We start from the raw sequence: 124,836 nt of genomic DNA on the forward strand, positions 1-124,836 counted from the left end.
TTATTAACAATAATAAAAATAAAAACATCAATTTTATTGATATTTTCAAAGAACCAGCTTTTAATTTTAGTAATTTTATTTATTGGTTTTCTGGTTATTTAATTAATTTCTGCTCTTTCTTACTTCTTTCTTTCTGTTTGTTTTGGGTTTATTTATGGGGGGTTTTTTGAGGTAGATGCTTAGATTATTTATTTAAGAACTTTTTCTTTCTCAATATAAGCATTCAATGCTATAAATTTCTCTTTAAGAACTGCTTTTAAATTTTTTATATAGTTGTTTTGTTTTGTTTTTATCCTCATCTGAGGACATTTTCCCATAGATTTTTAGATAGAGTGGAAAAGGGAAGACAGAGAGAAATATCGATGTGTTGATTGGTTGCCTCCTGCATGTGCCCTGACCAGGGCCCAAGGGAGGGAGGAGTCTGGGGAGAGGCCTGCAACTGAAGTATGTGCCCTTGACCAGAATTGATCCCCGGACCCTTCAGTCTGATGCTCTATCCACTGAGCCAAACCAGCTAGGGCTACATTGTCTATTTTTTAAAAATATATATTTTATTGATTTTTTACAGAGAGGAAGGGAGAGAGATAGAGAGCTAGAAACGTCGATGAAAGAGAAACATCGACCAGCTGCCTCTTGCACACCCCCTACTGGGGATGTGCCAGCAACCAACGTATATGCCCTTGGCCGGAATCAAACCTGGGACCTTTCAGTCCACAGACCGACGCTCTACCGCTGAGCTAAACCGGTTTCGGCTACATTGTCTTTTTTTTCCAGCTCAGTGTATTTTTTGTTTGCCTTGAGATTTCTTTTTTGACCATGGACTGTTTAAGAGTGCACTGTTTAATTGCTAAGTGTTTAGAGATTTTTCTGTTGTCTCTCTGTATTGGTTCTATAACCCAGGATGATGTAGTCTGTCTTGTTTACTGTTCCATGTGTACTTGAAAAGAATATATATTCTACAGTGGTTGCTGGAATATTCTGCATGTTTGGTTCACACATCGATATTTCTGTCTTCCTCCCTTCCACTCTCCTTAATAAATAAATAAATAAATAAATAAATAAATAAATAAATAAATAAAATTTCACACACACACATACACACACACACACACACACTAGGGCCACAGTGCACAAATTCGTGCACCTTGAAAGAACTGTGGCAGTGAGGCTGTGGTGGGCACAGGGGTGGGTCTCAGCCCAACCTTTATGCCCCCATCCGGTCCCTCCCACCACGGCCCCTGGTCCCCTCTCTGCTGTCAGCCTCCCTCCTACAGCTGCCAAGACCAGCCCCAACCCCATTCGCACCCGCTGACAGTCCAGAACAATTGGGGCTGGTGCCGGCAGTGGGTATGAGTGGGGCCAGCGCCATCAGCAGGTGCAAGCGGCAGCTGCTGCCCCGATCACCCCTCAGGAGCAGGGGGAGGTGGAGAAGCCCTGAGGGGCAAATGGGGCCACCGTTCGTACCCACTGATGGCACCGAGCAATTGGGGTTGGCACCGGACACCAGCAGTGGGTGCAAGCCGGGCCAGTGCTGACAGCAGGTGTGAGCACCAGACCGGACCACTGCATGCGGAAACAAAGAATTTTCAATAACCACCAGAGGCTCGCTTCAATGACAGAGTCCAGTATCCTGCCTTGGTCTGGCACCCCCACTCACCTGCTCCACCATCCCACCACAGCCCACACCTGCCATGTTCCGCATGTGCCCCCTGGTGGTCAGCACATGTCATAGCAACCGGTTGTTTGGTTGTTTGATTGTTCCACCATTTGGTCTATTTGCATATTTTATAGAGATATTTAAGTTTTTAACTTTATTTTTATTTATTTATCTGGTTAATCCTCACCTGAGGATATTTTCCCCACCAATTTCTTTAGAGAGAGTGGGAGGGAGGGAGAGAGAGAAACATGGATGTAAGAAAGTCAATTTGATTGGATGCTTCCCACCTGCACCCTGACTGGGGCTGGAGATGGAACCTGCAACACAGGTACGTGCCCTTGACCAGGAATTGAACCCACATCCCTGCCAAGGCAATACAATTTTTTTTAACTTGGAAGGAAGATTGTTTATTATATTTACCTACAGATTTATTCATCCCATAAGCCTTTCTTCATTTCTAATGTTCTGTGTTTTCTTTGGCTTTTATTTTCTTTCTGTTTGAAGAACTTGAGCAAGTCTTATAATACAGTTCTGGTATTGTAAGTATTTGCTGGTAACAAATTCTCTTCGTTTTCTTTATTTTTAAATATATTTTTCTTTCTTTCTTTTTAAAAGCATTTTGTTGATTTCAGAGAGAAGAAGGGAGAGGGAGAAATAAACATCGATGAGAGAGAAACATCCATTGGCTGCCTCCTACACACTTCCCACTGGGAATCGAGCCCACAACCGAGCATATGTCCTCACCTAGAATTGAACAGGTAACCTCCTGGTGCGTGTGTCAAAGCTCAACCACTGAGTGACACTGGCCAGGCTAAAATGTCTATTTCACCTTCTTTCCAGAAGAATATTTTCACTGGATAAGGAGGTCTGGGTTGGTCATTCTTTTCCTTCAGCACTTGAAAAATGTGCCACTTTCTCCTATCAAATTATTGTCCTCCTATAAAATGTAGTGTCATTTCTGTCTGGTTTCTTTCAAGATTCTTTCTTTGTCTTTAGTTTTCAGAAGTGTGGATAAAAAAAAAATTTTTTTTAAAAAGGGCCACATATTACACCTGACAAGTTCAGAGGAGACCAACATGACAGACCTAACAAACTCGGAAACCAAAAGTAACCACTTATGATGGTCTGAATATAAAAACTCCTAACTAAAGCAGGTCACAGCAGGTAGTCATATCCTAGGCTTGTAGAGTCCTTGACAAAGGTCAATCTTTACCTTAAATGAGCCTGTTTATTGTCTTTTTGCATCTAAGATATCATACCTTTGAAAGGTCTGAGTGATCTCCTTTCCAAGACCCCTCAGGGCACACCACTGCACTCCTCATTGTTATCTTGTTCCTCAAATACCTTCTTTTCTGTGCTGTAAATGTTGATTTCTTTTTAATCCTCACCCAAGGATATTTTTTCATTGATTTATAGAGAGTGGAAGAGAGAGCGAAAGACGGAGAGAAATATAACACATTGGACCAGGGTGGAGCCTGCAACCCGAGGAATCCAACCCGGGACCCTTCAGTTCACAGGCCCATGCTCTATCCACTGAGCAAAATTGGCTAGGGCTTTCACAGTTTTTAGAAGCAAAGAAAATCTTCCAGAGAAACTCCCTGTTGGATGCACATGCTTGTCTCATTGGCTAAAATTTAGTCATATGCCCAGGTCTAACCCAATCACTGGCAAGGAAGATATAATTACAAAGATGGTGTTAGACTAATCACAACCTGTGCTCGCTTCGGCAGCACATATACTAAAAAATAGACTAATCACAACCCACCTCTGAGGCTAGGGAAAATGTGTCCCAGGGAAAGTGAATAACCTACACAAATTTAGAGCTCTTCCAGAAGGGAGAAGGTGGGAGACAGAACTAGGAAGCAGCCTACAATGCCACATGGAGGTTCCAAGGTTGTGAATCTCTTGCAGGACTGATATCCAGTGCCTCCCCCCTTTCTGCGCCCCCCCCCCCCCCCCCCGCAATAGGAGCACTGTTTCTGTTGTTAAAATACTGAAACACTTTCATACCAGTTGAGAAATAGCTATTTCCCCAAGAACCCCCTGAGCAGATCATCTCACCCATGCAATCCCAGCCATCCCCCTGGAGCCCCACAATTCAGAAATCAAAAAATTAGTATCTGCCCTAGCCAGTTTGGCTCAGTGGATAGAGCGTCGGCCTGCGAACTGAAAGGTCCCAGGTTCGATTTCAGTTAAGGGCACATGCCTGGATTGTGGGCTGGATCCCCAGAGGGGTACTTACAGGAGGCAGCCGATCCATGTTTCTCTCTCATCATTGATGTTTCTATCTCTCTTTACCTCTTTCTTCCTCTCTGAAATCAATAAAGATATATATTTTTTAAATTAGTATCTGATATCGGGGTGGGAGAGGTGTTCCATGATCTACTCCAATGTGTGGCTAGTGTGCACTCTGATTCTAACAACAATGTAGTTGTTATAATAGCTGGCATCTGCATTTTGTGACAATATGTGTTGTGGTTTTTTAAAAGTGGCCACCAATTCTTTGACATTTCTCCCTTCGAGAGGTAGAGTCAATGTGTGCCTCTCATTGAACCTGTATTTGTGACTTCTTCATCCAACAGATGAAGTCACATGCCTTGACTTCCAACATCTGTCCCACCTACCTCTCTCAGACACACATCTCAAACTGTCCCTCTTGGAACCCAACTGCCGGGCTGCAAGAAACCCAACCACATGGAGAGGCCACATGAACATCCTCTGGGTGACAATTCAGCTGAACTCAGCTTTGCAGTTATCCCCGCTCAGTAACCAGACACGTGAGTGAAGAAGTGTTCCAATGTTTCCAGCTCCCAACTGGGCAGAGATAAGCCATTCCTACTCTGCCGTGATCAAGTTCCTGACCACAGAATCTTGGAGCATAATAAAATAATTTTTGTATTATGCCACTAGGTTTTGTTGTGTGTGTGTGTGTGTGTGTTTAATGAGGCAGTACACCACAATCCCTTATGAGGCATGTTACAAGAAATGTGTTACCAAGAGTAACCCACTGAAGTGTCTGAATGGTTGAATTTTGGTCACATGACAGGAGTTTCAGAATCATCCTCATAATTCTATAACTCTCACACCTTTGTATTCTCATGTTTTCTCAGTTAGGTGATACAGATAGGAGTACAGCCATGCACTAAAAACTACATACAATCCCACAGCCACTCCACTGCATTCTATGGTTTGTAAGTGGCAGAACCCGTTTGGACAGGGGCAGCAAGGTGCCCTCCCAGGGCATAAATTTCTTTCCCCTTCCTCAACACCTGCTTCCCCAGACGCCCTTGCAGTTTGGAATGGTCATAGGACTAAAGGGCTTCTTTTTTTTTTTTAATCCTCATCCAAGATTATTTCTTCCATTGATTTTTTTTTTTTTTAAGAGAGAGAGTGGAAGGGAGGAAGAAAGGGGAGAGAAAGAGAGAGAGAGGTAGAAACATTGACATGAAAGAAACACAATGTTTGGTTGCCTCCCCCATATGCCCTGACCAGGGAATCAAACTGCAATCCAGGTACACAGTCTTGGCCTGGAATCGAACTTGTGACCCTCTGGTTCGTGGGCCAATGCTCTAACCACTGCTCAGCCATGGCAAGGGCTTCTTAAATGAGTTACTTTATATAATGAATTTAAAACAATTTTGATACATATGTTTATTGCTGTTACTCTTATTTTAGAATTTTTTCTTGCTTGACACACAGAAAACTTCCATTTGTTCCCTTCCTTCCTACTTCGTTCACCGGTATGAGGATGTGAGACCTGGATCTCTGATGGCCATTTTGTGACCATGAGACAACAAGCCAGGAATATGAATCTATCCTTCCCAGGAAGGTGAAACAGGATAGGAAAGGGGTCCTTGTTGATATCAATAAGCCATTGCACCAAACCTCCAAACCCTCTAACTCCAGAATTCTTCAGTAAGATAACTAAATGTCTTCAGTCATTTACTTGGGTTTTCTGTTTGCAGCCTAGTGAATCCTCACAAACCCACCTCTGCATGCCCAGCACAGAACCCAGAGAAGTGGCCGATTAACATTTGATAATAAAAATTTGAATCCTGTAGGCCATGTCTGAGTTCAGGCATAGGGCCCTCTTCAATCTGAATGCTGTAATAGAAATAAGGTTACAAATCCACTTGGAGAAGCACAGGTCTACAAAGAAATTCTGAACTAAGCAGGTTTTACCTGCTCAGCATCCATTTCTCCTGCTAACGCTCACTTTCCACCCCTTCATTTGGTTGTACACAAGACTCAGGTTTGCTCAGTCAGATTACCCCATCTACCGATCACAGTGACGCACCTGCTCTGGCCTTCCCTAATGACGGCCTTTGTAGAAGCTGTTTCCTCTCCTTGAAATATGCCCTACTACTCTCCCGCCAACACCATATCTTTACCTGGCTAATTTCCACTCATCCCTATGTCTGCTAATAGCACCTCCTCTTCCAAATACACTCCAGAATGGTCCACTGGGATTTATATTACTTTTATAGGCCCAAAAGCTTTCCCATCTGATAAGAATTTGGGGTCAGCCATATGAGATTGCCAATATTCTACCGTTTCTGACCTATAAAATTGGCAATTTCGTCTGATTCAACCTAAAAAACAATTTCTTTAGCTACTCTCCTCTCCCAGGCCGCCCAACCTGGACACCTTAATACTGAGGGCTAAACTAACCCCTACCTGGCCAATCGAAGTGTTCCTTTCCCTTGGAAGCCACAACTAGTGCAAGGGTGGCATGTGACCCTAATCAGTCCAATCGGAGCCCTTCCCTGGGATGTTGTTGTTTCAGTTAGGCTGGAGAGTTTGCCACCTTCCCCCGGGCTATGGCACTGGAAGGGTTGGGTTTGTGTCTGCAGATAAATGGCCATTTTTCCAGCACATGCAGTTGAAGGGAATGACTGTGAGCTGAGACAAACAGAGAAATACATAGGAGAGTGTCTTGATGGAGTTGAGTTTGGGGTTTAGTCTCCTTGTGGGTCTACCCTACATTGTTTCCTTCCCAGGTATATAAGCCAATAAATCCCGCTTTTTATGTCTATTCTGTTGAGCTATGTTCCTGTGACCTGCTACCAAATGACTTTGATTCAAATATGTCCCTGAGCCAAAAGCAGTTTGGCTCAGTGGATAGAGCGTCGGTCTGCGGACTGAGGGGTCCCAGGTTCGATTCCAGTCAAGGGCATGTACATTGGTTGTGGCACATCCCCGGTGGGGGGGGGTGCAGGAGGTGGCTGGTCGATGTTTCTCTCTCATCAATGTTTCTGGCTCTCTATCCCTCTCCCTTCCTCTCTGTAAAAAATCAATAAAATATATTTTTTAAAATAACATATATATATATATATATATATATATATATATATATATATATATATATATATATATATCCCTGAGCCTGCAGGTGGGGTAAGGCTCCCACAGTGTCCTCCTCTTCTCCCATCACAGCCCTGTGGTCATCTGTCTGTCCAGGAGGGCAGGGATTATATCTAACTTGGTCACTGCTGGGTCTACAGTGCCCAGCACAGGGCCAGGCCCAGAGCAGATGTTCATACACTCCCCTTGGAAAATCCAATGCCCTCTCTCATTGCTGTGCCTGTTCCTCGGTTTTAAAGCTCTCCGTTTTGAAGAATATATCATTGGCATTGATTTGCTATTAAACAAAGGACTTAGGGTTACAGGAGAAAGAAGGTGGTGGATGTCCTCCAAGGGTCCCAGATATGTTGATGGATGGATGCCATGTTCTGAGGTGACAGTTCCCCATTTTGTTTTTTTGTGTTGTTGTTGTTGTTGTTGTTGTTTTAATACGTTTTATTGATTTTTCACAGAGAGGAAGAGAAAAGAATAGAGAGTTAGAAATATCCATCAGCAGCCTCTTGCACACCCCCTACTGGGTATGTGCCCACAAGCAAGTTACATGCCCTTGATCGGAATCAAACCTGGGACCCTTCAGTCTGCAGGCCGACACTCTATCCATTGAGCCAAACCGGTTTCGGCTAGTTCCCCATTTTGTTTTGAAGGCGGCACGCCCCACAGCTGGGGTCTCCACTGAAATCAGACCATACGCCACCCCTGCTCACAACCTTCCTTTGGCCTCCCACAGCTCTGAGAATAAAATCTTGACTCTTGACCACAAACCAGTCTGCAGAATCTGCTCCCTGCTTGCCTCTCCCACCTGCTGTCCTCCCACTCCAGTCCAGACACAATGCCTCCAACACACCACGCACAATCCTTTCTCAGGCCTTTACACGTGCTATTTCCATTGCCAGGAATGTTCTTCCCACAATGGATCTCTTCAGAATGGATTTCCTCAGCTCCAATATCACCTTTCTTGATACTCTTCCCCCCTTCCACCCCCCGCATCTAAAGTACACCTGCCAGTTATTCTCTGTCCCAACACCCTGTTTTCATCATTTCATTACATTTATTTACCACCAGACACTCATTACATATTTACCTGATGTTTACTGCCTCCCCCCAAGGCACAGGGGTTTCTTTATTTTATATATAACATTTTTATTTATTTCAGGGAGAGGGATAGAACATTAATGAGAGAGAACCCCTGCATGCTCCCTACTGGGGATCAAACTCACAACCTGGGCATGTGCCCTGACCAGGAATTGAACCGTAACCTCCTGGTTCATGGATCGACACTCAACCACTGAGCCACACTGACCAGGCCACAGGGGTTTCTTATTTGTCTGTTTTGTTCACTGCTGTATCTCCTGCACAGGACCACATATGTAGTGCATGCTCAATAAAGTTTCTTCAAGTGACTCAGACAATACAGTCAGATGATTAGGGGTGCAGAATTTGGAGGCAATAAACTTTCTAATCACAACTTTGCTGTTTACTGGCTGTATGATCTTGGGAAAGCTCATTAACCTCAACTATTTCTTCGTCTAGAAACATAGATGCACACACTACATGTCAGCTGCAGAGTACAAATGTGATCATGCTTACTATGAAAGTAACTTCATTTTGTGAGTGTTTGTGCCTGGTGCTGGGTTGCATGCTCTTCTTTTAATCATTATTGTTGAGAGCATTACGGATGTCCCTTCCCCTCCCCCCGGCCCATGCACCAGGGAGGATTTGTGAGCACAGTGCCCAGCACGTGGGAAGCCCTCAGTACCCAGGAGTCATGATGACCAATAGGTAAGTGTAGCTGGGTCACTGGGTGAGGGAGCCTCCTGGTGCCTTTGTCCTTGACACCTCCCACCCTGTCTGCCCAGATCTCCCCCTCCCTCCTGCTGTTTCTATTTCTGTCTTCCTCTCCTCCTCCCCAGGCCTCAGGGGGGCCCTGGCTAGCATGAAGTCTCTTCCTTCTCCAGGATCAGAAAGTTTTCACTGCAGCACCCCCAAGGATTAGGGTAGCCCCCAACCAACTTTCCTTCCCCAGCCACAATCCTCAGCCTTAACCGAAACTCCCCTCCCCAAACCATCATCTGTTCCCCCAAGCAGACCCCTTCTCCACTTCCAATTCCTCCTATTCCAGACAGTAAATAATGAGCTCTTTCCCGCCTTCCTCCCTCATCAGGCTGGCTTGGGATACTTGTGCTCAGCTGTCATTGGGGTCATTCCCCAGCTTCCAGATGCAACAGCGTAGTGGTAAGGAACAGGTCAGACCCTGGATCAAACTGCCAGTCCCACTGTTTTCTCACTGGGATCTTTGGGCAAGTGACTTCAGTTCTCCCTGGTCCAGATTCCTGTCTGTAAAATGGAACCAAGAAACCTACCTTGGACAGCTGCCCAACCTCAGAAAGAGGAGCTGTGCTTAGCACAATGCCTCTGTGAGGAAGGAGCATTCACTAACTGCTCAGCAGAATTCTGTGGTGAAGAGGACAGATTCAGAAGTCAGGCTGCCTGCCTTTTCAAACTCCACTTTTGCCACCTTCTGGTTATGTGATCTTGAGACGTTTCTGGGCATCAATTTTCTCATCTGCAAAATGGGATAAGTGTAATATGCTCTAGGGTTGTTGTGTGGATTACATTACTTAAGTGCTTGGCACACAGTAAGCACTCACTAAATGTTAGCTATTATCGTTTTATTATTATTTCCCACCTTTAAATCGCTCAGAGGATAGGAAATTGTCTGCAAGTCTCCCTGGTCCCAGTTAGCCATCCTTCCCTCAATCTCACTTAACCCTTATGCTGTAATCTAGGGGACACACACACACACACACACGACACAGGGGCACACACAGAGGTCAGTAGAGCGCCCTCAGACACAGAAAAAAATTTAATTCTGTTGCGGCGGGGGTCCTGGCTCCGTAGGGAGGACTTTGTTTTGGATTTTATTCATGTGGGGATTTATTTGAGGAAAAAGGAAGGAATTGGGAGAGTCTGGTCCTTCCAGTGGGACCTGCCCGGGAGAATGTGTAGTGGGGGAGGTAATCCCGGAGAGACAGAGACTGGACAAAATATGGGAGGGCAGGAGAAGAGACGACAGGACAGAGAAAAAAGAGACAAGTAGAGAAGAGCAGAGACATAAGACAGAGAAGACAGAGAACAGGATAGACACAAAAGAGGGGAACAGAGAAAAGGGGACCCCGAGCCAGACCCTACGGGATCAGAGAGGTGAATGGGCTGGGGGTGGGGCTTTGGAGGCCGCCGCGGGACAGAATAGGATCTAGTCCAGCCAGATACAAGAAATGGGCCCCTCGTCCCTGCCCCTGGTCCCGGGCAGGGGGAGGAGGCTCGTGTCTCAGTGCTGCAGTGTGGGGGGGCCCTGCCCCTCCCCGCGCTTCGCTGTGTAAGGCACCAGCTCCAGCGAGGTCCGCGAGCGCGCTGGGGAAGGGACAAGAGGGGACGAGGAGTTCTCAGGGAGGAGAGCCCGGCGGCCGCTCCTCACTCCCCGGGACGCGGTGCATTGCCTGGAGCCGCAGCGGAGGCCGCAGCGCCCCCTCGGGAGAAGGGCCTCCCTCCCTCCAGGCAGAGGTCTTGGCGCTGTGCTTTTCCCTCCAGTCCTGCCCCAGGGTCCGGGCAGCTCAGCGTCTGTCCTGTCCAGGCCCCGGAGTCCCGGGCCGCCCCGGCCGCTCACACGGTGCTCTCCAGCATCCACTCGGTGCTGGTGAAGGCCAGGCGCGCGCGGACGGAGCCCAGCCCCAGCTCTCCGTCCTCCCCGGCCGCGCCCCCGCCCGCCACGTCCAGGTGCGGCGTGGAGCGGTGGCGCTTTGTCCGCCGGGCGCGGCGCGGGTAGCTGTGGCTCTGGAAGAGCACCCCGTAGTCCCCGTCGAACGAATACCGCTGCTGCGGCCGCGGCCGTGCGGGCGCCGCCCCCGGAACCAGAGCCAGCGCGGAGGGCGCCGTGGCTGGCGGCTTCAAGGCCCCCGAGCGGCTCCTCCGAGGACCCACGGCGGCCCGAGACTCCTCTCCAGAGGTCTCCTCTGATGGCAGGAGACACAGCGAGGTGGCCGAGCCGCCCAAGGGGCGCCCGAAGACCGCCTCCGGGTCTGCGGGCGCTGCCGTCTCTGCCCCCGCGGCCTTGGCTTCCACCTCCACGGCCGCGGCCGCCTCCTCGCGCAGCGCCACGCGGCACTCGGGCGCCGGCGGAGGGGCCGCTCCTGCACCATTGGTTTGCGAGCACACGTGGCTGACCCGCGGGGGTGACCTCGGGGAGCCCTTGACCCGGCGGCCATCTCCGTCGCCATAGACCTTGTAGCGGATCATGAGCAGAACGATGAAGACGAGGACCGAGGCGACGATGACGCCCCCGATGACAATGATCATGGTGCCGCCCAGGAAGTGGGCCCGCAGCGGGCGGCAGGGCGCTGGGTCGCCGGCCGTGGTAAACTGCACGCAGCCCACCACGCGCGTGGCTGGCAGCGCCGTGGCACCATCATCGTAGACCGCCAGCACGCACAAATCGTAGGCGCGGCCTGCCGCCAGATCATTCACCAGGAAGGTCTGGCTGGTGGAGGGGATCATCCTGTGGGAAGGGGCAGGATCAGCATGGGGTTAGCTCTACTCTGAACCAAGCCATTTCACTTTATGTCCCACCTATGGTGACCAGTGGGAACCAAACCATGTGTTCCTACCAGTATCTCACCCTTTACCAGGAGAGCAGCCATGCAAGCAACAAATTTCTAACTTCTCAGGACCACTGCTACAGGCCAAGCCTTTGATCTGCATGCCCTGCCCTCAGACCAACCCCGTCTGTCTTATTGCCTAGTTAGAACATCATCTGTCAATCATATTCCCTTATCTACATATCCTAGTTCATGAATGAGAGGAGTGCTATAGCTTTTATGCCCTACCCTATAGGGAAACACCCTCTAGCAGTGTCTCACCATATTAGGGTAGCAACAACTGCCATTCAAGGTCTCTTATGTACATATTATATTTTCATCCTTTAAGGAGCCCCATTACTACAAGCCCCACCCCCTACCACATGCCCCAGCCTCACAAGTGGTCAACTCACACCCCCTGTCGTTATGACTTTAGAGAGAAAAGAAGGGAGAGAAGAGGGAAAGATGGAAGAGCGGGAGAGAGAGAAAAGCAGTGCTATTTCATTTATTTCTGAATTCCTTGCTTATTCTATGTGCCCTGACTGGGGATTGAACCTGCAACCTTGACTATCCAACCAACTGAGCCTCTAGTTCCTCTTTTTAAAAAGAAAAAATATATATCTGCACTAATAAAAGAGCAACATGTTAATTGACTGTACCTTCATAACACCCACCAGCCAATCAGGTGTGAGTATGCAAATTAACCCAACAAATACGTTGGGTTAATTTGCATATACAGGCCCCAAGCAGCTGGGGGCAGGGTGGGGCAGAAAGTGGGCGTTTCTGGGCCTCTGGGCAGCATGGGAAGGTAGAAAGGTGGCTCAGGAACGGAGCAGAAAGGTGGCTCAGGCCAGAGCTAAGGCAGTGCCAGCAGCCAGGAAAAGGAAAGCCATTTCTTGCATGAATCTTTGTGCATTGGGCCTCTAGTGTATGTGTGTGTGTGTGTGTGTGTGTGTGTGTATGTGTGTATAATTATTGACTTCCGAGAGGAAAGGAGAGGGAGAGAGAGATAGAAACATCAATGCTGAGAATCATTGATTGGCTACCTCCTGCACACCCGCTTCTGGGGATCAAGCCTGCAACCTGGGCATGTGCCCTTGACCAGAATCGAATCTGGGACCTTTCAGTCCACAGGCTGACACTCTATCCACTGAACCAAACCAGCCAGGGCCCTCTAGTGCCTCTTATATTCCTGCCCTTTCAGGGAAACCATGTGTGTACAGGCCACCCCCTTTATCTGCATGTTCCATCTTTGGGTAAATTCATCTCCTAGCTGCATATATCTTCTGAGCCAATTTCCAAGCCTCTCAACTACACATTCCTGCACTACATCCCATAACAGCCCACTGGGGATGATACCTAACTGTGCCTAAGGCTGTGTCCACTCTTTGCATGTCCTGAACCTCTTTGCATGCCCTACCCTATACTGCCACACGTCACCAACTCACACCCCCAGGTAAGTCTCATCTATAACTATTGGGTCAAATGCAGCCAAGCAAACATGCCCCCTTCTTGCTCTAGGCCGTTGCCCTCAAATGAGGGGCAGTGCAGAGAAGTGGTTAAACTGACAATTCTGGGAGCCAGACTGCTTGGGTTTGAGTCTCCCTTCTGCCACTTGCTAGCTGTGACCTTATACAAGTTTCTTCCTTTCTTTCTTTTTCTAAATCCCCATCAGAGGATATTTTTTCCATTGATTTTTAGAGTTCGAAGAGAGAGGGAAAGACAGAGAGAAACATCAATGTGAAAGAAACACATAGATTGGTTGTCTACTGCACGTGCCCTGACCAGGGCTGGGGCCTGAGTGGAGCCTGCAACTGAGGTACGTGCCCTTGACCAGAATTGAATCCGGGACCCTTCGGTCCACAGGCTGATGTTCTATCCACTGAGCTAAACCAGCTAGGGCCTTACAAACGTTTCTTTCTTTTTTTATTTCAGAGAGAAAGGGAGAGGGAGGGATAGAAACATCAATGATGAGAGAGAACCATTGGTTGGCTGCCTCCTGCACGCCCCTTACTGGGGATTGAGTCTGTAACCCAGGCAGGTGCCCTTGACTAGAATTGAACTCGGACCTTTCAATCGGCAGGCCAATGCTCTATCCACTGAGTCAAACTAGCTAGGGCTTTACACAAGTTTCTTAACCACTCTGAGCCTCAATTCTCCCAAATGGGGATATTAAGAATTAGTACATCATAGAGATGATGTAAGTATGAATTAGTTAACATACCCAAAGCCTGGCACTTAAAAATTTCATCATTGCCGAAACCGGTTTGGCTCAGTGGATAGAGCGTCAGCCTGCGGACTGAAAGGTCCCAGGTTCAATTCCAGTCAAGGGCATGTACCTTGGTTGTGGGCACATCCCCAGTAGGGGGTGTGCAAGAGGCAGCTGATTGATGATTCTCTCTCATTGATGTTTCTAACTCTCTATCCCTCTCTTCCTCTCTGTAAAAAATCAATAAAATATATATTTTTTTTAATTTCATTATTATTAGCTTCCATCCCACTCTATGTTGGCCAGTACCCTTGCTGTGGCTCATACTCTGCTGTCAGTTGCACCCTCCCTCATCTATGAGACCATTTCCACTAGGCCTTGCTCCTTCTGTTGAGCACATCCTTTCCACATTGTCGGCCAAGTCCAGCTTTGGCTAACCTGGGACTGTCACATGCCCATCACTCAACCTCACAAGCTCTCCTCTCCTACAAAGGTCTTAGTGGGTCACCAGAGACAAGGACCACATCTTCTTCTGCATGGGACCATGAAAAAGGAGCTCCACTTCTTCTCAGAGGTCAATGACCCCACTTACCTTTCGATGCTTCACCTTCCCTCCAGCCAGGCCACCTTCTGGTCCTGAAGCTTACGGCAGTTGTCTGACTTTCTGAAGGTTCCCCACCATCAAAAGCCACCCTCCAACCAAAAGGCTTCCAGGGAGAGCCCTATCCCCTCTATAATACCCACCCGCTTCTCCAACTCTCCCCTTGCCTGCAATTTTACAGACCACTCCTCCCCTTCCTCCTCATACCTCCCAACCCTGAGCCCCAGGCTGCAAGTCTTTCTTTTCTTTCCCTCTCCCCTCTCAGAGAGACTAGGATTCCTCTTGCTCTTTTCCCTAAAAACAAACAAACAAAAAAAAAAAAAAACAGTTGCTAGGGGCTCCCCCCTTTCAAGGACAGAGGCTGGCTCCTTAAGAAAGCTTGAGCCCACATGTGTCTAATTGGCTGAAAGACCCAAGCAAGCAGCAAAGCAGGCTTCTGATTGGATGTCACCTCCACCCATGGCAGAAGTGAGGAAATTAACCCCTACCGCACCATAGTGCAGGCCTCTGCAGTGGGAGATGGTGGACTGGAACTGTGGCCCTCAGGGGAAGGGAAGAGCCCCCAGATCTGTTGCCTAGCTAGGGACAGAAGGGAATCAACAACTGAATACATGCTGGGTCTGGATCCTGAAAACCTCCCTGCACCCCACTAAGTAGTGGCCACAGGTTAGAGAGAAAAGGAAAGAAAGAGAGAAGTGGAGAGTCATAAACCAAGAGTTATTTACAGAAATGTATTATCCAGCTCCACTAATCCCTGCTTGGCAAACAGTGGGAACACAATAAATGTGTATTCAAACATAAAAAGGGCAGGACTAGGAGTTAGAAGGGTAAGAACTGGAATCCTAGTTCTGCCACTTTCTGTGTAACCTTGAACAAGTGACTTTCCTCCATGGCCCTCAGCTTCCCTATCTATAAAATGGGAAGGGGATCATCACTGCTTCACATCAGAGTTGGAAAGATCAAATGAAATAGCATCGTTGGTAGTACCTTATAAAGGTTTTTGTTTTGTTCATTTGTTTGCCCTCAAGTTTGTAAAACTGGGCCAGTGTCTGATCTCTCTCGGTGGCCCCAGGGCCCAGCATGGAATCTGACATTCAGTGTTTGATAACCAGATTCTAAAAGAAAATGAGGATGACAGAGACAAAGTTTTCAAAGGCATTTACTCATTCCGCCAACAATGGGAAAGCACCTACTGTGTACCAAGACTGTGGCCAAGAGAACCCTGGGAGGTGACCCTGGAGGCCAAGAGGCAGGCTTTTTGGGGGCAGGTCTGAGCACACCAAAAAATGGGGCTCCCAAAAAGGGCTTTACAACCTCTGGCATTACCAAGTGAAGTCAAACACAGGATTAAGCACACAGCAGATGCTCTACAGCATACATGAAGGAGACAGAGCCAGGAAGAAGGAGAGCCTCACAAAGCCCACAACCACTTATCAAGTGCCCACTGTGTGCCAGGTCTATGGCTATGAGTCATACTTAAAAGCTACCAAGATGAAGGACACTGCAAGGCCAAGGCAATACTTCAGCGAATACTAGCTGCCTCCTTCCTCTGGACCATAAGGTCCCTGAGGGTGGGGACTGGTCTTTTGGTCTCCCAGTGTCCCCAGCACTCTCAGAGCCTAGCACAGAGCAGGGCCTCAGTGCCCAACAAGGGCAGGAGGGAAAGAAGGGACAGATAGAGGCAGATGTGAAATTAAGAAAATGGATGATGGGAGAAAGTAACTCTTTAATGTCTGTCCATACAGGGCGAAGGCTTCTAACTCAGTGAATAATGAAAATAACTTATATTTATATATTTTGGTTTTCTGTTCTATTATGTTCCCAATGTGTTGATACAGAAGCACTGGCATATAACTTATAAATATAAATGTAACTGTTAGATGTGTGTGTAATGTATGTGTGTGTGTTTCATGCTCCAAAACGTTTAACTGACCAGGTACACAATCAACACCTTTGTTGAGCAGGACTATGGACCACAAGCTCCTTGGGAGTGGGGATGGGCGGGCATTCACTGTTATAACTCCAGCGCCCAACCCGACTCAAGAGGGTGCTCAACAAAGATTTGCAAAATGCATGAAAAACAGAGACAGCGAGACAGAAAGTGAGACAGAAGGAGACAGAGCAACTCGGTATGGCCATCTATAATAGAACCCCAGCTGAGCAAGAAGGCCAAGGAAGTGGGCAGAGGAGGGGGACCCTTGAGGCGGGAGGAGGCTCTGGGCCCAAAGCACCCACCTGTAGACGAGGGAGTCGTCACCGGAGCTGTTGTACTGGACTTGGTACATGCGGATGCCTGGCACGGGCCGCTGCGCCGGCCAGCGGATGAGCACGGAGCTGGAGGTGAGCTCCGCCGCCACCAGCCGGCGCTCAGCGGCGGATTCATTGGCACCAGGTCGGCTGGGCGTGGCGATGTCCGAGGAGCCAGGCTCAGTGAGAGGCGGCGGGGCAGCCGGCGGGGGCGCCATCAGAGGCAGGGGCACCACGCACACCTCCACGGGCGCCGTGGCTTCTCCGGCGGCATTGGAGGCGATGCAGGTGAAAGTACCGCTGTCCCGCAAGGTGGTGATAGTTACATCCAGCGTCCCATCCCCCCGGACCCGGGTCCGGCTGGAGTTCCCCAGCAACCGCCCGTCAGGTGCCACCCAGTGCACCACGGGCTCGGGGTCGCCCACAGCGCGGCACCGCAGGCTGACTGCCTGGCCCTCCACCACGAGGGCCCGGCCCCCCGCCTGCCGTGTGATCAGCGGGGGCTCGCACAGGAACTCCTCCTCCGGGATGGACCAGAAGTAACGGTCAGTGAGGTGCTCGGGGGTGGCACACGTTTCCAAGTCATCCTCCCTGGTCAGCCGCCGCAGCCAGAGCAGCTCGCAGTTGCAGTGCAGGGGGTTGCCGCCAAAGCTCACCGTGAGCGGCGTGGGCGGCTTGGGCCCAGGGCCCTGGGACCTCAGGAAGAGCCCGTCAGGGGGCAGTTTGTGGAGGCGGTTGGAGGTCATGTCCAGGCGAACCAGTTTGTGAAGTTGCACGAAGGTACCTTCAGCGATGTGGTCGATGAGATTGTGGTCCAGCGTGAGGGTGTTCAGGTTCACCATCTGGCCCACGGCCTCCCAGGGCAGGGCCTCGAGGTTGTTGTAGGACAGATCCAGGTCCTCCACGGTGGACAAGAAGGCATCGAAGGCTGCCGACTCCACCCGGCGGATCTGGTTGTTTCCGAGAATCAGATGGCGGAGGTTGCCCAAGCCGCGGAGCTGGTCGCCACGCACCTCGGCCAGGCGGTTGCTGTCAAGGTGCAGAGCCCGGAGGGCACGGAGGTCAGCAAAGGCGCCGGCCGCCACCTGGCCGATGGTATTGCGGGAGAGGGTGAGGTGCACCAGGCTGGTCATGTTGGCGAAGTCTCGGCGGCGGACGGCCGCAATGAAGTTGTCTGTGAGCCTCAGCTCCACCACACGCCGGTCAATGGCTGGCGGCACGAAGAGCAAGCCGGTCTTGGCGCACAGCATGGTCAGCGTGGGCGCCACGTTCTGGCAGATGCAGCGGCCAGGACAGGGCTGGGCGCGAGATGTCCCTGCCCAGAGCAGCAGCAGAAAGGACAGGGCTGCAGGTGGTGGCAAGAGCAGCGCAGAGGAGAAAGGGCCGGGAGCCATGGTGCAGTGGGGAGGTGGGAGGAGTGGACAGTAAGACCTGAAGGAGGAGGAGAACGTTACCCAGGCACAGAGCTTGCTCGCCAGCCTGGCTGTCCTGGGATGTTCTGCTCAGAGTCTAACCCAGATCCTCCCCTTCCTGATAACCAGTTCTGTAGGACAGTGACAGCACTGATCCTCAGTCGGCATGCATTTGTTAGTAGATAATATATTAACGCTGGTTGATAAATTACCACTGTCCCCACCTCCACCCCTCCCCTAGGGGTTCCCAGACCTCTCATAATCTCCTAACCAGAGGGGTGACACCTGGCCCTGACTGGGCCTTCTAATACCCACTGAACATTTTGAAAAATCACTGCTCACCGAAACCGATTTGGCTCAGTGGATAGAGCGTCAGCCTGCGGACTGAAAGGTCCTAGGTTCAATTCCGGGCATATACCTTGGTTACAGGCACATCCCCAGTAGGGGATGTGCAAGAGGCAACTGATCGATGATTCTCTCTCATCGATGTTTCTAACTCTCTATCCCTCTCTCTTCCTCTCTGTAAAAAATCAATAAAATATATATATATATATATATATATATATATATATATATATATATATATATATATTTTTTTTTTTTTTTTTTTTTTTTAAAGAAAGAAAAAAAAATCACTGCTAACTAGGGTGTAAGTTCATGGATTTCAAAGCCATATTCCCTGGGTTCAAATTCCAGCTCTGACACTTACTAGCTGTATGACCTCGGGCAAGTGTCTGAACCTCTCTGAATTTCGGTTTCTTCATCTGTAAAAAGAAGATAAAAAAAGAAAAGAAAGAAACAGGCCTTACCTCTGTGAGGGTTAAATGGATTATTGAGAATGGTGTACTACTTATGAACAATGCCTGGCACATAAAATGTATTCAATACATGTTAAGTATTATCATCATCGAGTGCCCATTATGTGCCAGGTATAGAAGTATGCACTATTATTAAAGGAAAGTACTTTGGCCCTAGCTGGTTTGGCTCAGTGGATAGAGCGCCAGCCCGTAGACTGAAGGGTTCCAGGTTCAATTCCAGTTAAGGGCACAGGCCAGGTCAAAGGCTCCATCCCCAGTAGGCAGTGTGCAGGAGGTAGCGATCAATAATTCTCTCTCACCATTGATGTTTCTATCTTTCTCTCCTTTTTTTTCTGAAATCAATAGCGATACATTTTATATATATATATATATATATATATATATATATATATATGAAAGTTTTTTGAAATCAGACAGATTCAGGTTCAAGTCTTGGTTCACTTGCTGGCTCTGTGACCCCAAACCAATGATTTCCGCTAACTAGGCCATACTCGCCTGTTTTGTAAAATGGGATGATAATTGTACCATCCTCAATGGGTTGTTGCAAGGGTTCAGTAAACTCATTCATGGGGGTCCCTGGGCACAGGCCTGGCACTCAGTAAGTATTCATGTTATGGGCAATACCCCCCACCCTTTATCAGAGGTAAAGGGAGTCTGAAGGTGGAAGAGGCTGAGAAAACCACACCAGTCTCCCTGCTCAGCCTCGGGAAGTCCTTCTCGGACCTTGGTTCATCCTGGGCTCTTCTGAGCTCCCAAGCAGGGGGCAGACTTCTGTGCTCACATCTGTGGACACATAAAGACCCCACACATGCCTACACAGACACACAGACACTCACACACGCATGCCATTCCTCTGCTCCAGGCAAAACCTTCCAGCAGGGATTCCCCTGTGGCAGCTGCAGCCCACGACATGTCAGCTCCCATCACAACATGGGGTTGGTGGGGGGTGAGGAGGAAAGGATGCAAAGGGGGCATCCCTGAAACGGTTTTCACCCCATCCTGCACCCCAGTCCCTGCTGGCCCGCCTCCCAGGAATCTGCAGTCTGGGGCTGTGACCTAATGTGGCCTGGTCCTTCATCCCTGTGGGGAGAGGGAAGATAGATGTGGAGAGGAGGAACCAAGAGACTCAGAGAGAGAGGTGAGGAGACTAGCGAGAGACAAGGGGAGGTAGAGATAGGCGGGCAGAGACAAAGACAGAGAGAGAGAGAGAGAGAGGAAAATCTGAAAGAAAGGTGAAGAGACAAGGATTGAGAGACAGAAAAACTTAGTAGAGGAGACAAAAAATAGAGACTGAGACCTAAAGGAGAGAGGAAGTGAGAGAAGGAGAGAAAGGAAGGGAGAATCAGATTGTATAGAGACAAAGAGTGAGACAGAAACTGAAGGAGATAGTCCCTGGGCTGACGAGAGAAAAAGAGGCCAAGTCAGGGGGCCCCACCATTTCCAAGGCCCCCGACTACTCGTCTTGCCCTCCCTCTGGGACCCTGTACTTCCCTGTACAGGAAGCCCTGGCCTGGAAGGCGGAACTCCTGAGGTAGGAGGCCCCGTCCACACCCGTCTGGCTGTGGGTCTCTAGGGCTCAGAACCCCATCTATGACAGTGACAGCACTGAGTACAGCGCTTCACCTCCCACCGCTGGGGTGAGACTCAAGTTGCAGGAACTACAATAGCAATGAAAATAGCTAACATTTACTGAGAGGCAGTGCAGCATTGCTGGGCAGAAACTGAACCCGACTGCCCAGGTTCACACCCCAATTCCCGCTGTGTGACTCTGCTCAAGTGACTTACCTTCTCTGTGCCTTAGCATGCTCCTCTGTAAAATGGGGCTATAAGAGTACCTACCGCATCAGGTCATTGTAGGGATTATGTGAGATAATGCAATGTAACGTGATTAGAACAGCTCCTGGCAAAGTCAACACTACATAAACGTCTATGCTATTGCTGTTGTTATTTCCCTCTGGCTCTCTCAGCCACCAGCAGGCTGGAGTCCCAGGAGATCTTCCCCCCACACACAAATGGTAGACACATTCATGTCACTCTCCAAATGCGGGGGTCAGTTCATGCCATGAACTCTCTGATACCCTTTACTGCCATCATGAGGAAACCCCTGTTCTTAACTACCTTACCCATCCAGAGAGGGGATTCTTAAGCCTGAGACCCCCGTCTGCTACCCGTGCCCTGGTTCTATGAGCCCTTACCCATGATGCTCCTGACCTTGTCACCACCCCATCCCTAGCCTGGCCCCTCAGGACACTGCCATACCCTTCACTGGAATCCTCAGGCAGGGCTCCAGGCCTCCAGAGGGGCTCAGAACAAGACCAACCACTCCACATCTCCCCAGCAGGGGGGACCCCACTCACCTCTCTTCAGGGAGTCAGGGCCTGGGCCAGTACCTACAAAGAAACAAAATGACCCTGTTAGCATCCTTCTGGTTCCTCACTGGAGATCTGCCTCAGAGACCATCTCAGCCAAGGAAGTCCCTGGTGTGATCACACTCTCAGTCCTCATGCTGCAGGCGCTGCATAATTGCAGATGGACCCAGAAAGTAATCTCTAGAAATCAAGGAGTCTTGGTCTCCAAAATTCAAGAGTCCAGGACATTAACCTTTGTCCTCTGGGGTCTCAAGATTCCAGTGACACCAGCTCCCTTCTCCCTAGATCCTAGAATCTGGAACCACCCTTTTCCTCCCTCAGACTCAAGAGCCCAGGTCTCAGTCCCTTCCATTCTCAGGACCCAAGAATTGAGCCCATCCTCCTTCTCCTTCAGCCTCCTCCTTCCGGAGTTCACCTCCCAATCCCCCAACTTCAAAGACTTAAGTGGTACCAGGAGCTGGGGAAGGATCAGAGGTCCCCATGTCACCATCAAATCATTGTCACACCAACATGTGGTAGACATCTCAAAACTCACATGGGCCCACAACTCAAGTCTCTACACTTGTATTTCCATAGATACACCAGCATGATCCCTGTGCCCCCGTCCTAAACTGGCTCTTGGCCTGAAATGTGGACACACTTGTGTCCATGAGCCCCAGGCTGGACCCCAGCATACCACAGATCACACCACATGAACCCCAATCTCACTGGGTCCAGAAGCAGGGTCAGCCTTGTGCCAGGGGCACAGGCATGTGTGTGCATACAATCCTGCACATATATTTTTGAACACATACAAACTCTCTTAAGAGACCAACACTGATGCATAAATGAACTCACAACAGAGACAGACACATACCCTCAAGGTTGACACACCCACATACAACCACACATGTACAACATTGACTCTTTCTTGCACATTCACATACACAAATGCACGAACACACAAATGTGTGCGCTCACATGCGCACCCACACACACACACACACACACAGATGTGTATGCTCACATGCACATACACACACATACAAACATGAACCTACCCTTGCAGACAACCAGATATATGCACTTATAACAGATATACCCTTGCACACTCACCAACACACGGGCACACACTTATACCAGATACTAACTTGCACAATCAAAGATACACAGGTAAACACTCTTAAATGCCCAAACATGCTCAGACAACTTCACATATCCCCATGATGTACAGTCACAAAGCTGATATGTTCCTACACCAACAGATGCAAAAATGCACACACTAGCTGATAGACATCTCACACACATACACAGAACCACAAGTATACATGGACACAAGGCTGATACACACTCAAACAAGCACAAGGTACAAAAAGATCTACCTTTTGCACAGACACTCTGAGATGTTACTCATAAAGAAATGCTCACACCCAGCTCTGTAAGGGATTTACACACCTACAAATGCACACAAAATATTGAACCACAGTGACATAGTCAACAGATAGGCACACACAACAGATTCACACACACATACATGGACACACATCTCTCCCAGTCCTGAGGCATTCTTGCCCACTTACTTTGCAGGCCAAAGAAATCCTAACATCTCTCCTTCCCACCATACGTGCCCCCACCACCACAGCAAAACCCAGGGCCAGAGGTCAGAGTTCAGCAGGTCGAATCTCAGAGGGTTGGGGAGCTGAGTCCTACAGCACTAGTCCAAGGCGATCCTCCCACCAGCAGCCCAAAGGTCTCCAGCCTGGCCATCTGGATGCAGGCAACTCTGGCCCCCTCTGCGGAGATCTGTCGGGTGTGGGGACTGGAGTGGGGTGGGTGGGGAGGGGCCAGGTCTGCGTGCCTCCCCTAGGACCCATCTGTCCACCCCTCGGCCTCTCATCCCTCCATCTGTCCACCTACCGACCGCCCATCCCCCCACCCACCCAGCCGCCGGGAAGGGGAAGAGATGGCCGTCTCCCCCAAGGACCGCTTGAGGACCCGCTCCCCACGCCCCACACCAGTTGACCTGGACCCAGGGAGCGGCAAACTCCCCTCCCCCAAACCACACAGAGGCCTGGCCCCACCAGGCGCCGAGTCCCAGCCCCGGCCCGGAACCTGACGTGGGCGCACAGATACACACCCTCGGAGACATGCACCCCGCAGACCACACACACACACACACACACACACACACACACACACGCACAATATGAACACCCGCGCGGCACACCCGCCTCGGATGGCATCCAACCCGGACACAAGCACCCAGGCTGCCGGCGGAGCGCACGCCCGGCCGCAGGCTCCCACCTGGACACGCAGCCCACGCGCACCTGCACGAGCCCCTCCGGTGGGCGCGCGGCAGCCCCGGGGACGGCGGAGGGGCGGCCCCGGACACACGCACGGCCGGTCGCGGCCCCGGCTCGGCGCCCGCACACGCCCGGCGGCCCCGCGAGCAGCCGCGCACCCGGCGCCGGGCGCACACAGGCCGGGCGCACGCCGCCGCCGCCGCAGCGCGGACACACGCGCACCCGCTCACACCCGCTCACACCGCTCACACCGCTCACACCCGCTCACACCCGCTCACACCGCTCACACCGCGCCCCGCCCGCCGCCTCCCGGCCGCGGCTGCGCTCACCCAGCCCGGGGAGGGGGGGGGGGGGCCGGGCCCAGCCCCGCCGCCGCCGCCTCGCTCCGCGCCATGGTGGGGGGAGGGCCGGGGGAGGGGGCGCGGTGCCGCGGGGCCGCCTCCCGCCCGCCTCCCGCCTCCCTCCCTGGACGCCGGCGCGCTCCGCCCTCCGCGCCGCCCGCCACCGGCCCCGCCGCCACCAGCGCCGCAAGGGGGGAGGGGGCGCCGGCCGAAGGGCACCCGGACCCCCGCCCAGCCGGGCCGCCGCACAGCCGGCTCCACCGCAGCGCCCCGGCCCGCCCCCGCCTCTGCCAGCCCCACCCCCGGCCCCGCCGCCTTCCCCGGAGACCCCAGACCACGCCCCGGCTGGCCTGGGAGCCGGATTTCTAAAGGAGACCTCGGAGCAGGTCCCAATAGCCAGGGCACTCGGACCATGCCTTACCTCCTCCGAGGCCCCAGAACGTGTTCCACAGCCACCCGGAACCACGAACCACGTCCTACTCTCCCTGGTGACCTCAGACTCTCCTCACCCCATCCAAGACCCCAGCCCGTATGTTCCAGAATCCCAGGCATCCAAACCACCCCCATTAAGGACACCAGATCATGGCTCCACACCCTACCCCTCAGAGGCCCCAGGCCATAGGTCAAAATCCAGGGAAACCCCAGATCCTGCCTTGCTCTCTTTGGGGACCCAGCCCATGTTCTACAGCCACCCACGACCACAAACCATATCCCAGTTCTTGGGGACCCCCAGCCATGTCCTCCACTCTCTAGACCTCAAACCATCTCCTAACCTCCAATAGGGATTCCCAACTAAGTCTAAGTTCTAGAGGGCTCAAATATGTCCCCATGGGAGACCCTAAGCTTTCCCCATTACCCCCATTAGACCCAGACCATCCTCCCCTCAATACGCTCCTTGGTTTCCAGAACCCCTGATTTGCCCTGATTCTTTCCCATCCTCCCCACCAGTCCTAGCCTCCTAAGCACCCTGCCCCCTCCCTGCTCCTATTCTCTCTTGGCCCCAGCAGAGCCTTCCCCTTCTCTGTTAGTCCAGGATTTCCTGCTCCTTCCCTGTTCAGACCCCTTTATCCCACCCTACCCAATGGCCATCGGCCCCTCCCCCAAACCCCTCTGAGTATCTCAGGCCACTCTTCACCTCTTTCTGAGATATTCACTGTAGATATTCACTGAGGCCTCACCTCAAAGTCTGTTTATTGCCGCGCCCCCCTCCCCACCAGATCCCCGGAGGCCCAAGCACTTCTTTTTGGATCCCACTCTATCAAGGCCCTGCCCCAAACCCCCTTCCCTAAATTCTTCCTTTCCAGGTCACACAGGAAGCCTGCCCTGCTCCTCAGACCAAGGCGCCTCTGCAGAGCCTGTCTCTGGTGGACCCTGAGCTGCTCACAGCCAATCCCCGCACACACCAAGCCCCAGATTCCACCTCCACCCTGGTTCCTGGTGCTACCTGCTGGCCTGGGAAAGCAGACGCGGGAGCATTACCACAGGGACACACGTCCAGTACTACTCACGCCAGGAATGGTCCTGAGGCTCCAGTCACTCTCACAGCAGCCAGATGAGGAGGCTTCCTCACTGCCTCCTTTTTACAGAAGAGGAAAGTGGAGCCTGAGGGAGGTTTGCCTGCGTTCTCACATGCACAGTGAGTAGCAGGACAGGGTGGAGGTGAAGGGAAAGAGGGTGAGGGCAGACCTGGGATGGAAAGGGGCGGGTTAGAAGGAAGACACTAAGGGAGACAGATGCAGGGAGATGAGAAACTAAGGCAGCCTCACTCACAAAGCACATCTGGCCCTGTGAGCGCTTATCCGCACATCGGACCATGCTTGTGTTCGGCCTCAGGGATGGCTTTTCGGTCTTTGGGTCCATGGCTGATTCTTTGTTTTCACACAAGTCTTAACTCAAATGTAATCTCTTGGATTACAGGCTCTCCTTCCCCACCCCCACCCTCACCAATGGTCCTGATATCTGAAGATTACTTTGAAATATACATAAATGGGTTGATGGATGGATAGATGAATGGATACAAAGTAAGTGCAGTGAGAAGTTAATGGTGGAATCCAGGTGGAGGGTATGTGGGTATTCACTGTGAAATTATTTTGACTTTGCTGCACGTTTGAAATGTTTCAAAATAATGTTAGGAGGGGGACAAGAGCAGGAGGACTCTTTTAGAGACTGAAGAGGCAACAAAGAGCAGCCCCAACAGGTCCCACCACTTCTATCACATCACCTCATTAGGTTTTCCCCAGAGCATTATTACTCTTGGTAATGATCTTGTTTGCTTGTGAGTTTACCTATTTCCTGTTTACTTATTTGTTTGTTGCTTACTGTCTGGTCACTGAAATGTAAGTCTTCTGCGGGAAGTGGCATGGGCACCAATGTTTTCCAGTGTTTAAACGACCACGGATCCCAATGGTGCTCAGTAAACAGGTGTTCTGGAATGTCTCTTGGGAGAGGATCTGGGAACTAGGCCCATTACCGACTCTCCATAGAGATCTCTCAGGAATAAACATGCTCTCCGAGCCTGCGGTCACTAGAAGGGGAGGGGTATAAGCCAGTGGCTAGGGCGTGCCCCTTAAGGTCAGGGGTATGAGTTGGCCTGGAAAAGAGGGCAACAGGTAGAAGTAGATAGTGTGACGATTTCCCTGGGCCCTAATTCCTGTGCTAGACTAACCTAATTCTTCCACAATTTATCACCCCTCTCCCCATGTACCCTCACTCCCCATAGAGTCTCTAAGGCGCCACTCCAAAGCAAAATCCCCAGCCTTATCTAAGCAAAGCACCTCAATTCTAGGTCCCACACCCGAAGTCTAAACCTCACACCTTAGACACCACCCTAAAGTATATAAGTATGTATTGAGACTTCTTTAAAAAAAAAAATTTTTTTATTGATTTCAGAGAGAGGAAGGGAGAGGAAGAGAAACATCAAGGATGAAAATCATTGATCAGCTGTCTCCTGCACAACGCCTACTGGGGATGGAGTCCACAGTCAGGGCATGTGCCCTGCCTGGGAATGGAACCCTGACCTCCTGGTACTAGCTGGGCCAGGCTCCTTTAGTTGTGTCCCTGCAACAAGTCGAAGCCCCACCCCACAGCCAAAGCCCCACTTCTCCATCTTAGGCTCCACCCCATAAGCAGCTAGTTGTTAGCCTGGACACTAGTCCCTCAGACACCTAGTCTGGGTCCTCCATTCTCAGCTCTACCTAAAATCCAGTCTCCACTTCTCCAGCCTAAGCCCTGCTTATATTCTACGTTAACTAGAAGTGCCTAGCAAAAACTAGGGAGCCTGCCTGGCCAGTGTAGCTCAGTGGTTGAGCATCGACCCATGAACCAGTAGGTCACAGTTGGATTCCCAGTCAGGGCACATGCCTAGGTTTCAGGCTGGATCCCCAGTACAGGGGTGAGGAGGGGTGCAGAAGGCAGCCAATGGATGGTTCTCATCATTGATGTTCCTTTCTCTCTCTCTCTTTCTTCCTGAAAACCAATAAAAACATTTTTTTAATTGAAGAAAAGGGATATGCTTTCTCTAGGGGGGGAGGGGGGAGAGAGGGACTAGGGAGCCTGGAGGGGAGGTTAGTGGAAAGAGGGCAATCCCCGATTTGTACCGCCTGGAAGGAGGGGCTCCAAACCCAAAGCACCCCCTCTGTGCTGACCATTAGATAGTGTTTGCTCTTCTGGCTTCTCTGATTGGTCCTTCCATAATCCTTCTGGCCAAACCTACTCTGCATTGGACTGCTCCTCACAATCACTCTCTGATTGGTGCCTGGTCTCCTAACTCCCTGCTTCTGATTGGGTAATTCCTGTACATGCCTCTTTCTGACTAGATTGTTTGCAATCATGAGCTTGGTTGGACACAGACATAAGTTTAACTCTTGGGGAGGAGGGAGAGTGGGAGGGAAGGGAGGAGGAGAAAGAGGGGGAGATGGCCCACCTAAGAAAGGGAGTGGCCAGTTGGCCACAGAATAGCCTTGGGTTAAAGTTCTTACTACAGAATCCTAGCTGTGGAACTTCAGGCAACCATTTTTAGTTTCTGTACCTGCTTCTTCATCTGTAAATTGGGGATAATGTACCTTCTTCATGGGACAATGTAAGAATTAAATGAGTTAATAATACCTATAAAGTGCTTATAGATGTACCTAGCACACAGGAAGCCCTCAGACAGAGGGTTAGCTATTATTATTAATTTGATCATGTAAGTGCACAACCTGGAACTACTCCTTTTGTCTCTCTGACCTCTGCAGGCCCGGGAATTGCTTGACCTCTTAATTGAATGACTTCTCCTAACCCCAGCCCTCCTCCTCTTCCATCTCTAGCCATCAGGGACTCAGGCTGTGATCAGAGGGCGGGGTTGAGACGTGCCTGGCAGGGAGATGACAAGTGTCAGAGGAAAGGAGCTCATCACACTCTAACCTTCCTCTCACCACCTGCCCCCGCAGAATTGAGGGCAGGGGATTTCTTATGTAGAGTGGTTCTATCCTGAACCCCTCGAGGAAGGCCGCGTCCTGCTTGGGAATAAGGGGGCAAGGGATGGGCAAAGTGAGGTGGTGAGGGGATGGTGTATTCTGGCTGGGAAGAATGGGGAAGGGTTGGAGCTGGGAAGGGGCAGCCCAGGCCCTAGGTCACAATGCCATTGTTACCATGGCAACAGCTACCTCTATAGGGAACTTGGAAAGGAGTGGAGGAGGGAGCCAGGTCCCTGAATCTGGGGACATAGAGAACTGAGATGTTACGGAGAAGCAATGAGACAGAAAGAGTGATTTATAACTGTGAAGATCTGCCCGTCTTGGAATTTTGAGAGCCTAGTACACTGCTGGTTCTCAATAATGTCCCTCAGAGACAGAAACCAAATGCCCGGGGTGTCAGAAGAAAGCAGCATCTCCAGACAGGGCGAACCGGGTGTCCCTTTCCTGCCCCCTCTCCCCCACATCGTACCCGTCAGTGGTCCCCTGAGGGTCCTGGGTCTTCTTTGCCTTTCCCAGCACTGGAACCTCTAGGTCTACCCAACCACACAACAACCCACCCCAACAACTCCCAAGCCCCTGAACAATTAGGTTTGATCTTTCCACAACTTTCTGCATTTAAATTCCTCCGGCCTGATGTCTCACTGGGAAAAGTAGCGTTCAGTGTAAGCTAACCCCTAGAGATGAGAAGGGAAGGGAGGAGGGGAAACGGACACTCTCCTTTACTCTCAGGGACCCAGGTATCCTTAATCCCCTCCAGAGTGGCTCCTTCATGGATTTGAATATTCCCCGGTTCCTGCAGGAGACCGGGCCTCCCCCATACTTCCTAGGAAACCCCACAGGCTTCTTTAAAAAAAGCAGGATATCCTCTTTTCTTCCCGGAATTCAGCGGACAACCTCTTGGTCCGCCTGCCCTCTGCTGGCCAGAGGCTGGTACTGCAGGGACTCAGCTGGCGCCCACAACAAGAAACAGAAACTGAGCCAGAACGGAGGATCTCTGAGTTCTTGCATTTTAATTTCTTCAGGATCTGGGATGTTCAGGTCCTAGGGGTCTGAGTCCCCAGTTCCTTTGGGGACTCAGACATCAGGAATTCAGATCCCCAACCCAGAGGTCAACGAAAGAAAGACAACTTCTCTTGGAGCCAGGCTTCAGTGAGGTCATCAGTGGTGCGGATTTCAAACACCTGGGCAGGGAGAGTTCTCAATTTTATGATCCATTCAGGAACTGAGAGGGGGAGGAATCCAGCCCCTTCCTCCCTCAGACCCAGGAGACCAGACTCCCTGACCCTCCTCCCTAACACTCTGGGAGCCTCGGCCCCAGGCCCAGACCTTTGTGAGCTCTGCAGTCTGCACCAATCTGTTTTTACTCCCTGCATACATCATCTGTTGTTCGGGCTTGCAGCCTGCATGGAAAAGGGGAGAAGAAAACATAACCGGGGGGTCCTAGGGCATTTTCTAAGGGGCCAGTAATGTCCTGCAGGCCCTGGAGGTTTCTAAGGGGTCCTCGGAGCTCTTCTAAGGAGTCCCAGTTTTCAGTTTTGTCTAGGGGTTTGAAGTTATTCTGAGGGTCCTTGGAGGTGGGACCCTCAGAATAACTCCCAGACAGGAGTTTCTAGATTAAAAAAAAAAAAAAAAGTAGGATTACTTAACATCTCGGGACTGAGGAGGATGGGTTGGGCTCATGAGAATCTAAGCCCCCAACTTCCATGCATTGCCCTCCCAGTACTTACCAAGTCTCTCTCTCTCTCTCTCTCTCACACACACACACCTACACCTGTACTCTCAAACACTACCTTACACACCCCACACAGAATCCAAGACCCTATTCTCAGGATGGGTAGAGCTGAGTCTCACCCACAGGGCTGGAGAAGATGAAACACAGCGGGTAGGACACTCGGCCATCTTCGTGCACATACTTGTAGCTGTAAACCACGAACCTACACCAGTGAAAAGGAAGCCGAATTCAGGACTTCAGCCTGAAACCCAGAACCAATGCCGATTACCTACGTCTTCAACCTTGAAATCTTGCAGGAGTCTTGAGAACCTAGGGTTAATAACTGAGACTGAAGATAGTGGCTCAAATACAATAAATGATTAAAAATAACAATAATAGTAAATGCTAAATAGAAGTACCATATGATCCAGCAATTCCACTTCTGAGTAATTATGCAAAGGAAATGAAACACAAATTCAAAAAGATATATGCACTGCATGTCCATCACAGCATTATTTACAATAGCCAAAATATGGAAACAAACTCAATGTCCATTGATGAATGAGTGGATAAAGGAGATGTGGTTTATATATACAATGGAATGCCATTCTGCCATTAAGAAGAAAGGAAACCCTGCCATTTGTGACAACATGGATGAAACATTGAGACAGTATGCTAATAATGTCTGTACACCTAAAACAGTAACGACATAAACATATATGTCAGACAAAGAAAGACAAAATACTGTTGTGATCTCACATTTAGAATTTAATAAAATAAAAATAAAAAAACACAGAAAATCAAGTTCATAGATACAAAGAACAGATTGTTGGTTGCCAGAGAGAGGGGGTTGGTGGCAAAATGGGTGAGGGGGTCAGAAGTTAAAAACGTCTAGTTATAAAATAAATAAGTCTTGGGGATTTAATGTACAACATGATGACTGTCTATATATATACTAGTAAAAGGCTAATATGCAAAGTGTGCCCTAGGTCAGTAGTCGGCAAGCTCATTAGTCAACAGAGCCAAATATCAACAGTACAACGATTGAAATTTCTTTTGAGAACTGAAAACCGACTTTTGCACATGGGCCACAAAGTTTCAGTGGCACTGTACGCAGTCTGTGTACCACTGCCCTAGGCAGTTTGATGGCTCACTATGACTGTGCTGACCACCAGAGGGCGGCACAGAACAAAAAAAGGCCCAGGTTGGCAGCCAGCAGCCAGCAGGTGGAAAAGGGAGGCCCTGGCCAGCAGCTGGAAGGCCCGGATGGGCCTTGATCACCAGCCAGGCCTAGGGACCCTACCCGTGCAGTTTCGTGCACCAGGCCTCTAGTAACTAAAAATACTGAACTGCATATTTGAAAGTTGCTAAGAGAATAAATCTTAAAAGTCCTCATCACAAGAAAAAAAATGTTTTTGTAACTGTGTGGTGACAGATGTTAAATAGATTTATTGTACTGATCATTTCACTATATATACAAATATCAAATCACACTGTACACCTAAAACAGTAATGACATACAGTATACAGCAATGACATATATCAATAGACCTCAATAAAAACATGTTAAAAAGAAAAATGTGCCCTAACCGGTTTGGCTCAGCAGATAAAGCCTATGGACTGAAGGGTCCCAGGTTCAATTACAGTCAGGGGCATGTACCTTGGTTGAGGGTACATCCCCAGTGGAGGGTGTGCAGGAGGCAGCTGATCGATGATTCTCTCTCATTGATGTTTCTAACTCTCTATCCCTCTCCCTTCCTCTCTGTAAAAAATCAATAAAATATGTTTAAAAAAAAGAAAAAGAAAGAAAAAGAAAAACGTAATGGCTTTAAAAAAATAGTCAGTGCTGCCCTGCCAGTGTTGCTAAGTAGTTAGACCACTGGCCCCCACACCAAAGGTTCATGAGTTCAATTCCTGGTCAGGGGCACATAACTAGGTTTCAGGTTCGACGTTGGCCCCGTTCAGGCACTTGCAGAAGGCAACTAAATCAATGTGTCTCTCTCTCTTTGATGTTTCTCACTCTCAGTCTCTCTCTCTCTCACCTCCCTCCCTCCCTTTCACTCTCTCTAAAACAATGGAAAAATATCCTTAGGGAGAATAAACAAAACAAAAAAGTGCTTATTTAACTCACAACAAGCTTATGATGAAGGCGCTATTTTATCCTCATACTACAGATTGGATAGTTGAGGCCCAGAGAGGTGGAGTCACTTGCCCGAAGTTCTTTTGGTACATTTGAACCTAGACTGTGAGTGCTCAACTACTGCTTGATACTGTCCAGCTGGGGCTGAGACCAGGCCTGCCTACACAATTTGCCAAGCTTGGTGCTAATTGAAAATTTGGGGTCCCTTGTTCAAAAGATAGAAGAAAAACTTCTTCCTTTCTTTCATAAGCTTTGCTGTCTTGGACATGGGAACACTAAAAGGGGAGTTGCAGATGCTTACAGGCACACTCTGAAACTTTCTTTTTTTTTTTCTTTAAATATATATATATTTTTTTATTTTTTTATTTTTATTTTTTTTACAGAGAGGAAGGGAGAGGGATAGAGACTTAGAAACATTGATCAGCTGCCTCCTGCACATACTGGGGATGTGCCCACAACCAAGGTACATGCCCTTGACTGGAATCAAACCTGAGACCCTTCAGTTCGTAGGCTGACGCTCTCTCCACTGAGCCAAACCAGTTAGGAGAGTCTGACCTTGACTCTCCTGCAATCTGCACTCAGGCTCCCTGCCAGGGCCTCACTGGGTGGTGCAGGGAGTGGATAGAGAACCGTCCAGGGCTGGAGGTGGCACTGCCCCAAGCCCTAGCACAGCTCTGTTGTCTCAGAAGACTTCACAGAAAACACAGATTCAAAGATAAAACTATAAAGAATTTCTAGACAGCAGGCAGCCTGAGCACTACCTCCCACATTCGAGGCTGCCGTCCAGATAGGGGCCCTGTGGAACTGCACTTGTCAGACACCCAGGGGCTGGTTCTGGCTAGGATGGAGGCTCAAAATCCTCAGGCACCCAAAACTCACCTCGGGGGAGATGGAAAGTCTGCACAGACCAGTTACCATAGAAGTGTCAAAGTGTTCCTCCAAACACAAAAAGCACCAGACGTATATGGCTTCACACAAGATTTTCCCCAATTGTTAAATGTCAAATAATTTATTTGTTATCAGAAATATTCTGTAGCATTAAAAAAAGAGGGAAATTTTCTTTATTTTTATTTACTGAGGCAAGAACAATGTTAAGGCTGAAACCTGACAAAGTTTCTATTTTTGAAAAAGCAAGCTCTAATTTCACATTGATTATCAGTGTAAAATTCTGCAACAAAATATTAGTATACTGTACACAAAGTCCTAGGATAAGAACTCTTGGCCTCAAACAAAGAGATCCCAAGCTAGTTAATAGGACTGGAATCAAGCAGTCCCCTCAGTCTCCACCCCCATCAACACCCTTCTCCCCATGGCCTGACCCTCCTGTTCCTTCCCCCAATATATACCTTGGCTGCCTTTCTGGCAACTCCATTTTTAGTTCATCTGGAGAGATGTTCTGGGGGAAGAGGGGAAAAAACAGGAGAGAAGAAATTTAAACAAGTATTTAATGTGCCAAGATACTGGTCTAAGTAACCCACATGGACTAATTCATTGAGCTCTTCCATAACTCTGTGGGGTAGGACCTATTATTATCCCTACTTGACAGGTGAGCAAGCTGAGGCCCAGAGGTGTTAAGACACTTGCCCTAGATTGCACAGCAACTCTGAGCAGAGGAGTTCAAATATGCATCTGGGTTTAAATCATAACCACTTTACTACACCTCCTTTTAGAAGACCAGAGGGAGCCCAACTCCTAGCCAATCCCCCTCCCCTGTCAAACAGCCCAGCCTCAGTCTCCACAGCCACCCCCTAAATCCTTACCACAATACTATAAAGTAAGCCTTATTATCATTCCCACATTATAGAAAAAGACAGTGAGGCCAAGAGACGGCAAGGTGTCCTAAATGATAAAAGGCTATTATGCAAATCAACTGAACAGCATGCTATGACATGCACTGACCACCAGAGGTCACTCAACACAGGAACTGTCCCCTGGTGGTCAGTGCACAGTGCCCTCCCACAGGGGGAGCACCGCTCAGCCAGAAGCCATCAGTCTGACATCTCCCAAGGGCTCCCAGATTGCGAGAGGGTGCAGGCCTGGCTGAGCACCCACCCCCTGAGCACCCACGAATTTTGTGCACTGGGCCTCTAGTATATTATAAAGGATTCCTACTAGCTTTTTATTAATTTATCTGAAAATTCTTTAAGTGCCAATAAAGTATTATCATTTTATTGAGCATATACTAAGTGCCAGGCCTTTAAACCCATTACAAAGATTAAATCATTGAATCCACAAACAACCCTATGAGGATGGTACTGATATCTCCATTTCATAGATGAGGAAGCAGAACTCCATACATCTCTTGCCTAAGATCACATCTGAGCTCCAGCTCTTTCTAGCCCGCACTGCCAGACCCTTGGGTCTCCCAGCCCCACCCTGCCCACCCACCCAGCCCCTCACCTGAAATTCTTCCTCCAGCACCACCATCTGCCGGTCTTTGTCCACCTTCACTAGGGAGGGATGGCACAAAGGGGTTAGTTAGGACACCCCTTCTAACTCAGTGACTCTGGCCCAGCCCTCCTCATACGTCCCCACCGCCCTCCCATCCTTCCAGGGAGAATGGCACTCACTTATTATGGCTGCATTATCTGTCTCTTTTCGAAAGCGGAATTTCCTCAGCTTTTCCTTTAGCTCTGGGTCCACCTCGCACACCACCAGGGAGTCCGACTGCAGCAGAGCCCAGAAAGAGGTGAGCAGGCCTTGCCTCGGTCCCCGGCCCTGCCCCTGCCCAAGCCGCAGTGTCTCTAACAGGGACAGGAATGCTCCCCAGGCGGTGCAGCCCCTCACAGGCACATGCTTGGACCGCAGAGCGGAGGCCAAATTCCAGCCCTCCAGCAGGTATCCTTGGGCAACACTCAAGGAGACCCCGAGATCTGTTTACCTGGTGCTAAACCACCATTTCTCTTCCCCCAGCCTGGTCCTTCCCCCAGCCTGGTCCTTCCCCCAGCCTGGTCCTTTCCCCAGCCTGTCCCCTTCCCAGCCCCTTTTCTCCAACACACAGCCTGACCTTCACCCAGGCATCCTCCCGGACCCAGGCCCACCCGTACCCCCCCAGGCCCCCTGACCATGGTTTTTCTGTCCACGGGCCTCTTCTTTTCTCAGTTCCGCTGTCTTCTAGGGGTGGGGCGAGGGCTGGGGAAAGAAGGGGGGCAGGGTGTGGGATAGGGGAAAGGTTTCATGCACCACATCCTGTTTATGCCCATTCTAAGACAACTGCTGCAGAGGGCTCCGCCCCCTCCTTCCTTCCCTCATCTGCCAGGACCTGGAGCCTTTGAAATCACCTAGACTGGGGTTCAAATGTGACCATCACTAAGTAACTTCACTCTCTGACTCAGGGTTATTGTGAGGATAAAATAGCTTCACATGTCTCCTGGCATGGTGGACATGCTCCACACACAAAAGATAATAAGGAGCTCTTTACCTCCTCTCCTCCAGGAAGCCTTCCTGGATTCCCTCCCCCCTTAGAGTATTTTAACTCCAGAACTGAAAAGGGGAGCTGCTGGTCAAACTTTCACCTACTATGTTGACGGGGAAATGGAAAGAAAGCAGGAGACACCACAGCAGCAGAGTAATGGTGAATTTCTTCCTGAAGTTACTCAGCCTCACGGGCTTTACAATGGGCTCTACAACAATGGTGTTCAATCTTGTCAGACTAGCACCCCCTTTCTTATTAAGTGTTTTGTATTGCTTCCTGTCTCATCCTGAAATGAAATTCCTACATAATGTACCCTACTTAAACACGTTTTTTTAAATCAATATAATGATCTGTCATATAAAGGAGAAATGAAAAAGTAATTTATAGGAAAACCCTATGTATTTCAGTAAGAAAATACAAATACGAGAGAATTTTTGCAGATCTCAGCCCCATAATGGCTGCTTCCCTTCATAGCAATGGACAAGCCTTTCTATTCCCACTACTTCACGCTGGACCCCACCCTTCAACGGCTCAGGGCATCACTCCAGCTATCCCCCGTCTCCCTGCATCACCCACAGCCCGTCTCCGCGGGGTCTTTCCCTCACACAGGCAGTGCTACTTCTCCCGTCTTAAAACTGAAAACCCTATCTCCCGCCCAGCCACTGCCCATTCATTTCCTTCCCCTTTTAGTAAGACTTCTTGAACACATTGCTTACACTTGCTATTTGCAATTTTTCCTTCCCAGCCCCTTTTCTCCAGACAGAATGAGAGTCTCTCCCAGCAGACTCTCATTCTGTCCTTCTCCACTAACAGGGCCACCGATGACCTGTATGGTGCTAGACCTCGTGGTCAATTCTTATTCTCCATCTGACACCATCCATCGCTCCCTGCGCTCAGCTTTTTCCACTTGGCTTTCTGGACACCACCCTCACCAGGTTTTCCTCCCACTCCCCTCTCTGCTCCTCCTCCTGACAGTAGAGAGCTCCCTTCTCTTTCCCGTCTACCTCCTCTCTTCCTGTTCTCATCCATCTCTTGCCTTTCAAAGAGCTTACTTTAATTTCTCCAGCTGGGCATCCCCCTAACCTCTAGATTCTTCATCCAGTGGCCAACCTGACACCTCCACCTGGATATCTTGGAGACATCCTTGACCCTTCTCTTTCCTTTGACAATGTTAGAACTTGTCAGCTGACCTTCCAAATGTAACCAGAACCTGCCCACTTCCCCCTGCACAACCCATATCCTGTCCTGCCACCCTCATCTCCAGCCTGAACAATTAGAGAGAAACCCCCCTTCTCTTCTCTGCACTGTTTCCCTGCTCCCCTTTCCCCACACTCTATTCTTCATAGGATTACCAGAAGGATCCAAATAAAACCCAAGTCAATGAGATACTGCCTCTCTTAAAACCCTCCCGTGGCTCTCTGAGTATTGGGGCAAAAGCCCTTACAGTGAGCAGCCTTTATAACTAAGTTAGCTACCATAACCCCTCCTCCATTACCTCTTGGGCCCTGTCTTCCACTACTCTCCCCTGTGCTCACTGCAGCTGCGCTAGCCTTTGTGATTCAGTGAATAATCCAGCCCTGGGCCTTTGCCCTTGCCATTAACCCTTTCGGGAAATGTCTTTCCCTCGTGGTTCAGCCTTTTAATTCCTCCAGATTTCTATTCAAATCCCATCTGATAAAAGAGGTCTTTTCTCATCTAAAATAGTACTGACCCCATTTCTCCATCCTGTCAGCTTGCTTTGTTTTTCTCTATACCACTTATCACCAAGTTACACAGTGTTTATGTATTGTTTGTGCTCCACCTCCCAATCAGAATGTAGGCTTCCTGAAGATATGTTTGTCTGCCTTGTTCGTTGTTGAAATTCCAGCACCTTAAACAATGCATGACATATATTAGGTACAGAAGAAAGATTATTGAATGAATAAATGAAGCAGCATATATTGTGCACAATCACTCTGTCTGGTGTGAAAACTCTTGCTTCGATGAAGGGGTAGTGGACAGGGTTTGTGCCATCCACCACCCTGGCTTGAAATGCCACATCTGGTTTTCCTCCTCTCTGCTGCTCCTTCTCAATCTTGGTTGATTTCTTTGCTCAAAATTTCCATGTCCCATTTTTCTCGGAGTTCTGATGGGTTCTTGTTTCCATTCATACTTCGTACCCTCCCCAGGCTAGGTCACTAATTCGCACAGCTTCAGTTACTTTGATGATCCTCAAATCTTGGTTTCCGGCTCCAATTTCTCTCGTAAGCTTCAGACACAGGAGTTGTGCAGTCTCCCGGGCCCTGCTGCCGGCGGCCCACAATGGGCTCCGAATCTTCAGAGCCTGCATCTTTTCTGATCTCTTTCTCAGGAGCCCTCCAACCTCCAGCCAGAGGGCTTTATCTTAGATTCCTGCCCCCATCGCCTGCTGCAGCCACCAGTCCCCGGCCAGCCCGTTCACGCAGCGTCCTTTCGCGGACTCCGCCCCTTCCCAGTCCCACCCTCGTGCAAACGCCCCTCTCCCGTCCCAGCTGCTTCCCTGTACTCGGTCCCCTCCAATAAGAGAGCCAGAGACATCTTTCCAAACCCCAGCTCACCATGACTCTTCCCAGCTCCAAGCCTTTCCATGGCTCCGGCGTGCCCACAGGACAAGTCCAAGTCCGCTCAAGTGGCCAAACGTCCGGCGGCCGCTCATGCCCACCGCTCCCTGGCTGGACCCTACACTCCACCCGACTGCATTCCGAGTCCCTCCAACAGCCATGTCTCAGTCACCTGAGCGCTCCTGTGCGGTTCACCCCGAGCCAGGGAATTTGTAGAATGAACGAACAGATACAACAGCCGGAGCAACGACTCCCATTTATTGATGGCCTCCTTTGTGCCCAGCGCTCCGCATGCATCGCCTCTCCGTTCTATTCTGCTCGAGAGGCCGCGCAGCTCAGAGCGGGGCGCGCTGGGAAGCGGGGCTCCGGGAGCCCAGCGCCAGCCGGACGCTCGGGCACCGCAGGGCCAGGCCGCCCGGCGGGGCGCGGGGCGCGGCGGGAGCCGCTCCAACGCCAGAATCGGGAATTGTGACAGGGCGAGGCCGCGGAGGCGGAGGCGCAGGACTGCCCCCTGCGGGCCGGGAGGCCCAGCGCCGCGCTCCGCCAGGCCCGTCGTCCGTGGCAACGCCGCGCGCGCCCGCCCCTTCCCCTCCCGCCGGCCGCCTGACCGTCAGCCCCCCCCCCCGACCGACCAATCCCGCCGAGCAAGAGGCGGGCCCCTGGGCCTCGTCCGGCTCCGCAGCTCCCCTCGCCGCCAGGGCCCGGCCTTCCTCCGCGCTCGCCGCCCGTTGGCGGGTGCGCGGCTCGTCACCGCGGCCTCTGCTAATGCCGGCGCGCGGCAGCTCCGCCGGGGCGGGACCAGGGGCGGTGACGCACAGCGCGGTGACGCAGCGCGACGGCGGCGGCGGCGGCGGTGGTCGGTGCGGGAGGAGGGAGGGGAGCTCGCGGGCTGGAGAGCGGACGGCGGCGGCGGTGGCCTGAGGAGGCCCGAGCGGCGGCGGCGGCGGCGGCCGAGGCGGTGAGTCGCGGGCGGGCGGGCGGCCAGGGCCGCGGCGGGTCGGGGCGCGCGGGTCTCCCCTCAGGGCGCCCCAGGCCGCGCGGGCGGCCCCGCCCCCTCAGGGACCCCGAGCCGCGGGCTGCGGCGGGCGCGGAGCGCGGGCCTGAGGGTCCCGGCCCCTGCGCGGGGCCCCCACCCCGGCCCCCGAGGGGCCCCCACAGGCCGTTCGGAGCTTCCCTCCCGGACCCCCTCACATCCTCGGAATCGACCCCCACGGCCACCTCAGGCGCCTCCTCGGAGGGCGGCCCCCGGCGACCTCGGAGACCCTGACACTCCCCTCGCGCCCCCTCCGACCCCCAGGTCTCCCCGGATCGCACCCCTGCCATGCCCGCAGGCTTCCCCGGACCCTGTCCCGGGTCTTGGAAATCGGCTGCGAGAGCCCCGCTCTGGCCCCAAATCCCCATCCTCCCCCCAGAAACGTTCCCGCGGCCGCCGGACACCCAGCAGTGCGGATCAGATGTCTCCTCCCCGCGAGACCCCAAAATCGCCTTTCAGAAACCCCCCCCCCCCAACCTCTCCAGACCCGGACATTCCCGAAATCTCCCCCAAAGGCCGCTTTCCCACCGCCTCCCGGACTTCCCTCCCCCCTACCCCGACCAAAAGTCACCTGTGAGATGCTCCACTCAGAACCCCCAGGCTCAGGACTCCTGCCCCCAAGTCCCTCAGGATGCCCCAGATGTGCCCTGAAAACCTTCCTCAGAGGCTCAGATCTGTGGAGAGCTTTCCTTCCAGTTCCACAAACCTCTTCCCAAACCCCATTTGTGTATCCCAAACCTTTCCCAGTAACCCACACCAAATGTTCCAGAAATTGCTTCTGAATGCAAAAATTTACTTTATAAGCCCCCCCTCCCCCAAACACAGTTTTAGGCGAACTTTTTAACACCCTCCTCACGAGCACTGTAAGTCCTAAGGCTCCTCGTGGCCCCTCTGAGGTGCCGTTTTCAAGATCTCAGTCTCCTCAGAGACCCCTCCACCTCCTGAGCCCTCCCGGGGAGAACCTGCCTCACTGCCGCTTCCGAGGCTGCCCCCACAAGCCTCTCGCACCCCTGCTAACCCTGCCTCCAGAATTCTTCCCCAAGAGCCCTCCACCTGACATCCACTTTCCCTCAGTAGGCTCTCCCCGCCACGCACCCTTTTGCGGCCTTAGCGAGGTTCTGAAAGGACGCATCTGCCATCTCAGTCCACTGCTCCCGGCCCCTCCAAGAATGCTCCCAGCCCCAGCCTCTGGCCAGACTTCTCAGAATCTCCCCGGGGTCTCCGCCCACGGCCCCAGAAACCTTGTTCAAACCCTCCTGGGCTCCCTTCCCTTTAGAACCCTCTCATCTCCATTCTCTTTCCCCTGAAATCACCTAGAGGTCCTGTGCAGATCTGAGTCTCCTTACCCATAGTCCCTTCCTAGGCCCCACATCCTCCAGACAACCCTCCCGAGAGGCTCCAGATCCCCTTTCAATAAGAGGTTTGTCCAGAGGCATTCTCCACCCTTTGAAATCCCAGTCCTTAAGGCCTTTCTCTCTGACCATTTTTCCTAGGTTCCATCCTCAGAGAGCCCCTCCTCCCTTCAGAGATGAAGGGACCCTTAACACCCTCCTTAGAGACCGCTGAGGGCTGCCCATTTTCCTTCCAGAAGCTCCCACCGTCCTTTTCCCCTTTGAGGCCTCCTCACTAAAGAATCTCTTCCCTATAGTAATGGGCTTCAAAGTGTGGTCCCTTGACCAGCAGCATCTGCTTCACCTGGGAATTATTAGAAATGCATATTCTTGAGCCTTTCTCCAGTCCTACCAAATCAGAAAACCTGGAGTCAGGCCCTGCAGCCTGATTTTAGGAGCCCTCCTGGTGATTCTGATAAATGCTCAAGTTTGAGAACCACTGCCTCTAGGAGAATTTCCCTCTCCCCACAGAAAGCCCCCAAAAGATGTCCACTATGCCCTACTGCCCACCCCATTTTCCTGGGAATGCCCTTTGTGAAGTACCCACCCTCCAGAAAGACCCCTTCAAACGACTTCTAGCTTCTCCACAAAGTTGCCCCACCTTCTGAGCAATTACTTCAGAGTCTACTTTTAAATGGTTTCCTTTCAGATCTTCTAGGACTTTCTTCTGGCTTCCCTCCACACCAGTCTTTGGTGCTTCTGCTTCAGATTGCTGTCTCCTCCAAAATCTCTTCTCATCTACTCATCTGTCCTTCACATAGGCACCTTCCCCTTAAAACACCTGCAAATCTTCATTCTCTGTGTCTTACTGCCTAGAGCACCACTCATCTTCCTTATAGTTTTCACCCACCCTCACTGGACATGGAGTTTGGGAGATACTGGGGATGTGTCTTGTTAGTCTCAGAATCCCACAAGGTGAGATCTGCCCTCTGTAAGTTATTGGGAATCATCAGAGCATAGGCAGCTCTTGTGTTTGGCTAGAAATCTCTAAATTTCTCAGATCTCGCACCTCATTCAGATTCAGGCCACCTTCCTGCACCTTCCTCCTCTTCCCCTTCCTATCTTCTCTCTACCTACCCCAAGGAGAGGCTATCTGCCCCAACTTCTCTGAACTGCCTCACCCCATCCTACTTGGCTTCTCAGCCCTCCATAGGGCCTCAACTTCCTCTAAGGGATTCTGTTTCTCTCTAGGTTGAAAAGGGGTAACAGAGATCACAGGGTAAACACTGGGGCCTGCCTTTGGGGAGCTCCCAATACAGTGGAGAGGTTGGGCAGGTACACAGGGCAGAACATGAGGTACAAATTATTGTATATGTAGAAATTCAGCAGTGAGAGATTGCTTTTCAGCCATTTGGCTAAGATTAGGTGAAATTCAGCACTTTATCTGGAAATACTTCATAGAAAAGGTGGTATTTGGGCTGGGTGACATCCCATAGGAATTGGGACAATGACAACTAGCCTTCCAGAAGAAGGAAACAGCTTATGCAATGGGTCGAAGACAAGAAAGTGTCCTCATCTCTCATCCATGGCATCTCTTCCCTTCCCCTAAAGGACAGAGATGAAAGAGATTTCTCCCATCTGCATTGTATTTGCCAGCTGTACTTTAGTGACCCATTAGTAATAATACAAATGACTACTGTTCATTGAGTTGTTATTATCTACCAGTCATTGTTTAAGTGTTTTACATGTATTGTCTCACAGGACCTATGAGGTAGGTAAACTACAATTATCCTCATTTTATAAAGGATGAAATTGAGTGCAAGTGGAACAAATAGAAGCTCTCTGGCCCCTGTCTGTCCCAAGATGATAGTGTCTGGAGTCAGGGAGTTCAATTTTATGTTCTGATAGGGTTGGGAGCAATAGGGCATTGTAGTGTAGTGGTCAAGTATGCAGACTTTGGAGCAGAAAAAGATTTGTATCCCATATCATCACTTACCAGTTTTGTGACATAGGACAAGTTACTTAACTTTTCTGGTCCTCAGTTTTAAGTTAAAAAATGAAGGTAATAATGATATCTACTTCATAGAATTATTATAAGGATTGCCATATTTTTCGGACCATAAGACGCACTGGACCATAAGACGCACCAGTTTTTAGAGAAGGGAAATGAAGAAAAAAAGATTCTGAAACAAATAGTGTCTTAAAGTATTTTATGTGCATTAAAACCCAACATCACAGTCATAAACACATGTAATCAACCCTGTAAAGTAAACAGCAGCATTTAGAACCATTTAGAACCATTATTAACAAATACAGTCAGCAAAAGACAAAAAGTACTGTAAAACACAATAACGAGAGACTTCAGTAATAAATTAGAATAAAGTTGAAGATTTATGGTAAAGGTTCTGCTGAGATCTACAGTACGCCTACCCAGTAGTCAAGCACGGCAACAGAGGGCGGAGAGGAATGATTGGGGGAATAGACGCGGCATTCTTCCGGGCACAGAGTACGGGCCAGCAAGGGGTACAGGCGATGATTACGGTTTGGATTACGCAGTTACCGTACACCGCACCTGGGCTGACATGGAGATATGGCTGCAGCGAGGGCATGGAGGCTGACTACCATACATGGGAACTCCTCTACCACTCGGGGTTTACAGAGCGGGGCAGACACTCTGGGCACGGAGGAATGGACAGTGGCTGCAGCAAGCACACAGAGCTGGGCAAGCACACAGAGACCACACAGAGCCGGGCAGAAAAAAAACTTTTTTTACAGTATATGTGTAGGCTATATTTGGACCATAAGACGCAGGGACTTTCCCCCCCCCACTTCTGGGGGGGGGGAAAGTGCGTCTTATGGTCCGAAAAATACGGTAAGTTAATACATATAAAGTACTTAGAACAATGCCCTGCACTTAAGTTCTCATTGTGAAGAAAGAACTGCTGCAAGGTGGAGAAATTTTCCCCAATTTTCATAGGACTTGGTGATGGCATTAGAAAAAGAAGAATCCAGCATGATGATCACAACTCATGAGAGTATTTATGCCTGACAACTCTAAGAGAATAGCTACTATTATGAGAAATCAGGTATAGCAAGATGAATTCATTTACCCAAATTAAGGAAGGCAGTAAATAGTAGGGTTATATTTCCAACCCATACCTTCTGGTCCCAGAGCCAAAAAGGCAGGAGGGCATGTTTAAATGACATTAAAAAAAAAAAAAGAATTATCGCCCTGTCCTGGTAGCTCAGTTGATAAAGTTTTGTCCCAATATGCCAAGGTTGTGGGTTCAATCCCCAGTCAGGGTACATCCAGGACACAAACCAGTAAGTGTGTAATAACTGGGAGAACAGATTAATGTTTCTCTCTTTAAAATAAAGTGTCTCTGTGAAAAAAGGGAAAAAAAAGTTATCAAGACTCAATGACTAGATACAGGAGGCTATGCCTGGCCTCTCACCTCTCCTCCCCTTCCCCAGGACCATTCATGCAAAAGCCTCATTCTTGGCTGAGGCAATAGTGTACATATTTTGTGTACGTATTTTAAGAGTTTCTGAAAATACTGATTGGTGGAGGTGGTGTTAATCCACACCTGAGGATTCTTTCCCATTGCTTTTCAGAGAGAGGGAAACATTAATGTGAGGGAGACAAATTTATTGTTACCTCCTACATGCGCCCCAGTTGGAGGCAGGGAGCAAACCCCCAGCCCAGATACATGCCCTTGACCAGGAATCGAACTCAAGACCCTTCTGTGTGCAGTCTGATGCTCTAACCCAGGGGTCTTCAAACTTTTTAAAGTGGGGGCCAGATCACGGTCCCTCAGAGAGCTGAAGGGCCAGACTATATAAACTACTAATTCCTACTGTAACACCTTGGCTGCGCTCACTGCCCAAAAAACCTGGCGGGCCGGATCAGACTCCTCTGCGGGCCGCATGTGGCCCGCGGGCCGTAGTTTGAAGACCCCTGCTAACCAATGAGCATACCCTCCAGGGCTGGTTGGTTTTTATAAGAGAGATACTGGGCCCCCTTGGCTTCTAGCATTCTTTCTCAGGTCAGGATAACTAGCATATTACCTTATCGTGAAAAGTGAGTTACTCAAAGGCCTAGATAGGTGCTGTAGAAGGGCTAGGAATGTATAGGGAGGCTAATGGGAGCCTCTTATTTATCCAGAGCTATTGGCATTAAATGGTGTACCCTTCAGCCCAACTTTCTAGGCATTGGAAGAGAAATTACAGGAGACTAGCATTGTCAGGAACAGCCAAGAGTTACAAGGCCAAACTGCCTGGCCTTGAAAATCTCAACTTAGTTGTGTGCAGTCCTGGATAAGTGACTTAACCTAAGGGTTTGTTTTTCCATCTGTAAGATGTGGATATTATATACATATATAAGACAGATGTAGAATATATATAGTTTTAGATCAAATGAGCTCTTCCATGGAAAGCTGTTATCACAAGGTCTGGGACCTGACACTTAATATATGAAGATACACTAAGCATCGTGCTAGGTATTTTTATATACATTGTTTCATTTCATTCTCACCACAAGCTTTACTGAGGAGGAAACTGAATTACTTGCCAAAGGTTACACAGCAAATATGTATCAGCATGAGAGCCCAGATTTCAGCACTCCAGTGTTTCTCTGAATGTGGAGAGTTGACTTTGAGAGTTGCTTGTCTGTGGGCTGCTTCTCACTCTTTGGGGCCAAAGAAGGAGCTTAGAGGGTACTTTTTCCTGGAACCTTTAGCCAATTTTTGGCTCCATTTCCTACCCTCCAAGGTTGGTAGATGCTTCCCAAGAAGGTTACTTGGTCCCATGGAAACCAAATATGGCAGCAATATTTTTGGGCTTTTTGAGAGACTGCTATAGACATTCCACTCTCATTTCTTTCCTCAATGGCAAGGAGTCATTTTTGGTCACGTGAAGACAAAAGAGACCAGAGCAGTAATGAATGGTTCTGTATGGGAGCATCAAGGCTTTTTCAACTTAAAGTGTTAGAAACCCAATTCAAGCTGGCCTCAGTGAAAAATTTTTTGGTCCATGTAATTAAAAAAAGTATGGGATTGGGGGGCTTTAGACTTGCTATGTGCAGGTATTCAAATGTGAACAGGTCTCCCTAATTTCTTGACTCGGCCTTCATCTTTGTTGGCTTCATTCTGTGGCAGGCTCTCACTGTGAAGTAGCAGAAGTAGCAACCAGTAGCATCAGGAGAAGTGTAATCTGGACAACCCTAACAGAGAACTTGTTTTCCCCAGTAGCTCCAACAAAAGTTCAAGGAAAACTTTTGTTTGTCCAAGCTTTACTCCATGTCTACTCCTGGATCCAAGAAATTCTCCAACAGGCTCTTATGGGGCTGGTACTAGAAGATGGGAATGCATATTTGGCAGGCAGATCCTCCAAAATCCATTACAATAAGATTCCTTGGAATAGTCAATGCTCATGGCTCTCGCCTGGCCAATCTCACCAAGCCGGGTCTTCCTTTCTCACTGCTGCCAGGCCCTTTGATAGAAGAAGGCCATTCAGTCTTTTTCAGTCATCATCCAGAGCAAACATTTTTCTGTCCAGAGCATAGGAATCCCTCCTTTAAGCCTGATTTTTTTTTAACAGTATATTCTTTTCTTTTCTTTTTAATATATTTTATTGATTTTTCACAGAGAGGAAGGGAGAGAGATCGAGAGCTAGAAACATCGTCGATGAGAGAGAAACATCGACCAGCTGCCTCTTGCACACCCCCTACCGGGGACATGCCCGCAACCAATGTACATGCCCTTGACCGGAATCGAACCTGGGATCTTTCAGTCCACAGACCGACGCTCTACCGCTGAGCCTAACCGGTTTCGGCAATAAAATATATTTTTTAAATAAAGTAAATAAAAAAACTGACAGTTAGCCTAAAGCCCCAGGGTTTATTGAGAACTGTCCAACCCATCCTTGGATACTAGATCCTCTCCATCAGTCCTATCTCTTGAGCAGTTGGGTGGCTTAAAAATGTGAATCACAGAGGCCTGAGGGAGAGATAGTTATCAGACTTCTGGTCTTCTTTCTGTATGTGTCCATCTAGTCAAAGACCATAAGCCACAGGCTTTGTTCTATATAGTTGCTATATTAATGTGAATTAATTTCCAACATTTAAAAACAGAATTTTATTTAAAATTCCAGATTTCTGGTTTCTCTCTCTCTTTTTTTAATATATTAAAATATATTTTAATATATTTTTTACAGAGAGGAAAGGAGAGGGATAGAGAGCCAGAAATATCGATGAGAGAGAATCATCGATCAACTGCCTCTTTGCACACCCCCCACCGGGGATGTGCCACAACCAAGGTGCATGCCCTTGACCGGAATCGAACCTGGGACCCTTGAGTTCGCACGCCAAAGCTCTATCCACGGAGCCAAACCGGTTTCGGCGATTTCTGGTTTCTCTTTAAAAAAAAAAAAATGATAAGACCTAACGGTACTAGACCCACATTCCCCCCTGGCATCAGTTAATTACAGCTGAACTGTGACTTCCCCCTTTAGACAGAGTATGTGCTTTCCAGCTCACCATAGTCTTCACCAGCCTGCTGTTATAAAACCTGGCTGTGTAAAGCATCGTATTTGAGACCCCCACTCTGTTCCAAGGCTTTGCTTCTAGTATTTGACTTGGGGAAAGAAACTGGATTGAAGTGCAGTTAACAGTTTATTTGGGACACACAGTGCTGTTGCTTAGGAAAAGTAACAACTCAATAAAAGAGTTTATGGAAAAGAATGTGCACAACTTTGGTCTGTTTGTGGGTTTGGTCATCTTTTGCAGTAAATGCTGTTGGCATATCAAACCTCCCATCACAAATGTTCCCTCTGAAATAGTAACATGTCTTACAAGTTGCCGTCCAGTGAAGGAATCCCTCCCACTCCCGAGGGATGTTCATTCAGCCTCCGCTTGACCACTTCCGGCAACCAGAGAGCTTATTACCTCCTCACGTGGCAGCCAGTTCCATTCTTGGACAGATAACATTATTTTAAAGTTTTTCCTTATGTTAAGGCTGTCTCCAGGCACGTGAGCTACCACTCATCCATCCTGCATCCAGGGCAAACATTGGTAAACAATAATACTCTTTCTCACTGAGCCAGAAAGTAACATGTAGCCTTAAAACTTTAAAAATTAAATTCCTTTAAAATTTACATAAGTAGCCAAAACCGGTTTGGCTCAGCGGTAGAGCATCGGTCTGCGGACTGAAAGGTCCCAGGTTCGATTCCGGTCAAGGGTGTGTACATTGGTTGCGGGCACATCCCCAGTAGGGGGTGTGCAAGAGGCAGCTGGTCGATGTTTCTCTCTCATAGACAATGTTTCTAGCTCTTTATCTCTCTCCCTGTAAAAAAAATCAATAAAAATCAATAAAATATATTTTTTTAAAATCAATAAAATATATTTTAAAAAAATTTACAGAAGTAACATTTTACTTGTAACTAGTGAAATACTAAAAAAGTTATGTTGTGAGTGTTAATAATGCCTCCTCCTTTCCAAGGTAATCAGTGTGAACAGCCTTAGGGTCTATCCCTGTATACACTTCTCTATATACATATGTACATATGTGTATATACAGATATCACATAGAATGGTTTTTGTATTTGGCTTTTTTTTTTTTTTTTAACAAAAAAATGACATCACATTGTACGTATTACTATGCAGCTTATGGACATCACTCTAGATCAGTAAAGATCAAATATTGTATAATTTTTTTTTGTATTCTGCTATCACAGTCAAGCTTTTTTAAAAATATATTTTTTTTTATTGATTTCAGAAAGGAAGGGAGAGGGGAAAGAGAGAGAGAAACATCCCCAACTGGGGATCGAGCCCACAACCCAGGCTGTGCCCTGTTTGGTAATTGAACCGTGAACGCCTGGTTCATAGGAAAATACTCAACCACTAAGCCACCATCCAGGGCAAGCATTTTTTTTCTTTTGGGCAAGCATATTTTTAATAGCTATATAATATCCCATTCCTTGAGGTATGCCCAAATTATTAATCATTCTTCCATTGCTTCAAGATCCTTCTCACCACAGTGCTCCAGGCAGCTACTACCAGTCACTTTGAGTTAGCCTGAGAAATAAAACCCATTTTGTCATGTGTGATCCAATCTAGCTTATGCATTCTACAGAATCGAAGCAGACAAGCTCAAAGATCCAAGTGAATCTGTTCTGGGGCAAGACTAGAGCTTAATTTTCTTGACTTTCAACATATTCTGTATTGTCTCTCACTTAGAAATGTCTTCCCAGGCCCTAACTGGTTTGGCTCAGTGTATAGAGCGTCCGCCTATGGACTCAAGGGTCCCAGGTTCGATTCTGGTCAAGGGCCTTGGTTGCAGGCACATCTGCAATAGGATTTGTGCAGGAGGCAGCTGATCAATGTTTCTCTCTCATTGATGTTTCTAACTCTCTAGCCCTCTCCCTTTCTCTCTGTAAAAAATCAATAAACTATAACTTCCTATTCCCTGAATGGATGTTGCCTTGGTCTCTGTCCAGATGAAGGTTTCTCTGGTGTTGGGAGGGCTGCACCTCTTTTTCTCTGATTTGGACATCCTCTGGAGAACAGTGTATGTATGGTGCAGCCCCTTCACTTCCTGGCCACAGTCAAGCCAACTGCATTTGGTGATAATCTACATGTGACCCAGTCAAGAAATGTTCCTAGGACATCATTGTCCTGTAATTACCGTATATCAAGGATTTTATGAGTTTCTTTTTTTTTTTTTTTTAATATATATTTTATTGATTTTTTACAGAGAGGAAGAGTGAGGGATAGAGAGTTAGAAACATCGATGAGAGAGAATCATCGATCAGCTGCCTCCTGCACACCCCCCACTGGGGATGTTCCCGCAACCAAGGTACATGCCCTTGACCGGAACCGAACCTGGGACCCTTCAGTCCGCAGGCCGACACTCTATCCACTGAGCTAACCGGTTTTGGCCGATTTTATGAGTTTCTATACCTTCCCAGTGATTGTAACAATGAGCCTGAGGTCCTCCCATGGAATTATCTCCATTTTACATCTGAAATTACCTTTAGGTCATTGTTCTACCCTCTTGAAGCTTCAAGACCTGTGTCTGTATAGTGCACTGCAATCCAGTTCTTGTAAGAATAAGCCCAGGAAATGAAGCAAATAGACGAGATGGCCCCCAACAAAGATCAGGAACAGCAATTTTATGCACTGGAGAAACAACTAGAAACTTAAGAGCAATGGTCAATTTTTCTACCTTAAAAAATCACATGGTTCATCTAGCTCCACCTGAGAATTCAGAAGCTGATATAATCCCTAAAGTTGTGATTGTAGAAGGATTGCATGCTAGAAGCCAGAATGCTGTTTGAGGGTCATCTTAAAATGTTTAATGTTTTTATGATTTTATTTTTAATGGAATAGACTTTTGTTGATTTACAATCTTTTACTTAGAAGGATCTGCCTCTCTTTTTAACTTTATAAGGAATTATAATAAAATTCTAGTGGCCTGTTGAAAAATAAAATAAAATAAAAAATCAATAAAATATATATATTTTTTAAAATGTCTACCCAAGTTCTCCTCTGGAATAAGTAAATAAATCTAATTCCTTTTCTGTGTGCTACCCCTTTAGATATTTGAAGTCAATTATGAAATTGCTCCTGAGTCTTCTCTTCACCAAGAGAAATTTCCTCGATGCCTTCAAATTTTTCTCTCATGATTTTCAAATCCCTTTACCATCCTGTAGGCCACTGTTTCCCAAACTTTTGACATATGTGTACCCCTTCTATAATTTTCATAATGCTGAGTACCCCTCGTACTCATGAGAACGTAGAATTAGGTGCAGCTAAGCACGGTGCAGTGCATATCCCCACCAAACTCTTCCCGTATCCCTGGAGGTATGGGTACCACACTTTGGGAAACATTGTAGTGTAGGCCATTCTTTCTGTCTTCTCCCCTAGGGCTGTAGAAACCCCAAATGTGACCTTCCATGCACACCTTTAAAAAAAAAAAAAATATATATATATATATATATATATATATATAGTCAATTTTATATATATATATATATATATTTTATTGACTTTTTACAGAGAGGGAGGGAGCGGGATAGAGAGCTAGAAACATTGATGAGAGAGAAACATCAATCAGCTGCCTCCTGCACAGCACCCACGGGTTGTGTCCGCAACCAAGGTACATGCCCTTGACTGGAATGGAACCCAGGACCTTCTGGTCCACAGGCCAATGCTCTGTCCACTGAGCCAAATCGGTTCCGGCATGCGCACCTTTTTTATTCATTCATTTGTGAACACCTTTTATGTGTCAGTCATTGTTCTGAGCTTTGAGTGATATAGCTTGTATTTTGGTGGGAAGTCTAGCTTGTATTTTGGTGGAAGAAAAAATTAACAAATATAAATAAGATGATATTTGAGGGTGCTGAATTATATAGAAATGAAATACTTTTAACATAATAGAGTGACTGAGATTGGTCAGGGAAGATCTAAGGAAGTGACATCGGGCTGAGACCTAAGTGACAAGTAGGAGCCAGCTATAGACAGGTCTGGGGGAAGAGGATTCCAATAAACAAGAAACAACTTGATACAAGATGAAGTTGGAGGAATCTTTCAGGGTCCTGTAGGATAAGATAAGAAGTTCAGTTTTAATATAAGTTTAAGTGCAATGGGAAGTCATTGAGGATTTTAAGCCAGGAGGCAACATTTGACTTCCCTTTTAAAAAGATTTTTGGAGGTTCCATTTTCTTCCACATTTGCTTCTTATATCCACAGGATTGATAACCAGGCCATTTTGCTCTGTTCAGTTGTCCCACAGAGGATTGGTGAGGTTAGTCACAGCCATTGTCAGGTGTACCTCGCAGCCTTCCTCAGCAGGAGCATGGAAGTTCAAGGAGATGGCAGTAGCTCCCTAAGATTTGAGCACAGCAGCTTCAATAGATCTTTGTATGGAGTTCTCAGTCCTCTTGGCAGCGAGAGGGGGATGAAGCCGAATGTGGTTTGAGGGTAAAGCCAAGGGCACTGGTTGCAAGAAAGATGGGAAATGTGAGTAGGGACCTGGAGCTGGAGACAGTTAGAAAAAGGTTTCAGAGTAGTGTCCACAAACCAGTCAACTGAAGAATAGGCCTGTTGTCTGTCCAGTTGACACAGCTTCTTTGTAGTTCCCGCCTAAGAGGAATTTGGACACTTTCTTAACTTGGGAGTTTTTGACTTTTGAAGTGTCCCCCTTGTCCTCAGATTGACATCCCCTTGGCTTGTAGGTAACATCCTCAGATCTCTGGGAGCCAAAGGGACTTCCCCACCCAGAGGACTTTGGTCAGGGTTAGTCTTCAGGAAAATGGAGAAGGGGGCTGGAAGAGATTCACTTCAGAGTAGATATAGATGGGATCTTAAACATCAGAGTTGCAACTTTTCTAGAATAAGAGCTAGAGTGGTGAAGGTGATATCCCCCTAGCCCATTTGAGATCTCTGAAAAGGCCTCTCTACCCTTACCCTAAGGTACTCAGACAATTAATTACTAATCAGGATTCACATACCTGAGATCTCCACCTCACCACCCACACACATCCTAACTTTGTAAGTCTTAGCTTGAAATAATAATAAATAGTTCATAGGGTCCTTTCAGCAGGTGAATAGCCACTTTGTCCAGATTTCGAAGGAGTGGGCCAGAGACAAACAAGGTGAGGGCATGTGCTTGGGGTCATATGCCTGCATAGACAAGTGATCTGGGGCCAGGTCTCCATTAATTCAGATTTTTTTCCCCTATAATGTGCATCTTCTATTTTCCATTTACCCTCTGCTTTAAATTCATATCCTTTGGCCCTAGCCAGTTTGGCTCAATAGATAGAACATCAGCCTGCAGGCTGAAGGGTCCCAGGTTCGATTCTGGTCAAGGGCACGTGCCTGGGTTGCAGCCTTGATGTCCAATAGGGAGCTTGCAGGAGATAGCCGATCAGTGATTCTCTCTCATCATTAACTTTTCTTTCTATCTCTCTCGCTCTCTCCCCTTCTCGCTCCCTCTCTGAAATTAATAAAAATAAATAAGTAAATAAAGATAAATTCACATCTTTTTGCCCTATGACAACCAGGCCTGAGGGGCAGCATTTTTTCCTTAGTCTAGGGTAGGTCTAGGGTAGTCCTGATCAAGCCTTTTCTCTGGATCTGAAGATTAGAGGGATGGTTTAGGATCTGGTATTGGCTTTACCTTTCTCCCAGGAGCTCTACAGAGTGGATAGCCTGAAAGAGGAAGGCATGAAGACGCCTAACCCCCTCAGCACTAGGTCATTTCCAGCCCCTTCATTCTATCTGACCCCTTGCTTCCTTTTCCAGGAGCCTGGAGAGGTGTGGCTGGACCAAGACCTCCCCCGATGTGAGCAGGTTTCCTCCCCCCACCACCTATTGCCACCACGCCAGGGAACGTCCTCAAGCCCTGGCCTTCAGGGAAGAGGTAACAGGAGCCCAGAGCCGAGACCATGTGACGGCGCTGGCCCTGGCCACCGCCGTACCCCCCACCCTGGCCCCAGGCCCGGCACCATGATGTTCCGAGACCAGGTGGGCATTCTCGCTGGCTGGTTCAAGGGCTGGAATGAGTGTGAGCAGACAGTGGCCCTGCTGTCACTTCTGAAGCGGGTCACTCGCACCCAAGCTCGTTTCCTGCAGCTCTGTCTGGAACATTCTTTGGCGGACTGCAATGACATCCACCTGCTGGAGTCAGAGGCCAACAGTGCTGGTAAGTCTCCAGTCCCAGAGATGGGAGTAGGGGGGAGACCTAGAACAGGAATAGATGTTAGATGGTTGAGGAGGCCTACCCAACAGTGGTGCTAAGAAATGTATGTTCTAGATTTGGTGGGTGAGGAGTCCCTGATCTCCCAAATTGTCATCATGGCTTTCCTGGGGCTTGGTTGCTAAGTATCCTCAGGCATGGAATGGGGGACTTCTGAGGGTGGACAGTGCAAACTGGAAACTACCCACAGCAAAGGAAGAATCATGTAGGGTGGCTTGTCTGTGAACTGAAAAAGACAGACTAAAATCATTACCTATGAAAGGGGAATTGAAGGTGAGCATCAGTTCATTTTTCAAGTTCCAGGACATCAGAGCTAGGAGGGTATTTTAGAACTCTTCCAAATTTATAAGTTTTCCTATACTATCCTTAACCCCTGAAAGGTAAGTTGTACTTAAAGCTTCAAGAGAATATTGAATTTAGATGTAGTCCATATCAGTTTCCTTACCACTCTGTAGAGCAGTAGTTGCCAACCTTTTGGACCTCACAGACCACCAGTGGTCCAAGAACCACTTGTTGGCAACTCCTGCAATAGAGAGTGCTCTGTGTCCCATGAGGTTGGCACTGGTATGAGTAAGCCAGATTTCTCTAGAACCATTCCCAAGGGCTCTTGGCATAAACAGGAGCCAGGCCAGAGAACCATCTCAAGAGACTGTTAAAGCCATATTGGCCTTATGGATCCCCACAGGCTTGATGGAGACCTGTTGTCCTTGGTAACAGGTAAGAGAGATGGAGACCAGTGAAAAGGTCGAGTCATGCACACCTGAAAGCTAGCTGGAGAGAGGGACCCCATGTAAAGTGTGTCTAGACCCTTTCCACCTTCTTCCCCATAATAATAGTTCACACTGAGCCCTTACAGCAAGCCAAGTACTGGCTTTACTTTTTATTTATTTATTTATTTATTTATTTATTTATTTATTTATTTATTTCAGAGAGGAAAAGAGAGATAGAAACATCAATAAGGAGAGAATCATTGATTGGCTGCCTCCTGCACACCCATTACTGGGGATTGAGCCCACAACTGTGACCTCCTGGTTCATAGGTCGACACTCAACCACCAACCCATACCGGCCAGGCCTGGCTTTACTTTTATAGTAACTTCAAAAGCAGTGTTCTCTGGTGTCTCTAGAGTCAAATGTCTCAGTTCTGTTACTTGCCATATTTAACCTTTCTGAGCCTTGGTTTCCTTGTCTTAAAACTCAAGTTGATATGTCTTTACTTTCTAAGATGGTTGAGAACTCTGAGACTAGTGCCTGTCATGTAGTAAACACTCAATAAATGTAAATTGTTGTGTTTATTGTCAACTCATGTAGTCCTCCCAATAAACCCAGGAGATAGATACAGTTATTATTCCCATTGTATAAGTGAAGAAGTCAGCATGGGCTGCTAGGATTGGGGTTTGGGGAACCACAGCTGCCGAGCTTCCCTCATCTCCCCAGGACCACCTGCCTTAGAAATAGTCACTTGTTTTTTACCCAGTTTTTAGGTACAAATCACAGAAGCACCATGGTTGTAGGAGAAGATGGTTCCTCAGACCAGGAGTCATACCAGTTTAAGTCCCAGTCTGGGGACAGTGAGCAGCAGTGACCCAGCTTAGCTGCAACAGGTCCAGAGCTCCACCATTTGATAGCCTTCTCACTCTCTGCCCTAGCACCATGGGCAGGAGTTTTGTGGTTGTAATATGGCTCTGCACCCAGAATGGGGGTTGCTTTGGGGTGGGCCAGTGTCTTGCATATAGCTTTGTCACATATCTTCACAATCCCATCTTGTGCAGGCAGATGGATGAGCACTGAGTGCCAGTGTTGACTACATATCAGATTCACCATTGTGCTTATTGCTGTTTATTTATTAGAGCATTTTTTGTTCTTTAGTTGTTTTCAAAACTTGTGATAAAATCAAACCATTTGAAAGGCGAAAAGTGAAGTCTCCCAGACTTCCATGTTCCTAATTTGTGTGTATTTTGTGAGATATTCTGTGCATGTATGAACATAGTCATATTTTCCCTCCAGCTTTCTCATTGTTTTGATTGCTTTATCACATAGAACACTTTGCATATTAACCAGTTGTGTGTGTGTTTTTTCACTTGAACAATAATAACTTGAAGATCATTACATATTCAGCACATACATGTATACCTCATTGTTATTAATGGTGGCTTAGTAGTAAGAATAGGTAACATTTATAGAACCCTACCTGAGTATCAAGCAGTGCAACTACCTTTATTACTCATTTAACCCTCCCAAAATCTCTAGTAGGTCTCACATTTCCTTTATTTTACAGATGAGGAAACTGGGGTCTGGGAAGGTTTAGTGACTTGCCCAGAGTCATCTAGTCAGAAGTAGAGCTAGACTTGGACTTTATAGAATTCTTGCTGTTGACCAGTAGACTCTACCACACAGCTTTACTTTTATAAACAGTTCTGTAATGAGTAACCTTTAATCATCTGTAGGATAAATTTCTAGAATTCTGTGGGATTGCTAAGTTTGAAGTTATGTACATTTCAGTATTTATTATTACTACATTGCTCTTGAAGAAACCTCTACTAGTATACAAGGAACCTGAGGCTCATTCAAGATGGTTTGCATTGGTATATTGGAGGTAATGCCTAACTAGTGTTGAGAATTGCTGTGGAATGAATTGACTAATAAATGAATATATGAATCAAGGTTTTTATCCTGAATCCCATGTCAGAGAATACAACAAGCTAATACTTAAATGAATAGAGAAGTAGGGGAAATTTAGAATGAGAAAAGAGGGAGAGCCATGGTATCTTCCATAATCAGCAGGAAGCCTGCCAGGATTAGAGCGAAGCATCACAAGAGAGAGAAATTTGCCAAAACCGGTTTGGCTCAATGGATAGAGCGTCGGCTTGGGGACTGAAGGGTCCCGGGTTCAATTCCGGTCAAGGGCATATACCTTGGTTGCAGGCATATCCTCAGTAGGGGGTATGCAAGAGGCAGCTGATCGATGACTCTCTCATCGATGTTTCTCACTCTCTATCTCTCTCCCTTCCTCTCTGTAAAAAATCAATAAAATATATTTTAAAAAAAGAGAGAGAGAAATTTGATAGGATCTTGGATGCATCTTTCCTAAGAAGTAAATTTTGTTGGGCCTTTAATGCGTCTTTCCTAAGAAGTAAATTTTGTTGGGCCTTTAATGCCTCTTTCCTAAGAGACACAGGGTTCTAAGACTAAGGAGGTCTGTGTCTTCTGATTTGCTCCCACACTCAAGTACAACAGCCACCTTTGTGAAGGAAGGAGCTCCTTCCTGGGCTTGAGTGCCTGCCTCGTGAAAGGAGCTGTATGCATCCTCTGTTATTCTTCCTCTGTTTATATGGCCTTCCCATTCCCTGGTGTTTCCCAAACTTATATCATTGGCATAATCACCTAGTGGGAGAGGAGGTGACTGTTAAAATTCAGGTTCCCAAACCCACTAACTTAGAATCCTGAGGGGATGAGCTGAAACCAGTTTGGCTCAGTGGATAGAGCGTCGGCCTGTGGACTGAAAGGTCCCAGGTTCAATTCCGGTCAAGGGCATGTATCTTGGTTACTGGCACATCCCCAGTGGGAAGTGTGCAAGAGGCAGCTGATCAGTGATTCTCTCTCATCGATGTTTCTCTCTATCCCTCTTTCTTTCTCACTGTAAAAAATCAATAAAATATATATATTTTTTTTTAAAGAATCCTGAGGGGATGGGTTTGGGAACAAGTACCCAGGTTCTTTTGCTGAGCCAGCAGTTTGAACAATGAAGCCCTGCTGGATTATTCATTTGTCATAGGACAAATGGGACTAGGAATCAGGACACCCAGGAGTTCCAGATCCAGCTCTGCCACTAACACCTCTTGAGACCTGGGACAGCCCCACCCATCTTGGACCTGAGGATCCATATCTGGAGAGTGAAGACGTTGTTATAAATACTCTCCCAGTACCTTTTGGGTTTTGAAAGAATGCACCAGCTCTACCCGGTGTGGCTCAGTGGATAGAGCATTGGCCTGCAGACTCAAGGGTCCCAGGTTTGATTCCGGTCAAGGGCATGTACCTTGGTTGCAGGCACATCCCCATTGGGGGGGTGCAAGAGGCAGCTGATCAATGTTTCTCTCTCATCAATGTTTCTAACTCTCTATCCCTCTCCCTTCCTCTCTGTAAAGAATCAATAAAAAATATATTTTTAAAAAAAAAAAAAGAAGAAAAGGAAAGAATGCGCCAAAGAAGGCAGACTTATGGCCATGCATTACTTTGTTTGTATTCTTCTAAAACAATAGTTCATAATATTTTATGGGATGGATCCATCAGTGAATCTGTCCCTCATCCCCACCAAGATGCATAAACCAAATCCTGAGTTCATTTCATCCACCAATTCCCTTCTATTTCAGGGTCTAAAGTTCTTCAACTTTTCAGATCCCTTCGGGCCAAGAGGGCTAAAATAGTGAGGCAGGTCCTCTGCCATTTTCTGAGTTTGTACTCCATATCTCACCCACCCAACCCTGCTACTTCCTCCAGTTCTCCCAGGGAGACTCTGGGTTCAGATTTGGGTTTGGATCAGAGCTGCCCACCTATCCATCTCCTCAGAAAGGATGGGAATGCAGAGGTCTTGAATTAGGAAAGTGGGTCCTAACTCTGGCTTCATGTCAGAGTAATTCAGGCTCTTTATTAAATAAACCTGAGGCCTTTTCCAGAGATTCTGATGTTTTTTAAGCTCCCTGGGTGACTCATGAGTGCATCCAGTGGAGAACCATTTGTCTTGGTGCTGACACTGATTTAGGGTGGGCCCAGAAATGTGTTTAGGGTACTGTTGTGTGACATGTTGAGGGTGAGGGCTCAGAAATGTGTTTAGGGTACTGTTGTGTGACATGTTGAGGGTGAGGGCTCAGAAATGTGTTTAGGGTACTGTTGTGTGACATGTTGAGAGTGAGGGCTGTGAAAGAGGGCTCTCATCTGAGTTGTCTCTTCGTCTCAAGCAACTGGGCAGTGCCCCAACCTAGGCAGCAAGCAGTGGTTTCATGGAAGCAGAATCTGAAGTCAAGGAGAGGCCCCAGGTTTCCTTTTTGTCATCCCTGTTCCTTTTCCCAGTGCTGCCTTCCCTGCCCATTTGGAGTTATAACAGTAATTTTGTCTCTCTTTCCCCTGATGCTGACTTGGACCAGAAGGTTGGAGCCAGAGAGGCTGAAATCCCCTTCCCTTCCTGGTCCTATAGCTTCCTGAGTCACATTTCCTGCATTTCTTTCCTCCTCTTGTCCTCTGAGTCAGAGTCCCAATATCCAGCAGGTTTAAGCCCCTCCCTCTCTGGCTCACTGAAACTGGGTGGGGAAACTGAGGTCAGGAGGGTGCCATGGCTAAGTGAGTCACTAGAACTCAACTCTTATGCCTACACCCTCCCCTTTCAAACTCTACTGACATAGTTCATCAAAGAAAAATGTGAACCCCCAGACTCCCCCATGTTTGTGTGAGCTGAAGTGAGGCAGAGAAGGGCATGTTTGGAGCCAAACCCCAGCCTCTAACTCCGGGGTCTTCAAACTACGGCCCGCGGGCCACATGCGGCCCGCAGAGGAGTCTGATCCGGCCCGCCAGGTTTTTTGGGCAATGAGCGCAGCCGAGGTGTTACAGTAGGAATTAGTAGTTCATATAGTCCGGCCCTCCAGCTCTCTGAGGGACCGTGATCTGGCCCCCACTTTAAAAAGTTTGAGGACCCCTGCAACTAGTGCATGAGGCTGCCACAATTGTTGCAACAGTCAGCACATAAAATGGGTTTGCTCTTATGGCAGTCTCCAAGATATATTTGGCTCCTGTGATTTGCCAGGACCCAGGTTCATGACCTACTTAGCTCTGATCACCTGGCCCAGAAAGGCAGTCTTATGCAGACTACCTCATCTTCTCTATGCCTGTGGACTCCAACTTGGCAGCTTGTTGAGATGCAATAGTTAGCATCATGGCATTCCTTAACCCCATCCCCATTCACCCACCTCCAGAATTTCATCATTGCTTATTGTGCCTCTGGCTCAAAAGAATCGGAGATATGTACATTTAGGTAAATAACTGTGAAACTCCCCAACCCTGTTGGGAATCTTAAGAGGGAGACTCAAATGTGCCCTCCTATATAAATTGCTTCTCCCCAGTCTCAAAACAGCATCTTCAACCAGGAACAGCAATGACAAAATGCATGGAACAGCCAAAACCGGTTTGGCTCAGTGGATAGAGCGTCAGCCTGCGGACTAAAAGGTCCTGGGTTTGATTCCGGTCAAGGGCATGTACCTTGGTTGCGGGCACATCCTCAGTAGGGGGTGTGCAAGAGGCAGCTGATCGATGATTCTCTCTCATCGATGTTTCTAGCTCTCTGTCCCTTTCTCTTCCTCTCTGTAAAAAAATCAATAAAATATATATATATATATTTTTAAAAAGACCTACGTTTAAAAAAAATTCAACTTGTTATTCATGACATTATTAAAAATAAAAATAAAATGCATGGAACACTTTACACATGTTAGATGCTTTGCACAGTTGTCTTTTTCTCTCTCTCTACACACACACACACACACACACACACACACACCTTTATAGGAAGGGAGAGGGGAAAAAAGAGATAGAAACATCATATGAGAGAGAGTCATTGATTGGCTGCCTCCTGCATGTGCCCTTGAGTGGAATCAAACCTGGGACCCTTCAGTCCACAGGCTGATGATCTATCCACACAGCCAAACCAGCTAGGGCTCATTGACTTTTACTATAGTCCTGTAATGAAGTGGTTTTTACTTCCCCATATTGTACAGAAAAGGAAACCAAGACTCAGAGAGGTTAAAGGACTGGCTTTCAATTATTTTAACTTAAGTCATAGAGACAGCTGGGTTTTCTAATCCAGGCAAGTTTGCCTGTTGAATTTATGCTCTTACTTTGCTAGGTCAAAAGAGAAGATAACCTGAGGCCATGGGGATTCTAAAAGAACCCATTATACACACATAGACACCACTATCTTCAAGGGGATCATCTGGGTTCAATTGTGCAGGTATTCATTGGGTCCCTGCTATGCCTCAACTCTGAGCCAGACTTTTTTGATCTGGGCAGGAAACTAGAAGTTCCATCCCCATCCCTCATCTGCAGCCCCAGCTGGGCTCACCCCAAGGGGCCTGAGGCTGCACAAATTCCTTGGACCAGTGCCACTGCTTACTGATGCTTCCCAGTCATGGGAGGCCCACCCTCCCCAACACACCACCGCACAGACACATAAACACATATTTCCCTAGGACCCACAGTAGAACAAGGTCCTTCATTGAGCCTAATCCTTGGGGCTGTTCTGTCACATCCCATGGCAGTACCAGAGGAGAATCTGTGTCCCTTAGCCTTGGGGTCCCACAGTACCCTGGGTTGGGGGAGGAACTAAACAAGGCCTCTCTCTGTCCCAGATGCTTCTGGCTACCCTGAAGGCCTAAACAGCAGTGATTGAGAACATCAGGATAGGGCTGAAAGGGCAGGCTGACTGCTGGAGAAGGGAGAAAAACACCAATCTTTGAGTCACATACTGAGTGCTTACTATGGGCACTGTCGGGTGCTTTCCATTCATTGTTTCCTTAAATCCTCTTGGCAGCCCTATAATCCCTCTTTTACAGAGGAAGCATATTACCCATGCAACTAGGTGACACAGTTGGGATACAAGTCCTTGACTTTGTCCCTAATTTTAATTTATATTTTCTTCCTCCCATCAAGAACTAAAAATCCAGGGACTGAGTCAGGGAAATAGGGTATCAGGGAATTCCTTTCCATGTGATCCAGTGCCACATGGAGCTGGGAGGACTAGAAAGGGGAAGGCTCCCTGAAGTCAGGAAGGCCTGTCTAACTCTGGCAAGAGCCTTAGATCTGGAGATGACCCAAGAAACAGCTTTGTGGTCATGGGAACTAGTTCAAGAAAAGAGACAGATTGCCTGGCCAGTGTGGCTCAGTGGTCGAACTTCCACCCATGAACCAGGAGGTCATGGTTCAATTCCCAGTCAGGACACATGCCCAGGTCTCAGGCTCCATCCCCCGTAGGGGTCGTGCAGGAGGCAGGCAATCAATGTTTGTCTCTCATCAATGTTACTATCTATCTCTTTCCCTTCCTCTCTCTCTAAAATCAATAAAAACATTAAAAAAGAAAGTTTACCCAAAACCGGTTTGGCTCAGTGGATAGAGCGTCAGCCTGCAGACTGAAAAGTCCTAGGTTCGATTCCGGTCAAGGGCATGTACCTTGGTTGTGGGCACATCCCCAGTAGGGGGTGTGCAAGAGGCAGCTGATCGATGATTCTCTCTCATCAATGTTTCTAACTCTCTATCCCCTCTCCCTTCCTCTCTGTAAAAAAATCAATAAAATATATTTTTTTAAAGAAAGTTTATTTTTGTTTGTTTATTTTTTTTAAGAGAGAAGAGGATGAGATATCCTACTGTTGAGTAGCAGATCAAAAGGGAATCTGAAAAGCCAAGGACAGGGAAACTTGGCATTGGAGAGAGTAGAGGGTTATGGGTGAAGTTCCTCCCAATTCTGGAGGCAGACAGCCCTGGTTTTGGATCTTGGCTCTTCCCTTTGGGGAAGTGACTTCACCTTTTTAAATCCATTTCCTCATCTTCAAGATAGAGATGCTAAAACGGGGTTGGGTTGAGAATGAAAAACAAGTATGTTTTGGGGTTTTTTTTCTTTTTTTTTTTAAATATATATATTTTATTGAATTTTTACAGAGAGGAAGGTAGAGGGATAGAGAGTTAGAAACATCGATGAGAGAGAGACATCGATCAGCTGCCCCCTGCACGCCCCCCACTGAGGACGTGCCTGCAACCAAGGTACATGCCCGTGACCAGAATCGAACCCCAGACCTTTCAGTCCGCAGGCCGACGCTCTATCCACTGAGCCAAATCGGTCTTGGCAACAAGTATGTTCTTAGCATAAAGTCTGGCTCATAGTAAATGCTCAGTTATTACTATTGGGTCGGCAACTAAGTGATTGCGGATTTTTAAAAGAAAATCAAAGACAATTTTTTCATGGAACTAAATAACTTTATTCTGTAATGTATTGCCCATTTTGATCAATGACCTTTTGCCATCTTTCAGGCAGCATCATAATCCCACGTTCAAAAAACTTCTGGTTTTTATTAGCAAAAAACTGAATCAGGTACGATTTGACATCATCATCATTATTGAAATTTTTACCATTCAAGGAGTTTTGTAAAGATCGAAACAAAAAGTAATCAGATGGTGCAAGGTCAGGACTATATGGTGGATGTGGCAAAACATCCCAACCAAGCTCCATTAATTTTTGCCGAGTGACCAAAGATGTGTGTGGCCTTGCATTGTCATGATGGAATACAACACCTTTTCGATTTGTCAATTCGGGCCGCTTTTCTTCAACTGCATTGTTTAATTTCATTAGTTGTTCAATGTAGACATCAGAATTGATCGTTCGGTTGGGTGGTAAGAGTTCAAAGTAGACAATTCCTTTGTAATCCCACCAAACTGATAACAAAACCTTCTTTTGATGAATATCAGCTTTTGATGTTGTTTGAGTTGGTTCACCTGGCCTGCTCCACGATCTTTTCCACTTGATATTGTTGTAAACAACCCATTTTTCATCGCCAGTTATCAGTCGTTTTAAAAATGGATCATTTTCATTACGTTTCTTTAGCAAATTGCAGCTGCTAATGCGTTGCGTTAACTGTGATTCTTTCAGTTCGTGAGGAACCCATGTATCGAGTTTTTTAACATAGCTAAGTTGTTTTAAGTGATTTTCAATGCATGTATGTGATACATGAAGCTTCTCTGCAATCTCACGTGTTGTACTGTGACAGTCTGAATTGATTATTGCTTTGATTAGGGCGTCATCAACTTCAACTGGACGACCAGAGCGTTTTTCATCTTTGAGTGAAAAATCACCAGAACGAAATTTGGCAAACCAATTTTGACACTGCTGTTCTTTTAAGGCTTCGTCACCATAAACAGCACATAACTTTTTATGAGCTTGCGATGCGTTTTCCCTTTGCGGAAATAAAAAAGCAAAATATGACGAAAATGTTCCTTTTGATTTTCCATTTTTCAACGAACGCCAAACGAAAACTACAAAACAGATCAAAAAACTTTTTTTACTGATTAACAGCTGAATAGCCAACTATCAAATAACAAAATGTGTTTTACATTTGTACTACGTCTGCAAACTAAAAATTCAACTGAAGCCATATATGTGTGAAACCCGCAATTACTTAGCTGCCGACCCAATATTACTAGAGGCCAGGTGCATGAAATTCATACATGGGGGAGCGGAGAGAGGGGTTCCTCAGCCCGGCCTGTGTCTATGCCCTCCCACAATCTGGAACCCCTTGGATAGGGTCCCTAGGCCTGGCTCGTGATCAGGGCCTATCGGGGCTTTCCTTCCCGCCCACCCCCCTTGCCAGCACCTGGCCCCACCCCCACTGCTGCCACTGCTTACCATCTGTGCCGCACTGCCCCCACCACCGGTCACCCCACTCTGCAGGCAACAGGTGTGGGATGCAGTAGCTGGCTGGCCCTGCACACCCGCCACAACATCACTGGCAGGTGGCCTGTGCCTCCCTCTGCAGGGTGATTGTGGGGCGATTGCAGGGTGTGTCTTTCCTACCCACTCCCCCTCCCCCAACTACACACCAGCCTTGGCTGGCCTGGTGCCAGTGCATGTCATAGTATAATCATCCAGATGGTTGTTCTGCTGTTCAGTTGTTCAGTTGATTTGCATATTATGCTCTTACTAGAGGCCCCGGTGCACGAAATTCGTGCACAGGGGCAGGTGGGTGTCCCTAGCTTGCACCCTCTCCAATCTGGTATTCCTTTCACAATCCAGGACTGCTGGCTCCCAGCTGCTTGCCTGCCTGCCTTCCTGATTTCCCCTAACCACTTCTGCCTGATCACCCTAATTACTCCCATGTCAGCCTGATTAATGTCTAACTCAGGGGTCCTCAAACTTTTCAAAGTGGGGGCCAGATCACGGTCCCTCAGAGAGCTGGAGGGCCGGACTATATGAACTACTAATTCCTACTGTAACACCTCGGCTGCGCTCACTGCCCAAAAAACCTGGTGGGCAGGATCAGACTCCTCTGCGGGCCGCATGTGGCCCGCGGGCCGTAGTTTGAAGACCCCTGGTCTAACTGCTCCCCTGCCAGCCTATTTGCCCCCAACTTCCCTCCTCTGCCAGCCTGGTCACCCCTAACTGCCCTCCCTTGCAGGCCTGGTCCCTCCCAACTGCCTTCCCCTGCTGGCCATCTTGTGGTGGCCATCTTGTGTCCACATGGGGGCAGGATCTTCGACCACATAGGGGTAGCTATCTTGATCTTGTGTGTTGGAGTGATGGTCAATCTGCATATTACTCTTCTATTAGATAGGATAGAGGCCTGGTGCATGGGTGGGGACTAGCTGGTTTGCCCTGAAGGGTGTCCCAGATCAGGATGGGGTTCCCTTGGGGCGTGGGGCCACCTGAGTAAGGGGCCTGTGGTGGTTTGCAGGCCAGCCACACCCCCTGGTGACCCAAGCAGAGGCCCTGGTATCTGGATTTTAAAAAAAATATGTTTTATTGATTTTTTACAGAGAGGAAGGGAGAGGGATAAAGAGCTAGAAACATCAATGAGAGAGAAACATCGACCAGCTGCTTCCTACCGGGGATGTGCCCACAACCAATGTACATGCCCTTGACCAGAATTGAACCTGGGACCTTCCAGTCTGCAGACCGACGCTCTATCCACTGAGCCAAACCAGTTTCGGCTGGTATCTGGAATTTATTTACCTTATACAATTGAAACTTCGTAGCCTGGAGCGTAGCCAAGCTTCCTGCTCCATCGTGGCTGCTGCCATTTCTGTTTAGATTTGTTTACCTTCTATAATTGAAACTTTGTATCCTTGAGTGGAGGAAGTGTTTGGTCATTATTTCTTCAAGTAGGTTTTCAGTGTCTTGCTCTCTCTCTTCTTCTGGCACTCCAATAATTCTGATGTTGGTACGCTTGAAGTTGTCCCAGAGGCTTCTTACACTATCTTCAACTTTCTGGATTCTCTTCTCTTCTTGCTTGTCCTTTTCCTCTTTGTATTCCAAATCTTTGACTTGATTCTTGCATTCTTCTAGTCTGCTGTTGGGTCTCTGTATGATATTTATTATTTCAGTCAGTGTATGTTTAATTTCTAGTTGGTTTAATTTCTTTTTCATATTCTCAACGGTCCTATTAAATTTATCGGCCTTTTCTAGGAAATTCTTGAAAAACCTTATAACCGTGGTTTTGAACTCTGTATCCATTTGTTCTCCATTTCTTTTGTTTGAGATCTTCCTTTTCTCAGCATATTCTCTGCTTATGTAAAAGCAGCTGTGTGGAGCCTGGGCGGGTTTGTAGAATGTGTGGGGTAGGTCCTCAAGGCAGGGCAGGGTCTCAGGATGTCACTAGGCTGGGGCGTGGCAAACAGCGATGGCTGCTGTCAGCCATCTCTGCCTTTCAGTGTTTCCAAGTCCCCGTGCTCCAGCGCAGTAAACAATGATTGCTGCGCGCACCTCTGCAAAAAAGTCACCCTCACTTTCAGACCTGATGGCCGACAGACCAGCTACTCTCAGTAGGCATCTGGGTCCCCCGCGTGACCCCAGAAACTGGATTTCAAAGGGTTTGGGAGTTTGTTTCCCTTCTGGTTGAAAAAAAGCCGCGTGCCCAGTCGCCCGCCACCAGCCCGATTCACGTGCCCCCGTACCTAGGCTTTTCAGCACTTGTGTTCCTTTCTCTTTCAGCCAGCTTTCCCGTGGTTTGGGTGATAGATGTTTTGTCTTTTAGTTGTAGTTTTGAAATTGTTGTACGAGACGGCAGATTAGTTGCTCACCTACGCTGCCATCTTGGTTTTCTCCCCAATTCATAAGTTTTAAATTGTGTACCATTCTCAGTATCGTGAAGAAATCTCACACCATCCCACTCCATCCCACCTGGAATATGAATCATCTCTTTGTCCAGTGTATCATGTTGCATACACTGACTATCTCATTCATCACTTAGTAGCCATCTTGATTATCAGATATTTTGGGAGAGAGAGACCACATTCACGTAACATTTATTGCAGTATACTGTTATAATTCTTCTGTTCTTATTTGTTGTTGCTAACCTTTTACCATGTCTAATTTATAAATTAAACTTTATCATAGGTATGTGTGTATGGAGGAAAATAGTCTATATAGGTTCCATACTATCTGTGGTTTCAGGCATCAACTGAGGGTATTGGAAACTCCATGGACAAGGTGGGGGATTACTCTATTAATATTCTATTTTGGTCAGTAATACGGGCTTAGCATGAATTGATAATTGAATCAATGGATGAATCCATAGGCACTTCAACAGGGGTTCTCTAGGAAGCTTAGGGCAAGAAAATGTGCACTTATATATGGCCAGGAGTTGTGAGTTGTGTGTGTGTTATTTTCGCAGAGCTACAGATTTAGGCAGAATGAGAAGTTTGTGTGAATTCCTAAGACATAGATTTCCAAGCAGGTCATTACAAGAAAGAGAGGTGCAAAGGGTTTTTTATGCAAAGTTCCCAATAGCCAGATGTAGGAGACTCGAGGTCCTTGGAACCTTAAGCCCTAAGGAAGTTGTGTTGAGACACTGTCAGATGCAGGGCTTACTTGAAATCCAGATGCCTAGAATTCTGGGGCTCTCCTTCTATACATGCTTATTCCCAGCCTCTCTGTTTCCTGTACTGGGAGTTGGCTGTGCCCACTGGATATTTGAAGGGAAGGAACCATGATAAGATATAATAACTGATCCTAGAAATAGCAGCTAATGTTTATTGAGGACCCACTGTGTGCTATGGTCTCACTTAATCTATAGCAGCCATGCCATATAGGAATGATTCTGAGCCCCTCTTTACAGATAAAGAAAGTAGAGCTCAGTGAAGTGATTACATTTGCCCAGAATCCCATGGTCATTAAGTGGGAGAGAAAGGGCCTAAGCTATGCCTCTGCCTTTTCTTTTTTTATCTTCACCCAAGGATATTTTTTCCATTGATTTATTTTTAAAGAGGGAGTGGAGGAGAGGGAGGGAGGAAAGAGAAAGAGAAATATTGATGTGAGAGAGACACATTGATTGGCTGATTTCTGTTTGCACCACAATTGGGGCCAGGGATCGAGCCTGCAACTGAGGTACGGGCACTCGACCAGGAATTAAACCTCTGACCTTTTGATCCGCAGGCAACACTCTAACCACTGAGACAAACCAGCAAGGGCTGCCTTTTCTTTTTCATGACCCACCCAACTAGAGTGCTAGCTCTGTTGGTTAGAGCCCGCTTTTTGCCCCTTTCCAGGACCTTACCAGTAGCCCAATAGCTCATCTCAGAACAACCTTGTTAGATATTTGCAAATTGTTGCCTTGGCTACAGGTATTAGCTCAATTGCTCAAGAGTGAGGGCAGAGTTGGCCTCAGTCCTTGATTATTATCGCTTTACTCAGGTATTGGTATTCTCGGTGTGTGTGTGTGTGTGTGTGTGTGTGTGTGTGTCCTTTTTTTCTCTGTCAGCATTACACTCCATCCTCTGTTCTTTTGAGCTAGTCATGGAAGGGGTAACAGAGTTTTTTTTTCTTTTCTTTTTTTCTTTTCTTTTTTTAATATATATTTTATTGATTTTTTTTTTTTTTTTTTTTTTTTTACAGAGAGGAAGGGAGAGAGATAGAGAGCTAGAAACGTCAATGAGAGAGAAACATTGACCAGCTGCCTCTTGCACACCCCCCACCGGGAATGTGCCCGCAACCAATGTACGTGCCCTTGACCGGAATCGAACCTGGGACCTTTCAGTCTGCAGACCAACACTGAGCCAAACCGGTTTCGGTCTTTTTTCCCCTTTAATTTAATTTTTTCAGAGAGGAAGGGAGAGGGAGAGAGAGATAGAAACATCAATGATGAGAGAACCATTGATGGGGCTGCCTCTTGCACGCCTCCCACTGGAGACCAAACCTGCAACCTGGGCATGTGACTGACCAGGAATTGAACTGAGACCCCCTGGTTCATATCAATGCTCAACCATTAAGCTACACTTGCTGGACAAGGATGATAGTCAGACCTGTAACAGTTCCTCCCAAAGCTTCTTTTTATAGCCAGGCTGGGGCCTTATCCTTAGGGAGCTCTCTTCTGGGTCAAGAGGGGAAACCTGGCTCATCTCCACAGGACACACTCAGCCTTCAGACTGGGGTTGGGAGGAAACATCACCAGATCACTATGGCATGGAGTAGCCAGGAGAGACTTTTCAGAGGAAGGTAGGTTTTGGAAGTTATAAAAGACATAGAATTTGAATAGGAAGAAAGAGACTGTTATAGAGTAAATCCTTGAATCTTAGCTTGACTGGAAGCTTAGATGATGTGACCTGGAGAAAGGCCCATCGAAGATGGGGATATCCTGATTAAGTCTTTATCTTGAGTGATAAGAGGTAAGGAGTGTCCTGGAAATGATGATGATGATGGGGTAGAAGTTCTTGAACTTTAGTATATTGGTGCTGGTTACCATTGTAACCTCCTGGTCAGGATCATGATATCCTGGTATGCTTTAAGAAGATAAATTCATCTGGGTTTATGGGACAGGTTGGAGGGGGAAAATATAGAGGCCGGACTAGTTAAACAACAGTGAGCATTTATTAAATACTAGAGGCCTGGTGCATGGATTCATGTATCATTGGGGTCCCTCAGCCTGGCCTGCAGGGATTGGGCCGAAACCAGCTCTCCAATATCCCCCAAGGCAGGGGTCTTCAAACTAAGGCCTGCGGGCCACATGCGGCCCGCAGAGGAGTCTGATCCGGCCCGCCAGGTTTTTTGGGCAGTGAGCGCAGCCGAGGTGTTACATTAGGAATTAGTAGTTCATATAGTCTGGCCCTCCAGCTCTCTGAGGGACCGTGATCTGGCCCCCACTTTAAAAAGTTTGAGGACCCCTGCCCCAAGGGGTCCCAGATTGCGAGAGGGTGCAGGCCAGGCCGAGGGACCCCACCAGTACACGAAGCCATGCATTAGGCATATAAGATCTTTGGTTAATCTCTTCCCACCCGCTCCCTTCCTCCCTTCCCTCTGAGATTCATCAGTTGTTCCATGTTTCCATGCCTGTGGTTTCCACTCCTGCATTAAGCATCTGTCCCCTGGCAGTCTGTGCACGTCATAGCTGCCGGTCATACAGTCACTTAGGCTTTTATGTATATAGATGTTCTGTATCCCAGACCACTTTCCATTCTTTATTAATTCATTGAGTCTCAAAACAACACTGTGAATTGGGTACTGTAATTGTCTCCAAAATCAGTGTTAGTGAGGTTTAAGGTGACATTCCCAAGGTCTAGCAAGTAAGTTGGGGGGTTTATACTATCTGCTTCTAGACTCCATGCTTTTAATCACTGTCCTCTCTTTTTTTTTAATATTTTTTTATTGACTATAGAGAGAGAAATAGAGAAGGGATAGAGCGATAGAAACATCAGTGATGAAAGAGAATTATCGATCGGCTGCCTCCTATACGCTGTCCACTGGATATAAAGCCTGCAACCCAGGCATGTGCCCTGACCAGGAACCATGACTTCCTGCTTCATGGGTCAAAGCTCAACCACTGAACCACATTGGCCAGGCAATCACTGTCCTCCTAATTAGGAAAAAGACTGTTTTGATAGGGAAAGTGGGTGGGAGCCCTGAAGATAAAAAGTAAGAAGAGTAGCCCTAGCCATTTTGGCTCAGTAGATAGAGCATCCACCCATAGACTGAAGGGTCCTGGATTCCATTCTGGTCAAGGGCACATACATGGATTTTAGGTTCAATCTCCAACCCCAGTTAGGACACATATGGAAGGCAACCAATTGATGTGTTCCTCTCACATTGATGTTTCTCTCTTTGTGTCTCTCCCCTCTTCCTTCTTCTCTCTAAAAGCAATAGAAAAATATCCTCAGGTGAGGATTAACAACAACAAAAAAGAGGAGGCCTTGGAGATAGGAAATTCAGATCAAATTCTAGAGTAGCGAATTTGATTGGGAGCTACAGCAGGGTTTTTTTAGAGTAGGAGTGATGGAACCAGGAAAAATTACTCTGGAAGCAGGGTGCATGTATTTGATCTCGCTTATATAAAGATCAGGGTTGGGGTCATGAAAGAAGGGAGTAGAGATTGGAGCTGAGGGAGCAGGCTATAGGTCCCTCTCCTGGGTTTATAGGAGTTTGCTCCCCTAAAATTCTCTCATCTCCTTTGCAGCCATCGTCAGCCAGTGGCAGCAGGAGTCCAAAGAGAAGGTAGTGTCTCTCCTGCTGTCCCATCTGCCCCTGCTTCAGCCACGCAACACGGAGGCCAAGTCGGAGTACATGAGGCTGCTGCAGAAAGTGCTGGCCTACTCGATCGAGAGCAATGCCTTCATCGAGGAGAGCCGCCAGCTGCTCTCTTATGCCCTCATCCACCCGGCCACCACACTGGAGGACCGCAACTCACTGGCCCTCTGGCTGAGCCACCTGGAAGAGCGGCTGTCTAGTGGCTTCCGCACCCGGCCTGAGCCCACTTACCACTCTCGCCAGAGCTCAGATGAGTGGGGGGGGCCTGCAGAGCTGAGCCCCAGGGAGGCAGGGTCAGGCTGGCAGGACAAGCCACCCCGGGAAAATGGACACGTTCCCTTCCACTCACCCAGCTCTGTGCCGCCAGTCATCAACAGTATTGGGAGCAACGCAAATGCAGGTGATGGGGTAGTGAGTCCCAGGAGGTCATGCCTACTTGAAAAGGGACAGACTGGGCTATCTCTTTACTTGTTCTGTGGCCCTGGGAAAGTCACATAACCTCTCTGGGCCTCACCTTATGAGGGAATGCAGAGGTGGTGAACTGGCATTCCCAGAGCCATATCTCACCTACAGATACGTTTCGTTCGTTGAGCCCAGACTCAACACAACTTTGGTTTTATTTGTTGTGTTTTTAAATAAATTTGGTAATATAAGAAGTCAGGAATTTTTCCCTAAAAATTTAGCTTCTCTTGAAAAAAGTCAAAAGATCTGGCAGTTCAAGGTCTGTATTTCTGGTGGCAACAGTAAGATGGAATTTAACATTGGTCATCCCTTTTACACCCTACACATGTGCCCCAGTCAGCCTCTGCCTCCTCCACTATCCCTCTTTGGTAATATCTGACACCTGTCTGACCTCTGAAGGCATTAAATTAATGACATGATCTGAGGTCCCTTCTAGTTCACACATCTGTATTTTTGTATCAGGGCTTAGATTTATATGTTGTGTCTAAGAAATCTGTTTCCATGCCTGTTCATTTAAGCTGTAACTCATGCTGCTGTGCATTAGTAATAGTAAGTAAAATTGTTGAGCATTGCCTATACTTGATATTTTCACACATGAACTCCTTTCATCCTCATTACAACCATATTATTATCACCATTCTACAGATGAGGACACAGACTCAGGAGGTAAAATCATGTTTTCAAGTTCACACATAGAACAAGTGGTGGAACTGGCCAAAGTTCAGACCCAGGCATTCTGCCACCAGAGCCTGCCTCTGATCATTGCACTGGCCTCCAACTAAGTGGTTTTGAAAGGGCTCTCTTATTAAGCACCCTGAAGACATGTGAGCAGAAGGAGCAGGTGTTCCAATGAGTTTTTCAAATGAACAGAATACGAGAGTCGTATTTTTAAGGATTGGTAAAGTAACATGATCTGACTCAAAGCAAGAGGTTTCTAAGATCCTCATTGTGGTGGGCACTGGTTAAAGCGGGCCAGGAAAGAGTGGCAGTGACATGTCATCCATGCCAGTAGATGGGGTGAATCCTGTGTCTCTGGTGTCCACCTGTATGGCACCTACCACACAACAGTTACCCCCAGACCCTCTTTCTTCTCCTCTTAAATATGTATGTCCTGGTAGTCTCCCTCCCTCCCAGATGCTAGTGAGAATCATGGAAGATAGAGGGGAGGGATAGGGCCATTTCTAGGAAATATAACAAACCAAGGTATTTTCCAATCTCAGAGTATGACAGTTTCTGGTTCTAGATTGGGAGGATATATTAATAATGATAATTCTAGTTAAAATATATTAACTGTGTAGTCTTTGCCAGGAGCTGTTCTGAGAACTTTATACCTATACATTCATTGGTTGTCACAGGAAAGTCATTTTTCCAAGGTTGTATAGCCAGAATTTATTATTATTTTGGTGGTGGTGGTGGTGGTGTTGTTAATCCTTACCTGAGGATATTCTCCATTGATTTTCAGAGAGAGGAAAGGAGAGGGAGAGACAGAGAGAGAGAAACATCCATGTGAGAGAGACACATTAATTGGTCTCCTCTGCCCAAATGGATTCTGCAACTAAGATACATACCCTTGATCAGAATCTAACCTGGGATCCTTCAGTCCACCCAAACCAGCCATGGTGTAGCCAAGATTGGCTCCATAGCTCATACTTTTTTAAAAAAAAAAACATATATTTTTATTGATTTCAGAGAGGGAGGGAGAGAGATAGAAACAACAATGATGAGGAAGTATCATTGATTGGCTGCACATTTCCCACTGGGGATTGAACCTGGGACCCTTCAATCCACAGGCCAATGCTATATCCACTAAGCCAAACCAGCTAGGGCCATAGCTCATCCTCTTTTTTTTTTTTCTTCTTTTTTTTAAAATATGTTTTACTGATTTTTTACGGAGAGGGATAGAGAGTCAGAAACATTGATGAGAGAGAAACATCTGTCAGCTGCCTCCTGCACACCCCCTACTGGGGATGTTCCCACAACCAAGGTTCTTGCCCTTGACCAAAATCGAACCTGGAACCCTTTTGGTCTCAGGCCGATGCTCTATCCACTGAACCAAACCGGTTTTGGCAATAGTTCATACTCTTAACTACTGTGCTATAATGTCTTCACCTAAAAGTGATTTCCTGAAGATCCTCAGACCTCATCAAGAGAGGATGTCCATACATTTCTTCTCCCCATGATGGGGACCGCAGCTACTGCAGAACCAAGCTGAAACAATATTGGATGGGGTTTGAGCCAGAAAAGAGAAAGGAATTTGGCATTCCAAATTAAGAGTACAGCATGATTTGAAGGCATGGGGGTGGCAAGTTGGAGAAGACAGTATGAAAACAGGTCTGGCAGGGCTTGAGAGGTGCAAGGATTTAAATGAGTAATGGCAACAAACATTCATGTTTACCATGTACATGCCAAGGGCTTCATACAGAAATGGAGGTGGAGGGCAAATGAAGTGACTTGCCTGGGATCATGCAGTTAATAGGTGGCCAAGCCAGGATTAAACTCAGGTCTGTCTTGACTCCCAAATCTCAGCATGTTAAGGCCACATTGGGGGACAGGAGAGCCTTGAAGGATAGGATGAAACTTCAAGCAGTTGCAGGAAACCATTTTAATATTTTTGAGTGGGGAGCAAGGATTGGCCTATAAGGGCAGGCACAGTAGGTTTGGGGTGCTGCCAAGGACAGACCAGGGTTTCTTGGAGAGAGTGAGGCCCTGGAACTCTGGCCAGCATTCCTGTTTTTATAGTTTTCATGCTGTGGTCAGCCTCCACCCTATTGTAGGGCCAAGCAGGGCTCCTCAGAAACTGCACAGTCATTCTTCTGCCCTCTCAGTCTTCCCTGCCTCCTTTTTGGCTAAGAAGGGAGGAAGGAAGAGGCCAAAGGGATCAAAACAGGTGTAAAATAGCCTATATTGAGGGTTCCCAGTCCCTTAATATATGTATGCCGTTTTCTTCTGGGAGTTCAGAGACTTGGCAGGAGCCCTGAGCAGAGGACCTTAGAGGTTATAGGCAGGCGGACAGCTGGCTTAGGGAGTGGGTCAGTACACTGCCCTCTGCCTCAGGTGACTTCCTGGCTAGGAGCATAGGTACTGTTACAGAAGGGGGAAGGTGCTTTGGGGCTTGTACCAGGCTGATCCTCCTTTCTGGGCTGGTGTCAGTGGAGTGCTGGTAGGAATCCCAGCCTTTCCATCTTATGCCTTTGCCGCCCAGCTCTGGAAACTGAAGCAAAGGGCTTCCGTTCCCTGGGCTTTGATATTCTCACCTACCTAGGGTGAGACATTTGGCTTTGTTTCCTTTCCTTTTAATTGTATTTAGGATACTCCAGATTCCCTGTGTCGAGCTCAGAGGCCATGTTACCACCCTTAGGATCATGGGTGCCCTCCTTTTGGCCTTCAGGAAACTTTGAAGGCTCTGTATATTGTGCCCTTGCTCCTGATCCTGGGGTTGCATAAATGATTGGACAGGGTTGCCATCCCATACAAGCCCAGAGTCCAGTGCTAGAGAGGCAGGCTAGTGAAGTGGGCATAAGTGCAGGGCTTGAGGCAGGAGCAGCTCAGGGTTCCAAAGAATACAGAGGGCCTCAACCTATGAACCAGGAGGTCATGGTTTGATTCCCAATCAGTGCACATGCCCAGATATTGGGCTTGATCCCTAGTGGGTAGCGAGCAGGAGGCAGCCAGTCAATGATTCTCTCTCATTGATGTTTCTATCTCTCTTCCTCTCTGAAATCAATAATATGTATATTGGGGGGAAGAGGGGAATACAGAGGAAGGACTCCCAGAAAAAGGAATTCAGAGGAAGGAGTGAAGGTTGAAGTGGCTGGCAAATAAGGGTGGGAAAGTGGTGAGCTAGACAAAGGGGATAGCATGTGTAACCGTCTGGAAGCTGTGGGAATCTACCCTATCTTGAAAATGGTAAGAAGTCGTTGGATTCCTTTTCCCACCTCAAAAATGGAACGGATGGATGGAGGGTTTGCAACATCATTGTAAGAGGGCCTGGATTCACTGTGGTTTGGGCGTAGTCCAAGAAAAATCTGTGGGAGCTGGGGAAGCCCAAGGATAGGGCTGTAGAGCATGTAGTTTATATACTTCATTCATTTAATTTACTTTACAAGTACTTCTGAAGAAACTCCTCTGCTCTAGGCCCCACTGTAATTACTGAGTATGCAATGCTATCTAGGACAGGATAGATCCCTGCTATCACAGGTTATTGCATCAGGGGCATATAGTTAATAAGCAAATAAACAAATAACTAGATAAGATCATTTCAGGTTGTGATAGGTAATGTAAGAAAGATAAGACAGTAATATGATAGAGTAACCAGAATTGGTGGGGACAACTACTTCATATTGGGGGTTCAGAGAAGGCTTTAGAAGAGATGATACTGCCAAGATGAGACCTGAGGGAAGATAAGAAGAAAGAGCAAATGTAAAAGTATTGAGGCTGGAACAAGTTTGAATGTTTTAGGAACAAATGGGGTGAGGGGCAAAGGCTAGAAATATTTGATCCAAAGGGTGAGTAGGAGATAAGAGATCAGAGATGGGAAGGCCTTGTAGTGGTGTGTGTGGAAGAGTTTAAATTTTATTTTCAACATGAAGGGAAGCCATCGGGATTTTAATTAGGGACTGACTTGGTCAGATTTGTATTTTTGAAGGACCATTGTGCTGCTGTGAGATGAATAGGAGGCAAGAAACCAGTCAGGATGCCCTAGTCGGTTTGCTCAGTGGTTAGAGCATTGGCCTGCAGACTGAAGGGTCCTGGCCAAAGGCACATGCCTGGGTTGCAGGCTTAATCCTCAGTAGGGGTCGTGCAGGAGGCATCCCATCAATGATTCTCTCTCATCATTGATGTTTCTTTTCTCTTTTTTATTGATTTCAGAGAGGAAGGGAGAGGGAGAGAATTGAGAGAGAACCATTAATCAGCTGCTGCCTGCATGTCCCCCACTGGAGATAGAGCCCAAAACCCGGGCATGTGCCCTTGACTGGAACTGGACCTGGGACCCTTCAGTCTGCAGGCTGATGCTCTAGCTACTGAGCAAAACCAGCTAGGGCTCATCATTGATGTTTCCCTCTCTCTCCCATCCTCTCTGAAATCAATCAAGTTATATATATATATATATGTGTATATATATATATATATATATATATATATATATATATTTTTTTTTTTTTTTTTTTTTTTACAGAAAAGAAGGGAGCGTTAGAAACATCGATGGGAGAGAAACATCGACCAACTGCCTCCTGCACACCCCCCACTGGGGATGTGCCCGCAACCAATGCACATGCCCTTGACTGGAATCAAACCCAGGACCCCTCAGTCTACAGACCTACGCTCCACCACTGAGCCAAACCGGTTTCAGCAAGAAATATATATTTTTTTTTAAAGGGAAAGAAACCAGTGAGGAGACTCTGGCAGTAATTCTATCAATAGTTAGGGATGTCATTGACTGAGATCAGGGTGCTAACAGAGGAAGTGAAGTTCAAAGAAGTAGCTCATAGCTTGCTGATGGGTTAGTTATGAAGGGTGAGGAGATGAGCAGTATCTGATAGGCAGTTCCCTGCAGATGCCAGGGCCCCTTCTCCTTATTAGAGTCTGGGGCTAAGCCGCCATCCATGGCACTGACTGGGGTGGCATGGTCTACTATGGTCAGATCCCCAAGCCTGACCTTTTCCCTCTCTTCCTTTCTGGCCAGGTCTCCCCTGCCAAATCCACCCCAGCCCTCTGAAGCGCTCCATGTCACTCATTCCCACGAGCCCCCAGGCCCCTGGTGAGTGGCCGAGTCCAGAGGAGCTCGGGGCTCGGGCTGCTTTCACCACGCCCGACCACGCACCCCTCTCGCCCCAGAGCAGCGTGGCCTCCTCTGGCAGTGAGCAGACGGAGGAGCAGGGCTCCAGCCGGAACACTTTCCAGGAGGATGGCAGTGGCATGAAAGGTATGACAGGGGAGGGCAGTGCTAGGACCCTCCAAAGGCTTCTGCAGAGCTTAATGGACAGAAAGGAGCTTGTAGCTGCCACCCTGCCTATCCTGTTCCCCCAGCCTTCAACTTCCCCTTCCTTCCAGAGAAGGGAAAAGTCCAAGGGGAGTAGAAGTCCCTGCCCTTCGGGTTCAGACTGATCTGAGAGACCCCCACAAACCCTGGTCTGATGGGGGAGAAGCCCCTTCCCTCAGACACCCCAATCTGATAATAAAGCCAGGACACAAAGGTAACTGATGAAACAGACTCCTGACCTTATGCCCTCCCTCCTTTTCCAACAGATGTGCCCTCATGGCTCAAGAGCCTCCGCTTGCACAAGTACGCAGCCCTTTTCTCACAGATGAGCTACGAGGAGATGATGACACTGACTGAACAGCATCTGGAGTCTCAGGTAAAGCTCGGGGGACCATCAGGGTAGAGTTGTGGTACTATTTTGCCACTACCCTTGTGACCTGAGCCTCCTCCAGCTCTTTGAGCTTTGTTGGAGCACCCTAAGTAGATTGACCTCCCATTTCCAGCTTCCTGTCCCCTTCTGCCCTACCACAGAATGTCACCAAAGGTGCCCGCCACAAGATAGCCCTGAGCATCCAGAAGCTGCGTGAGAGGCAGAGCGTCCTCAAGTCCCTGGAGAAGGTGAGGACTGGTATTCCCCATCTCCAAGGTTAGCCTGCTGCCCAGGGGTACCAGTAGACAGAGGCCCTGGGGCATCCTTGCTACCCATGTGGCCTCTCCTCAGGATCCTCTAGCCCTCGGGTCTGATCTGCAGTGGCCTCAGCCTTAGAGAGTCGGACTTTGGGGACCAAGTAGAAGTTAGATGACAGGGCTCACTTGCCTGTGGCTAAGAAGCTCCTCTCCCTGTGTGTCCTGGTGTGTGTCCCCAGATTGCCTATTAACCTCTGCTCTCCTTTCACTCCCATTTCTGACTGGTCTTTCTGGTAGAGCAGAGCGTCTCCCTGGGTGCATGATCTCTCCATTTGGTTTGTTTCTCATCTCCTCACTGCTTCCATATCTGCCTCAATTGCATTTCTTTTATCCTTTCCTTGCCACTTGCCTCCTGGTTTTACCCCCTCAGTTCACAGACCCGATTTCTACATCCGAATCTGGTTCCACCTTTGCTGGGACCCAGTGGCCCCAGGATTAGACCACCTTCTCCTGAGCTCCCTGGGACTCCACCTTGAAGGGGGAAGAGGGAATGTGTGGTACAAATGTGTACATATGTATGTGGGCTTGTGTGCTGGAACCCAGGGTCCTGTCATGCACTCTCTAAGCCCTGTCTAACCACAATTGTGTAGTCCCTCTACATAGATGTGGGGTCGGCATGTGACCCCAGCCATGCCCTCCCATGCAGGACGTGCTGGAAGGAGGAAATCTGCGAAACGCTCTGCAGGAGCTGCAGCAGGTTATCGTCACCCCGATCAAGGCCTACAGTGTTCTCCAGGCCACTGTGGCCCCCACCTCCACCACCTCCACCTCCACTGCCAGGGATGCGGGCCAGGGGGAGCCACTGCTGCCAGGTGCTGAGACTCCCCTGGCTCACCCCAGCACAGACAAGGGCACTGAGGCCAAGGATCCTCCAGCTGCAGAGAGCTACCCCCCTCCACCAGCTCCAGTTCCCACTGATGGCAGCGAGCCAGCCCCGGCTCCTGTTGCTGACGGAGACATTCCCAGCCAGTTTACACGGGTGATGGGCAAAGGTGAGACCATCCAGGGCCCAGCAGGAAGTTCTGAGGCAGAGAGCCAAGTGAACCTAGGCATTAGGGATCAAATTCAAGTTAAATAGTGGAAGCAGAACTTTTTTAAGAACCCTGGGAACTAAACACCATAGTGACTTGAGACCGAGGTGGCAACGCCCCTGCCCTCAGGTGTGTCCTGGCTGGTGGTAGGAGACAATGCTCACACTCAGAGCATCTCTAGCCTGAGAAGGAGAGGACAGTATGTCAGTGGAAACCACATACAGTACAGAGTGAACAAATGAGAATTGGTTAGTTCTCTCAGAGGTGACTGAAATCCACAAATGAGTATGATAGAGCTCTCAGAGGGAAGCATGACCTAGCAGACTCTACACTTGGTCTAGATTCCTTTATCTGTGTGACCTGGGGCACACTCAACCTTTCTGAGCCTCAAGGTTCCTCATGCTAAAAATGTCAATTGATGAGATTCTTGTAAGAGGTAAAAGGTATCATTGACCTCATATCTGCCTTATGCCAGGCACTATGCTGGGTGCTTTATGTATCTTCATAAGCCAGGTATCATAGTACTCACCCAGCCTGTTCCCTGTCCCTCTCTCTGTGGCAGAAGGCATGCTGGGGTCTAACCTCCTACCCTTTCCCATGTCCCCAGTGTGCACCCAGCTGCTGGTGTCGCGGCCGGATGAGGAGAACATCACCGGTTACCTCCAGCTCATCGAGAAGTGCCTGACTCACGAGGTGAGACCTGCCCTACAACCCCATCACTCAGAGCCAACATTCCTTCTATGGCCAACTGGCACTAACTACCTGGCTGGCTCCTGCCAGCCTCGCCAGCCCTCATCTCACCACCTACTGGCCCCTCAGTTCCCAATTCTAACATCTGTACCTCAGGGACACCTTCACTGGCCTTCACTCATACTAGATCAAGTTTCTTGTGCCTTCTGTGTTTCTCCCTCACAGTACTCATGACTCATCTCCCCAACTACACAGTAAGCTTCATGTGCACGGGTAACCTCTGCGTCCCAGTATTGCCTGGCACAGAGCAGGCAGTAGATAAATATTTGAGCAAATGAACAGAAGGCAGATCTGAAAGAAACACCCCCTCCCTTCTTAACTTCCCTATTGTACGTAGGCTTTCACGGAGATACAGAAGAAACGGCTGCTGTCCTGGAAACAGCAAGTGCTAAAGCTCCTCCGAACCTTCCCGCGCAAAGCCGCACTAGAGATGCAGAACTACCGGCAGCAGAAAGGGTAGGCAGGCAGCCGGGCATGCATGTTCCCTGGGCCCTTGCTGGTGGACAGCTAGTGCTCAGAGGGTGATTGCATTCTGGGCTGGGAATCCAATGCACTGAGTGACTTGTACACATCACCCAGTGTAGGCTTTTCCAGAAGAAAATCAGGATGTCCTTATTGCTAAATAGGGTGCTAAGCTGCAAAACCAGATCCTGTCCTGATAGCAGACCCCTCCCTTGCCTGTCCCTGTTCTCTTCATCTTGTGTGCAGAGGGTTCTGAAGTCCCTTCTCACTCCCAAACAAATAACAGGAATATCACACATGCGTATTAACGTTAGGAGAACTGCTTTGCTTGGAGATGAGAAACATTTCCTGTCTATCCTGGGGAAACCCCTTGGTCAGGAGGAGACAGAATGTGTGGTGCAGGAACTTGGACAGGGACTCTTTGCTCAGAACAGGTCTGTGCTGTGTCCTACCCATTGGGATTGTGTGGGGACGTGAGGAGGGGTGGAGAGATGGGCCCCATCCACCTAAACTGACACCCTGCCTTCTGCTCTCTCACAGCTGGGCGTTCGGCTCCAACTCACTCCCCATAGCTGGCTCTGTGGGGATGGGGGTGGCCCGGCGGACCCAGCGGCAGTTCCCAATGCCTCCCCGGGCCCTTCCACCCGGCAGAATGGGCCTTCTAAGCCCCTCGGGCATTGGGGGCATTTCCCCCAGACACGCCCTCACCAGCCCCAACCTTGGGGGCCAGGGCCGACAGGTGAGCGGCTAGATACAGAGGGCCTGGTGCTTCTGGGGTTGAGGTGGGTGGTGGTGTCTGGGATGTGTGTGTCTGTATCTGATCTGGGCCTGGATTAGAGGGGAGGGGCTCCTTTGCCAGTTCCACTAGTCCTGGGCCTGGTCTCCACCACTCACCCACTTTACCTTTTCCCATGCCCTTTGCAGAACTTATGGTTTGCCAACCCTGGAGGCAGCAACAGCATGCCCAGCCAGAGCCGTAGCTCTGTGCAGCGCACACATTCGCTCCCAGTCCACTCCTCGCCGCAGGCCATTCTCATGTTCCCTCCAGGTAAAGTGCCCTAGCCCTTGGGATTCTGCCTCCACAACACCCTTTGCTGGCCTTTATCTTCTCTCCTATTTCTTTTACACTGAGTACCTCCCCCGATCCTTGCAACCTCTCGTGGGTTTTCTTGTACTCTTCCCTGCCCCCATTTCAATTTTCTCTCTCAGATCTTTTCTTCCTTTCTCTCTTGGTTTTAAATATGCATTTCATCCTTGTGCAGGAGTCATACTAATCTTCTCTGTATCCAATTTTATTACATGTGCTACCGTGTAATAAATGTGCTACATGTGCTACCATGTGCTACCAAAGCCAGAATTGCCTTCCTTTCTCTTTCTTCTCTCACCCCTTACTTCCACTCCCCCATGTCCACATCTCTCCCTCCCTATGTCATAATTTTGGTATTCATGTCGGTCTCTGTTACCATCTTTTTTTTTTTTTTTTTTTTTAATATATTTCATTGATTTTTTACAGAGAGGAAGAGAGAGGGATAGAGAGTGAGAAACATCGATGAGAGAGAAACATCAACCAGCTGCCTCCTGCACATCCCCTACCAGGGATGTGCCCGCAACCAAGGTACATGCGCCTGACCAGAATCAAACCCGGGACCCTTCAGTCTGCAAGCCGACGCTCTATCCACTGAGCCAAACCAGTTTCGGCTGTCATCATCTTTTTAGAGGATCATTAAGTACTCAGTTTGGAAGGGGTTGAGGGGATGAGACTCAAAGCAATGAGGTTTCTTTGGAAGTGTCTATTAACTCATTGGCATTTTTTCAGAAGCCAGATGACCAGGCCAGAACCATTTAGCTCTTGGATCAGATTTTTCTTGGATAAATGGAGGGACTGTTTTTCCTGTGCTCAGAGACCAGCCCAGAGATAGGAGATCAGAATGAGGGTGAAGAGGACAGAAGAGGATTGTTAGCCCAACCTTGCTCAACGAGTGAGGATGACTCCTCCTGTGTCAAGCCCGTTGCTTGGCACCGAGGCTGCCAAGGCAGATAAGGCTACTCTGGAATGGCTACTGGAGAGACCTTAGATATGCAGATGACTCTAAACTCTTCCTGTCATAAACTGCCAAATCAGTAGGGATTCTTAATTTATAAGATAATGTGGTCTGCCATCTGTTGAAGGCAAGAGACCCTGTCAGTTGTGTTCATCCTAGCACAGGGCCTACCACCTGTAAATGATGTTATAAGACTGGATGAACTGCAGGAACAACAGCAACAAAAAAGAACAATTCTTTTTACTGGTATGCTATATGCTGGGCTTTTGTCAGACAGTTTTATTGCAGTTTAACCAAACCCTCCCAACTGCAAGTGAGGGCACTAATTTCACTCCTAACTGATCAGTCACAAATCTGAGACACAAAGAGACAACTTGCCCAAGGGAAGAGATAACTCCAAAGGGAAGACAATTAGGTGGTCTGACATGGCCTGAGCTCAGGGTTCAGAGGGGACATGATGAAAGGTGAAGCTGGAGGTGGGAGCAGGGACTTTTTAACCCCGGTAAAAAGCTCAGATGTAAGGAGCCAAGAAGGGTTTTAAGTAGTGTGGGGTGGATCTTAGTTATCCCAGGGAGGGGCTGTCTCCCAGACTCCAAAGAGGAAGCCCTTTTGAGAGGCGGTTTGAGGATAAGCCCCATGGCTGCTGCCCTGGTTTGCCCCATTTGTGTGGCTTGCCCAGATCAAATCCATCCCAGAGGAGAAGGTCCAAGAAAGGATGGGAGGAGTTCTAATTAAGCTTCTGAATGAAGTATAAAGCAGGTCATCAGTCAGGGAACACAGGGGCTGCCCAGCACCCACAGCAGATACCCAGACTGTGCCCAAGAAGACAACGTATAGTATGTGTCCAAAATAGTCCAGCCTTGTGGCCTCCAGGAAGCTCCACATTCCTCTGTCTGCAGTCAGGCTTTCTGTTTGTTGGCCAAGCCTCTGCCCTTGCCACCGCTACCTCTTTATGATACACCCAGGCCTATCTCTGTCCTTCATCTCTGCCTAGTTACATCTTCCATCCTAGTGTGTGCCTGTCTCTTGTGCTCTCTCTTCCCCCTCCCTCCTTTCCCCCTTGTCTCTCCCAGCCTCTCCCCAATGCCAGCCTATCCTGTCCTTTGTCTTCCAGCTTTACTCTCCACCTAAGCCAGTCCTTACCACCTCCACTCTCCTCTGTCCCATACAGACTGTCCGGTCCCTGGGCCTGACCTGGAGATCAACCCCACTCTGGAGTCTCTGTGTCTGAGCATGACAGAACACGCCTTGGGTGGTGAGCATTTCCTCTTTCCCTGACCCAGCTTCCACCTACCCAGCAGCGTCTCCACCTCTGAACTGAGCAACTCATAGTCATCCTTGAGGGGGCCCGAGGGGAGGCTGTACTTCAGGGCGGACCTGACTGGGATGGCAGGCTACCTGAACATCTTTTCTCAAGCTTACCACCAGCTCCTGATCTTCCTCCCTTCCTCCCTTTCTTACCACAGATGGGACAGACAAAACCTCCACCATCTGACGGGACCCACAGCCCAGCGCACCCATAGGCTCCCTGGGCGGCGGGAGGGAGCCAACCCCAACAGGCTTCTCTGCGACAGCGAGAGGGTGGGCTGGCTCAGCTATACATTCTAATATTTTTCTACTCTCTCATCCTTTTAACTTTTGTTTAACATTGGCACATGCCTTGCTCACTCTTGGGCCCATTGAGGGATCTCTGCTGAGGCCCAGGGATGTAGGGGGTAGCCAGAATAAAGGGTGCAGGAACTTGCCTGCCCCCCTTTCCTTCCTTATATCCATCTGGCCCCATCCCACCCCTGTTTCCTCCAGAATGTTCACCTCCTGCCCCTCCTGAGGGAGCAGCCCCCTTCTCCCCCAAGACTCACTGACCCGCTGTCTTATGGGGCCTGCTCAGAACCATCAGACATTTGGGGAGAAAAGCAGGGTAGATAACCTGCTCTCCTGAATATTATTTTGAGGCGCTAAGGAGAAGGCAGGTGAGGAGAGGAACCTCTTCTCGCCACCTTCTTCTCCTTCCCAATTCCATCATTCCCCGAGGACAGGAGCCATCCTCTTCTCACCTCCTTTTGCCCTGTTTATCAAAGGTTCTCTACAATTAATTTCTTAGGCCTATTTAAGATACATATTTATATAGTTCTTAACGGTTTTTCTCTGATCATTCCCTCTCATTTTTAGAATCCCCAGGCCTCTCTCTGAGCCAAGAAAGTGGCAGGGGGAACCTGAATTTTATGAGGGGAGAGGGGCAGAGCCCCTTTCTCCAGACCCCCTAGCCCTCCCCACTTCCCCCCAGCCTTGGCTCCCCAGATGCAGAAGTTGAAGGTGGGGAGCCAGGACCGCCAATGAGGTCAGGAAGTCTGTTGCCTTAACATCCCCTTCCCCCATCAACATACTCTTCACTCCCAGGTCTGGTTGCTGAAAGACTTGGGGGTAAGGAATAAGGGAAAGGGGATTGTTTGGTTTTGGTTTCTTTCCCCGCCCCCTTTTCTCTCATCCTTCCCCCACTCCCCATTATGTCATGACCTCATTAAGTGGAACACTATATCATAACCCAGAAATACCCAGCCCTGGAGTCATGCAGAGCCTCTGGTCCCTGGGTTGTGCTGGGGCCCAGGTGGAGGGAGGGGATCTGAGGGTTCAGGTTGTGGGGAAGCCAGGGTCCCCTATTCCAGCCCCCTCTCCCCTCAACCCTCCCATGCACACTGGGACATTCTCAAGCTTTTCACACCGAAAGGGAAAAAAATGTTATTTTTAGATACATTTTATGAATAACTTTTGTTATGAATATGGCTGGTAACCATTGTGTATGTTATTAAAGATGTTGGGAAAAAAAAAAAAAACCAAAAAAATTTTAAAACCACCGCCCTCCCAGCACTCTCACCCCATTCCCCTATTTTTGCCCCTGCCCTCCAGGTCTGGACCTCCCTCAACTCTGAGCCCAGGGAGAGGGAGAAAGCCTGGGGGAGAGGGGGTGTAGCCCTGGGGACCTGCTCCAGGTTCCTACCTCCTCTCCCAGGGCCGGGCTGGGTGGGGTGTCAGGTTTATTTATGTACCTCTTGCACACTCATCAACCTATGCAAGTCCCCCACCCCGGCCCCTCCATGTTTCTGTGCCTTTGCTCATTCCCCTCAAACTCCCAGGGCTTCCCTAATTCCCCTCCCACTAGCCCAGGGAAGTGGGATGGACAGGGGCCACCTCGTTTGGAATCTGCAGGGTGTCCCTCTTACAGGACCCTCGCCTCCTTCCAGCCAGTCCCATCTTGTTCACTATTCATCAGGGTGAGCTGGCTCTGCCTGGCACTGGGAGGTGACACCTCTCTCTCCCTACCCCGCGCCCCCCCTCCCCCCCCCCCCCCCCCCCGTTCCCCAGTCAACACCGCCCCCAACCTGACCAGAGTGTGCAGGACGCTGGCGGCCTCACTCTGATGGGCAGGACCCTGACCCTCTCCAGCTCCAGCCCCCAGTCTACCTCCCCACCCCACCCACCCTCACCATAACTTCACCCTTTTATCCCCAGCCCACTGGCAGAATCAGCTTTGAGTAACTGTACAGTTTTTCTCGCTGTTGGAGATTTATTTGTTGGAGTTTCACTTGTTTAATGGTCTGGGCTTATTTTGGAAAAAAAAAAAAAAAAAAAAAAAAAAAAAAGGATTCTGATCTTTGTTATGCTACATTTCATTGAAAACCTGTGGCCTTTGCTTCTGTGCCATTAAGCTGAGGCCACTGAGTACCTGGGGTAGGGATGGAGAGGGTGACGGAGTGGGAGGGGGAGATGTAGGCAGAAGGAGACCATAAGGACTGGGAAGGGGAGAAACTGGTTTTATTAACAGCAAAGGTTTGGAGGAGGGAAGGGAAACATTGAAAGGCTCACAAATACACCACAGAAAAGTGCCTTCCTGTGCATAATAATCATGTCTGCGCCAGCCCTGAAAGGATTCAGTCACTGTCACTGTCTGCTTCGCTGGAATCAGAAGCTGGGGCTTCACTGCCATCCTCCTGGGCTGAGTGCTCGCTGCCGCTGGGGAAGGGACTGGCGCTGCCGCTGGGGCTGCGGCTGCGGCTGCGGCTGGGACTGGGGCTCCGCTGGTCACCTCCATCGCTGCCACTCTCTGAATCATTGTCGCTGCCACGGGCCCGTCCTCCGTCCTCATCATCAGAGTCTGCGTCCTCTGAATCCGCGTCACTGCCGAAGATCTCCTCTTGGTCCCGGGCCGCTCGGGCCTCATCCTCACTGCTCTCCTCGCCGCTACCACTCTTGTCACTTGCTTCATCCCTGTCACCCTCTTCCCGCTCACTCTCACTGCCTGAGCGTTCATCCTCACTGCCTTCTTTCTCACTGCTGCTGTCCTTCTCTTGCTCCTCATCTGTGAGAGAACAGAAAGAAGTGAGACCCAGTTTCCCACCCTCCCAGAGTTCCCAGGGATTAGCCCATGCAGCTTTACCTGAGCCCCCAGCTTCTTTCTCTTCTGTCTCCATTTCCTCTTCCTCCTCTTCCTCAGGTTCATGGTTCTCCAGCTGGGCCTTCCGTGCCTCCTGGGAAGCAGCAGGGGGGAAGGGAAAGTATTCTATCAGGTTTCTGTGTCCCTTTTACCCACCACCACACTCCCCTTGGGTGCCCTGAGCCAGTGGTAATTGTTACCTGGGCTTCTAATTCCTTCTCATTCATGTCCCGGTGTTTGACCACAAGCAGGGCATTGGTACCCGACTGAACCCCAGCCTTGGCCCTGCGCTTACTTAGGCGGACCCTGCAGTGGGCAAGTTGGGGAGGGGTGTGGAAGATTCAGTTAAAACCCCCCAGTGAGAACTCCAACGTGGTTCTTCAATTCCTCACCAATGCATAGCCCAGAACAGATGAGAATAAATACAGATTTAATAAGGGAGATTAAACTCTAGTTTGGGGCAGGTGAGGGGCAGTTTGGTTGCTCTGCACTTCATAAAGTGTGTGTATAAATTTTAATGTGAATTAGTTACCAATGCTTAAAAACATAGACCCTAAATGTCTGGTTTAGGGAAAATATGAATCTATGGCCCCACCAGGTCTTTTTGCTTCCTACAACTTATCAGCAATGGATTGGAATCTTTTGTTGAGCTGGGTTGAGGTGCCCCTTGGAGAATGCCAACAGTTCTAGGTCACCCAGATCCCACCAGCCCATTGTGCCTTCTTTCAAATTTCCTGCTTGGCTTACAGGATCAGAATTTGTAATCTCTACTTAAAATTCAAGGTCACACTTTTTTCCAACCCTTACACCAAAGGCATCAGCCAAAAATAAACTTTTAGCCATCGGAGAAGAGTTTTTGGGGTCACATTTTTTAACTTGGGTATCTAGGATCTCATTTTAAATATGCTAATTTTATGTATAATCCAATACTTTAGCTATGTTTACTTTCACATGAAATCTCTTAATATCGGGAAATTTGGCTGTCTACCCTACACAAGAGGTCTAAAGAGCTCCAGTGTTTATGTAACAACTTTCTCTGTGGGTTACTGTGTTAGAAACAGAGCTAGCCCACATGCATGAGCAGGCTTCTGTGACAAATCTTTAGGTACAAACGTCCTCCAGGGTGGCATATCCTAGGATCTTGACCCTGAAGCACAGGCCCATGCTAATCTGAGGTAGAAATATGTGCCAAGTACCTGGTCTCCAACTCATTGTAGTACACTCCATCACCCTCTCGGAAGATGAAGAAGTAGTTTTCCTCATAACCCTTGCTAGCTTTGTTCTTCACATTCCAGTTATATTCCCGAGCAATCTTGTAGTCATATCTGAGGATGAGGGGGACAGGGTTAGCCCCATTTGTTCCCTATGAGGGAGAAAGGGATACACACTTCTCGGTCCACAACCCACGCACACATCATCCGGTGCATAATCCATCTCCTCCTCCTGGTCCCGCTTTCGTTTCTTCAACGTCTCTTCCACAGGCAGGAAGTAGGCCACAAACTGGTTCCCTTCCTCGTCCATCATGCCCCTGATTGGGGAAGAGGAAAAGCAGTGATAAATGAGGACAAAGGGCAATGAGAAATAGGCCAAGGTTGGCAGCAGTGCCACTTACCTGATCATGGCTTGAGACATCATCTCCAATGCAGCTGCACCACTCGTGTCCTTGGGGGCTGGGTCAGAGTCAAAGATTACCTGAGCGCATGGATTAATCCACATCTGTGGACAGAGGACACTGGAGTTAGAAGTGAGACATGCAGAGATGACACAACTCTGCCTCCTGTGTACCAAATCTGACCTTAAAGTCTGGGAAGACGGGCATGACCTCTACCGGTGTCACTCGGGGCTTGCTGTAATGCTGGGAGATCTGGTAGGAACACAAACAGGGTGAGGAGGAGGATGATGAAGAGTTTTGAAGCCACCTCTTTTTCTGCCTCCCCATCTTAGTCCTTCAGTTACCGACTTCTGGGCATCCTCAAAAGTCTTCTCAATGGCTGTTATCTGGCTATCCCTATCTTTGTAAATTTCTTCCTCAGTGAACTGCTGTTTTACAGAAACCCCAATCCTAGGGGTGAAGAGAAAGAAAGGCTTTTAGGGACCACTGGACACACCTGAAATTTCCACGTTTCCTCCCTACCTACCACAACTTACTTGACCTCAGGCTTCTCATTGGAGACACCATAACGGTTGAACTCGGTGGAGATATACTCTGTCTTCCGCATCCATGGCACCACCTTTGCATGCTGCTGAGACCTAAAGTGGAGGATCAGGCACTTCAGGACCTCACCACCCTCTTCCATTGGAGCCAGGGCCCAGTCCCCACTCAGCATCCTATCCCCTTACCTCTTGGAGCTAGTGGGGGCCTGAATCTCCTCTTCCAGAAGCTTCTCATCAGCTGGATCTAAGAGTACTAGAGGAGAGTAAGGGAGTAAGAAACGATGATAGAGGTCCAGGCCTGGCCTTTGCTAGCCTAAAGGAGGCCCTCCCTGCCTCCCTACATACCATTGGGGTCAATGCGGTAGGTGTCAGGATTGATGAGATCGATGGTGACCCCCAGGTCTGGCTCAGTCAGGAGGTCATGTTTGTGCTGTTTTTCCAAGGAAGTTGCTTTGTACTGAACGAACCTAGGTAGGGAAACATGCCCATTATGGTTTCCTGACTCAGCTTTACCCCTCAAATCCCTGCTTCACAGAGGCTAAATTTCTACAGGGAGGAACTCAGTGGAATGTTCCCCCATGTTCAAGTCCAAATACTGGTTCTCCAATGGGAAGAAACTTGGACACTGCTTGCTCATTAACAAATATTTACCAGGCACCTACTACTATAGTATGCACAAGGTACTGTTCTAGGCCCAGAGGAGAGAACAGTCAACGAGAAGCAGTCTTTGCCTGCAAGGCGCTCATACTCTTGAGTTATTTCCCATTCCCAATCTTAAATCTCACCTGTTCTGGTCGAAAGGGTAGGTAATAAACTTGGGGTCGAAGGGGATGTCAGGGAGGCTATTGCAGTACTTGACTCGGCAGACCACTCCAGATCTAGGAATAGAATGGCTCCTTTAAAAAGCTACTCTGAAGGCCAAAAGAAAAAGCATCAAACGCAACTCAAACTACAGTAAGTAGAGAGGAGACAACACAAAAAAGACCTAAAACAACATTAAATAATATAAAGTGTGGTATAAAAATGTAATCCTTATAGAATATATTTGAATTTAAATGCCTATTAGCTTTAACTGCTAGTGATTGACATAAACCTCAAAAAGTACAAAAAAGAGAAAGAACCCAAACAAAATACTAGAGAAAGCCAGCAAACCACAAGAAAGGAACAAAGGAGAGCTATTAAAAAGACCAAAAAACAATGAACAAAATGGCAATAAGTGCATACTTATCAATAATTTAAATGTAAATGGATTAAGTACTCCAATAGATATTATGGCTGACTAGATTAAAAAACATGACCCTAATTTGAAGAACAAGAATAGATCCAGAGATAAATGGCAGGGGAGGGGGAGTTAGCAACCAAAGGACTTGTATGTATGCATATTAGTGGACACAGACACTGGGGCAGTGGGGGTTGCCCAGGGTGGGAATGGCTAGGGAAGGGAGTGTCAATGGTTCAATTCCAGTCAGGGCACATGCCTGGGTTGCAGACCAGATCCCCAGTAGGGGGCATGCAGGAGGCAGGCAATCAGTGTTCTCTCTCATTGATGTTTCTCTCTCCCTCCCTAAAATCAATTAAAAAAATATTTTTTTAAAACATACACTGTCCCAGCTGACGTGGCTCAGCGGCTGAGTGTCCACCTGTGAACCTGGAGTTCACGGTTAGATCCCCAGTTGGGGCACATGCCCGTGTTGCAGGCTCGATCCCCAGTAGATCAATGATTCTCTCTCATCGCTGATGTTTTACCTCTCTCCCCTTCCTCTCTGAAATAAAAATATATCTATAAAAAATAAGACATATACCGGTTGAAAGTGAAAGGATGGAAAAAAGATATCCCATATAAATAGAAACAAAAGGAAAGCTGGAGCCCTGGCCAAGTAGTTCAATTGGTTAGAACAGTAGTCAGCAAACCACGGCTTGCAAGTCACATGTGACTCTTTGGCCCCTTGAGTGTTCTGACGCTACTTCTTCAAAATAGATTCACCCAGGCTGAAAACCAACTTCTGCACATGGGCTACGAAGTTTGTACCCTGTTTCCCCTAAAATAAGACTGTGTTACATTAATTTTTGCTCCCAAAGATGCGCTAGGTCTTATTTTCAGGGGATGTCTTATTTTTCCATGAAGAAGAATACGGTACACATTTATTGTTAAATGAAATAAAGGAAATTTATTACCTGTATACGGTACGGTAGTACAGTAGTTGTCAACACAAACCAGACAAACTGTGAATCCTACAGTATCAAGAATTTACTCATTTATTCAATGACAATCATGTCATCATCTTCTGGAACATCATCATAACAATCCAATTCCTGAATTTCCTGGTGAATTTCTTGTGTCTCCATTTCTTTCAGAATCAGTGGACCAAATCTCTCATGTTTAGCCTAGGGGGGCCTTATTTTTGGGGGGATGCCTTATATTTCACTCAGAAGGAAACCTGTAAGTAGGTCTTATTTTCGGGGAAACACAGTATGTGTGCGCCCGCACGTGGTATTTTGTGGAAGAGCCACACTCAAAGGGCCAAAGAGCTGCATGTGGCTTGAAAGCTGCGGTTTGCCGACCACTGGGTTAGAGCATTGTTCTGATATGCCAAAGTTGCAGATTCAATCCCCAGTCAGGGCACATCAACCAATGAATGCATAAATAAGTGGAACAATAAATGTTTCTCTCTAAAAATCAGTAAATATGTTTTTTATTTTTTAAATGTTTTTATTTATTTGTAGATAGAGTGGAAGAGAGAGAAACATCTATGAGAGCGAACATTTATCAGTTGCCTCGTGCACATTCCCTACTGAGGATCAGGCCTGCAACCTAGTCATGTGTCCTGAACTGGGAATCAAACCTGGGACCTCTAGGTCTATGGGTCGATGCTTAATCCACTGAGCCACATCAGACAGGCTATAATTTTCAATAAAAATTAAATAAACTGTAGCAGTGGCAGCAGCTGAGATTGGTGGGCCAGGTACTGCAGCCATGGACCGAAGAAAGAAACTACCTTCAGCCTGGGCTGCCAAGTGCCACCACTGCAAGGTCGGAAGCTATGGACAAGGACATCCTGGGTGAAGCAGAGCTACACTTTGATGAACTGAACAAGCTGCAGATGTTGGGCCCAGAGGTTACCCAGACCATAGAGCTCAAAGAAGAGTATAAGGGCTTTATGGACAAAATTGGCCAATTTCAGAAAATAGTTGGTTTACTTGAGCTTGTTGACCAACTTACAAAAGAAGCAGAAAATGAGAAGATGAAGGCTTTTGGTGCTCAGAATTTGCTCAAATCTATAGCAAAGCAGAGAGAAGCCCAATAGCAATAACTCCAAGCACTAATAACAGAAAAGAATGCAGCCTGAAAGGTATCGGATTGAATATGAAGCTTTGTGTAAAGTAGAAGCAGAACAAAATGAATTTATTGGCCAATTTATTTTCCAGAAATGAACTGAAAATTTCATATAGCAAGAGAGCAGAAAAACAAAAAAACCTCTGCACCATTACATTGACTTTGACTAAGGACCCACATGTAGCATGTGAGATGGTGTGAGTGATGCATCATCTATGAAGGCAATAAAATAAATCTAGGGAGGCCTTGTTTCTAATGCCAGTGCATATCTGGTACACACCCATGACCGTGGTAGCCCAGGTTCTCACCTCTTGCATTCTTAGTCTGAAATAAGCAGTCTGTAAACTTTGATTTTTTGTTTGTGTAAATTCACAAAGCTTTGGAGGAAAAAGCAATAAATTATTGTTTTCAAATGGCAAGAAAATAGACTTTAAAACAAAAAATGTAAAGACAAACAAGGACATTACATAATTATAGAATAATATAGAGGGTAAATCCAAGAAGAGAATAAAGCAATTATAAATATCTACATACCCAACATAGGTGCACCTAAATATATAAAGCAAATATTAATGGACATAAAGGGAGAAATCCACAGTAATAAAATATAGTAGGTAACTTTAATACTCCATTCACATCAATGGGTGAGTTCATCAAGACACAAAATTAATAGGGAAATAATGGCCTTAAATGTCACATTAGACAGATGGACTTAATGGACATTTATAGAATGTTTCATCCCAAAAGCTGCAGAATGCACATTTTCAAATTGCACATGGCAGCTGAAACCAGTTTGGCTCAGGGGATAGAGCCTAGGCCTGCAGACTGAAGGGTCCAGGTTTGATTCCGGTCAAGGGCATGTACCTTGGTTGCAAGCATATCCCCAGTAGGGGGTGTGCAAGAGGCAGCTAATTGATGTTTCTCTCTCATTGATGTTTCCAACTCTCTATCCCTCTCTCTACCTCTCTGTAAAAACTCAGTAAAATATATTTTTAAAATAAAATGCACATGGCACACCCTCTAGTAGACTAAGACCACAAAACAAGCCTTAAATTCAAAAAGATTGAAATCATTATCAAGCATCTTTTTTAACCTCAATATCATCAAACTAGTAATCAACTACAGCAAGAGAACTGGAAAAAACAAATACATGGAGACTAAACAGCATGCTATTAAATGAATGGATAAAAAAGGAAATCAAGAACTATCTTGAGCCGGGACCGGTTTGGCTCAATGGATAGAGCGTCGGCTTGGGAACTGAAGGGTCCCGGGTTCGATTCCGGTCAAGGGCATGTGCCTTGGTTGTGGGCATATCCCCAGTAGGGGGTGTGCAAGAGGCAGCTGATCGATGACTCTCTCTCATTGATGTTTCTAACTATCTCTCTCCCTTCCTCTCTGTACAAAATCAATAAAATATATTAAAAAAAAAAAAAAACTATCTTGAAAGAAAACAACTTTTCAAGATTTACTGAATGCAGTAAAAGCAGTTCTAAGAAGAAAGTTCATAGTTATACAGGCCTACCTCAAAAAAATGAGAAAAATCCCAAAAGCCCTGGCCAGTATGGCTCACTTGGTTAGATGTCATCCTGGGCACCAAAGGGTTGCTGGTTCAATTCCCAGTCAGGGCACATGTCCTGGCAGCAGGCATACAGGAAGCAGCCAATTGATGTTTTGCTCTCACATTTATGTTTCTCTCTCTAAAAATAACTTTCATTCCTCCAGTTTAGTCCCAACTTCTTTCAAAACACAATACAACAGTAAAACCTAGCCCTTCTTAAAAGATTGAGATCAAACTTATTTGACAGAGTTACATTGCCTATGCTCAGACTTGAAACTTTTCACTGAATAAAATTTTGAAATATTTATAAGGTTACAACTATCTTTGAAATTAATCAGTGAACAAAGCAACAGTATTTTTTCCATTCACATTCACACTAATTACTATTCTAAATAAGATATTCATAATTTCTTCAGTTTCAATCTAAACATTAAATTTGTAGTAATAGGATGTGGGTTCTGGTACAATTTCCTAATTCACTGTATGGCCCTAGACAAGTGATCTTGGATCTCTGCCTTCACCTGCATCTCACAGGGACAGTGCCTTTTTAAACCTACTTTATAGGCAACTAGGCATAGAATTCATATGAAAATATTTTGCTAAAGTTGCTAAATATATTTGATAAAATATGTTTTCTAATATTTGATTTGCTTTTTATAATTTAAACAAAATAAAGATTGCATACTTTCGGACTACAAAATTCAATAGTTATACAAGGTGAATTAAAGTAGTAAAGCAGGTCATAATAGTAAACCCATTCATCCACGCTCTCATTTAATTAAGAAATAGTAATTATAAAAATGGGTAAAATTTTGTGAAAATCTTCCCATTTATTCTATCTTGGGAGGTCTTGCCCATATCAATGGATTGTCTGGCATCAGACATGGCATCTGGTACTTGCACAGTCATTTTGTCCACAGACTTTGTCAAACAGATTTAGCAGCCCAACCGGGATCTATCTGTTAGCCCGTACACCAGATCAAGCAAGTCATTCTCCTCATCAGTGATTGCTTCTAATTTCTCGTATATGTGCTTTCCAAAGATGAGGTGGCAGGTGGAGCAAGCCAAGGTTCCCTCGCATGCACCAAAACCATCAGTATCTAGATTATTTTTAATCACAACATCTAGCAGAGAGTCACCGATTTTTCCTTTGGTTGTTAAATTTTTCATCGTCTCGGTTTAAAAAGTGGACTGTTATTTTATCTTCTGAGCTGCAACGCGCCTGGGCCAACAGGCTCAGTGGCCGCCTCACAGCGCCGCCGCTCGCCCAGCTCCCAGGGAGGCCGCTGGCTCCCACGAGGCCCTGGCGACCAGCAGCCACTGCCGGGCCGCCCCGCCCACGGCCGGCTGCGGAGGAGGCGCGCAGAAGCCGGGCACCACCACCACCACTCCACCCCCCACCCCCGCGGCGGCCATAGCGCAAGAGGCTCCCGAGTGTGGGCTTCACGCCGGGGCCGCGGGGCCGTGCGGGCTGGGGCTGGAGAGGCAGCGCGGACTCTAAAAATAAATTCTTGTTCTAGCCAGTTTGGCTCAGTATACAGAGAGCATTAGCCTGCAGACTGAAGGGACCAGGGTTCTATTCTGGTCAAGGGCACATGCCCGGGTTGCAGACTGGATCCCTAGTAGGGTATGTGTGCAGAAGGCAGCCAATTAATGATTCTCATCACGCATGTTTCTATCTCTCCCTCCCTCTCCTTTGCTTTCCGAAATCAATAAAAATATTTTTAAGCCAATTCTTAAAAGTCTTTTAAAAAGGAAAATCCAAATGAACAATCTAACTCTATACCTAAAGGAAGTAGAAAAGAACAAAAAACAAAACAAAACAAAACCCAAAGTAATCAGAAGGAAGGAAATAGGTCAGAATGGAAAGAGAAATTTTAAAAACAATAAAAAAGATCAATTAGACTAAAAGCTGATTCCTTGAAAAGATAAACAAAATTAACAAACCTTTGGTAAAGAAGGCCCAATAAAATCATAAATGAAAGAGAAGGTACATCCAACACCAGCAATAAACAGACTCACTCAAAAAATACAATTATATGCCATCAAATTTGACAATCTAGAAGAAATGGATAAATTTCTAGAAATGACATAACCTCCTTAGACTGAACCAGACTGAAATAGAAAATCTAAAAAGACCAATTACTGGCAATGAAATTGAAGTAGTAATAAAAAAATAAACTCTCAACAAATAAAAGTCCAGGACCAAATGGCTTCATAGGTGAATTCTACCAAACATTCAGAGTTAACATCAATCCTTAAAGTATCGCCAAAAATTGAAGAGGAAGGAACACTTCCAAATTCATTCTACAGAGACAGTATTACCTTAATACTGAAACCAAACACATTACAAAAAAAGGGAGCATTTGAGGTCTTGCTTTCTTACATGTTAGCTTGGCTCAAATAAACTCTTATAAAAAGTCAAAAAAAGGAAAGATCCAAGATCGTGGCGTAAGTAAACATCTAAACTGCTGCCGTGCACAACAATTTCAAAACTACAACTAAAAGAAAAACCGTCTATCACCCAGAACCACGGGAAAGCTGGCTGACTGGAAGTTCTACAACTAGACTGAAAGACAAAAGAGCATTCAGGGCACAAGCGCTGAAAAACTGAGGTACAGGGGCACTCGAGCCATACGGGCTGGTGGCGGATCCTGGCTGGCGGCGGATCCTGGCTGGCGGCACGTGTTGCTTTCTTCAACCCGAAGAGAGACAAGCTTTCAATCTCTCTGAAATCCAGTTTCTGGGTAGAAGCTGGACTGTCTGTCATTGGGTCAGAAAGTGAGGGTAGCTTGCTTGCAGAGCTGCGCGCAAGAATAATTATAATTGTTTGCTGTGCTGGGGTGCAAGACACGGGGACGCTGTCAGAAAGACTGGCAGCCATCGCTTTTTGCCACGCCCTAGCCTAGTGACACTCTGAGATACCACCCTGCACAATCTACAAACACACCCAAGCTCCAAGCAGTGGCTTTTGCATATGAATGGCCTTCTCTATTGCAGTTTAACCTAGCAAACTTGCAACCTGGTACAGACAGCTCCAAAGCCTCCAAGCTCCAAGCAGTGAGGAGAGGGCGTGGTTCTCCCTGTAGCTCCTGCAGGGTGGCCTCAGACAGTAGCTGAACTGCACCCCCATTGGAGATCCAGAAGCGTGTACCTAGTGGTCAGTGTGAGACACCAGATTTTAACTCCTCTCATAAGTGACACATTCGGGAGGCAGACTCGATGAGCACCAAAGCCCCACTGAAACAAGGCCTACACCATAAGCCTGTCTCCAGCACAGCAGTTCTTCCATTATAGACACAGCAGGTCCCCACAGCCAATTGACCTAGAGGTCAATTCCTCCCAGTGCATCAACAGCAATTAAGGCTTAACTACACCAAGACTTTTCACTCAGCCCACAAAGGGGTGTACCAAGAACAACTACCTCGGGTGATTGAGGAAGCTGAGCTACTGGCCCCTATAGGTCACCTACCACACAAAGCCACTCCATCAACACAGGGAGGCAGCCAAAATGCGGAGACACAGAAGCATATCACGAATGGGAGAGATGGAGGAGAGTAAACTACTGGACAACACAGTTCAGAACCACGTTTATAAGGTTACTCAAGAATCTTCTAAAAAACCGCTGAGGTAAGAGATGAGCTAAAAAGATTATTGTAGAAGGCCAGGCAAGAGAAGATAATATTTGGACCAGGTGGTATGGGAAGAAGAGGTAAGCAACAAAACCAGCCTCAGGACTAGCAGCATTGAATAATGACCCCTACCCTGGTGCCAGCCAATCAATCAGTGGAGACCACAAACCTGAAAGGACACCCCTGGAAAACTGCTGAATATTCTACTAAGATCTTCTTCTGGGACCTCCCCTAAAATCTCTACCCTGAAACCCTTAGGACCAAGAACCCAGTGTGCTCTCCTTCTGGGGAGCATGCCGCACCTTCTACCTATATCCCCCATCAATCCCCAGGAACCATTAGCTTTCTTGCTCACAAGCTCCAAGTGCTCTTCCTTTACCTTTATAACTTGTTTCCTAAGCCCATTTTTTTTTCTAGGAATTACTTTAGCTACCCCTGTGATTTACCAAATAAATGTTCTCTTAAAAAAAAAAAAAAAAAAAAAAAAAAAAAAAAACGCTGAGAAACTTGAAGAGACCTTCAAGGACCTTAATGAGAATGCCAAAAAAAAAAAAAAAAAAAAAGGAAAAGGACAGTCAGAAATAAAGCATACACTGTCTGAAATAAAGAATATATACAATAGAAACTCAACTGTAGAAGAACATACCCCAAAAGTCAAACCAAAGATCTGGAATATGAGGAAACAAAAAGCACCGAACCAGAGAGGCAGAAAGAAAGAAGAATCCAAAAGTGTGAGGATAGTGTAAGGAGCCTCTGGGATGGCTTTAAGCGTACCAACATCTGGATTTTTGGGGTGCCAGAAGAAGAGAGAGAGCAGGATATTGAAGGCCTACTGAAAGAAATAATGACAGAAAACTTTCCCTAGCTGGTGAAAGAAATAGACTTACAAGTCCAGGAAGTACACAGAACCCCAAACAAGAGGAATCCAAAGAGGACCACACCAAGACACATCATAATTAAAATGCCAAGAGCAAAAGACAGAGAATCTTTTTTTTTAATACATTTTATTGATTTTTTAATATATTTTGATTTTTTACAGAGAGGAAGGGAGAGAGATAGAGAGCTAGAACGTCAATGAGAGAGAAACATTGACCAGCTGCCTCTTGCACACCCTCTATCGGGGATGTGCACACAGCCAAGGTACATGCCCTCGACCGGAATTGAACCCGGGACCTTTCAGTTCGCAGGCTGACGCTCTATCCACTGAGCCAAACCGGTCTCAGCCAAAGAGAGAATCTTAAAAGCAGCAAGGGGAAAACAGTTAGGAGAGAAACCAGGATGGCAGCATAGGTGAACGCCTAACTGCAGCCTCACACAACAATTTCAAAAAAATACAACTAAAATACAAAATGGACATTATCCAGAACTACAGGAAAGTTGACTGACAGAAAATTCTACACCTAGAAGGAAAGAGAAAACCAGAAGGAAAATCAGAGGAGCTGTAAAAGCCTAAGGTACGGAGACACGGTGCGCGCATGGGGAGAGGACGGAGCCAGAGAGGAGGGGCAGCTGAGTGCTGGCTGGCATTCCTTAGCAGGAAGGAGATAAAAGCTCCGGACTGTGCTGAACCCCAGTTCCTACTGCACTGAACCCCAGTTCTGGGCGAGACCCTGGGGCCCAGGCTCATACAGAGGGATTCTAGGCTGTAAGGCAGAAACTCAGGGGAGCGGCGAAAGGCAGAGCCCCGGAGTCACGCACATTGCGCACAGAGGATGGACTGTTGACTCTGCTGCTAGATTTCCCTAGCAGGAAGGAGACAAAAGCTCCGAACTGTGCTGAGCCCCAGTTCCAACTGCACTGAACTCCAGTTCTAGGCCAAACCCTGGGGACCGAGGCTCATACGGAGGGAATCTGGGCTGTAAGGCGGAAACTCGGGAGCGGCGAAAGACAGAGTTCCGGAGGCACGCACGTTACACACAGAGGATGAACTGTTGACTGTGCCGCTGGATTGTCCTAGCGGGAAGGAGACAAAAGCTCGGGACTGCACTGAACCCCACTTCCAACCCCACTCCAAAGTGCACTGAACCCCAGTTCCGGGCTCATTGGGAGAGAGTCTAGACTGTCTGGTAGCGGGCAAAATTCAAGGGCACCTTTCTCTCAGAGGTGCTTGCAGGGAGTACCAAAGCAGGGAGTATCAAAGGACACTGAGGAACACCGAGACTCAGGAACCTCATAGGGCGGGACTGACAGGAAGCCAAGGCTGTAGGCTCCACCTTGAAACTCTGCCCCATCCAAGCTGAACACTTGAGACTTTTGCAATTTTCCAAGTCTAGTCAAATAAGGCTGTCTCCCGGCATAGACACAGCTGATCCTCACAACCAATTGGCCTGGAGGTCAGTTCCTCCCAGTGATAACAACAACAATCAAGACTTAACTACAATAAGGCTGTACACACAGTCCACAAAGGGGTGCACCAAGAGTGTCCACCTCAGGTAACTGGGAGGCTGACCCACTGAACCATATAGGACACCTTAGCACACAAAGCCACCCTACCAACTCAGGAAAGCTGCGAAAATGCCGAGACAAGGAAACAGATCACAAACGAAAGAAATGGAGGACAACAAGTGACTGGATATAGAATTCAAAACCACGGTTATAAGGTTTTTCAAGAATTTCCTAGAAAAGGCCAATAAAATAAACGAGACCTATGAGGATATGAAAAGGGAAAGGGATCAACTAGAAATAAAAAGGGATCAGCTAGAAATAATACATTGTCTGAAATAAAAAATATTATACAGAGTCCTAAAAACAGAATGGAAGATCACAAGAATCAAGTCGAAGATTTGAAACATAGCCAAAACCGGTTTGGCTCAGTGGATAGAGCATCAGTCTGTGGACTGAAAGGTCCCAGGTTCGATTCCGGTCAAGGGCATGTACATTGGTTGTGGGCACATCCCCGGTAGGGGGTGTGCGGGAGGCAGCTGGTCGATGTTTCTCTCTCATCGACGTTTCTAACTCTCTATCCCTCTCCCTTCCTCTCTGTGGAAAATCAATAAAATATATTAAAAAAGAAAAAGAAAAAGAAAAAAAAAAGATTTGGAACATAAAGAGCCAGCAGACACTCCTCTGCAAAAGCAAAAAGACAAGAGAATCCAGAAAGTTGAAGATAGTATAAGAAACCTCTGGAACAACTTCAAGCGAACCAACATCAGAATTATGGGGGTCCCAGAAGAAGAGAGAGAGCAAGATACTGAAAACCTACTGAAAGAAATAGTGACAGAAAACTTCCCCTACCTGGTAAAAAAAAAATTAGACTTACAAGTCCAGGAAGCGCACAGAACCCCAAACAAAAGGAATCCAAAGAGGACCATACCAAGACAAATCATACTTAAAATTCCAAGAGCAAAAGACAAAGAGAGAATATTAAAAGCAGCAAGAAAAAAGAAGGCAATTACCTATAAAGGAGCAACTATACAACTGTCAGCTGATTTCTCAACAGAAACCATGCAGGCCAGACGGGAATGGCAAGAAATATTCAAGGTGATGAAAAGCAAGAACCTACAGCCAAAAATACTTTACCCAGCAAAGCTATCACTCAGAATCAAAGGCCAGATAAAGAGCTTCACAAATAAAAAAAAGCTAAAGGAGTTCATCACCACCAAACCAGAATTATATGAATTGCTGAAGGGGGTTCTTTAGGAAGAGGAAGAAAATAAAGATAAAAACTATGAACAACAAATACGTAACTATCAAGTAAATCTAAAAACCAAGGGAATTAAAAAATCTGATGAACTATGAATATAATAGAATCAGAGGTATGGAAAGGGAGTAAACTGACGATTCTCAGGGAAAAGGGAAGTGGGGGGTGCGGGAAGAGACTGAACATAAACTGTGCACCTATGGATGAAGACAATGAGGGGTGGGGGAAAGGCAGAGGGTGAGGTGGGAACCTGGTGGAGGGGAGCAATGGAAGGAAAAAAAAAGTGAGGAACATTTGTAATAATATGAATAAAGATTTAAAATTAAAAAAAAAACACAAAACAGTTAGTTACCTACAAGGGAGTACCCATACGACTGTCAGCTGATTTCTCAACAGAAACTATGAAGACCATAAAGGAGTGACAAGAAATATTCAAAGTGATGAACAGCAAGAACCTACAACCAAGATTACTCTACCCAGCAAAGCTATCATTCAGAATTGAAGGTCAGATAAAGAGCTTCACAGATAAGAAAAAGCTAAAGGAGTTCATCACCACCAAACCAGGATTATATGAAATGCTGAAGGGTATTCTTTAAGAAGAGGAAGAAGAAAAAGACAACGGTAAAAATTATGAACAACAAAAAGGCATTAAAATACATACCTACCAACAAGTGAATCTAAAAATCAAGTGAATAAAAAATCTGAAGAACAGAATGGACTGGTGAATATAATAGAATCAGGGACATAGAAAGGGAGTGGATTGACAATTTTCAGTGGGAAAGGGTCTGAGGGGTGCAGGAAGAGATTGGACAAAAATCTTACACCTATGGATGAAGACAGTGGCGGGGGGTAAGGGCATGGGGTGGGGTGGGGAATCAGATGGAGGGGAGCTATGGGGGATGTTTACCTGTAATAATCCGAACAATAAATATTATATTTTTAAAAATAAAAAAATTTAAATTTAAATTTTTTTTAAAAAGTCAAAAAAAGAGCCCTACCCAGGTTTGCTCAGTGGATAGAGCATTGGCCTGGGGACCAAAGAGTCCCGGGTTCAATTCCAGTCAAAGGAACACATACCTTGGTTGCAGGCTCCTCCTCAGCCCTAGCCCTGGTCAGGGTACGTGCAGGAGATAATAGATGTGTTTCTCTCACATCTATGTTTCTCTCTCTCTTTCCCTCTCTCTTCTACTTTCCCTAAAAATCAATGGATGGAAAAACTATCCTCAGGTGAGGATTAACAACAAAAGTTAAAAAAAGAAAAAGAGCCGAAGCCGGTTTGGCTCAGTGGATGGAGCGTCAGCCTGCGGACTGAAAGGTCCCGGGTTCAATTCCAGTCAGGGGCATGTACCTTGGTTGCGGGCACATCCCCAGTAAGAGGTGTGCAAGAGGCAGCTGATCGATGATTCTCTCTCATCGATGTTTCTAACTCTCTGTCCCTCTCTCTTCCTCTCTGCAAAAAATCAATAAAATATATTTTTTTTAAAAAAGAAAATTACTAGCTAATATCTTTGATCAACATAAATGCAAACAAAATATTACCAAACTGGACTCAACTATACATTAAAAGGGTTATACACCATGACCAAGTAGGATACCACTGATGTAAAGATGGTTCAATATCAGTAAATCAGTGTGACACATCAAGTTAAAAAAAAAAAAAAGAATAGAAACCGGTTTGGCTCAGTGGATAGACCATCGGCCTGGGGACTAGAAAGTCCCAGGTTCGATTCCTGTCAAGGGTATGTACCTTGGTTGTGGGCACATCCCCAGTGGGGGGGTGCAAGAGGCAGCTGATCGATGATTCTCTCTCATTGATGTTTCTAACTATCTCTCTCTCTTCCTCTCTGTGAAAAATCAATAAAATATATTAAAAATAAAAAATAAAAAGAGCCGAAACCGGCTTGGCTCAGTGGTAGAACGTCGGTCTGCAGACTGAAAGGTCCCAGGTTCAATTCCGATCAGGGGCATGTATGTTGGTTGTGGGCACATCCCCGGTAGGGGGTGTGCAAGAGGCAGCTGGTCGATGTTTTTCTCTCATCGACGTTTTTAGCTCTCTCTCTCTCTCCCTTCCTCTCTGTAAAAAAAATCAATAAAATATATTTTTAAAAATCTAATGAAATAATATAAAAAAATAAAATAAATTAAAAAAGAATAAAAACCATAGGTCATCTCAATAGATTCAGAGAAAACGTTTGATAAAAGTAAGCATCATTTTGGTGGATCAGTGGTCGAACATCGATCCAACAATCAAAAGGTCTCCAGTTCAATTCCCAGTGAAGGCCAGGTTGTGGACTAATCTACACTAAAGAAGACAAAGCTATGTAATAAATCCTAGCCACAGCAATCAGATAGGGGTGTGCAGGAGGCAGCCAATAAATGTTTCTCTCTCATTTATGTTTCCTTCCTCTCTCTCTAAAAATCAATAAACACATAATTTTTAAAAAGCATCATTTTATAAAAACTCTCAACAAACTGCATATGGAAGGAGCATAACATAATAAAGGCTTATATATGCCAAACCCACCTAATATACTCAGTGGTTAAAAGTTGAGAGCTTTTTCTCTAAGATCAGAAATAAGACAAGGATACTCATTGCCACCACTTCTATTCAACGTATTGGAAATCCTAGCCACAGCAATCAGACAAGAAAAAAAGAAAGAAAAAGGCATTTAAATTAGAAAGGAAGAAGTAATACTATTATTTGCAGAAAACATACAATATGTAAAAAATCCTAAATAATCTTGGCAAAAAGAAATTAGAATGAATTCAGTAAAGTTGCAGGATACAGAATCAATATACAGAAATCTGTTGCATTTCTATTATACATACTAACAAATGATAAGGAGAAATGAAGAAAATCCCATTTACAATTGCATCAAAAAGCATAAAACATCTAGGAATAAATTTAACCAAAGGCGTAAAAGACCTGTACTCAGAAAACTGTAAGACATTGAAGAAATAAATTGAAAATGTGAATAAATGGAAGACATACCTTGCTCATGAATTGGAAGGATTAATATTATTAAAATGTCCTTACTACCTAAAGCAAATTATAGAGTCCATGTTATCCTTATTAAAACACCAATGGCAGCCAAAACTGGTTTGGCTCAGTGGATAAAGTGTTGGCCTGCAGACTGGAGGGTCCCAGGTTCGATTTCAGTCAAGGGCACGTACATTGGTTGCAGGCACATCCCCAGTGGTGGGGGGGTGCAGGAGGCAGCTGATTGATGTTTCTCTCTCATCGATGTTTCTAACTCTCTCTCCCTCTCCTTTCCTCTCTGTAAAAACTCAATAAAATATATTTTAAAAAAAACACACACACACCAATGGCATTCCTCTCAGAACTACAATTAATCCTAAAATTTCTATGGAACCACAAAAATATCCAAAGAGCAAAAGAAATTTTGAGAAAGAACAAGGTGGAAGGATGTTCCATATTCCCTGATAAGCTATGAAAGCTACAATAATCGAAACAGTATGGTACTAGCATAAAAACATATATAGATCCCCCAGGCAGTGTTGCTCAGTGGTTGGGTGTCAACCTATGAACCAGAAGGTGGAGGTTCTATTCCCCATCAGGGCACATGCCTGAGTTGTGGGAGGCGTGTAGGGATCTGCTGATCAATGATTATCATCACTGATGGCATTCATATTCTCTCTCTCTCTCTCTCCTCTCCCTTTCTTTCTGAAATCAATAAAAATATATTTTAAAAAGCCAAAACAGCCGGGACCGGTTTGGCTCAATGGATGGAGCGTCGGCTTGGGGACTGAAGGGCCCCGGGTTCGATTCCGGTCAAGGGCATGTACCTTGGTTGCGGGCATATCCCCAGTAGGGGGTGTGCAAGAGGCAGCTGATCGATGACTCTCATTGATGTTTCGAACTCTCTATCTCTCTCCCTTCCTCTCTGTACAAAAATCAATAAAATATATTTTTTTTAAAATAAATAAATAAAAAATAAATCAAAAGCCAAAACATAGCTCTAGTCGGTTTGGCTCAGTGGATAGAGCATCGGCCTGCACACTGAAGAATTCCAGGTTCAATTCTGATCAAGGGCAAATGCCCAGGTTGCAGGCTCCATCCCCAGTAGGAAGTGTACCAATGATTCCCTCTCATTGATGTTTCTATCTCTCTCCCCCTCTCCCTTCCTTTCTGAAATCAATAAAATATATTGAGATAATAATAAATTTTAAAAACAAATTAAAATAAACAAATGGGACTATATCAAACTAAAAAGATTTTGCACAACAAAAGAAACCATCTACAAAATGAAAATGCAACCTACTGAGATAAGACATTCACAAATGACATATCCAATAATGGGTTAATATCCAAAATATATCAGGAACTCATACAACTTAACATCAAACACACACACACACACACACACACACACACAATCCATTTATAGATAGGGAGAGGACCTGAATAGACATTTTTCAAAGAGGACAAATGGCCAACAGACATATGAGAAGATGCTCAATATCATCAGGGAAATGCAAATTAAAACCACTATGATTGTCACCACCCGTCAGAATGAACAAGTGCTGGTGAGGATATAGAGAAAAGGGGACTCTCGTACACTGTTGGTGGGATTGTAAATTAGTGAGGCCACTATGGAAAACAGTACAAAGATTCCTCAAAAAATTAAACCCTATGTTCACTGCAGCATTATTAGTAATAGCCAAGATACAGAAGCAACCTAGATGTCCATCAATAACTGAGTGGATAAAGAACTCCCTCTCTCTCTCTCTCTCTCTCTCTCTCTCTCTCTCTCTCTCTCTCTCTATATATATATATATATATATGTTATTCAGCAATAAGACAGACTAAAAAATTGCCATTTGCGACAACAGGAGTGTACCCAGACGGTGTTATGCTAAATGAAACTAAATGAAATAGAGAAACAAATACCATATGATTCCACTAAAAAAACAACCCACACAAAACAAATGAATAAACGAAACAAAATACAAACAGACCCACGGATAGAACAAGCTAATGGTTGCCAAAGAGGAGGATGGAGGATAAAGAAATAAAAACCGCTGATACGCTGGGTGTGGAAACTGGCCCCACCTGTGTTTCCCACCCCCTGGCCCACACTCTTAGGAAAACAGAAAGGGGCTCACCTCTCAGGCAGAGTCCGGTGGGAATTGGGCCTGGTGGGCAAGAGAGAGACATTGGTAGAAAGGTGAAGACGAGATTGACAGCAGCGTGAAGGGGGCACCTCCAAGTTTTTAAAAGAGGATTGGCCTTCTGAATAAAATCTCCCAAGATTAATTCTCCAACCATTAATTCTCCAACTCCACGGGGGAAGGGATAACACCCCAACCCTAAAGAAACCCCGCTCTACTGAGTGCTCCGTGACGTCACGGACCTGAGGGGCTGGCGACGTTACACGGAGACCCTGAGCCCGACCCCCCGCCCCGCCGAGACGTGGACAGACGATAAAGCTGCAAGGTGAAGCGTCTACCTGTGGCCATCTTCCCGCTGTGCCTGGGTCTGGATGGTGGGAGCCATGGCGACGAGGCGGCAGCCGTCCGGCCCTCGCCGAGCCGCGGGGAGACAAGGTGGGGCGTGCCGCCTTCGACGGACACTTGATCCGAGGCGGCGCTCGGGTAGGCGCCCCGGGCCGGGAGGGGAGCGTCGGGAGGAGGGAGGCTAAGGAGAGCTCCAGCCGGGGCTCCGGAAACGCGCAGCCGCCGACCATCAGCTGCGGGTCCACCAACTGCCGCCAGGCGAAGCGCCCCGACGAATCGCCTCAGGCCGCGAAGGCTTCTGGGAAACAGAGTCCGGGTTGACCCACGCCCGGATTGGCCAGCAGCTGGGGAGGGGGCGGAGCGAGAGAAGAGGCTTTTGTGGTTGGAGAGTGGGTATCTAGTCTGGGACGAAGGATTTAAGAACCAGGTGTTGGAGGCGCCTTCTCCCCTCCCATTGGCTGGATGGTTAGAGTGGCGCTAACTAGCGGGCCGGGCCTGGAGCGGAAGACGCTAAACAGAGCTGAACACGCACTTCCGGCGCGCTAAGTGAGAAAGATGGCTGCGTCTCAGCCGCAGGGTCCAGCGGCTTCTGCCTCCGGTGTGTCGGGTCCAGGTTCGGCTGGTGGCCTGGGTACCCAGCAGCAACCGCAACCACCTACCCAGCTGGTGGGGTCTGCCCAGGGCGGGCTCTTGCAGCAACAGCAGCAAGACTTCGATCCTGTGCAGCGGTATAAGATGCTCATCCCACAGCTGAAGGAGAGTCTGCAGGTGATCCGCCGAGAGAGCTGGACTCTAGCGGGGTCTGGTTCTCTGGCAGAGGGGCAGACGGCAGTGCTGCTGAGGCAGGCAGCGAGCAGAAGGAGAGCTGGGCAAGGGAAAAGGAGTGAGACTTGGTCTTCGTGGGAGCAATGCGAGTGTTGAGCCTGGGACTGGCCAGAACTCGAGTGGGAGGGAGTATAAAGGAGAAGCAGGGCTCTGGCCGTTAAGGCCTGGGGAAATGACAGCTTGTACAGAGAGATTCTGATTGTGATTGGTGGGTGAGGGAGGACCCTAATATAAGTCGGGAGGCCACTGACGAGAACCCCAGATGAGAGCGGGCCGCTGGGAAAATATAGGTGTTTATTTCTATTGAACTGGAAACAGGAGTTACTCTGGAATTACAGGAGGAGAAGTGGTAAGTGGAGGGGAGGCCCGAGATGGATCTGAGAAAGTGTCCCCTTCTGCTTCTCCACCTCCCGCATCTTTTTTTTTTCTTTTTTTTTAACTAGACTTTGATGAAAGTTGCAGCCCAGAACTTGATTCAGAACACTAACATAGACAACGGACAGTAAGTGTATTCCCGTTTCCCAGGATCTCCACCTATGTCCACCCCATTCTTAGAAACTCATTCCCCAGGCCCCGCCCACTCTCCCTTCTTTCCTCCTATTTTCAAGCCCAGTTCCCTAGTTCCCGCCTTGCTCTTTCTCCCTCTGCTACTACTGCCAATCCCTTAGTGCCTGCCTCCGGGAACCTGTGCCTTTGCCTGACTTCCTGATGGATATTTGCGTAGACACTGATGTCCCAGAACTGAAAATCATTCCTCCTTCTCCTCCTTTCCCGGCTATAGAAAAAGCAGTGACGGACCCATCCAGCGCTTTGACAAGTGTCTGGAGGAGTTCTACGCCCTCTGTGACCAGCTGGAGCTCTGCCTGGTAAGGGGCTTCCTAGACGGGGTGACCACAACCCTAACTCAATCCCTGGGTCTTCAGGAATTCTGTCAGCACAGCACACAGTGAGCACCTCCTTTGTGCCAAACCTGTGCTTCAGTTGATGTTGGGCGCCAGTGTTGCTCTGATCTTAGCCCCCACAGAGCTTCCAGTTCAGTGAGGTGACACACGTTCCCAAATAAGGAGGACTCAGAGTAGTAAGAGCTGTGATGGGAGAAGCCTAGGTTTCCGAGTTCAGGGATCAGATGTGGGTGGGGACATGGAGGTCAGAATTAAAATCAGGGGAGCTCAGAGAAGGCATGTAACCCTGCGTGGGGTGGTTCCAGGAGGGAGTGGCTCAGGGAAGGCTATTGGGAGAGAGCACATCAGAGGTGAGGCTGTAACAAAAACTGAAGAGGGGCAGGAATTGAGAAGAGGGCAAGTAGCAAAGAGCACAGCATCTGAAATCAGAGGACCTCCAAGCTCTACTCCTGAGCCATGGTTCCTCCCTAGGAAAATGGGTTTTCAGGAGAAACTCAGCAAGCTCATGCATGTACTAGGCACATGGCAAGTGTTTCCTGTAGTATTGTATTGTCATCTTTGTTTTTGTAGTAGCATCGTAATCATTATTTTGAATTAGGTTTTAAAGTCAGTTTGAGAAGACTGGTAGTGGTAGAAAGGTATTCCAGCCAGAAGGAACAGTTTCTGCTTTAGGAATGTCATGAAATACAGTCTGACTGAGGTGTGTTTGGCATTGGGGTTTGAATTTTTTAAGTGCTAGTGGCAAGATTAATTTGAGTGAAAACAAAGGAAGGGCTTAGGATAAAAGAGGCAAGATCATAGCAATGGGAGTAAACCTAGACTGGGATGCCTGGACTCAGAAAGGCAAGTTAAGAGGCAAAAGGTGAGTCTTTAAAGCCCACTGCACCCCTAGTAGCAAGGCTCATGGGGACCCTTAGAGTTTAAGAGAAAAGAAAGCAAAATATGGCCCCAGCGGGGGCAGTCAGGGACGGTAGGAAGAGGTTAATGGGGGAAAAGGAGGACCTATGCAATATTTAAATATATATATATATATATATATATATATATATATATATATAGCCTGAGGAAAGGAAGGGTGATTGGTGAATTTTGAAAAAGGAAGGGAAGTTGGTGAATTTTGAAAAACAGCTCTAAAGGTACTGGGAAGCCATCCAGGGTTTCAAGCATGGAAGAACATGGACCCATTGCTTTTTGTTGTTTTTTTAATCCTCATCCAAGGGGTTTTTTTTTCCCATTGATTTTCAGAGAGAGTACATGGGAGGGAGGGAGAGAGAGAGAGAGAAATTGATGTGAGAGGTGAGAGAGACACATCGATTGTTTGCCTCCCGCACACACCCGACCAGGGATTGAGCCTGCAACGGAGGCACTTGCCCTTGACCGGGAATCGAACTCGGGCACTCTATCCACTGAGCCAAACTGGCTAGGGCATTTTATTTTTGTTTTTATTTCTCTTTAGAGAAGGAGGAAGGGGGAGAGAGAGAAACACTGATCAGCTGCCTTCTGCATGCACCTTCCTGGGGATCAAGCCCACAACCTGGGCATGTGCCCTGACTGGGAATCAAATCGCAGCCTCTTAGAACATGACCCATTGCTTTTTAAAGAATATTCCTCTGGCTTCCAAATGAGGGATGGATTAAAGAGGCAAAGGGTGGAGGCTGGGGTTTCAGGGAGACAGCCATGTCGGGATTTAATGGAAAAGGCTCTGGCGAAGGGCAAGTGAGAGACTCAGTTTTGTGTACAGCCATGGAACTGAAGGGTGTGAGAGAGGAGCCTCCAGGATGCAGCCCAGGGCTCTAGTTGGAGTGGTTGGGTCATTTTTAGACAGGCACCCAGAAGAGGAGCAGTTTGGGGTTGAGGAGAGAGCGTCAGAGCTCTGGAGGCTGGGACATACATGTACGTCATCAGTGCAGAGGTAGGCACTGCGCAATGTGGGGATGAGAGAGCCCCAAGAGGCATAAGAATGAGAGGAGGAGACAGGCCATGCAAAGTGCTGCATTTAAGGCTTGGGTAGAGCAAGTACATAGGAGTTGAGAAGCCTGCATGCTCCCAGGCTGGTTCTTGGGCAGGGTTGGGAGGACCCAGAATGAGGCTGATGCTGCACCTTGCCTGCCCGTCCACAGCGCTTGGCACATGAGTGCCTGTCACAGAGTTGCGACAGCGCCAAGCACTCTCCCACGCTGGTGCCCACAGCAACCAAGCCAGATGCAGTACAGCCTGACAGCCTACCCTATCCTCAGTACCTGGCAGTGATCAAAGCCCAGATTGCCTGTGCCAAGGACATTCACACCGCTCTGCTGGACTGTGCCAACAAGGTTACTGGGAAGACTTCTGCACCACCTACTGGCTCTGGGAGTGCCTTGTGAGCTGGCAGGGCTGGCAGTGGGCAAGTTGTGGGGGAGAGGGACAGGGAGGGAATGAAGAGTGGCCTCAAAGCAGCTTTGTCTCTGACTTTTCTTCCCGCCTGAGCTCTTGGGTGGCAGCCAGCAGGGGGCAGCAGAGGCCAGCAGGCAGTGCCCGAGGAAGAGGGGGTGGGGAGCCACTCTGTGGGTGGCCCGCTCTCCCAAGGGAGTGTGGACTTTGGACTGTGCCTGTGGAAAACCCCTTCCTGGGATGCTTCCACTATCTGCCCTGTGTGTGAAATCCTAACTGGGCCCCTGTCCCTCTGTCCTTACTTGATTCCGTCCCAGTATGGATGTGGTCTCTGTGCTCCTTTTTCTAGTGTTCCCTTATATGTCTCTGCTGCGTGTATCTACTCTCTCCTTCAACCTCTTTGTCCATGTGTCTGCCTCTGTGGTTCTGTGTCTTCCCATCTCTAACCATCTCTCTCTTCGTCCCCCTTTGCTGGCCTCTGCCCCCAACTCCTCACTGGAACTCTGTGTCTATGAAGGAGACCAGATTCTGGGAGCCAAAACCGCTGGGATACCAAAGGGGAGGAGCTTCCTTTCCAGGAGCTAAGAGCCAGGCCCAGGGGGCCCCGGCACCTCCCATGTCAGCCCAACCCCCAGGATCCTTGGCCAGGAAAGGGGAAGTAATGGGGTCCAAGCCCTGACCTCAGCATGCCTGGTTGGGGAGCACTCGGGCCGCCGCCCGTAGCCGGGCCTGCGTCAGCATCATTTAAGCTGGGGTCGTTGTGCAATCTGTGGCGAAGCCCTGGCCCAGCTGGATGCCTGGGTCACCATATTTTTAGGCCCAAAGGAGAAGTGAAAAGGCCTCAGAAGGGGTGAATCATCTGTCCTGGGGAAGAACCCAGGTGCCTTGCCCGAGCCCCAGCTCTGGGAAGCAGGCCTTGGGGAGGGGGCTTCAAGGAGGAAGTGCCCTACCAGGCTCCTCACTTCTCTGAGAGCAAGATTTGGAGAGCTCAGCCATGGCCTTCAGGCCTGGGCAAGTGCAGGGTGGAGCTGCCAGCCCAGGCCTCCTTGGAGGGTGTGAAAGGCTCCAGTGACTCAGCCTGGTTGGGGAACTGCCCCGCCCAACACCTCTGTGCCCTGATTCCCATGTTACTGCCCAGAGGCCTCTTGTTCGGGACCCCGAACCTGCAAGGAAAGCCCGGGAGCATGGAGACCCATGCTTTACCCATGTGGGTGTCGGCAGGTGGGACAGGCCCTCGGAAAGGGCAGCAGATCACTGGGTCACGAGCTGAAGCTGCTGTCCACAGGCAGAACTTCTTCCACAGGGAACCACATTTCTGCCCATTTATTTAACTGAATCAACTCCCCACATTTGACTCCCCAGATCACCTAGGATAGTTTCCTTAAAGTGAACTGATTATAAGCTTTAATCACATGTACAAAATTCACAGCATTATCCAGATTAGAGTTTGAAAAACGGGGCTGTAGCCTAGCCAAATTGACATGTAAAACTGACCATCATAATCTAGTCTTTGTCAATTTGGCACCCATACACACCTAATTAACCATAGTCAATCTCTAATTAGACACCAGAACAAAGTCATCTTCCCACCTAACAATGCAATTATCTGAGTACAACCAGAAATAAGAGCTCCTTGGCTCCCAGCCTGGGGTACATGATGTATATTAGTGGGAGATGGAGGTCACAGCACACACGTTCAGGAGACTACAACTGTCCTGTGAGGTGGAGTCAGCGCAAGAAACTAAGGAAATCACAAGGAATGAAAAATATAGTATTTATTGAAAAAAAAAAATCCATATGTAAGTGGACCTGCCCAGTTCATGGGTCAGCAGTATATCAAATAGAAGTCCCAAGAAGAAAAATAAAGCAGAAAACGGGTCGAAGGTGGAGAGAGAATTTTGATGGGAGGGGGGTAGGAATAAATCTAACAAATGCAAGATTTGCATGTGAATTGCTACTTTATTGAGAAAGTTTGAGAGCTTAAGTTGGGTAGTGGTTGATAGGTATTCATTATCATGATCTGTAAATAGATGTTCCATGTATTTAAGTAGATAGCAAGATTTTTTATCTTTGACAGGATATGAAGGAGAGAGAATAAGTTATGAAAATCAGGGCATTGAGGGAAGCAGCATTCCAGGAAGAGGGAATGGAATGGCTAGGGCAAAAGCCCTGAGGCAGGAATGTAGTAAGTGTGTTTATGGAATAATGAGGAGGCCTTGGCCGCAGTGAAGGAGCTGGAATAGAAGCCAAGACAGGTTATGAAGGACCTTGGTTTAGATCTTGACGATTATTCAACCCAGAAGATCGTACAGCCTAGTGCACAGCCACACACTTCAGGGAAGGTAGGTGAATTGCACAGCCACAGCAAAACATCAGGGGACATAGGGGCTTTACTCACTCCAGCCAGTAATCATGGTGTACTCATGGTCTTAGCACAAGCCCACAAACAGACTAAAGGAACAATTCAACCATGTAAGTATATAAACAACCCTCTAACCACCACTTTATCTGCTATCTCTCACCCCATCACAGACTTTGCCCATGACAGGCTGACTCAGCCCTGCCCTCAGTCAACATTATCAAAAGCAGCCTTGGCTGGGGGGGAGGGCGGGAGAGTTTCCCAGGTGGCAGTGTGTGCCTGTGTGCCTGGTTGGTCCGCAGAGGCCACCAGAATCAGCAAAATGGAGTGGGTGTGCGCCAGCTCCCTCCCCGTCATCATGTTCATTGTAGACGTCATGAACCAAAGTTCACCAGTTTCACTGCCTTGTGACTGGCCACAGAGGAACCAGATCCAGACGGTGGCCTCACATGTCCTCAGCAGCATCCCCCAAATAAGGACACAGACACATAACATTCACTACATACAGAGCTGCAGGAGCCTTCACACAGCTACAACTGCCTATAAACTCACAGAGACTTGAAAATAAACATTTTAATCTCACAGGTACTTACACACTAAGTGTGTGCACAGATCTTCATTGTACAAGAGGGCAGTCACACCCTCACTGGGCTCCCTCAAGGAGTTACACTTAGTCACTCCAGACCCCACAGTGGTTCAGAGCTAAACAGGTGTGCAGAGGGTAAGTGTCACATTGTCATGAATGCCACCTCAAAGGCAGTGAGGGAGTTAGGGTTGAGTACATACTCAAGATGGTTAAAGTAACATGGTGGAGCCAATCACAGGTCCAGGCGGTTTCACACGTTTACTCACAGGCATGTCAAATGGGATGGGAAGACACGGGCCTCACACCGTAAAGTGACCGCAGGCAGCCCAGGTCTCACAAACCCAGTCAAGCCAGGGTGCACACCTTCACAGCTGCAGCGCCCACGCTTCACACAGCGACACATACACACACACACACACACACACACACACCGGTGGCCCCACGCATCTGCACAGCCCACCAGGCAGGCCGGGCGCACACCAGCCCCACACTCACGTGCCGAGTGCCGGGCCGCTCGCCCGCGCACTCCCCGCGGCTCTCACACCCCCGCGTTTCCCGTCCCCGCTTGTTTTTCTGGAAACTGCTCTCCACTCCCCTCCCCCAGGCCGGAAGTGCTCGCTGTATTTTTAGCCTCCCTGGTTTCCGCCCCTTTCCCCTCCGCTGCCTGCCTGAGACCAGCCCCCCGGTGCCCGCGGGGTACCCCGGCCATCCCCTTCCCCACCTCATTCCAGAGGGGATTCCCGGCCCCGGGCTGCGGGCTTTCCCGCTGGCTACGGGAGTGGGGCGGAGTCCGCCTGAACTTCCTCCTCGGCCGGGCGAGCGGAGGGGGTGGGAGCCGAGCTGCCAAGTCCGAGGAAAGGGGCTGGGGGCTCGGGCTCGCGGCTGACGCGGGACTGGCCCAGGGGCCGGCTTTCCTGGGTCTGAGAATGGAGGTGCTGGGAGACCTGGCCCCCTAGATCCGGGCCAGGAGGGGCGCGGCCTGGGCTTCGGCGTTTCGGGAGGAGGCCCGTCCGCGCCGGTGCAAAGCCCCGCTCCGCCGCAGCCCCTGGAGAGCCCCCCGTCCCTGGGGTCCGGCTTGCCGTTGACTCAGCACACGGAAGAGGGGAGGGGGCCTGACTCAGGGCTGGGAAGTGCTCCCAGTCTCCAGGGAATCGAAACTGGAATCCCGCCCCAGAACCGCCCCGGGAGCCACGCCGGGCCTGAGGACCCCAAGATGCCCCCCTCCTGCTTCCCCGTCCCACTAGCGGCGAGGGACTGGGGGCCTCGCCCGGAGGCGGGGGCCAGACACCTCCCCTTCCAGCCTTTTCCCGTTGTCCTCGAGCCTCTGTTTACAGGCGACAGAAGCCCTGGTTACAGAGAGGAACCCGGCGTCACGGCTTCCAGGAAGCCCCCTTCCCCCGCCCCTTGCGAGTGAGTCACGGGAGGCTGAACCGTGCGGAGCCGCCCGCAGCGGCCCGACTCACGGGACCGGCCGGAAGGCCTGTCCGCCGCCCCAGCAGGCGCCGCACCAGGGATTCCCCTGGACTCTGTCCGCCAGGCCGGCCTGCCTGCCGGACCGGCCTCCCGCCTCACAGCCCGCAGCCACAGCCGGCAGCAGCGAACTTTGCACCATTGTACCTGCGCTCCGTGGCAATGATTTCTGCCCCCGTTTCCACTCAGGGCAGCCAGCTCACCAGACTGCCTAAGAAACGAGCTTTCTTCCCAGGTCATACAGCTCTCACTCAGGGCAACCCTTTGACAATAAAGGTTCCTGGCAAGTTTAGAATTCCCTCAGGGCACACCTCTCTCTAAGACCCATGAGACCATCAGTTGAGGATGACCCATTTCCTCCATCTCAAAACAGCTTTTAATCAAGGTAAACCTCCACCATAATAAAAGATCTTACCCTTTCCAATCGAGTTTTCCCAGAGAGCAAACTCTTAACATGATTTAATGCCTGGTATTTGGCTGCTGCCATTTACTAAATAGAAGGAGAGTAACTTGACCTCTCTATTCCTGCTTTTCCTCGTGTGTAAATGAACACGATAACCCCCTCCTTGAGTTAACGAACTTAAAGCACTTTCGCAGGACGGCACCTCGCCCAGAGAAAGCCATCCAGTCACAGCGCTCTGGGGTTGGGAAAGGAGACCCTTTCCGATCTTGCCAGAAACCAGGCCCCCAACGGGAGTGAGGGTGGAAGGGCCAGGGTCGGGGATCTGGGCTGTTTGAGGGTGAAAACAAGGCAGGCGGGTGGGTCTCACAAGAGAATTCTCTGCCAGACCTTGGTCTCTTCTCTGTTTTGCTCCTGCAGATTTTTGTCTGTGGGTTATTTCTCCCTTTTATTTCCTCCCTCTTCTTATTTGACTTCCCTTCTAGCTTTTCGCTCTGACTGTCCCCGGACTGTCTCTTCGTGCCTTTTCTACCTGTCTCCCCACCTCTCCTTTCCCTGTTTTCCCCCTCTCTTGGTATACCTCCTTGAGTGTGTGTTCTCCCCCTCCCTCTGTTGTGTCTTGTTTCTCCATTTCTTGGTCTCTGGCCCTCCGCGCCTCTCCCCTCCGGCGTCAGTCTCTCCCACGCGCACGCCCACTGCCCCGGCCTCGCCCCTTGTCAATTTCCCCGAGATCCCGGCCCCCACCTCCGTCCCAGTTCCCTTCCCGGACCCTCAGTCTCCAACCTTGAGAACTGGCGACACCCCCAACCCACGCACTCCCCCCCGGGTCGCGGCCGCTGTTGGGCCAGGCTCCCGGGTCCCGGCCGGGGGCGGGGCGGAAGAGGACCGGCCGGCCGGGCGGGCGGCGCTGGGGGTGCGCGTCCGGGAAGCGCCCTCCTGGCCCCGCCCCGCCCGCCCCGCCCCGCCCCAATGTCTATAAAACCGCGCTCCGCCGCCCCGCCGCAGCTCGGCTCCAGCGCTCCCACTTCCCCCGGGCTCCCCGCAGACCTGCCTCCTGCGTCGCCATGGATCTCAGCACCCTCTACGAGGTGAGTCCCCGCCGACCGGCACCTCGGGGTCCCCGTGCCCAGCTGACTCCCGTCTCAAACGAGGGCGCTCTGGCATCGCAAACCCCGGCCCGGGACCCCTGGCTCTGCTCAAACTGGACTCCTTAGCGCCGCCGGGGTCCCGCCTCCCCTCTCGGTGTGAGTCCCTGGAGGTGAAAAATGGAGCCTGCGACTTTCGGTCTCGTCCCAAACATGGGTAGGGTGTCCCTTGGAGATGGAAAGCTGGGGGAGTTTTCTCGAGCGACGAGTGTCTAGAGGCGGAAATGGCCCCACACCTGGCTTCCCCCAAGTAGTTTCTTAGGGTGCGGTTTTACGCAGAGCCGTTTTGGGGGGCTGGTATCTTGGGGTGAAAAAGACTGATGAGCTAGAGGACTCGGGGATTCCAAAACCGAAGAGAACAGACTCCTGAGTTACCTTTGCCGGTCCTGCCAGTTGTGAAACTGGAGGACACGAAGTGCAGAGACCCAGGGGCTCAAAATTGGTGACCAGTGGTGAGCCCCGAGCGAGGGAGCCGGATTCCCGGGTCCCTCGAGATAGGCTTCTGTCCGGAAAAAACTCAGAACTTCTAATTTGGGATCCCAAACCCCTGGGTTTCTGCGGGCGGGTGGGGCTCGGGCCAGCAACCCACAAACTGGCCTGGCAGGCTCCGGGGTGCCCGGCAGCTGGGGAGGGGCGCCACTTGCGTTTTCAGTGTTATAACCGATCTTTGTTCCCACAGAGCCTCCTGTCGCTGAGCTCTGGCCCGCCATCCATCCAAGGAGATACTGAGTCCAGCCCGGGCTGGGCCTCTGGACTCTGGAGCCTCAGCTCATCAGACTCCAGTCCCGCCGGGATCGCTGCCCGCCCGCCGGGCCGTTCCACCAGCCTGGTAGAGGGTCGAAGCAGTGGGTGGGTGCCCCCACCCCCAGGCTTCGCACCCCTGGCTCCCCGCCCAGGCACTGAGCTGTCTCCCTCACCTACTTCCAACCGATACAAGACTGAGCTGTGTCGAACCTTCTCGGAGAGTGGGCGCTGCCGCTACGGGGCTAAGTGCCAGTTTGCCCACGGCCTGGGCGAGTTGCGCCAAGCCAGTCGTCACCCCAAGTACAAGACGGAACTCTGCCACAAGTTCTACCTCCAGGGCCGCTGCCCCTACGGCTCACGCTGCCACTTCATCCACAGCGAAGACCTGGACTCCCCCGACCACCCTCCTGTGCTGCGACAGAGCATCAGCTTCTCGGGCCTGCCCTCCGGCCGGAGGTCCTCCCCACCACCAGCTGGCCTGGCAGGCCCTTCCCTGTCCTCCTGCTCCTTCTCGCCCTCCAGCTCCCCGCCTCCACCCCCCGGCGACCTTCCCCTTTCCCCCTCGGCCTTCTCTGCTGCCCCCGGGACTCCTGTGGCCCTAAGGGATCCCACCCCAACCTGTTGTCCCTCCTGCCGAAGGGCCACCCCTAGCAGCCTTTGGGGACCTGTGGGTGGCCTGGTGCGGAGCCCCTCCGCACATTCTCTGGGATCTGATCCCGAGGATTATGCCAGCAGCGGCAGCAGCCTGGGAGGGTCTGACTCCCCTGTCTTCGAGGCTGGGGTTTTTGGGCCACCCCAACCGATAGCCCCTCGGAGACTCCCCATCTTCAATCGAATCTCAGTGTCTGAGTGACAAGGGCCTGCCCGGCACAGATCAGCTGGATCTCAAGAGGGGCCATTTCTCTGCTGTGGGCTCCACAGAAGCCCTGGGGCTGTGGGGAACTGGGGAACTCAATCAAGTAGCCTCACTGCCTTCCAAGCGCATTAACCTACTCCCCTGACCCTGTTCTGGGGCAGGTACCCAGTGGGCAAGCTCATGTTCCTGGTGTTGGAGGGAGTGTATTCTGGAGTCCTTTATTTTTTTTAAGATGTAGCAAATTTGAGGGTAGCAGTGAGCTCTCTCGTCCCCACCTCCCCTTCCCAATGCTGTGAATAATAGGCCCCTACTGCCCCCTCCCCATTTTTCCTAGACCTCTGAGGTTCTGGTGTGACTGGTGGTGATTGGAGCCTTCCCCTTGAGGGTCAATCCTGGTGCTCAAATGTCCCTCCAAAAGCAAGTAGCCAAAGTCATTGCCAACCCCCTCTCCCCAGCCATTGGGCTCTTTATTTATGACGACTTTATTTATTCTAATAGATTTTATAGTATTTATATATATTGGGTCGTCTGCTTCCCTTATATTTTTCTTCCTCTTTTTTTGTAATGGAAACAATGGAATAATTATTATAAGTATGCTATAATATATTAAGTAATATATATTGTTAAAGTTTATTTTTGTGTCTTTTGGAATTTTTAAATAAAAATCATCTGTGTGTGAAATCCAGTCCTGGCTCTTCTGCGGTCTAGAGGCGGGGAGGAGTGGGGAGGATGGTGTGGCCCCGTTCCGAATGGGGAGAGTCCTCCCTAGCTCCTCCGCACCTTTGCTGAGCAGAACGCCCTCCGCTCTTACCTGGCAGGAAGTGATGTCACCTGGGCCAGCAGTCCACCTGAGAGGGCGGGGCCAGGTGAGGTCACCGACTGGAACCGGGAGAGCCAGTTCCCGGGGCGTGGGGGACGCGGCGCTGCCGTCGGCCCGGCTCTTTGACCGGCTCCCCGCGGGGCGGGCGGAGGGCCGCTTCCGTCCAGGCTGGCGGCCGGAGGGTGGGGCCGCGCTGGGGAACGGAATGTGCCGGGGCGGGCGGGGCGGGCGCGGGGGGGCTCTGACGTCTGGGGGTCCACCACCAAGCTTCCTGGGGACTCGGACTCTGGCGCCGTGTGGGAGGCAGCATTAACCTCAGGCCTCCAGAATCCCCTGTGGATGAAAAGGGGCCACATCTGAATCTGACAGCTCAGGGGAGGCCTGCAGGCAAACCTTACCAACTCAGACCTAAAGAAACCACATGGGATGGTCCGAAATTAGGATAGGCCTACGCTCCCTCCACCGAGCCAAACTGGCTCGGGCCTCCTTTTTTTTTTTTTTTAATTTGAGTTCCTTATTGTTTAAAGTATTACATATGTTTCCTTTTCCCCCCTTTGACCTCTCCCGGCCGCTCCCACCTTCCTCCCCGCCTCTGATTTAATGTATAAGATGCAAACCTGCCGTTCTCCGGAGCGTTTTCTCAGTCGGTTGAGATTTTCCTTCCCAGCAGCGGTCAGTTTGGCTCAAATAAAGAATTCTTACAGGTTCAGTGAAATAAGCCAAACTGAGAGAGACAAATATCACATGATCTCACTTGTTTGTGGACTCCGAAGAACAGTGAAATGACCAACAAAATGAGACCCGGAGCAAGGAGGCAGGGACCAGCCTGACACCTCCACGTGGGGTTGGGGGGAAAGATAAACATTAGGATTTATATGCTCCTGTGTACAGCCCACGGGCGGCCACAGGGCGGGGAGGGCCTGGGGTGATACCTGTAATACTAATACTATCAGTAACAAAAATACTTTTTAAAAACTCTTACAGGTTGGACGTTTCTTTTTCTTTTTTCTTTTTTTTTAAATATACTTTATTGATTTTTTACAGAGAGGAAGGGAGAGAGATAGTCAGAAACGTCGATGAGAGAGAAACATCGACCAGCCGCCTCCTGCACATACTTGGGATGTGCCCGCAGCCAATATGCCCTTGACCGGAACCGAACCCAGGACCCTTCAGTCCGCAGACCGACGCTCTACCGCTGAGCCAAACCGGTTTAGGCATGGACGTTTCTTATGTGGACACACTGAGGCGTCTCACAGGCAGTCTCCGGCCTCAGAACTCGGCCCGGCGGCCCGGCCTCTGGCTCAAGGGACCCAGAGCTTCGGGGCTCCGCGCCTCGCCCGGGGGCGGAGGAAGTGGGGCTCCGGCGGGAAGCGCCCGGCGGGTGCGGGGTGCGGGGTCACGTGCGCGGCCGGCACCTCGGGCCCTGCCGGCCCATACAAGGCGAGAGGCGGCGGCACCCACCCGCGGCGGGGCGCCCGGAAGACGCTCCGCGTCAGCGCCCCGCCCCCCCTTCCGCCGCGGCCGCCCTCCCGACCCCCCTCCGCGGCCTCCCCACCCCCTCCACTTCCCTTTCTCTCCCTCCCCACCCGCTCCCCTTCCTCCCCTCTCAGTCCCTCCTCTCCTTACCGACCAGTCCGCTTCCCCTCCTAGAGCCTCGAGTCTTCCCTCACCCTCTCAACTCTCCTCTCCCTGACTTTCTCCTTTAATCTACCCTTTCCTTCCAGCTCCAAGCTCTTCTTCCTTACCCCCCTTTTTTTCCCTTCAAGTTCCTCTCCTCTCCTTTCCCCCTACCCTCTCCACTCTCCCCCCTCCCTGCTCTCCTCAGCTCCACTGCCCCTCCCTCCCCCACACACACACCCCGTAGTAAGGTATTCTTCCTCTCCTCCTCTCCTCCTCTCCTCCAACTCCTCCAACTCCTCCCCTCCCCTCACCATGCTTCCTGGCCCTCCCACCCCTCCCCTCCTTGGCCTCTTCCCTTCCCCAAACACAGGCTGACCTTTGATCTTCTCTTCCTGGACACTGTTATGGGAAAGGGCTCTGGCCCCCATACATTAAAAAAGCATTCTCCCTCTCCTCCCTCTCCCTCTCCTTCCTTCCTCTTTGAAATCAATTTTTTTTAATGTTTTTTTTTGTTTTGTTTTAATATATTTTATTGATTTTTCACAGAGAGGACGAGAGAGGGATAGAGAGTCAGAAACATCGATGAGAGAGAATCATCAATCAGCTGCCTCCTGCACACCCCCCACTGGAGATGTGCCCGCAACCAAGGTACATGCCCTTGCCGCAAGGCCGACGCTCTATCCACTGAGCCAAACCGGTCCTGGCAATTTTTTAAAAAAATGTTTTTAAGTGTTGCTTGAGCATCCTCATCCTCCTGTTAACGAAAAAAAAACAAAAAAAAACAAAAAACAAAACAAAACAAAAAAAAAACATTGAAACCTGTAAAGAATTTTTGTGAGTTTATTTGAGCCAAACTTTCAATATGCTGGGAAGCTGAACCTCAACGGATTGAGATAATGCTCCGAAGAATGGCGGGTTACATTTCTCTATTTATACACTGAAATCAAAGGAGGGACATAGGTGGGTTACATGAAATCCATTGGTGATGGAGTAAGGAGGCGGGAGAAAGCAAAGCGGTGGGAAACTCCTGGGATTGGATAAAAAGTAAAATGATGGACGTGTACTCAGGTGAGTGCAGGAACAATTAACATGATAAAGAAATTTGAGGCATCTGTCCTGGTGTCCTCCACATTTGGTTGTGCCCCAGCGGCTCCAGAAAAAGGGAAGTTACAAGTTATGGAGACATCTCACAGATATGTTATCTTTAGAGGGAAAAAAGGCGGCAAATAGGCTCAGTAAAGAAGATCTAAGTTGATCTTTGGGAAAATATCGGCCTAGAACATGACTACCCACTATAACCTGTGTAGTTAGATATTTAATTTTCAAACCATCTTTTGTGGTTATTTTAGGTCTCTAAATTTGCAAGACTGCCACGCAGGCCTCCCCTGAGCTTGTCAGGTTAGCATGTGGCTCTTTTCTTTCACTCTCCCTATGCACGGAAAGATCCCTGGTTCCATGCCTCGTCAGGTTACATACCCAAGCTGCAGGTTCAATACCCAGTCGGGTTATACAGAGGAGGCGACTGATGGATGTTTCTCTCACATATATGTTTTTCTCTCTCTCCTCTCGCAAAAAAAAAAAATAAATAAAATAAAAAAATAAAAAGGGGGGTTGGGAAAGATAGAAAGCCAGAAACCTAGACATAGGGGAGGGAGAGAGGAAGAGCAAGGTTTGCAAAGACATTTACAGACACTGAAAGACTAAGAAACATATCTGCTCAGTTCTGTCCCTTCTCAAAAAAGAAATCATTTAAGAAAATGGCACCTATCCCTGGCTGGTATGCTCAGTGGTTAGGGTGTTGGCCTGCACACTGGATGATCCAGGGTAGGTTCAGTCAAGGGCAAGTACCTGGGTTGCAGGTCCAATCCCAGTCCCCGTTGGGGGTGCATGTGGGAAGTGGCCGATTGGTGTTTCTCTCCTCTCCCCCACCCCCCACTTGCTCTAAAAATATCCTCACTACTCAGGCACCAACTACCAGTACCAAACACCTCAGCATCCCCTTGACCCCTCTCTCGAACCCACATCCCAGTCCAACAGCAGTCTTCTGTAATTCACCTAAACCTACAATCCATCCTCCTGGCTCTTCTGTTCTCACCCTGGTTCTATCCAGCACCATCTCCCACCTGAACTGTCCCTGCAGCCCCTCCCCAGTCCCTACCTCAGACCTCTGCCCTCAGTCTCTCTCTACTGCCCCTACCAGGGAACCTGTCATGACACCTGAGTCAGATCACACAAAAGCCAAAGTCCTAAGTTCTTAACCTGCTTCCATGGGCTGATTCTATCTTTGGTCAGTCTTGCAACAGCCACATGGCTTCTTTTATATATATATATTATTGATTTTTTTTTTTTTTTACAAAGAGGAAGAGAGGAATAGAGAGTTAGAAACATTGATGAGAGAAAATCATCGATCAGCCGCCTCTTGCACACCCCCCACTGGGGATGCGCCCGCAACCAAGGTACCTGCCCTTGACCGGAACGAACCTGGGACCTTTCAGTCTGCAGGCCAACGCTCTATCCACTGAGCCAAAACAGTTTTGGTACCACATGACTTCTTAACTGCTCCACCAAAAAGTAGTATATTTGACATGCTTCAGCCACGGGGCCTTTGTGCTGTCTGTACCCTCCGCCTGGAATACTCCTCTGGGTATTCATATGCTCAATCCCAACTTTCAGGTCTCTGCTCAAATGTCTCCTCAGTGAGAGGTCCCTGACTACTCTTACTGTAACCCACACCCACCTCCCATTCCACCATCCTCCTCATCTTGCTCAACTTTTTCCATGACATTTATCACCATCTAATCTAAGAAATGTATTTAGCCGAGACTGGTTTGGCTCGGTGGATAGAACATCTGCCTGTGGACTGGAAGGGTCCCAGGTTCAATTCCGGTCAAGGGCATGTACCTTCTTGCCGGCACATCCCCAGTGGGGAGTGTGTGGGAGGCGGCTGATTGATGTTTCTCTCTGTTTGGGTGCTTCTGATTCTCGAAAGAAATCAATAAAGTATATTTTTTAAAAATGTGTTTAGTTCCTATGTTTATAGGAATCTGCCTTCCCCACTAGAATGTCAAGTCCTCAGGGACAGGGACTTTGCCTTGTTCACTGCAGTATCACTCATGTCTAAACCCTAAATAGGAGTTAGCCACATAGTGGATGTTTGGTATTTGTTGAGAAAAAAAAAGCAAATCGATTCAGAAATGGAGAGGGGGAAAGAGTTAAAACATCAAGACACACAAGGGAAAAAATGATGTTAACTAAAGTTATCATGATAATCATTTCACATTTTATACATACTTATGTTGTAGACCTTGGGCTAATACAGTACAATGTTACATGGTAATTGTATCTAAGTGAAATTGGAAAAAATCCAAGTCAGAGAAAGTCGGAAAGAGGCAGTGCCATATAGATACATAGTGTGCGGGAGGACCCACCGCCTGATACACAGGTCTTAACGGAGATCGGCAGATCCTAGGAAATGTGCAGGCATCTAAACGGCGACACCACCCTCTAGTGGCCCATAAAAACGGCACTCCTCATGCTGCAGAACACTCCTTAACCCATGATCACCAGAATCCCTGGAGTTTTTCCAGCCCGAAAATCGAGATGTTCATTCCTCTAAGTGATACATATTTATAAATTGTTTAAGACTTATAAAAAGCTGAGGAGGGGAAACCAAAAGTGCTCCAGGTGAGGATCGAACTCACAACCTCGGCATCGCTCGCCCCGCACTGTCTTATAAGTACCGCGCGCTAACCGATTGCGCCACTGGAGCCCCGGCCGCACCCTTTCGCCGTGGTGTCCTTCAGTTATTCTCGGCCCTATGACCTCCCTGGACAGCTATGTTTTGTATTATATATGCAATCGTAAATTTTTTTGGTTGGTCAATAGGAGAAAGTGTGCGACCAGCTCCTGATTCTCACGCCTGGAAGGTCCTTGCAGAAAAAAAGGAAAAGTCCGAGAGGCGTCTGGAATGCGGGAGAGAATGTGGCCTGCCTGGGACTCGCCCTCTCCTGAATATTCAGAACCTAAAGGGAAGGTGTTTTAACCCTTGGCCGACCGGAAGCCGGCCCCTCGGCGTCTCCCCCACCCCCCCGCGGGCGGGAACAGGATGTGAGCCCAGGCGGCTGGGGGAGGGGAAGCCCAAGGCGACCGTCCCGGCCCCACCGCTGGGACCAGAGTCTCCCTCTGTGCAAGCCCCGTGAAACCCATTCCGGACCCCGTAGGCTCCAGAGGCGCGAGCTCGGCGCCCTGGTCCCTGCCCGGGTCTAGAGAGGCTCCGGAGCACAGGCTTCCGCGTGCAGGTCAGAGGGCTCCGGGTCTCCAGGTGCCCGGCGCCTCCTCCGAGGAGCCGAGTCCGGGACATCAGCCCCCGCGACCCTGGAGGGCGAGCTCCTTGCATCCCAGTTTGAAGAATTTAGGATCCCGGATCGGAGATTCCGCCCCGGAGTCCCCAGAACTGAACCCAGTACTCCCGAGGGTGGGAGAACTTGGGTTATGG

General features: G+C 48.3%; 7 protein-coding genes, 1 long non-coding RNA gene and 1 pseudogene across 23 annotated transcripts; 4 read left to right on the forward strand and 5 right to left on the reverse strand.

Annotated features, from left to right (window-relative positions):
• Positions 1-9,866: 9,866 nt before the first annotated feature.
• Positions 9,867-24,004, reverse strand: LRFN1 (leucine rich repeat and fibronectin type III domain containing 1). Of its 9 annotated transcripts, none has more exons than XM_084906802.1 (7): positions 23,920-23,974; positions 21,297-21,329; positions 20,779-20,839; positions 18,831-18,885; positions 16,698-18,140; positions 14,670-14,756; positions 9,867-11,573 (listed from the first exon to the last, which is right to left on the reverse strand). In XM_084906802.1, the coding sequence occupies exons 5-7, from the start codon at positions 18,101-18,103 to the stop codon at positions 10,682-10,684; spliced, it is 2,385 nt and encodes a 794-aa protein (XP_084762928.1). In that variant the 5' UTR covers positions 18,104-18,140; positions 18,831-18,885; positions 20,779-20,839; positions 21,297-21,329; positions 23,920-23,974; the 3' UTR covers positions 9,867-10,681. The 9 variants fall into 9 exon arrangements, with proteins under 9 accessions (XP_084762928.1, XP_084762927.1, XP_084762923.1 ...); XM_084906801.1 differs by lacking the exon at positions 23,920-23,974 and adding an exon at positions 23,592-23,858; XM_084906797.1 differs by lacking the exon at positions 20,779-20,839 and having other exon boundaries at positions 23,920-24,004.
• Positions 24,005-29,371: 5,367 nt separating this feature from the next.
• On the reverse strand, positions 29,372-38,716 carry GMFG (glia maturation factor gamma). 6 transcript variants are annotated; one of them, XM_084860897.1, is made up of 9 exons: positions 38,403-38,478; positions 37,363-37,521; positions 35,302-35,368; positions 34,807-34,903; positions 34,637-34,686; positions 33,583-33,632; positions 30,237-30,319; positions 29,712-29,785; positions 29,372-29,566 (listed from the first exon to the last, which is right to left on the reverse strand). In XM_084860897.1, exons 3-9 carry the CDS (start codon positions 35,302-35,304, stop codon positions 29,495-29,497), a joined length of 429 nt encoding a protein of 142 aa, XP_084717023.1. In that variant the 5' UTR covers positions 35,305-35,368; positions 37,363-37,521; positions 38,403-38,478; the 3' UTR covers positions 29,372-29,494. The 6 variants fall into 6 exon arrangements, with proteins under 6 accessions (XP_084717023.1, XP_084717022.1, XP_084717021.1 ...); XM_084860896.1 differs by lacking the exon at positions 37,363-37,521 and having other exon boundaries at positions 38,403-38,716; XM_084860895.1 differs by lacking the exon at positions 37,363-37,521 and having other exon boundaries at positions 38,228-38,694.
• Positions 38,717-38,935: 219 nt separating this feature from the next.
• SAMD4B (sterile alpha motif domain containing 4B) lies at positions 38,936-85,503 on the forward strand. 2 transcript variants are annotated; one of them, XM_084860870.1, is made up of 13 exons: positions 38,938-39,188; positions 52,896-53,295; positions 70,535-71,005; positions 76,751-76,990; positions 77,314-77,423; positions 77,579-77,665; positions 78,381-78,726; positions 79,373-79,458; positions 79,853-79,971; positions 80,518-80,716; positions 80,902-81,025; positions 83,191-83,274; positions 83,486-85,503. In XM_084860870.1, the coding sequence occupies exons 2-13, from the start codon at positions 53,100-53,102 to the stop codon at positions 83,512-83,514; spliced, it is 2,091 nt and encodes a 696-aa protein (XP_084716996.1). In that variant the 5' UTR covers positions 38,938-39,188; positions 52,896-53,099; the 3' UTR covers positions 83,515-85,503. The 2 variants fall into 2 exon arrangements, with proteins under 2 accessions (XP_084716997.1, XP_084716996.1); XM_084860871.1 differs by lacking the exon at positions 80,518-80,716 and having other exon boundaries at positions 38,936-39,188.
• Positions 85,504-85,805: 302 nt separating this feature from the next.
• Positions 85,806-106,504, reverse strand: PAF1 (PAF1 homolog, Paf1/RNA polymerase II complex component). The gene is made up of 14 exons (XM_084860876.1): positions 106,238-106,504; positions 105,894-105,923; positions 89,388-89,480; positions 88,948-89,069; positions 88,789-88,855; positions 88,597-88,698; positions 88,405-88,510; positions 88,244-88,312; positions 88,061-88,164; positions 87,860-87,976; positions 87,645-87,773; positions 86,649-86,754; positions 86,452-86,542; positions 85,806-86,373 (listed from the first exon to the last, which is right to left on the reverse strand). Exons 1-14 carry the CDS (start codon positions 106,282-106,284, stop codon positions 85,946-85,948), a joined length of 1,611 nt encoding a protein of 536 aa, XP_084717002.1. The 5' UTR covers positions 106,285-106,504; the 3' UTR covers positions 85,806-85,945.
• Positions 89,488-93,452, forward strand: LOC311610049 (intraflagellar transport protein 20 homolog). Its single transcript, XM_084860904.1, has one exon. The coding sequence runs from the start codon at positions 91,644-91,646 to the stop codon at positions 91,905-91,907; it is 264 nt and encodes an 87-aa protein (XP_084717030.1). The 5' UTR covers positions 89,488-91,643; the 3' UTR covers positions 91,908-93,452.
• LOC311633785 (adrenodoxin-like) lies at positions 93,645-96,130 on the reverse strand (annotated as a pseudogene). The gene is made up of 2 exons: positions 96,122-96,130; positions 93,645-95,010 (listed from the first exon to the last, which is right to left on the reverse strand). The product of its transcript is annotated as an adrenodoxin-like (transcript).
• A 97-nt stretch (positions 106,505-106,601) lies between the features above and the next one.
• On the forward strand, positions 106,602-110,406 carry MED29 (mediator complex subunit 29). Its single transcript, XM_084860894.1, has 4 exons — positions 106,602-107,012; positions 107,513-107,571; positions 107,851-107,935; positions 110,092-110,406. The coding sequence occupies exons 1-4, from the start codon at positions 106,800-106,802 to the stop codon at positions 110,332-110,334; spliced, it is 600 nt and encodes a 199-aa protein (XP_084717020.1). The 5' UTR covers positions 106,602-106,799; the 3' UTR covers positions 110,335-110,406.
• Positions 107,023-120,570, reverse strand: LOC311610050. The gene is made up of 3 exons (XR_014792893.1): positions 119,339-120,570; positions 118,713-119,054; positions 107,023-107,109 (listed from the first exon to the last, which is right to left on the reverse strand). It is a non-coding gene; the product is annotated as an uncharacterized lncRNA (long non-coding RNA).
• On the forward strand, positions 116,092-118,582 carry ZFP36 (ZFP36 ring finger protein). Its single transcript, XM_084860887.1, has 2 exons — positions 116,092-116,244; positions 116,981-118,582. The coding sequence occupies exons 1-2, from the start codon at positions 116,221-116,223 to the stop codon at positions 117,896-117,898; spliced, it is 942 nt and encodes a 313-aa protein (XP_084717013.1). The 5' UTR covers positions 116,092-116,220; the 3' UTR covers positions 117,899-118,582.
• Positions 120,571-124,836: the final 4,266 nt, after the last annotated feature.

This window comes from Pipistrellus hanaki (assembly GCF_964339955.1).
Source record: "Pipistrellus hanaki genome assembly, chromosome: 15".
Lineage (NCBI taxonomy): Eukaryota > Metazoa > Chordata > Mammalia > Chiroptera > Vespertilionidae > Pipistrellus > Pipistrellus hanaki.

Coding starts and splice junctions, on each gene's coding strand:
- ZFP36 (XM_084860887.1), top strand. CDS start 116,221: ATGGATCTCAGCACCCTCTACGAG. Junction 116,245..116,980: donor ATCTCAGCACCCTCTACGAG/GTGAGTCCCCGC, acceptor TTGTTCCCACAG/AGCCTCCTGTCGCTGAGCTC.
- MED29 (XM_084860894.1), top strand. CDS start 106,800: ATGGCTGCGTCTCAGCCGCAGGGTCCAGCGGCTTCTGCCTCCGGTGTG. Junction 107,572..107,850: donor ACTAACATAGACAACGGACA/GTAAGTGTATTC, acceptor TCCCGGCTATAG/AAAAAGCAGTGACGGACCCA. Junction 107,936..110,091: donor ACCAGCTGGAGCTCTGCCTG/GTAAGGGGCTTC, acceptor GCCCGTCCACAG/CGCTTGGCACATGAGTGCCT.
- GMFG (XM_084860896.1), bottom strand. Junction 34,687..34,806: donor AGATAATGCAGCCATAATAA/GTGAGTGCCATT, acceptor ATCCCTCCCTAG/TGAAGGTGGACAAAGACCGG. Junction 29,786..30,236: donor CATCTTCTCCAGCCCTGTGG/GTGAGACTCAGC, acceptor TTTTCCATGCAG/GCTGCAAGCCCGAACAACAG.
- PAF1 (XM_084860876.1), bottom strand. CDS start 106,284: ATGGCTCCCACCATCCAGACCCAGGCACAGCGGGAAGATGGCCACAG. Junction 89,070..89,387: donor TACCCTTTCGACCAGAACAG/GTGAGATTTAAG, acceptor TTCCCTACCTAG/GTTCGTTCAGTACAAAGCAA. Junction 88,699..88,788: donor GCCCCCACTAGCTCCAAGAG/GTAAGGGGATAG, acceptor CCTCCACTTTAG/GTCTCAGCAGCATGCAAAGG.
- SAMD4B (XM_084860870.1), top strand. CDS start 53,100: ATGATGTTCCGAGACCAGGTGGGCATTCTCGCTGGCTGGTTCAAGGGC. Junction 71,006..76,750: donor TGGGAGCAACGCAAATGCAG/GTGATGGGGTAG, acceptor CTTTCTGGCCAG/GTCTCCCCTGCCAAATCCAC. Junction 76,991..77,313: donor GGATGGCAGTGGCATGAAAG/GTATGACAGGGG, acceptor CTTTTCCAACAG/ATGTGCCCTCATGGCTCAAG.
- LRFN1 (XM_084906797.1), bottom strand. CDS start 18,103: ATGGCTCCCGGCCCTTTCTCCTCTGCGCTGCTCTTGCCACCACCTGCA. Junction 14,757..16,697: donor GACGACTCCCTCGTCTACAG/GTGGGTGCTTTG, acceptor GTTTGTTTTTAG/GGAAAAGAGCAAGAGGAATC. Junction 11,574..14,669: donor CTGGGGCTCAGGGTTGGGAG/GTATGAGGAGGA, acceptor CCCTTCCCACAG/GATGATCCCCTCCACCAGCC.
- LOC311610049 (XM_084860904.1), top strand. CDS start 91,644: ATGGACAAGGACATCCTGGGTGAAGCAGAGCTACACTTTGATGAACTG.